The 110926-nt window shown below is 24.1% G+C and overlaps 10 protein-coding genes and 1 long non-coding RNA gene across 22 annotated transcripts; 4 read left to right on the top strand and 7 right to left on the bottom strand.

Moving 5' to 3' along the window:
* Nucleotides 1–4721: 4721 nt before the first annotated feature.
* Nucleotides 4722–6773, bottom strand: LOC127282629 (probable 28S ribosomal protein S26, mitochondrial). The gene is made up of 3 exons (XM_051306997.1): nucleotides 6524–6773; nucleotides 5377–5609; nucleotides 4722–5275 (listed from the first exon to the last, which is right to left on the bottom strand). The coding sequence occupies exons 2-3, from the start codon at nucleotides 5565–5567 to the stop codon at nucleotides 4819–4821; spliced, it is 648 nt and encodes a 215-aa protein (XP_051162954.1). The 5' UTR covers nucleotides 5568–5609; nucleotides 6524–6773; the 3' UTR covers nucleotides 4722–4818.
* On the bottom strand, nucleotides 6524–11952 carry LOC127282627 (mitochondrial import inner membrane translocase subunit TIM50-C-like). Its single transcript, XM_051306992.1, has 10 exons — nucleotides 11803–11952; nucleotides 11024–11186; nucleotides 10591–10922; nucleotides 8299–8418; nucleotides 8112–8219; nucleotides 7755–7886; nucleotides 7413–7536; nucleotides 7223–7326; nucleotides 6945–7082; nucleotides 6524–6836 (listed from the first exon to the last, which is right to left on the bottom strand). The coding sequence occupies exons 2-9, from the start codon at nucleotides 11169–11171 to the stop codon at nucleotides 6990–6992; spliced, it is 1161 nt and encodes a 386-aa protein (XP_051162949.1). The 5' UTR covers nucleotides 11172–11186; nucleotides 11803–11952; the 3' UTR covers nucleotides 6524–6836; nucleotides 6945–6989.
* On the top strand, nucleotides 11673–55851 carry LOC127282628 (Kv channel-interacting protein 2-like). 4 transcript variants are annotated; one of them, XM_051306995.1, is made up of 7 exons: nucleotides 23524–23650; nucleotides 25197–25642; nucleotides 26103–26120; nucleotides 39565–39789; nucleotides 42572–42642; nucleotides 52850–53068; nucleotides 53582–55851. In XM_051306995.1, exons 2-7 carry the CDS (start codon nucleotides 25615–25617, stop codon nucleotides 53690–53692), a joined length of 672 nt encoding a protein of 223 aa, XP_051162952.1. In that variant the 5' UTR covers nucleotides 23524–23650; nucleotides 25197–25614; the 3' UTR covers nucleotides 53693–55851. The 4 variants fall into 4 exon arrangements, with proteins under 4 accessions (XP_051162950.1, XP_051162951.1, XP_051162952.1 ...); XM_051306993.1 differs by lacking the exons at nucleotides 23524–23650; nucleotides 25197–25642; nucleotides 26103–26120 and adding exons at nucleotides 11673–11836; nucleotides 12183–12325; XM_051306996.1 differs by lacking the exon at nucleotides 26103–26120.
* LOC127282626 (putative uncharacterized protein DDB_G0271606) lies at nucleotides 14013–23253 on the bottom strand. 2 transcript variants are annotated; one of them, XM_051306991.1, is made up of 5 exons: nucleotides 23094–23253; nucleotides 22693–22920; nucleotides 17462–18599; nucleotides 14641–14907; nucleotides 14013–14568 (listed from the first exon to the last, which is right to left on the bottom strand). In XM_051306991.1, the coding sequence occupies exons 1-5, from the start codon at nucleotides 23172–23174 to the stop codon at nucleotides 14441–14443; spliced, it is 1842 nt and encodes a 613-aa protein (XP_051162948.1). In that variant the 5' UTR covers nucleotides 23175–23253; the 3' UTR covers nucleotides 14013–14440. The 2 variants fall into 2 exon arrangements, with proteins under 2 accessions (XP_051162948.1, XP_051162947.1); XM_051306990.1 differs by having other exon boundaries at nucleotides 14013–14907.
* On the bottom strand, nucleotides 43379–52804 carry LOC127282630 (uncharacterized). 5 transcript variants are annotated; one of them, XR_007843221.1, is made up of 17 exons: nucleotides 52195–52804; nucleotides 51798–51890; nucleotides 51434–51493; nucleotides 50977–51281; nucleotides 50582–50824; nucleotides 49915–49974; nucleotides 49661–49762; nucleotides 49367–49508; nucleotides 48910–49062; nucleotides 48605–48757; nucleotides 47634–47693; nucleotides 47380–47481; nucleotides 47085–47227; nucleotides 45653–45712; nucleotides 45398–45500; nucleotides 44493–44635; nucleotides 43379–43882 (listed from the first exon to the last, which is right to left on the bottom strand). It is a non-coding gene; the product is annotated as an uncharacterized LOC127282630 (long non-coding RNA). The 5 variants fall into 5 exon arrangements; XR_007843223.1 differs by lacking the exon at nucleotides 51434–51493 and having other exon boundaries at nucleotides 50582–50673; nucleotides 51130–51331; nucleotides 51788–51890; nucleotides 52195–52803; XR_007843220.1 differs by lacking the exon at nucleotides 51434–51493 and having other exon boundaries at nucleotides 51130–51331; nucleotides 51788–51890; nucleotides 52195–52801.
* A 630-nt stretch (nucleotides 55852–56481) lies between the features above and the next one.
* On the top strand, nucleotides 56482–60156 carry LOC127282512 (palmitoyltransferase ZDHHC16). Its single transcript, XM_051306785.1, has 6 exons — nucleotides 56482–56909; nucleotides 57133–57280; nucleotides 58089–58398; nucleotides 59083–59270; nucleotides 59391–59701; nucleotides 59951–60156. Exons 1-6 carry the CDS (start codon nucleotides 56818–56820, stop codon nucleotides 60039–60041), a joined length of 1140 nt encoding a protein of 379 aa, XP_051162742.1. The 5' UTR covers nucleotides 56482–56817; the 3' UTR covers nucleotides 60042–60156.
* On the bottom strand, nucleotides 60143–63111 carry LOC127282515 (ATP synthase subunit C lysine N-methyltransferase). The gene is made up of 2 exons (XM_051306787.1): nucleotides 62901–63111; nucleotides 60143–60903 (listed from the first exon to the last, which is right to left on the bottom strand). The coding sequence occupies exon 2, from the start codon at nucleotides 60878–60880 to the stop codon at nucleotides 60293–60295; it is 588 nt and encodes a 195-aa protein (XP_051162744.1). The 5' UTR covers nucleotides 60881–60903; nucleotides 62901–63111; the 3' UTR covers nucleotides 60143–60292.
* An 83-nt stretch (nucleotides 63112–63194) lies between these two features.
* Nucleotides 63195–69264, top strand: LOC127282513 (tumor protein p73). The gene is made up of 3 exons (XM_051306786.1): nucleotides 63195–63611; nucleotides 63894–64119; nucleotides 67946–69264. The coding sequence occupies exons 1-3, from the start codon at nucleotides 63511–63513 to the stop codon at nucleotides 68693–68695; spliced, it is 1077 nt and encodes a 358-aa protein (XP_051162743.1). The 5' UTR covers nucleotides 63195–63510; the 3' UTR covers nucleotides 68696–69264.
* A 725-nt stretch (nucleotides 69265–69989) lies between these two features.
* Nucleotides 69990–73990, bottom strand: LOC127282511 (uncharacterized). 4 transcript variants are annotated; one of them, XM_051306781.1, is made up of 5 exons: nucleotides 73894–73990; nucleotides 73363–73542; nucleotides 72677–72956; nucleotides 71537–72436; nucleotides 69990–70434 (listed from the first exon to the last, which is right to left on the bottom strand). In XM_051306781.1, exons 2-5 carry the CDS (start codon nucleotides 73536–73538, stop codon nucleotides 70192–70194), a joined length of 1599 nt encoding a protein of 532 aa, XP_051162738.1. In that variant the 5' UTR covers nucleotides 73539–73542; nucleotides 73894–73990; the 3' UTR covers nucleotides 69990–70191. The 4 variants fall into 4 exon arrangements, with proteins under 4 accessions (XP_051162738.1, XP_051162739.1, XP_051162740.1 ...); XM_051306782.1 differs by having other exon boundaries at nucleotides 73827–73900; XM_051306783.1 differs by lacking the exon at nucleotides 73894–73990 and having other exon boundaries at nucleotides 72677–72951; nucleotides 73363–73509.
* Nucleotides 73991–74498: 508 nt separating this feature from the next.
* LOC127282510 (oxysterol-binding protein-related protein 11) lies at nucleotides 74499–79529 on the bottom strand. Its single transcript, XM_051306780.1, has 2 exons — nucleotides 78671–79529; nucleotides 74499–76108 (listed from the first exon to the last, which is right to left on the bottom strand). The coding sequence occupies exons 1-2, from the start codon at nucleotides 78903–78905 to the stop codon at nucleotides 75756–75758; spliced, it is 588 nt and encodes a 195-aa protein (XP_051162737.1). The 5' UTR covers nucleotides 78906–79529; the 3' UTR covers nucleotides 74499–75755.
* A 2608-nt stretch (nucleotides 79530–82137) lies between these two features.
* On the top strand, nucleotides 82138–101122 carry LOC127282533 (uncharacterized). Its single transcript, XM_051306829.1, has 15 exons — nucleotides 82138–82303; nucleotides 83438–83601; nucleotides 83851–84033; nucleotides 84786–84999; nucleotides 85761–85984; nucleotides 86674–86859; nucleotides 87145–87295; nucleotides 87916–88104; nucleotides 92863–92924; nucleotides 93858–94040; nucleotides 95023–95248; nucleotides 98674–98888; nucleotides 99384–99575; nucleotides 100236–100374; nucleotides 100781–101122. Exons 1-15 carry the CDS (start codon nucleotides 82282–82284, stop codon nucleotides 100921–100923), a joined length of 2493 nt encoding a protein of 830 aa, XP_051162786.1. The 5' UTR covers nucleotides 82138–82281; the 3' UTR covers nucleotides 100924–101122.
* The last annotated feature ends 9804 nt before the right edge of the window (nucleotides 101123–110926 follow it).

Below are 110926 nucleotides of genomic sequence, written 5' to 3'. Positions count from 1 at the left end.
GTTTATATTCAATATATTATTATAATTATTATAATTACTATTATTAATATTATTACTAAAAATGAGATAATTTTTCTAAACATGTTCATTGTTATTTTTAATAATTTTTATTGCGTCAATTTATGAAAAAAAATTACGATTTTAAAATTTACTCGAGAATTTAAAAAAGGAATTTCTTTAAATTTCGTATTATATTTTGGAATTTTTATCTAAAGTTAAAATATTTTAATTACTATTTTTAAACGATTAATGTTTTCTATTGTATATATATATATATATAATATAGATATTTTTTAGTTAAGTAATTAGTTATTTCGTATTTTATTAAATGAATATATAAAAATTACAAATATGTAAACATTGAAATAATTTTCTAATGTGATTAATTAAATTAAAAATTTGTTTTCTAATGCAATTATTTTCTTCTGCAAAACGTTGAGGAAGGATTAAATTTAAAAACAATATAAAAATATTAAAATTATAGAATTTTGACATTTTTTTTTTTAATTTTTTTTAAAATATTTGAAACGAAGCGTACAATCCTAATTTCTATATGTTAATTATAACGTCATTGACGTTGAAGGTCTATCTCGTTGCGAATTTTCGGCAAAAAAAAAAGTTTAATTCTCAATTCGATAATATGCAAGCCTTAACGTTTCTATAGAAATTATCGAAAAAAAGTGGAATTAAATTTTTTTTTCTGTAATTTTCACGAGTTTTAAAAAGCAAATAGTAGCGTCTTACAATATATTTTGTAAGCGTTTACAAAAAAAAAAATTGAATTCTACTAAAGGGTTCATTAATCATTGAATTCATTTCATTTAATATCGAAGAATTTCACATTAAATTTTTATTTTCTTACAAATAAATTTTTATATATTATATTTGTATCATAAAAATGATTTTAGTTTTGGAAAACAAAATAATTTTTTTTTTTTTCAATACAAATTTTATCACTTGACAAAGTCAATTTGAAATTTAAAAATGAATTGAATTAAATGATTAAAATCTTATTACATAAATGTATATATATATAACTTTTCATTTTTTACATAAATCGTATACATGCGTGACCCTATTGTGTCTAGAAATAATAATAATTATAACATTAATATAATATAAATAATAATGTTTAAGTAACGACGAAATCAGTACAACACTTAAGCATCTGTTAGTCGATAAAAAAAAAAATCACCTAATGTACCTTCACAAACTACATTTATTCCGTTGATCATTGTTTTTCCTAGATATTTTTTCATTTGTTTTTACATTAACAATAAAGTGCAATAGAATCTAAACCTCAAAAAAAAAAACCGGTATAATACATTTAATAGCTAGCACCATAAGGTACATTAAGTAAATAAATTATGTTAACGATGTTTAAGAAAATGATTTGCTATGTCATAAAAACGTGAAGAAAAAAATTACAATCTATAATATTGTACCTTCTCCAGCGATTATTTTAATATGTCGCTCACTTTTTAACACAATAGAATTCGTAAAATTTAATTTTTTAATTTCTGCCTTATTATAAACATTCGATAGATTTGAAAAATTACTTTTATCGTGCCAATTGTGTTTAAAAAAAGAAACAAAACAAAAATTAACATACGAAAATGCGTATTTTTACCACAGATGGAAAGCGTAGAATTTCGAAGATATTTAAAACAGAAATTAACTTTGTAAACTTTTTTTTTTCATTATTTAAAGCCAAAAGGTTTTGATTATATATATAAAAAAAAACAATGTTGATTTCTTGGTCGATTAAAAAAAATACATTTAATGAAGAAAAAAAATGTTTGGCTGAATAAAAGAAATGTTCAATTTCGAAAAAAAAGGCAGCCTCTGTGATAAAGCAGCGATAGTTTTTAGAAGTTTTCGAATTCACCGACTGTTGGAACGATGTTCTTTATATATGTATGATTATCTGTTTTTTTTTAATATTCAATTATATGGAACACCGTTAGGTTCCCTTTTCATTGATTAATAATTATATATATATTTAAATGTCACGTGACACTACACGATACTCTGAAAAAAAAATAATTGAATAATTTTTTGTTTCTGTAGAAAAAAAAAAAAAAAAAAAAAAAGAAGAAGAAGAAGAAAGTTTTATCTTTTCGCGTAATCTCATTTAAATATATAAATCCACGAGACTGACGTCAATATTGAATATTATATTTTATTTAAGTGTATAAAATTTTAAGTTTGAAAAACAATTTGTTTACAACTTTTCTTTATTTGTATTACTTTTTTTTTTTTTTTGCTATTTGCAATTTATAGTAATTTTCTTAGACAAAAAATTTTTTCCACTTCTCTCTATAGGAGAAATAATTTTTTCTCAAAAATTCGTAAGAGTTTAAAAAAAAAACTTTTATCCCCAAAAAATGTAGAATTTTATTTTTATATTTGTATTTATAAATATTTCTGAATATAAATACAAATAATGCAAATAAATAAAAAAATAAAATTTATTAATATCAAAACGTTTTACGTCCTTCCCAATAATTGTTTAAATTTTATAATGACCAAATTTCCGGAGTCCAATTTGGTCATTATAAAATTTAAAAATTTATAAAGGAATAATTGGACAAACAATCGGAGTAAAAGTTTGTTTGAAATAAATAAAAGAAAAATAATAATTTATGCTTCAAAAACATTGCAGTTCAAATATAAAACAATTTAATTTTATTAAAAATGTTAAACAATTAAAAGTTGCCTATTACAACTTTCTGAGAATTGGAAATTTTTGTTTTTAAACAACCTAAAATTATTATTATTATTATTAAAATTATTATTTATTTTTTAATTATTCAAAATATTAAAAATAAAATTTTTCACACTTTTACTGAAATTTAAATGAAATATTCAGGCTTCGAAGCGTAGTAAGAGACTAAGAAAAGTATAAAAAAAATATCCCCAAAATTGAAAAAAAGTATGAAAAAAGTGGCATCTTTAAAATGAAGTAAAATTAGTTTTCTAAGGTGGACGTTAGAGTGTAAATATTTTCTTGTCTTAAAAAAATTGGAAAAAAAATTCTCAGGAATAAAATTAACATCATTTTTCTCCTGATGATTTAAAAAAAAAAGTTTCTATTCTTAAATTTCGATTAACTTTTTGTTTTTAGCACAACGATAGGGAGCGTATGATTATTCTATAAAAATTATTTTTCACATAAATTTTTATTTTACAAAATAGCATTTAACATAGAATTTTTTTTAAACAAATTTTTACTCTACGGAATTTTTATTTAACAGAATTTTTATTTTACAAAAATTTCTCTTTACTCAACTGTTTCTTGAAAAGAATTCTAATTTAACCTATTTTTAATTTATTAGAATTCTTATTTAGTAGAATTTTAATTAATTCGAATTTTTTAATCCTAGAACTTTGAATCGGAAATTTATATAAAATATTCAGTATTTTAAAACAACAATTTTAATTAAAAATGTCCAAAAATTCAATTATTTTTAAAAATTTTAACTCGAACTCTTCCAAAATTCAATTATTTCTAAAATTTGTATATAAAATTCTTTGCTGAATTAATAATTTCAATAAATTTTATCCAAATTATTCAAAAATTCAATTAAAAAAAAAAAACCATTTTTTAATTCAAAATTCTCTAAAATTCAATTACTGTTTGAAACTTTGTTAATAATTTTCAACAATTCTAATTTATTAAAATTTTAATTTAAAATCTCCTAAAAAATAATTATATAAAGCAGTAGTTCACGCGGCCAAGAATAAATTATCAACTTGGCTTTTAGGAAAGAAAAATTCGCTAAAATTTAAAATTATTGAATTCTGTCATTTTTAAAATTATTTTTTGAAAAAAGTAACATTTAGTAGCTTTTGGTCATAATTAGTAGTAAAAAAGTCTGTCACTTCGAAGCCTGTTATACGAATAAGAATTATTATTCTTTATCTTTTAATTATTCAAAATATTAAAAAAAAAAAAAAAATTGTTCCCACTTTTACTGAAATTTAAATTAAACATTGAAAAAAAGACGAAAATTGGAATTTGAATTAACTTTTGTTTTTGACTGTTCGTCTCTGAATTTTTTTTTTAAGGGCAGGAAATGTTATGTAAATATTAAAGAAAGTAACAACTTCAAGAAATTGACAAAATAAATTGTAAAAAAAAAGTTAATTAATATCTCCATTAAAAAATTGTTTTAGAGATTTAAAAAATATTTATTTTCAATTGACGTCATTCTAAATTCTCTCTTCCCTTTTTTCAGTTTATCCACTGTAATAAGTAAATTAAAAATTGTCACATATATTAAAAAGAATGGAAATATTTTAGAAACGTGACTTTTTAACTATTGTAATAAGCAAAATAAATCGACAGGATCTCTTGAATTGAGTTACAGCGTTAATATTCTTGAAAAAAAAAAAAAATTGAAAATTTAACGATTTTTATAATGGAAAATTATTTGTTTAAATCTGCTGCCAATTAATGACAGGTTAGATTTTCTTTTTTATATATATTGAAAATGTGTTTTTTGTTTTCTTGTAAATCCAGGGTTTTTTTTTTACCGAATAAAAATCGTGTGTGTCTAAGCCAAAGATGTTCGGATTATATATTTATATTGTTGCATTACGATTAACTGGAAAATGTATATTTACTCAAAAGCTGTATACAACTATTCTCAATAATAAATAGTGTCACAACCCAAAAAAAAAAAAAAAAAAAAAAAAAAAAATAATAAATTGTGGAATCTGATACTAAAGGTGTGTCGTTTATTAATCTTTTCTTGATTATAAAACATTTATTTTTTGTTTTTTTTTAATATATTTACAAACTCTTAAAATAATTTATCGTTGAACAAAATTAAATTGTTCCTTTGGATTTTTTTGTTCATTAAATTTTTGTTTTTGAATTGCATTTAATTCGCTGTCGTTATATTTTTTACCATCAATGTCTATTGCATAATTATAATTAACAGTGTCTTTTAAAAGTTTTTCAATTGCTTCATCAATATTATCATTGGTTATTAAAGTGGGAATTAATTCCTTTGCTTTTTTTATTTCTTCCTCGGCAATTTTTAAATTTAATGCTTTTCTCTGTTTATTTTTTTCAATTGCAGATAAAATTTTTTGTTTCTTTAATTCCATTTCATTATTTAAACGTTCATCTCTTTCAATTGATATTTTTTTATTCCATTCATCATTTATTTTCGAACATGCCAAAAAATCGTCTTCTTTTGCCTTTTCCATTAATGCTGAATTTAATTCAATTTTATTTTCATCAGAAATATTTATGAAATATTTCCTGTAATGTGAAAATTAATTAAATATAAAATTTGCTGAAAAATATATTTAAATTTATGTGAAAAAAAAAATTTTTCAAAATTTATTTTCTTTAAAATGTACCTTAATGAATTTACAGTTGTTCTATAATGATTGAACATTCGTTTTATTTCCTCGGATTCTTCTGGGGGAACAACTGGTCTTGGTGGTATTTTAAATAATTTACTTTTTGCCATAGGAAGCCATATTGGTTTTCGTTTCCATGTGCTGTTGACACTGAGTTTTACAAATTTTTTCGCCCATGGTTGCGCCATTATTAAAAATTGGAAAAAAATAGACTTCTAACAAATTTGTCTCTAAAATATAAATATTCAAGATTGATTTTCTTGTATTAGTACTGAAATTAACAATAATTAATATTTTAATTAAATTTTTTACGTTCCTCAATAGTGTAAATATTTAAAAACGAACAAAAAGAGCAAAAATAAAACTTATTATTAATTAATTTATTCAATTAAAAACAAAATATTGATTATTTTATTTTTTTAGTATAAATTGTAGTTAATCTAAAATTCAATTATTTTGAAAATTTAAACCAAAAAGTAATTGTGAAATTAATTATTTTCAACAATTTTAATGAAATTCTTTAAAAATTCAATTATTGAAAATAAATTTTTTAATTATTTAATTATTGTCTGTAATTTGTACAAAAAAAAAATCTTCGTCAATTAAATTATAAAAAAATTGTAATTTAAAATCTCTTGAAATTCAATTATTTCTAAAAATCTTAAAAAATCTTTTCTTCTCTTGAAAAACTCATTTTTTTTTTAAATAACCTAAAATTCTTCGACAAATTCATAATTTTCAATAATAATTATCTGTTCCAATTAAAATAATTTTTATCAATTATTTTTAAAATTCAATTATTTAAAATAGTTTTTGCTAAAAATTCTCCAATTTCACAAAAAATATTTTATTTTGTTGTTTCAATATTTTTTCTTCGTTTTTAAATATATAAAATAATTATAATTAATTTGTTTATTAATTAAACTGTAAATTACTTTATATTGTTTAATTAACAACGGTAAATATTACAATTTGAGTAATTTGTTAAATGTTCGCTAAAAATTGAAACTTAAAATTTTTACATAACCTATAATAATAAATAAATTAAATTTAACCTATAAAATAGAAGAATAATTATAGAATAGAATTATTAAAAGCAATTATTAACAAACAAAAAAATGTATAAACATATAATTAAACATACCTTTACTTATCGTCTATACAATTATATAGAAACCAAAGAAAAACAAACTATTTTTAGGTTAGGTAACTCCTTGTAAGCACAAATGACATACGAGAAATCATTGTTTCATTATAATTTAAAACTGATGGTATAAATGGTATAAAGTTGTTAAATTGTAATTTCCTTGAATATGTCGAATTATTTTTACAATAACAAATTAAAAACGTGAAAAAAATAGTTATTGTTCAAACTCAACAGAATGTTTCTTTAAATTTCTTATAAAAAATTTCCCTGCGTGAACAGTGAAAGTTTCCAATTTTCTTATATGAAACTTCTGGAAATTTATGAAAATTATAGGGTTCAAATAAATTTATAATAAAATAATACGAAATTAATTAAATTATACGTGTTTAAAAAAAAAAATAAGCTAATAAAAACATACCCAATATTTTTTAAAGATGATTTTTTTTTTTACTATGAATTCTATCTATCGATTTCTTAAAAACGATGGTTTCCACTTTGATGTAAGATCTTCGGATTCTTCTTTTTGAATTTTCATTTCCTCTTCTTCAATTTTTATCTAAAATCAGTATTATTATTTTATTTAATTTAAAATAATACACAAATTTAATTTTAAATACAGTGTTCATTTGCATATTGTAAAATTAATTTTTTTTTTTTTTAAATGAAAAATGTATCCATTTATATATAGAGATTTACCAAAAGTTTTCGTTGATTTTCCCTAAAGGCTTCTAATGGATTATTAAATTGTTTGTAATAATTTAAAGTGTCCCTAACGTCAATTACTTGCGAGACATGAAGAGCTATTTATCGAAAAATGTTATTTTTTTTATTAATTAATTAATTAATTAATTATTTAAGTGATTAAAATTTTTAAAAAACGACAAACTTTTGAGAAATATTGCTAAATCGTATAGATTTGTGTCATCGTCATTTCCAGACCATCGGGGAATTTTTAACATATTCTCTGGATGATATTTTACACTCTGTTCATTCCAATCAATAACAATTACCTGAGCGCAAATAAAAAAAAATGCAATAATTAATTATATAAAACAATTTAGTATATGATTATTTTTATATATTATAAATTAAATTTTTAAATGTACATTTTTTTTTATTTGCATAAAAATGATGTATTTTTAAATGATATTTTTTAATAATTTCCCCTAGAGATGCAATTTATTAAAAGTCGATTATTTTAATTAAAGAATAATTTTTTATTACACACTTTATTGAGATCTCTATTTAGTGAACTTAAATCCTTCACATGATGACCATTGATAAAACGAGTAGAATCTCTAATTAATCTATACATAATATATCCATGAGGATCTAAAGCATCTAAGATAGGGAACGCAGTCTGAAAATTTTACATAGTAATTTCAAAAAAAAAATTTTTAATTAAATTAATAAAATTGGAAAAAAAATTTTGAATGAAAATTTCCCTTGGTATGCCCGATATACTAATAGAAATTGAATAAAGTTATAATAAAATTTTTAAAAGCTTTGAATTAAAGTTTTAATTAAATTAAAAATAAAAAATTTACATTTAATTAACAGAAAAATATTAATAATATTCACTAACCGTTCCATTTACTGCAGTGAATACTACAACTTCAAATAGAGGTGAAGCAACAATTTCAAGGAATTTATCAACTCCTGGTCGTTTTTTGAATCTCCATCCCGTTTGGTACTGCGGGGGAAAAAAAAATAAATATAGATATGAAAAAAAGAATTTAAATAATTGAAAATTTATAAATTATTTCACTAACTGTCCAATCTGGATGGATCAATAAATCCATTAATTCTAGAACTAATGTATATTGTGGTTGAATATATGGATATGGCAGAGGATCTGGAAGTAATTTATCTCTACTTGGTTCCTGAGCAAGCTGTAATATATATTTCAAATCGCTCAGTCATTAACTAAAATTATTATTAAAGCAAATTTCAAACAGAATTTTTAATCTTAAATAGAATTTTTAATATATACGTACAAGATAAGAGTTTTTAATAATAACAACATTTTTAAAACAAATTCTTGTTTTATGATAAATTTATAATAATAAATATTTATGTTATAATGAAAAAAAAAATTATTTGATTCAAATAATTGGTTACTTGTCTATTATCAAATAAATATTTACTAGAAATAAATAATTTTTATTTAATTCATTTAAATTGTATTTGTTTCAAATACAGAAATTATTGGTTCAAATCAAGTTTAGTTAATTTAAAAAAAAAAAAATTATTTTGTCCAAGTAAATATTTATTTGATAATAGTAAAAAAAACCCTTAAGGGGACTTTCTGGTTTAGAATTTCAAAAAAATCGATTTTTTTTTTTTTGCTTAAAAATGTTCCATAGTATCATAGAATTACTGTCCCAAAACGTTTTTTAAAAAATATGTACAAAAACAAAAGTTATAACAATATTTATGACGGTATGTATTTCAACAACAATCTACAGTTATCTTATTTACATATTTGGTGTTCCTCTTTTATTGATATTAGCTTGAAACATGTTACTCGAGGGTTTTTGGGGTCGCTGATTACGAATTTGATGTCAGTTTTTGAAAATACAAAATGGCGGATCCAATATGGCGGACGAAAAAATAAAAATTCAACCGGATTTGCTTAAAACTTGTTACTCGGGGGTTTTTGGGGTCGCTGATTACGAATTTGATGTCAGTTTTTGAAAATACAAAATGGCGGATCTAATATGGCGGACAAAGATTAAGAAATTAATTAAATTTAGTTGAAAATGATTACTTGTGGCCTTTTGAGATTGCTAGTTATGAATATAGGCACAAAACATTAACGTTCTAGGAACGTTTTAATTAATTAAAAAAGTTAATTTTTTATTTTGTAGTCCGCCATATTGGATCCGCCATTTTGAATTTTCAAAAACGGACATCAAATTCGTAATCAGCGACCCCAAAAACCCCCGAGTAGCAAGTTTTAAGCAAATCCGGTTGAATTTTTATTTTTCGTCCGCCATATTGGATCCGCCATTTTGAATTTTCCAAAACGGACATCAAATTCGTAATCAGCGACCCTAAAAACAGCGGGATACGAAGTTCTGTTGTAATAAAAAGTTGTTTGATATTCATGACTCAATGAATTATGTTATGAAAACTTTGAACGCGTTTTTCTCGAAAACTCATTTTTCAAACTGGTACAGAGCTTTTCTCGAAATCTACCGAACCGATTTTGAAATCCCAAAAATTTTTCGATTCTTTATTTAAAAAACTGGGGCCTAAACCTCTAAAAACTCATATTTCTACCCCCTGTGTTTTTATATGGAGGTAAATTGACCCAAAAACACGGCGTTTTTGCGAGTTTTTGAGAAAAATGTACATAAAAAATAAAAAAACCTTTAAAAAAAATCGTTTTTGAGATTTAGGCCCCAGAATAAATCCTTATGAAGAGATTCCCGTTTGGAACTTGAATTTATGTATTACAGGTTGCCCGGAAACTAACGTACCAAAAAAAAGGTATCTTTTGGGAGACGTCACCTACAGCTATGAAATTGAACTAAATACACTCAAACATATTTTTTAAATTTTTTCTACGCAATGTGCTACAATGTCCAAAAATAGTTTTTACAATTTCTTTAATACTGTTCTTACAATAAAAGTTTTAAAACCTTCCTTTTTTGTCAATTCTAAACCAGAAAGTCCCCTTAAAAACATTGAATTCTCCTAAAATTTATTTTTTTACCTTGAAAATATTTTAATTACTTTGAATTTTAAAACAAAAACTTGAATTATTCAAATTTTATTCAATAATATTTATAGTTTACAATACTATAAAAATCTCAGTTTAAGATGAACGGTTCAAATTCAAAGAATTAAATGTGATTTAAACAAATTTTCCATTGACAAAATGGATTTCAAGTAAATTTAAATTGAAATTTTTTGAAAACTATTAAAATTATTAATTTGGCGAAAAATTTACTTAAAATTATGAAATAATTAATTTTTTTAATAATAATAATAATAATAATAATAATAATAATAATAATAATAATAATAATAATTGAAGAAATTCTAAAAGAAAATACCTCTTTGATGTAGTTGAATTTATTCAGTAATCTTTTAAACATTTGCTCCATAAATGGTAAATGTGTAAATTCATCTTTGATAATGTCTCCATTTTCACTGTATTGAGGTTTGACTATTTCATAAATCAAATAAAAGCCAGTAATCCCAAGGGAGAGAGTACAAAAACCAATATAGAATTTCATGAATGAAGAATTAGTTTTACGTTCTTTTTTATTTTCACTTTTATTATTTTTTTCTTTTATTTTATTTTCTTCAATTTTATCAACATCTGACGATGATGACGATGTAGATTGTATATTCATTAAATTCTCCGTTATTTTTTTCTCTATTGCTGTGAAAAACATATATATACAAATAAAATAAATAATAGAAAATAATTTAAAATTTTTTGAAAGATTAAACAAACAAAAAAAAAATAAAAAAAATACAAACCTTTTGTACAAAAAGTGGTATTTTGATTTTTATTTATAAAGGTTAATATTTTTATTGAATTCTCCATGTTCCAGTGTATTTCAATAATTCTTCTTCTACGATGAATTGCACACAAAACTCTTAAATTCCTTGATAAAAATGATAACATTTTTCTTGCAAAAATCTGCAAAAATAAAATAAAATAATAGACCTAAAAATTAATTATTAACGTTAATATTTTCAATTTAAAGAAAATAATAATTTCGCATGTCATTTATTTATTTTTCTAAAAATTATGGAATTTTTTGTCAATTTTCATTTATTTTTTGTTTTCAATAAAATAAAGTTCTTATCAATAAATAAATTTTTCGAAAATTATTTTTTTTTCTATATTTTTGAAACATTCTAAAATTTCAATTTATTCTATAACTACATTACAATTATAAAAAAATTGTTATTTTTCTCTCTGATAAAGAATATGACAATTTAAAAAAACAAAGTTCATCATATGAAAAAATGTTAATATAAATATATAAAGAAAAAAAGCAATATATAAAATGTTATTGCAAATAAAAAACATTTCTGACCTTTATATTAGAAATTTTTGTTTCTTTTTTTTAAATGATTGCACATGTATTTATAGTATATATAATTAGTCCCACTGCTGGAGGATCTCATTAAAAATATGGCACGAGTACTTGCTGGTCTTTTCTATTGTGTCGCTCAGGTTGGAGCCCTTATTCGTGCGTCAGTTTTCGTGAGGGAAGTTGCTCCACTTATGTACTATAAAAGTTCATCACCGTTTCTCTTATTTATTTCTTTCTTCATTTCCCGGTTATAATTTATAATTTTGCAAATTTTATTTACAATCAAAAATTAAAATGATTAAATAACATAATGATTCAAATTTACATCTAAATCATATAAACATAATTATTATTATTGTAAACAATGATTACAATAATTGATATAAATATACTTTTTATAAAACAATAATTATAATTAATAATTATTAATTAATTTCTTTAATATTTGAATAAATAATTGTTTTTAAATATAAAGGAGACATAAATAATTATGATTATATAATTTACAAATGTAAATTTAAAAAAAAAATTAACGGTAAATGAACAATAAAGAATATTTTATCGAAAATTAAACTAAAAACAATAATGTATAGTGTTCATGTAACGGAAACAAGTGGACCAGGATCATCAAGAGGTTCCACTACTGAAATTGTTTATAAAACCAGGCGAAGAGAATCAATGGCAGTAAAAGTTTTCAATTACATACGTTCACAATTTCAAAGTGACGAAATTCCTGGTAAGTATTTTTTTTGATTTTCGCATTCATATTTATTTTTTTTTTTTTTTAGCGAATATTACTTTTCACTGTAGTTATATAGCCAATAAAAAAGCATGAATAAAATTTTCCTCAAAAATATAATACTTTTTTTTTTTTATTACTAAAAAGAAAAACACTTTTTTAAAATGAAAAAAATTTGCATGAAATAAAAATAAATTTTAGCAAAAGAAAGAAAATAAAAAATAATAATTTATTATGTCGATAAATTTAGTAAATTTCAAAAATTTGTATTTTGAAAGTAAAATTGAAAAGTGTTTTATATTTTGAGAATATTATTTATATTATGAAATTGACAAGAATATAAAAACAAAAATGATAAGGAAAATTTCACATCTAATTGAATACAATGTAGTAATATTTATTAATAGTGTTGATACAAAATAGAAAGAATTTATATTAAAACTAAATAAGAAATTCCCGTCAAAAACTTCATTTCTTACCAAAGTTCTCTAATATTTCTGTTAAATTTGTTTTTGTATTCATTCTTTTTTCTACATATATATTTATCTATGTGAATATAAATAATATTTTAAAGGCGAAATAATAATTATTCTTCAACGTCATTTTTTCACTAAATTAATAAATTTAATAATTATCAAGAAAAAATATTTAAAAAAAAATTATTTCAAAAATATATTTATCAATTTTTCTTAATAATTATTAAAAAATTGTTTTTTTTTTTTTTTAATTTAGAAATTCATTCGCTGAATATAAACACATTTTTTTTACTACTTTTTGAATGTTTCACAATAATTTTTTTTTTTTATTTTTTTTTTTTTTTTATAAATAAAGTTCTGTCAAAAATGCTTGTCTTAAGTTAGCGATTTTTGTACAAAAATCTGCTTTGTAAATAATTAAATATCAGACATGACAACAAAACTTTTGAAAGTATAGAATCATAATTAATTTAATTTACAAAAAATACATATTAATATAAATATTTGCAATAATGTGTAATCATAAAACAAGCATTTTCTTTTGCAATAAACTTATTTTAAGTTCTTTTTTTTAAACTATAAGATATAAATTTTTTCATTTAAAATTCCAGTGAAAATAAAATATTTTCAATAATTTGCGGAAGAAAACAAAAAAAAAAAAACTTTCTTGCAAATAAAAGTAATTTTAGATTGATTATGATTCTAAACATAACATATTGTAATAGCCCATTTTTATTTAATGATAATGTTTCTTTAAATATAGTAATTTCTAAAATTTCAGTGGTAATTTTGAATTTCTAAAATATGTAAATAAATAATAAATTCTAAATGTAGACCACGAAATAATAATACTTTTAAAGAACACAAAAACTATTTAAGAATAGGCAAAAATGATAAAAAAAAAATGTTTTTACTTTTAAAAAAATTTGAAAATTCATTTTCAAAATTATGAAATTTTTATAACTTAAACTTTTGAAATTTCATTTTTTTTTTCGTTTTAATTAAATTTAATTAAATTAATTCTAAGCGATTAGTGTCTAAATTATTCTAAATTTTTAAAGCAATGATTTGGATCAAAATCTCTTTTTTAATTTGACTTTTAAATCAATATTGAAACAGAGATACCAAATATTTTTGATTTTCAATGGTAACTTTGTTTTTCTATGAAACTATTATCTACTACTTACAATTAGTTAATTTTTATTTAAAAAAAAAAAAGAATGATATTCTTTAGATAGAAATTGCATAGAAAATGCGCGCAATCGAGTGACTTTTTTTTCTCTTTTTTTGAAATCTCAATGTGAAAAAATATTTCTTTTCTATTTGTCACATTTTGGCATTTCAAATGCTTTACTTTAATTTCACACTGTTTTTATCATTTTACGATCTTTTTGAAACAGCAAAATGAAATTAGGAAATTTTTTTTACATTTTTTTTTAGGTAATAATTCTACAAATTGTGTTAGCGTTAATATTACCTTTCATAATTTAAAAAAATTATGAAATCAAATTTTTAAATAGATATTAATGCCAAAGAAAAAAAATGAAGTCATTGTTTTTTTTTCCTAAGAGAAATTTTCTGCTTTTTAAAAGCTAGAATATTATATATATATATATTTATTTAATAATTGAACGCATTATTCGGGAATCGTTTCACAAGATGTTGAGAGATAATCGTTAGATTCATTGCCATCTTGATTATTGAAATCAGTGATCCAAACCTCCTGAATTGGTTCAGGTTGAAAACTGTCGTCTGATCTGTAATCTATTGTAATACTTGATTCGTCACTTTCTGTTTCCTTGCCATTATTAACAGGTAAGTTTGCCATTCTCATACCTGTTGTTGAATCGCTGTAGACCAAACTGTTTGAAATGAATGTATGACATCGACCCGCTGTCACGAATTCAGCACGCTCAACATTCTCTGAACTTGATGAACCTGACAATGGACAGGACAATGGTGGTGCAAAACAATAGACACTTGAAGTTTGATTTAATTTTGTGTAATCAGTTGATCCTCCCGTACTGAGATTTAATATATTTTCCAAACGTAAATCACTTGCATTATTATCCGACCATTTTGGCCAATACATATCTATTGGATCTAAAAAAAAAAATAAAAGAAAAAGAAAAAGAAAAGATTTTTTAAACACATCAATTGAAACAAAATTTTCATTATAATTATCCCTGACATTTCTCTTATTTTTAGAAAATATTTTGTATTTTTCACTGACATTTTCGAAATTTGTTATTTTTTTTTTTTTTTTTTTTTATCAAATGTGAATTCTATTTTCGAAAAATGGCGATAAATTAAAATTCGATCAAATGAAAATTATGTTACACAAACATTGTATAAAGAGCAATTCAAATTCTTAAAAACATATTAAAAACATAACATAAAATTACATATTTTCAAAAGTTTTAATGAAATTTTTTTTAAAAATTTAATTATATTCCAAGGTTATTAAATCAAATTTTACGAAATTTCAATTACTTACAATTCTTTTAATTTAATATATAATTATTTTTAAAAGTAAAATTTAAATTGAAAATTATGAATTGAAATTATTTTTGAAATTTTCAATTAAAAATCTTTTGAAAATAAGAAAAAGTCAAAACTTTTAATTGCAACTCTTTCAATATTGATTTATTTCTATTAAATCTGTATAATTTTGTTATTTACAAAAAAATCAACTGAAAATCTGCAAAATTTATCATTTTCAAAAAATTCAATAAACTTCTTCAAGATAATTTAATTATTTAAGCAATTACCAAATTAAAAATATTGATTTTAATTTCCACAAAATTTATTTATTTGTAAAACAGTTATATTTACCGAAAATTTCATTTTATTATTAAAAACTTTGATTTTAGTTTTTTGAGATATCAATTATTTCTAAATATCGAAATTAAATTTTTACAAAAAAAATTGTACCTTTAAAGTTTTTTTTATTACTTTTAAATAGTTTTCAAATTTTCAATTGAAAATCTTTTAAAATTTAATCATTAACAAAAAAATTTAACTGATAAACTTCGAAAATTTAATTAATTAAAAAATTTTTTACAAAAGTTCTACAAAATTTCATTGAAAGAAGAAAAATTAAAAATTCTCTAAAACTCAATTATTATATTAAATATTTAAAAAAAAATCTTGAGCAATTTAAATTTACAAAAATTCCAATTTCAAATCTTTCGAAATTCAATTAATTAGAAAAATCTTAATAGGAACTATTTGAAAATTTAAGCACTTGAGGGCTCAGATCGAATTGAAGGTTAAAAAAAAGTCGTTTTAGTCAATTTTTTTAAAATTTAATTAGTTAACTAATTAAATAGGACAAATTACTTTAAAAAAAAATTATTAAAGTTCCATTTTAAAAATTTTTTGAAGTTGATTTTAAAATTTTGACGTACTTTTTAGTTTTAACGGTTCAACAAAATTTTGGACAATAATTAAGTTTTACAGATTATGAAATTATTTTTAAAAAATACTTGAATTGTAAAAGATTTTAAATTTGAAATAAATTTTCTATTAATTTTAACTGCTGTAGTCTTTTATAAAATTTCTGACAACAATTCAATTTTAGAATTTTTATTTGAAAATTTTTTTTAATTAATTGTATTTTTAAATAAATATTAAAATTATTAAAAATAATTGAACTTGAGAAGAGTTATAGTTAAAATTTTTAGAAATAATTGAATTTCAAAAGATTTTGTTAAATTTAAGACAATAATTAATTTTTACAGAATTGAAAATAATTTATCAAATTATTTTAGATAACATTTTTTAAAAATAATTGAATTTTCGATGATTCATAATTTCAAATGATTTTTAATTGAAATTTTTGGTGATTTTTATTGATGAACAATTTATTAGAAATTATAAACAAAAATTGAATTTCAAAAATTTTCAATTGATAAATGTTTTGAAGAATTGAATTTTTGAAGAATATTATAAAAAAATTTTTTAAAATAATTGAATTCGATCTTATGATCGATGAAATATTTTATTTTTGTTTATATAAAGATCTTAAATATTATACAACTATTTTTTGTTATCTTAATTTTATTCGAATTGTATTTGAACTTTAATGGTCTTTCGATTGTCGGCTCAATATCTTGTTTGATAATTTTATTTGTTGATTTTTTTTTTATTTTAAACAATTATTGAATTTCATAAAAAAAAAGAAGTGTTTCGTTAAAAAATTTTGTAAAAATTGAAAAAGGTCGAAAAAGTCGTAGATCACTAAAAGTGTTATTGAAAACATTTTTTTGCTTGTCTAGTATTATGCAATAAAATTTTTAATTTGTAAACCATCACTTTTATTTTAAAAAAATCATTCTAAAATTTCCTTTAATAATTATTTTTGAAAATTTGATTTTTTCAAGAGACTTGGAACTTCAAAGTAAATCAAAAATTTAGTTATATAATTTATTTTATATTTTTTTAATATATAAAAATCAATTGAAATATTATTATTGAAAAATTGAAGATTTAAGAAAAAATTCAAGTTGAATTCATCTTTTTCTAGAATTAAATTTTAAAAAATTCAAATTCAATTTATCTTTCTCTTGAATTAATAGCAGTTTATCAAAATATTATTTTTGCTAGAAATTGATTACGTATGAAAAAAAAGAAAATTTTCTTTTCAAAAACTTACTATTTCTGTCCTTTTGAGCCGCTTGATTTTGATAGTGAAAATTTTCCCCACCTGAATATGTGGCGGAAGTTGTAACAGCATCCTGTGAATAAATTCCAAAAGAATCTTGTGTATGTACCGGATTATATGAATTTGATACATTTACATTAAATGAACTGTTATTACAAATAACCGACGAATGATTTTGTTCATAACATTCTGGTCGAAATTGTTGAATTTGTTGCTGCTGTTGTTGTTGTTGTTGCTGTTGTAAAGGATAATAATGCATATTTTGAATTTGCATACTATTATTTTCCACAATTGAATTGACATTCTGTCCGAAATTAGTGATATTCATATCATTTTGAAATTGATAATTATTCACTTGTTCATCAACTGAATAAGATGGATAAATTCTTGATGTATCGGCCGTTTCCGTATAATCAATTGGACCTCTATAATCTAATGAATTATCAATCCAAGATTGACAATTTTCTTGAATAAAATTCCCCGTACTATTTATTTGATATCCATTTTGTGAATTATTTTGTAAATAATTCATCATCATTTGATCGAGATTAATTTGTGGAATTTGATTTTGTTCATTGAACATTGTTTGTGATCGTCTATTATTGTCAAATATATTATAACATTCTCGTTCATTCCACTCTTCATCACAACTTTCTGAATCGGCAGTAATTGTGTCAGAATTATTATCATCAATGTCGCGTAACGAACGATAATGTTCAATTGGCCACATTCGATTTGCCTCAAGACGTGCCATTGCACCTAAATTTGTTCCAAGTGGCGCTTGTAACATTTTTTGTAGTATCATTGGTTTATAACTATTATTATTATTATTATTATTATTATTCGTATTATTCTCATTGATATTTCTTAACGAATGAGATTCTTGTGTTTCAAAAATTGGCGAGGGCAAAAATGATTTTGCCTCCGTTGGATTTGTAAAAACATTTGACTGATGAGTGGAAAATTCCATTGGACCGGCTTTTAAATTTAATGCCGCCGTATCCAATTCTCCGTCATTATTATTTGTATCGAAATTTTGATAATTTTTCTGAATTCTCTGAATTAAATATTGACGAAACATTTCGTAATTAGGATCTTCTCTTTTTATCATTTCCTCCTCTGGTACCGTCTACAATTTACGTTATAAAATTATATTAATTTAAATTTTTTTTAAAAAAGTACAAAACAATAGTACAATAAATATTGAAATAAAATAAAATCTTTGTCAATCTTATTAAAAAAAAAATTATATTGTTGCTGACTAATTTTTGAAAAATATAATACTTTGAAGAAATGATTTTGAAATTATTAAAATCAATCAAAATAATTTTATTAAAAATTTAATTATTTATTGTAAAAAATGAATTTAAAGTATATTTGAGCCACTTTCTTCATTTTATTAAGTCCTTAATAAGAATAATTCAATACGAATATTATCAAGAAAATTTATTTCGAATATTTCCGAATCGAAGATGTATATTTTTAAAATTTTAATTAAGGTAAACGTACACAATTACGGCCTAGTACGTTATTACGTGCTATTTCTTTATACTAATTGAAATAAGAAATTGATAAAATGTTTCAACAAGTGAAAAATTGCAACACAAACTTTGCTATTTATTAGATCAATATTCTGTGTTTTAATTGCATCTATTTTGTTTATGTATTGAAAATAAAAGTTTTTGTCAGTCAGTCGACGACTGAGCTTTGTGCAATACAATATACTTTAAGTGACAGCTAGGACTGAAGGTGATCTTCGTAAGGATATTAAAAGTGAAGTGTGTTTATTTTTTAATTTATTTTTTAATTTGTTGATTAATTATGATCTATTTAAATTATATTTTCTATTGCTGAATTATTTTTAAAAGTTTTCTTTATATAAAAATACTTTTTTAAATAGACGGAATTATGTTCGCTCTTCTCACACGAAGTACATTATTCCGTTTGAAACACGTAAATAGGGAATTACATTGTTTTATATTATACTTATTTTAATGAATCTAATAAGAATATTAAATGTGTTTACATTTTTTAACAAAAAATGAAATTATAAATAAACAAATGAGGTAATTGCGTACTAGTATTTTATTAACCATATTTGAAATATTTTATTAGAAATTATACGAACGGAATTAGGTTCAAAACATTTTATACATACATTCATTATTCCGTGCTATACGCCGTATTTAAGTTTAAGTAAAATGGAAAAAGAGTTTGTTCACAATTCTTTAATTTTAAACTTATTAATTATCATTTCAAGAGGCAAATTTTTAAAAGTATCGTTTTTTATAAGAATTATTAGGTATTGTCACGAAAATAATTCAAGCAAAATGTGAAAAAATATCAATTAAAAATTAATCAAATGAGTGGGACAAACTGGCGCTGGCTTGATAGAGACGATATCCTCATCTACGATGCTCAAGATGTTTTAAAAAAACTGAATCCTCTAGTATTATTTGATGACCGTAAAGTATATATGTTTAATGATTTATAATATTATTTCAAAACAAGTTAATGACCAAAGCGAGTAACCAAAGAAGAAAAATAATGACTGAATATTACAAAAGTTATCATTTGAATAAACATTATTTTATTTGACATCTGTGTAAAAAATTCCCTTTTAAACACAATCTTAAACTAATTTTAAGATTATGTTATTAATATTCTTATAAGAATAATTATTATCAAACAAATTGATATTTTATATATAAGTATGTGTGAAAACCTGGAATATGCCGCAATTATGGACAAGTTGGAACGGAATTAGTTACATGACAATATTTTTAAAACGGAATTACATACAATTGAAAGGATTTAAAATATATTAAAAAATAATATAAATTTAATTTTTGAACAGATATATAAAATGAAAAATTGAAAATGATTGATTAATTTTTACAATACAATTGTTTTCTTAAATTTTAAGTTACTTGATAAAATAAGAAAAATAAAATTCTCAGGAAGGGCCTTAACATGCCGTAATTGTTTACATTTACCTTAAGTAGGACAAATTTATAAAAAAAAAAAAAAAAAAAAAAAAATTCTGACAACAATTTTATTTTAGAGTTTTTATTTGAAACTTTTTTAAATAATTGAATTTTTAATGAAATATTAAAATTATTAAAAATAGTAATTAAACTTTGAAAGAGTTATATAGTTGAAATTTTTAGAAATAATTCAATTTTAGAAGGTTTTAAATTAAAATTTTTGAAAATAATTGAATTCAAGTGTTTTTGAATTGAAATTTTTTGGTGATTTTTGTTGCTGAAGAATTTAATTAAAAATTTAAAAAAGAAATTCTATTTTAAATTTAATTTAAAAATTCTTTCAGATAATTTAATTTTCGAAGAATATTAATAAAAATGGGTATAAATAAATATTATTTAAAATATATTTTAGATAAAAATTTAATTACAATAAATTTATATTAATAAAATAGTAATAAAATAGTTAAAATATTTTTAAATAAATTTACAGTTTATTTCTTAACCTCTATATGTGAAATTATTAAATTTCAAAAAGTTGTAGATGGAAAATTTTAAAAGATTTAAAAATTGAAATTTTTGGCTATTTTATTTTTGCTTCCTCGTGGAGGAAGCTTTGTAGTCATTTCGTTTGTAAAAATTTTCAAAGTGTCGGAAACAAATTTTTCTCTATATAGAAACATGTTATATGAGATCCTGATCAACTGTCCGGATGTATGTGTGCGTGTGTGTGTGTGTGGATCCCTTTTTTGTTTAGAAGATAACTTTAACAGGTTTTAATTTAGATAAAATTTGGTAGGCTCATTTATCATATTAATATCTCAAATCTGACCACAGGATTTTAAAAAATACCTCAAAAAAAAATTTTTATCGTCTTTTTTCCAAAATTTTTTTTAATCAAAAAAATTTTTAAATAGAAAAATTTAAGGTTATATATAATAAAATCGTATTCCTTACGTCAAGACAATTCGATCAGTATATATAAAGTATAGTTTCAATTTAAATTTAAAGAATTAATGAAAGTTAAAAAATCAAAAATTCACATTTTTAATATAAAATTTTGTGATTTTTTAAATTGAAGTTTATATATGAAATCATTGTATCCCTTGCATGAAAACGAATCGATTGGTATATATAAAGTATACATTTGAGGTAAATTTAATAAATTAATGAAAGTTAAAAAAAAAATTCCCATTTTAGCTGAAAAATTTTGTATTTATTTAAATTCAAGTTTAAATATAAAATAATTATGTTCCTTGCATTGAAACAAACCGATATAATTGTAAATAATTATAAATTATATATTATTTTTCATTAGATTTTAGAAATTTCAGCTAAAATGTGAATTTTTAATTTTTTAACTTCCATTAATTCTTTAAATTTTTCTCAAATCTATAGGTACTCAAATGTTTATATTATTATTATTATTATTATTATATTATTTTTGTATGTTTATTTCAAAGTTAATGCTTTCTCCACGAGGAAGCAAATATTTTTTTGCTGATCGTAAAGAGGAAGCAAAGTGTTCATGTAATGAACAAAATTTTTAATTGAAAAATAATTTAAGATAATTGAATTTGTGAAGAATTTCATTAAAATTATTAAAAATAATTAATTTAAAGAAAAATTTTAGTTAAATTTTTTTTTTGAATAATTGAATTAAAGAAGATCTACATAGTATAATAAAAAAGACGTAATTTTTTTTTTTTTTTGTTTTAAATATAAAAAAAAAGTCGAAACAAGTCGTATTTTCGAATAAAAGTCAGAAAAAGTCGAAAATATCGTATAATCCCAGTTTTTAACACCTCATATATGTATTTTAAATTCATATTTTACAATTAATAATTAAATTTTTAATAAAATTCTTTTCATTTCGTGATTTTGATAATTTCAAAATCATTCCTGTAAAGTATTATAATTTTTCAAAAATTAATCAGCAACGACTTTCGTCGAAATATAATGAATTGACACAATAGAAATTATTATTATTATTATTATTTTTTTTTTTTTGAGAAGCCAATTTTTAAATAAATTATCAAAAAGACTAAAATTTTGAATTTGACATCTCTAAAAATGAGAATGTCAAAAATTATCTGAAAAATCAAAATGGAGGTGAAAATGAACTATACCTATATTGAAAAAAAAGACTTTCATTTTAGGGGGAAAAATTGTGAAAAAAATTATTTTTCTCAAATCGAAAATTTTTGTGATGAAAGAAAAAAAAATTGATTCTCTTACCCAGCGATACGGTGAAAGATGCTGTGGCGAGTAGAAACGATCATCAATCGAAGAATAATTTGGACTGTGCATTGGCGTTGAGGTTACGGCAGTCATTTTTTCAAGCCTTTCCAATTTACGTTTTCTTACTTTACGCTTGCGATTTTCCCTTAATTCGTCCAACATTCGATTCACTTGAACTTCGTTGCCACTCTTTAAGGCTTCCAAAAAATCAACTAATAATTCTTTCTATTTTAAAATCATAGAAAAAAAAAATGAATCAATTTACCGACAATACCTCCCTACACACGAGTATATAGATAGATATATAATATTCTCATAATCTGAACTCGATTTACACGCGCGAGCGCCAATCCTCAAAAATTATAAGAAAACAAATGCTTTTAGTAAATAATTATTACCTTGATATTTCCAGGAATTTTATTTTTCGCAGCAAGAGCTTGTAGTTCCTTATATGACAATTTTGAAAAATCTTCGTTCATATTTCAACAATGCTTCTTATCAATACACTTTTCAAGAACTACCTTTTGTCTAAACCTGCGTGATGTCCAATTAAATTTGGCTATTACTTTATTAGTGTGTGAATGGCATATATTGATATAAATCATTGTATGTGTGAGTAAAAGAATTTCTCGCGCAAAAATTGTCGTCTGCTCTAATAAAAAATTTCGTATAATATTGTGGATTTGGAATATAAAATTTCTTTGAACTCGATCTTTTTTTAATATTTTGTAATAATTTTCATTTGATCTGCTATGATTTGATTAACATGACGAATTTTACTTTCTTTGTTTATTTAATTTATTAAAAAGCCTTTTGGAGATTTTTGAGGAACTACGCACAGTTTGAAGTTTCACAGTCGCAATATAAAATTTAATTATACGAATATGTAATATAAAAAAAAAATTATCTGATTTATTGAAGAACAGATGATTCATCATAAATATATACGTGACAGGTATGAGTTGAAATTAAAATCAAATATTTTTATGGAAAATTTAGGGTTTTTCAAATTTTAAATATCTTTGTCTTACATTTTTATATTTATTACATTAATATATTTATAGTAATAATATAGTTAATATAGTATTTTTAATATAGTTTTATTATAAACATGTATATTTAAACAATTTGTTAGAGTATTTAATCATAATTATTTTCTTTGAGATTTAATTTTTTTTTTAAATTATAGTAGTAAATAATTTTTTCTTACCTTTATTGTTATTAATAACTTAATAATAAATTTAAAAACTTGAAATAAATTTTACTGGATTTTTAGTTCACTTTGAAGTATTTTTTTTTATTAACAAAAATGAATTCTTAAATATTGAAAATATCGTATACTGTAAGCACAAAAATATTTCCAATAACGCATTTTTTTTTCGAATATCAATATTTTTCAAAATAATATAGATAATTTTTTATTATAAATTAAATTTTTAACCTTAAACAATTTTCTATTTAAAATTTATGTCCTTGAAGAGTTCAAAATTATAATTAAATTCATAAAAAATGTTATTAAAAATAAAAATTATTTTTCGTGACAAAAATAGGTAATAAAATTTTTTGCTTTGAAATTTTTTTTTTTTTTAAATATATTGATTGAGAGAAAAGGTGGAAAAAAATTTTCAAACAATAAATACATCGATGAAGTTTACAACGTTTATGATAATTACCAAACGATTAAATATAAAAAATATTTTTCTCGATGAAAATATGTAGAATACAATTTTTTTTTTTCATTTATTGATCGAGAAACGTTGCAAAAATTTTTTCACAAAAAAAAAAAATATAGAAAAAATTATAATTATTTACATGGAAAAATATATATTTTATTCTTAATCGTTAATAAAACGTTGTGAATTTCATTGACGTTAAAATTCTAAAAAAAGAAAAAATTGTACCTGAATAATTTTACTAAATAATATTTTTTCTAAATTTTTTACGTTTTTTTTGATGATGAAAAAAAATAATGAAAATAAAATAGTTTTTTTAGCGCTTAAATAAAAAAAATTTTGTGTAGTAAAATTTTTGTAGCAAATTTTGATTTTTTTAATACAATTTTTTAATTAAATTTAATTTTAATTGTAATTCAATTGAATTTACTTTTTTTCGTGGGTAGTAAAATAAATTTAGAGAACCTTGAGAAATTTTTTTTTAAAACCGTATAAGAAACCTTGAATTTGATTCTCAAATTTTAATGATCACCCCGATTAAGTATATATAAATATCTTTATAATATTTATTTAAAATTTTTTTATTGTTTCTCTAAAAAAGTTATTTTAAAAATTAGAAAGAAATGAAAACTGAAAATTTCGATTTCTTGAATATTAATTTTACTTCAGTTTTTTTCTCTCTCTCTCTCTCTCTCTCTAAAAGTAATTACATTGATTATTATTTAACTGCTAATTAAATTTCTCGTTCTTGCGATTTAATAATATAACATTTTTTTTTTGTATTAAAATTCTGTATTTTATTTTTATATATTTCTCTTTTTTTTGTAGATATATTTATTAATGAATTTGAAAATCGTTGGCCTCTATAAAAATGTTATTTATCATCAATTAAATGGATTTGAAATGATGCGATTGACGTTAATAAAGGGGTTACAGTTTGGAAAAGTAAAACCATATATGACGTGAGTTTGCGCGCAAGCACAGAATCCTGTGCTTTTGTATAACATTCAGTGGAACATCGTGAGAGCCAAGTGTCGGACGTTATCATCCCTCTTCAAATCTTTAAGTGTTGACGGCAAATTATTATCTCAAAGAGACAAGGATCTTGAGCTGATTTTTTTTTAATTTCCCTTTCATTTTTTTTTTTTGGAAAGGTAAATTTTCAAAAGGCATTAAAGTAAAGAGCCTTTAGGCTCTTTGCATTTATTTATTCAAGATTGCACTACCATCAGATTCACCTCGAAAAATGAAGGCACGGAAAAGCCGTGAGAAAAGTAAGTCTAATCCCATACATGCTGCTCTGCTTACACACACATATACACACACATAAATAAGCTTTAAGTCCAAAAATACAATGTCGATAAAATAAAAGTCAATCGATTTAAAAAAAATATATATTATTAATATTATAAAAACTATATTTTATATAATATACAAAATTAAAATATAGAAAAGATTTTTTTTTTTTTGAAAAATTAGAAATAGTAGAATAAAAATTGCTTTTAATATATAAAATCAGAAGTAGGTGAAAAAAAATATATAAATTAAAATAGCTCACAAATAACTGATAAAGTAATTTTATGATTAATTAATTTTCTTTAGATAGAAATTTTTATCTCGTTATTAAAATTCTTTTAGAGGGAAAAATTAATTATATCCAATTACAGTTAATTTAATCACATGAAACAAAATGAAAAAAATATTTATTTAGGTCTTTTGTTTGTCATGTTACAGTTGAGATGGAGAATAAAGGTTATTTAAATATTTATAAAAATATCTATGAGAATTAGTAATAATAGAGGAAGCATGTCATTGAAAATTGAAATTTTATTTTTTGAAGTAATATTCATTTTATCATAAAAAAAACTTTTCAAACTCTGTGTTTAGTTTCGAATCCTTTTTTTTTTTACTGTAAATTCAATTTCTTTTTTTTTAAACTTCGAAGTAATTTTGATCATAAACCCAAAAAATTTTGTGTTTTCAAGTATTTATCATTTTTTTTTTATTTTACAAAAGAAATTTAAATATACTTTTAATTTCAAAGTTAAATTAAAAAATTTGAATTTTTTTTTTACTTAGAAAACTTTTGAATATAGAAATTGATTCAATTACCACGCAATTTTAATTCTCGAATTTTAAACTTGAAAATTGAAAAGAATTTAGAGAATAAAATTGATTTATTTTTATTTTTTTTTTATATTTATCAAATTTTTTTGTAATGGTCAAAGGGAATTTTTCATAATTTTAAAAACTATTAATAATATTTAATCAATTTCAGGCCTCGGATTATATGACTTTTTCCGACTTTTTTTGGTTTATTTTAATAAAATGCGACTTTTTCGACATTTTTTTTACATTTTTTTTACAAAATCTTTCAACAAAATACGTTTTTTTTAGTATACAATGCAGATCTTGTTTAGATCTTCTTTATTTCAATTATTATTTAACAAATTTTTAAATAAAAATCTTCACTAAATTAATTATTTTTAATAATTTTTATGAAATTCTTTTTTTAAATTCAATTATCGTAAACTATTTCTCAATTAAAATTTTTATGAAATTTAATAATTATTTATAATTTTTTAAAAATTAGCAAATAAAATTACCAAAAATTTTTAATTTAAAATCACTTGAAATTTAATTATTTGCAAAAATTTCAATTATTTTTAATGACTTTTATAATATTCTTCGAAAATTCAATTATTTGAAAACATTTTTCAATTTAAAATTTTTTCAAGTTCAATTTTTATCTTTAATTTTGACTAAATTCTTCATCAACAGAAATCACGAAAAATTTCTCTTATTATAATTATTGTCTGAAATTTAACACAATCTTTTGAAATTCAATTATTTTCGAAAATTTCAATTTAAAAGCTTCTAAAATTTATTTATTTCTAAAATTTTTTGAAATTTAATAATTTCAATTAGGGTAAATGCAATAATTGCGTCGCGATTCAAGTCAAAACACCTTTGAAATAGAAAATTCGACATTTTTCTATTTTATAAACTCAATTTAAGACTTATTAAACAAAAAGTTTATGTTATTAATTTTTTATAAGTAATTGTATCAAAAAATGATTGAAATAATTTTTTTTAATTATTTGGCAACAGTTATATTAAATATTCTTAGAATGATAAGAGGGTATTCGAATAAAGTAAAACGTGATTCATTAAACTTGATATATTTGGATTAGAACAAGAATTAAAATCGATAGATATTAACCGCATGGATGCGACCATCGAACTAACCTCACAGCAACTTATGCGTTAATGTATCATATGACATTTCTTAAGTTTCCTATTGGTTCAAAAGTAAAGTGATTTTGCGCATGACATTAATATTTGAAAGATTGATATAAAATCTTAATAGATCGATACTTGAACAATTTAGTTAAATATAAAAAAGATCAGAACTTGTAGTTCTTACACTTCCCCTCAAGTGAGAGTCTCTAATAAAAAAAAATCACTTAAGTTGTTGCAAGCCAGCTGATGTTGCACAGAATAACATTTTTGCTTTACAGAGTCCCTTGGTAAGAAAATCAGCTACTTGCTTCTCACTTGGGATATACTTTACTGAAAAAAGTTTCTTATTTATCACTTCACGAATGAAATGGTGGCGAATGTCTATGTGTTTGGTTCTCGCGTGAAATGTCGGGTTTTCCGCCAACGAGAGACAACTTCTGTTGTCACACCATACTGTCAAATCACCGAGATCAGCAAATCCTAGTTCCTGGACAAGTCGTTGAAGGTATATGGCTTCCTTCACGCATTCAGCCATCGCCATATACTCGGCTTCTGTCGTCGATAGAGCCACAGTTTTTTGTTTACGTGAGTCCCAAGAAATAGGTCCACCTCCCAGCATGAACACATATCCAGATTGAGACTTCCGGTCCTCAATGCAGCCACCCCAGTCTGCATCCACGAATCCTTCAATTGGTCCGGGTTGCTTCTTGAAACGGATTCCCACGTCAGCTGTTCCCTTAAGGTACCGAAGTACTCGCTTTGCGGCCTTCCAATGCTCAGTTCCGTAGCAATTGTTAAATTGACCAAGTTTACTGATCGTGTAGGAAATATCGGGACGGGTCGTCACAGACAGATATGTAAGAGCACCCACTAATTCTCGATAGGGGAGCTTTCGATCATCGTCATTTACGTTGTCATTTTTCTTTAGTTTAGTTCCGAGGTCCATTGGCGTACTGACCGGATTGCATTCGGTCATTTCGAATCGCTCGAGCAGTTCGTGAATGTATCCTTGTTGGCACATTGTCACCTCATTTTTCGTTTGAGTAAATTCCACGCCCAAGCAGTATTTTGCATCGCCTAGGTCCTTAGTTTCGAACTCAGAGGACAACATTCTTTTGAAATCATTAATTCGCTTTTCCTTTTTAGCGGCCACCAAAATGTCATCCACGTAGACAACAACCAGCAACAAGTCTTCACCTTTTCCCGATTGAAACAAACAAGGATCTCCTTTCGTCGGATTAGCGTTGAACTTCCTCAAAACTCCGTCTAATTTCTTGTACCAGGTCCTTCCAGCCTGTTTCAGGCCGTACAACGATTTCTTTAAAAGACACACTTTATCTCCAGAGTTGAAATCATTTAGCATTTTCTTTGCTGTCCTCCCTATTTCACTATCACCTTCGTTGTCGATCACGTATTGCAGATAGTCTTTGAAATGTTTTGGGGGTTCCATCATGATTTCTTCTTCCAATTTTCCGTTGAGGTACGCTGATTCAATGTCGAATTGCTTAATTTTCAAATCAAGCTTCGCAGCGAGAGATGCCATCAGTCGGATTGTGCTGAAACGAGCTACTGGAGCGAATGTCTCGTTGAAGTGTATTCCAGGTTGCTGGCTAAAGCCCTGGGCTATTAACCGTGCTTTTCTTCTTTCTATTGTGCCATCTGGATTTACCTTGTTTCGCAGAATCATTCGACTTCCTATGACCTTGGAGCCTTCCTTCGGACGTTCTGTTAGAATCCAAGTCTTCTTCTTAATGAGTGATTTCATTTCAGCAGCAATAGCAACGTGCCACTCGTCAGAATCTCTTCCCCTCAAAGCTTCATTTATTGATATTTCAGAAAGGAAGGTTTGATCTTCGACTTCCATCACACTATCTCCTTCGGCACTTGCGGGTTGATTTTTCTCCAAATGAGCACTACTTCTCAATCCGCTTCTCGTTCCGGTTCTCGGCTTGTCATTTGGAGGTCTGACGTTGGATTTGCTTCCTTTTGGTCGTCCTGGCTTCTTTTTGTCTTCCCCTGGTGTTGATTTTCTCATCTCGTCTTCGGTTTCGATGTTAACGTCTCTTTCGGGTTGCTGTTCTTCTTGTATCACAGGATCGGTTACAGTGTTATCATTGAATCCACGAAAGTCTTCTTCGATAGAGTGCCAATCGTCTTCATTTTCGTAGTCACTTGTTTCGATGTTATCATTCGGTGTTGTTTCGTGTTCCAATGTTGTAAAACGACGTTCGGTTTCATCTTTGTTGCCTTTTGATGAGATATTTGTTTTATCCTCGTCCGCAGACTCGTGTTGAATTTTTGTGTCCTCAAGAAACTTCACATCCCGGCTCACAATTACTTTTCGTTTTTCAGTTGACCAGACTCGGAACGCCTTTGATTCTTCCGAGTATCCTAGGAACACTCCTTCGTGGCCTCGCTGGTCAAGTTTGCTTCTTCCGGGATCTCGATCCAAATAATAAACTTTAGTTCCGAAGATTCTCAAATTTGACACATCCGGCACAGTCCCCGTCCACGCCTCGTATGGGGTTTTACCGTTCAGACTTTTTGCAGGTAGTCGATTTCTCACATAATTGGCAGTGTTTACCGCTTCCGCCCAAAAATGATTTGGTAACTTTGCATCCATCAACATGCATCTTGCTGTGTCCAAGAGTGTCCTATTTTTTCGTTCAGCAGTCCCGTTCTGCTCTGGGTTGTGTGGTACCGTTAGCCTTCTCGAGATTCCTTTTTGTTTCAGATAATTGTCAAATTTCGTGTTGACGTACTCACGCCCATTGTCCGATTGAATGGTTTTGACACTTTTGCCTTTCTGTCTTTCTACCAAGGCCACATATTCTTTAGTCGTTTCGAACACTTCCGCTTTTGACTTCAGGAATCTTATTTCACAGTACTTGGAGTAATCGTCGATAAATTCGATGTAATACTTCGCTCCACCGAGTGAGGTTGATTTGATCGGGCCCCACACGTCCGTGTGAATTATTTGTAGAATATCAGATTCGCGGTTAGACTCCTTAGGGAATGGGGTTCTTGTCATTTTTCCTTTAAGGCAAATTTCACAGTCGAAGACAGTTTCAGTTTTTTCGAGTTCCACACCTGTCACTGCACCTTTTCTAACAGCTTCACGAATGTCTTTTAAATTCGCGTGTCCGAATCGTCTGTGTAAAATCTCGATCGTAGTTTTACACACTTTTGAATTTGAAACCGCACAAACACTTTCCCGAGCTTCCTTTACGTAATACAAATTGCCTATTCTGTTCGCACAAAGTTTAATGTCACCTTCTGTATCGAGAATTTTTGCGCATTTATTGTTGAACACAACACTGAATCCTTGATCCGTGATTTTAGACACTGACAATAAATTAGTTCTTAAATCGGGAGCGTGTGACGTATTCGCGAGCGAAATACACTTTAAATCACCATTCACATTGGCCGTAAACTTCACAATTCCTTTTCCGAGAGTTTCCGATGTAGAGTTGTTTGCCAAATTTAACACTCCGCGATTAGAGTCCGTAATTTCTTGAAAAATACTTTTCTCGTTACAAAAATGACTAGACGCTCCGCTGTCCAAACACCAATTCCTACACTGTTCGGGATCTGAAACACTTGTCACATTTAAACAAAGATCTTCCGCGGTTTTAGCTGATTGACTACTATTATTTCGGTTGAATCGACATTCTGACTTCTTGTGTCCAAAGTTCTTGCATATGTGACACTGAAATTTAAATCGAGGTTTTTGTTCACTTTTATTATTGTTGTTCACTTTCGTATTCACTTGATCGCGTTTATGTCCAGTGTATTTGTTTACCACCATGGCGTCTGAATTTTCGGCTTGTCGACTGCTTTTTCGTGCATCAGTTTCTTCTATTATCTTCGTTCGCATGATTTCGGGAGTCGGTAAATTATCCCTCGACTCAATGGCGCACCTGAAATTCTCGTAGCTTCCCGGGAGACTATATAGCAACATTACCGTCAGTAGATCTGGATTGATTTCAATCTCCATATCCGCTAATTTATCGACCGTGTCGAAAAATTGATTCAAATGATCTCTGACGTCACTTCCCTCCGCCATCTTTTGTACTGTGAGCCTTTTTAGCAGCGTAGCCTTCCTCGCCGGACCTTTAGATTGGTAGATTTCCTCCAATCTAAGCCACATTTCTCTAGATGTCGAGCAGTTTTTTATTTGTTTCAGCTCACTCGAAGAGATCGAGAGAATGATATCCGACTTCGCCTTTTGGTCGCCCTTGATCCATGCTTGTTCAGCCGCTCTGGTTGCTTCGTCCTCACCTCTTTCAGGTTTCACTGAGGTTCCACTCGCGTAATCCCAAAGATCGGCTTTTATTAAAATCGCCTGCATTTGAAGTTTCCATGTGTCAAAATTATGTTTGCTGAGGAGTTCAATCCTCGAAAAATTTCCACCGTTCATTTTGACCACACGCGGTTTTCACTTTACACTTAAAGAAACGAAAGTTCTTTTCCCTCACACACGTATGTGTCTGGGCCCATAACCTCTTAGAATGATAAGAGGGTATTCGAATAAAGTAAAACGTGATTCATTAAACTTGATATATTTGGATTAGAACAAGAATTAAAATCGATAGATATTAACCGCATGGATGCGACCATCGAACTAACCTCACAGCAACTTATGCGTTAATGTATCATATGACATTTCTTAAGTTTCCTATTGGTTCAAAAGTAAAGTGATTTTGCGCATGACATTAATATTTGAAAGATTGATATAAAATCTTAATAGATCGATACTTGAACAATTTAGTTAAATATAAAAAAGATCAGAACTTGTAGTTCTTACAAATATAATAGTAATAATAGTTATTTTTTATGAACGCGCCATAATTGGTGCACTCGCCGTAACTCTTATGAAATCCAATTTTTTTCTTAATGAATTTTATAATATTCTTCGAAAATTCAATTATCTGAAACCATTTTTCACTTAAAAAGTTTTCAAAATTATTGTATTTTTGTCTGCAATTTCTAATACATTTTTTTAGTAACAGAAATCATCAAAAATTTTAAATTAAAAATCACTTGAATTTCAATTAATTTCAAAAATCTAAATTGTAAATCTTTGAAAATTCCATTAACTTTTCAAAAATATTATCTAAAAAAATTTAATAAATTATTTTTAGTTCTATAAAATTTTTAATTATTGTTTGAAAATTAACAAAATCTTTTGAAATTTAATAATGTCTAAAAATTTCAACTTTAACTCCTTTCAATATTATTACTATTTTTAAAAAAAATTTGTATTTAAAAATCTGTAAAACTTGATTAAGTATTGACTGAAATTTTTTTACTATAAAAACTAAAAATTATTGAAAAAATTTTAAATCCGAATAAATTGCTTAAATCAGCGTTAAAAAAAAATTATAAAAATGGAACTTTAAGAATTTTTTTTTTTTTTTTTAGAAATTTGTCCTATTTAAATAAAATTTTGAAAATTTGTCTTACAATTAGTTCGATTTTGAAATATTCGAAATAAATTTTCTTGATAATATTTTATTATAGAATTATTCTCATTACGGAATTAATAAAATGAATTTAATATCTTATAAAATTAGTTATTTAAAGTAAAATATTTATTAAAGAATTAAATTTTGTTAAAATAAAATAAATCGACTTTTTTCGGAATATTATTAATCCACTAAAACTATTTTCTTTTGTGCTTTAAAGTCGATCCGAGGCCTGAATTTTGGAAAAATAAAATTACAAAAAATTGAACGAATTTTTTTCTTTAAAATCTTTACAATTTCTGCTTCGAGCATTGATCTATTGCAAATGAAAAAATCTTAAAGAAATCATTTCCAATTGAAGAAAATTAAAATCACTGAAATAGAATTTTTTTTTTAAATATTATATTATTAAGTTTCTGTTAATGTTTTTCTAATTGAAAATATTTTTTGTTTTGTTTAATATTTTAGTGTAAGTATTTATAATGAAACATTAATAATTGGAAAAGTTTTCAGTATATTAATTCTATATATACATGGTGCACAAAAAATTGCTTATAACAATTACACACGCATGCTTCCGACTGTAATGCCGCTCGAGTTTCCTCTTTTGACAGCTATTATATAATAAATACCAGTCTATAAATTATTATCTACATATAAAAGAAAAAGACATTAATAAATCAGTTTCAAACTTCATTGTAATTCGTTATATATAGGAAAGAAAATTGATGTTAAAAGAGATTAAGTGTTGTCTATTTTTCGTTTACTTTATTTTATTTTCTTTGAAAAATAAGTGTGGACATTTTTTTCCTTTTTTTTTTTTATTATCAACTCTAAATTATATTTATAGAAGGAAATGAAGGAGAATTCTTTTTTTGATTAATGATGTGGTATTTGAAAATGTCTTCCATATAAAGAAAGAAAATAAAGTATTCAGAACGGTTATTTAAGGTCGGTTTATTTATTGAAGCTTTAGGATTGTAAATTTATGAGCAAGTTTCATTTTTTCGCTTTAAAAGAAAAAATAAAAACTCTTCTGGAGTTAAAATAGGTTTCTTTTTTTCTTGAGTGATATTTTTAGTATGATATTAATTTTTCTTATTTTCACTTTATTGATCACAAAAATTATTTTGATGTTTTTGTTGTAAATTCAATAATTTGGCAAAAAAAAAAAAAAAATCTCTATTGTGAAAGAGATTTTTAAATTTTCATCTTTCTATACATTTTCTAGTAAGTTTTTTTTTTCTTTTTGTTTTAGATTTTTTTTTTTTTTTGCCTCGAGCAATTTAAACGTATTTTAATAATTCAGTTGTCAGGGTTGAAAGAAATCTTTTATGAAATTTCCAAACAAAAAGAACTCTCGTGCCTCAGGATATGTACATGCATTTAACTTTTGTATTTTGAATATTTTAAAAATGTGAAATATTTTCGCTTATTGTTATAATTGCCATAAATAACGAAATAAGAGAAATATATATTTAAATGAAAAATAAAATTATATTAAAATAAAAAAATAAAATTAATTTAATTTTGAAATATTTCTGCAAAATTATGAAAACTACAAAAATAATGGAGAAATAACAACAGTAATAAATAAAATAGTAACAAAATGTAAATAAAAAAAAAAAAAAAATTCAGAAAAGAATGAAAGTAAAATTTAAAAAAAAATAATACAAGTAAAAAATATAAAACTGGAAAAGTGTTGAAAAAATCAATTTTTTATTTCAAATAAAAATGTTTATTTTTCTTTTCTATTGCGCTTTGTAATAGGAATTCAGAACATAAAATCAATATTTTTCATTTACAAAAGATCTTTTTTTAATTTGTTTTTGTGGAAAATATTTGTTTTATGAAAGAATGAAGTTTAAGTACAACAAGGACGAATCATATATAATACTATTATTCTTAGCTGCTGTGGATTCTAATCAATATTATACGTTTCTATTTTTTACATTGAATTTCTTATTTTGAAATTATTGGAAAATGAATTAAAGGAATTATTAAATGTTTCTTTTAATATTTAATGCATTATTTCTTTCCTAAATATTCTTATAAAAAAGTTTAAAAGAGTTTATAAATTATTCTCATTAAAAGTTAATAAGAGAATTAAAAAGATAATAGTAAATTTTGTGTTTGATGTTTAAAAATACTTTTCTTTTTTTAAATTATTTATTAAACTACTTTATTTATTAAATTTATAAATTAAATTAAATTAATTTAAATAAATTCTTTTTTTCTATTTCTAACATTTTTTTGTTTTTTTTTTTTTAATTTATTTTTTTTGTGAATTATTTCAATATTTATTTCAATGTTTTTGTATAATATTGACTAATTTATGAAAATGTATTTAATAGAGCGGACATATGTAGGTCGATTATCACTTAAATTGATGTAACGAAAAATTTTAATGGCACTTAAGAATTCCATTGAATAATAAAATAAATGATTAGATCTTTTAAAAATTTTACTTTCATTCTCAAAAGAATACTTTAGAGCGAAAATATCAGCAAATACAAATTTTATGATAAAGATTTCAATTAATAATATTTTATTTGAAATATTAAAAAAAAGGAATCTTAAATTTGAAAAAAATATCTTTTTTTAATTATTAAAACTATTTTTGATTTATTTATGAAAATCTTTTTTATATCAAAAAATTTTTTTTTTGCAAAAAATATTTAATACTTAATTACTATTTAAAATAGTACTATTTAAAATAAGCAAAAATTTAAAAATTGTTTAATTTTTACCAAATATCCATGTAATTAATTAGTTGCTATTAATTTAATTTTCGAAGAAAACGGATTTTTTAAAAAAAAAGTAAAATGTAATAATTTTTTTATATTTAAGAATTTTTAATTTTTTTTAAGTTTTCTAATAGAAATGTAAAATTATTTACACTCGTGGACAGATATGCCTACACTTTTTTGTCCTTTTCTAATATACGTGTTGCCATGACAACACGTGCGTAAGTGCATTAGAAGAGGACAAAAAAGTATGTAAATTTCCCCTATAATCGGATAGATATCAGTCAAAACAAAAGTTAGTTTAACTTCACATTTTCGTATATTTGATAAAAAAAAAAAGAATTGTAATTAAAAATTTTTGCAGTAATAATAATATGAAAAATTTTATTTTTAACATTTTGAAATAATAAAAGTTGTGTTTGGAACGAAGATTATAAAAATTTCTCAAGTAACGATTCTCAAATTTTAGGTTATGTTATACCTAAATCATTTTTACTGTCAGAAAATTGTATTTTTTTTTGAATCTATATTTTAATTATTCAAAACAAAAATTAAATTATTTATACATTTAAAGTTTAAACTGTATTTTTAGTCAAAGATTCAAAAATATTATAGGATAATTTTTAATTTTTCAATTTCAATTTACGCAAAAACTATAAAAAATTTTGAAAAACTGTATAGAGGACTTTTCGTCTTACTTTTTTTTCTGTACAATATGTACCTTTAATATGTACACCCATGACTGGAACACTCTGTATAACTTTTTTTTTACTATACAAAAAAAAAAAAAATACAGTTATAAAATTTGTCATTTAAAATAAAAATAAAAATATTTAAGAAAATTTAATTATTCAAATAAATGTTTTCTTCTTGACTATAAACATATATTTGCTGAGACACGAGAGGATCATACGCTTCATGTATTTGATCACCCAAGTGAAACGTTTGATAAACGCTCGCAAATGGAATTCTCTCTCTTTCTCTCGTTGAGTATAATAATTTACACATTGAACAAATTAACGAGAGTCTTTGGGGTAGGTTTTAGGTATGTCGTTAGATTGCATAAAATTTGTGTGTGTGTGAGTTGATATATGTACAACTGGAAACGAGGTTAGGTTGCTATGGTGACCCCGGATGCCCGGGATTGTGCGGAGCTGTTGCAGAGGTTCAGTGGATGCCTATATATTCTTTCTTTTTCTTTCTCGCACACGCGTACAATTTCTCGCACCACGTGTGGTGTTCCGTTTCTTTTCTTCTCATATTCTCGCATTGATCGAAAAAAAAAAATCAAAAACTCAATAAATAGACGAAATTTTTCAAATCACCTATTTGCGATAAACTGATTCGATTATTTGATTCCCTTTTTCTCTTTGTTTAATCATTTTTAACATAAGAGAGCCTGCGCCTATATAACTGACCTTCTGATATATAGTTCATCTGCTTCAGACTCTAATGGATCGGTCCATTAATTTCCCTTGACTTATGGCGATCATTTATTCTTCACCAGGGACAATACATCGTTTTGGAATTTGTTCAAATTTTATGTTTACAAGAATTTTTTTTTGTCTAGGAATGTTTTTATTATATACGTTGAAATTTTTTTTTCAATGTTGATATGATAAAAGAGAATTTATTTGAATAATGTATTAATTTGGGAAAATTTTTTTTTAGAGGAAATTTATTTTAACTGAAAATTAAAATTTATAGTTAACGGAAAAATAAATTTGCGATTATAATTTTATTAGGAATTAATTTTTTTAATTTATTTTGAGGAAAAAAAAATTGAAAGAAATTCTCTTGTATATTTAATTTAAGTCACTGTCTGACAATACTTTGAGTATTTCTACTGACAAGTTGTATAACGGAGGATTTCTCTTTTGTATTGTACGTCCGTGACTTATAATTTTCTATATCAAAAAGAAAAATTGCTAGTGTTTTTATTTAAAAAAAATTTTTTCCATTCAATAAGAAAAAAATATTAGTTTATAACAAAATTTAGTTATTTTAATTTTCAAAATTTAATATCAATTTTAATTAAAAAATTTATTTGTTGTTATAAAACTTTTTAGTTTGAATTTCTTTCTAAAAAAATATATTACTCTTTCAATATGAAAAATAAAATATACAATTTTTTTTGTATACCAAATAAATTAAAAATCTGGTTTTTATTTTTTTTTTTGCGTTTATCTCTATCTCTATCGCTATATCTATTCCACAATTTTTTAGAACTTGAGAATGTGTATCTCTATTCCCTTTGGCACTGAAAAAAATAATTAGCGCACGATTTCTAAAAATAGACCTGTAATGTATTTTTTTTTTTTTTTTTTTTTCTTAAAACCTGCTACACTTCCACTTTCCGTAGCTGATTTTATTCATAATTTCCCATCTATAGATATATATATATGCATTATTAATATGAGAATGACATTATATAATTGATTAAATACTCTACTTATACTTTCTGTCGAAAGTTATCCATTAATTCTCCTTTTAATGACTTCTCTTGAGCATTAGAGTTATTTCGTAGCTTTTCACTATTTTTCAGCATACCAGAAAATCAATATTTGATGACTATCGCATATTTGATAAACTGCGCCATATATATATATACGCGTATATATATATACATCCGATACTTGATAAAAGCATCAAATCAATCTCTCGAGGGATTTTTTACGTTGTTTTTAAATTGATACTGTCAATTATTTTCGAGAACTGTAATAAATATACTTATATAATTATAATCATTTTTTATTTCAAATTATTTTTATTATTGTCATAAATTGATTTTGTTTATTGTCCCTTAAATAATAAAAAAAACATACATTATTCTTATTATTTATAATAGTATAATAATTACAATAATAATAATAATAATAATAATAATAATAAATTAATTAATTTATAAAATACAAACAAAAATATAGATGACTTTTTTTAATCCAAACTGTAGCTCTTCTAAAATTCAATTATTTTGAAAATTGAAACCAAATAGTATTTGTGAAATTAATTATTTTCAATAATTTTAATAAAATTCTTCAAAAATTCAATTATTTCAAATAATTTTCAATTAAAAATTTTCTAGAATTCATTTATTCTCTAAAATTGATTTAAAAAAGTCTTTAGCATTTTAAATTGAGGAAATTTTCAAATTAAAATCTCCTGTTTGAATAATAAAAATAATGACAGTATCTCTTTTGAAATTCATAAAACTTTATTTTTAATTATTTAATTAAAATTTTATTAATATTCAATTATTGACTGTAATTGGTAAACAAAAATTTCAGCAAATCAATTTTACAAAAATTTCAATTTAAATTCCCTTGAAATTCAATTTTTTGTAAGAATTTTAAATATGTTTAAAATAAAAAATAGTAAATAAATAAAACTCAATTATTTTTAAAATTATCATTAATAATAAATAATTAATTAACAATATTAATTATTAATAAGCAGAAAAATTTAAAAATAACGTACATAGAAAATACCTCGTTTCTGAAAAGCTTTAACACTTCCTATACATTGTCTCTGCCCTTCATGGAGTCTGTTAACATTCTTATCAGTTTATTTGAAAATTAATTTTTCCTGTTTTTTTTTTCTTGTTGGACGATTGAAAAAAAGAATATTTTAGTAAAAATTCTGGCATCCATGTGCACGTTTAGACTGGTTACCTGAGAAAAAGAGCATCTCGAACGAGTAATACAGTGTCGTAGGAGATAAGGCCATTGAATCTTGCAGAGGCTGAACTTGAAGATCTCGGGGGCGTTTTAGGGGGTTCTGGGGGGGCCTTAAGTCTTGGGGGTCGTCACAGACCAGAGGAATTGGCCACCCTTGCTGCCACCACAAGGTTCACACGAAAGGAAATTCAACTTATTTATCGTGGATTCAAGCAGGAATGCCCCACTGGACTTGTCGATGAGGAAGCCTTCAAAAAAATATTCTCACAATTTTTTCCCCAAGGAGGTGAGTTTTTTTTTATTAACTTTCTTCTTTTTTTTATTCTACTATATATATATGGGCGAATCTACAGAATCGATTGATTTCATGTTAATCTCAAATTTTTCCTATTTTATAAGTATATCCTAATAATTATTTTTATATTTATATCATTTTATATATATCTAAATCTCGAAAAGTGTGAATGTTTGCATTTCATTGGTCCAACAACACTGAAAATTCACGTGATTTCGGAACACCTTCAAGATTGCCTTCGTTTTCTTCATGGTGACGGGTTTGGGATTTGTCAGAACAAGCAGGTGAATCCATACATCATGAATTTTTAATGAATTTGAATAAATATAAAGTAAATGCGAAAAATCACCCGTCCCAGATAGCACGTAAGTTTGCAGCAACCGCGCAAGGTTGGCAATATTGCGCGGCAAGCTTGCCGCAAGCTTCAAATGTCCCACCTAACCTAAGCTTGCATGGTAAGCTTGCCGAAATATTGCAGTGTAAGGTTACTGCAAGATTGCACAGTAAGATTATCGCAAGATTGATCCATAAGCTTGCACAGTAAGATTATCGCAAGATTTCTCCGTAAGCTTGCACGATAAGCTTTTCGGAAGGTTGGTGCAAAGTTGCCAAATAACCTTGCCAATCAGCACAGAAGGTTGCAGCAAACTTGCAAACTTCTCTGCTGATTGGTCAAGGTTATTTGGCAACCTTGCACCAACCTTGCGACAAGCTTACCGTGCAAGCTCACTGAGCAGTCTTGCAACAACCTTACACTGCAATCTTTCGGTAAGCTTACCATGCATTCTTGCGATAATCTTACTGTGCAATCTTGCAGTAACCTTACACTGCAATTTTTCGGCAAGCTTACCATGCAAGCTTGTATTAGGTGGGACATTTGAAGCTTGCTGCAAGCTTACGTGCTATCTGGGGTCGTATGCACTTAAATTGAAGAAATCTGTAGTTTCATTCTCATCATTACATTTATAAAACTATTGTCTTTATTTAAATGCAAAATAATTATTTATAAATATTTCTCTTATTGTTACTTCAGTAAATTTCTAGAAAATTGTTCAATATTTTTCATGAATAGACCATTCAATAAATTGAATGATATATCATACATTTAAAAATTCAAGTACCTAAATCAAAATCAACCGGTTCTGTGGATTTGCCCATATAGAAAATAATTCCGCAATAAAAGGTACTTAAGCTCCTAAAAAATTTAGGTTATGTTTAGTGACAGTTTTGTCTTCAATAAAAAATTCTTTTTTAATTAGACAAAATTAAAAATAGATTTTATTGAATTTTTTTTATGTTATAGAAAAACATTAATGATTTGAATAAAGAGTAATTATTGTGTATTTTCAGCCCAAAAAGCAAAAATAACCTAAAGTTTTTTGGACCTCAGGTATACCTTTTGTCGCGAAGCGTTAAATATATTTCAATAATTTGAGACAATTAAAAATTAATACTTTCTTTCGCAGATATAGCTTCTTCACATGTATATAACTTTGTAAAAAAAGAAAATTATTATTTTCTTTGTTAAAAATATAATTGAAACATGTCATTTGAGGTGTGTTGTCATCAATAGATTACGGTTGGTTGGTGATTGGCTTGATGAAAGAGATTTGGCTAAATTAGAGCTTGGAAAATATAAACTGCATTTAACTTATATAATTAAAAAAAGAACAATTTTTTTTAAAGGGGCTTTGAAATGCTATTTTAATAGTCAAAGATTAATATAATATAAATTATTAAAAAACATTTAAAGAATTATAAATAAAATAAAATATTAATTAAAAGTAAAATTTTATTAAGAATTTAGTTTTGGCTTATTGTAAGTAAAATATTACTTCAAATATGTATTATAGTAAGAAAAAAAAGTGCTATGAAACATAATAGAAAAATAATAGAAGGAGAAAGAAGATATATAATTCAAATAAGAGAATTGAAAATTAAATTTAAACTATTCTTCTAATATAATAAAAAATAGATAAAAATTATTAACAGATAAATAAAATATAATTATACATTTTATAAAAGTAAAAATTATTTTAAAAATTATGGTAAAATCAAAATTATTATAAAATTATTATATTTTGAAATATTATAAAGATTTTGAGAAATTAAAATTCAGTTAAAGGAAAATGATTGACAGTTATAGACAATGGCATTGTTCTTGACAAGTGTTAAAAACTAAGTAAAAATAGTTTAAATGTAATTGGCTATCAAAATTACACGCCTCGAAAAGTTCAGACAGAAGGAGAAATTGGCGGTAAGAAATTAACAGAGGATAGAATATTTTGCCAAAACAGAATATTTAACAATTATATTTTTTTTTGAGAATTTTTGATTCTTATAATATATTTTTTTTCTATTAAATCGTATCTTTTGCTTTTAATTATTATAATTTTAATTAATAATTTTTTCCGCTATTTTCTTCAATTTTTTTTAAATTTTTTGGATATTTTTCTTCTTTTCTTAATTTTTTAAAATTATTTTACCACTTTTTAAAAAAAATTTTCCATTTCTGTCTGTAACTATTATTTCGGGTTTTTTTTTCAATTTTTTTCCATTTAGATTTTTTCAACCTAAATAAATATAAATGTATTTTTTTAAATTTGAAAAAATTAAATTTTTTGTTTCTATTGAAAGTCTATTTTTAATTTTGTGCATTGATTTATGTCATCGTGATTAATGTGAATGACCAATGCTTATTGACAGAAATAATAGTAATTTAATTTCTTTGAATTTAGAGAAAAGCAATTAAACTTTTATCTCTTTGCTCCAGATGCGAGTCAATACGCTCATTATGTCTTCAACACTATGAAGAGGAAACAATCTGGCAAAATTAGTTTTGAAGTAAGTACTTTTCTAATTGTTTATAGAAAATGAAGAAATAACTTTATCTTTAGAACTTAATTATCTTCTAACTCCATAAACTGTCAAATTTAATTTAATAATAACCAATTTAATAATTTTCTTTTTAAAACTTTTAAAAAAATACAAATATAATATTATTTTAATTAAACCGTTCAAAAATTAATTTGTATTAAAATATACAAAAAAATTTATTACACTTTTCATTTATGTTTTTTGCTTTGTTTTAGGTAATAAAAATATTAGATAAACGTAATTTCCAAGGAAATTGTTGTTAATAATTCATTTTAAAATAGTCGTTTCGATTGTAAAAAAAAATAAATAATCTTTTCTGTTCTAAAAGAAAAAAAAATTATGAATGACTTTTAATTAATTTTAGTATCAATATAAAATAATTTCCTGCAGAAAAAGAAAAAATTTCGCGTTAGCTTTCTGGATATTTTTTTAAAAACTAAACGTAGGTATTCATTTCTTTTTTTATTCAATATTAACAATTTTGTTTTAAAATCATAATTCCAGATTCAAATTAAAAAAGAAAAAAAATTTTTTATATTTAGTAATATTATTACTAGCAAAACACGCGCGCGCAAATACGCGCTACCAACATCCCATTGGTCAACTTTCTTATAAGAAAATTTTAAAATCATTATAATAATGTAATTTTATTATTCAAAATAATGATAAAATTACCAAAAAAATTTCTTGCACGAAATACACCCAAAAGTGTATTAAAAAATTGACTCCCCGATAGAAGTAAAGACAGACCCCTACTACCCGTAAAAACACCTAAATTCCATAAAAAATTTAATTTTTCTTAGACAGACGATTTCACAGCAAATTCTTGCACAAAATACTCCGAAAAGTGTAGAAAAAAATTGACAGCCAAATACAAGTAGAAGAAGACACCTATTACCACCCAAAATTCTAACATAACCTTAAAAAATATCCCCAAAAAATTCAATTTTTCTTAGGCAGACTTTTTATTGCAATTTCTTGCACAAAATACACCTAAAAGTGTAGAAAAAATTTGACAGCCCGATCCGAGTAGAGGAAGACCCCTATTTTGACCTTTTAAGCGTTTTTCGAAAAGAGAAAAATTTTCAACAAAATTCAATTTTTCTTAGGCAGACTATTTTATTGCAATTTCTTGCACAAAATACACGTAAAAGTGTAGAAAAAATTTGACAGCCCGATCCGAGTAGAGGAAGACACATATTTTGACCTTTAAATCGTATTTCGAAAAAAAAAATTTTCAAAAAAATTCAATTTTTCTTAGGCAGACTATTTTATTGCAATTTCTTGCACAAAATACACCTGAAAGTGTAGAAAAAATTTGACAGCCCCATCCGAGTAGAGGAAGACACATATTTTGACCTTTTAAGCGTTTTTCGAAAAAAAAAAATTTTCAAAAAAATTCAATTTTTCTTAGGCAGAATATTTTATTTCAATTTCTTGCACAAAATACACCTGAAAGTGTAGAAAAAATTTGACAGCCCGATCCGAGTAGGGGAAGACACATATTTTGACCTTTAAATCGTTTTTCGAAAAAAAAAATTTTCAAAAAAATTCAATTTTTCTTAGGCAGACTATTTTATTGCAATTTCTTGCACAAAATACACATAAAAGTGTAAAAAAAATTTGACAGCCCAATCAGAGTAGAGGAAGACACATATTTTGACCTTTTAAGCGTTTTTCGAAAAAAAAAAATTTTCAAAAAAATTCAATTTTTCTTAGGCAGAATATTTTATTTCAATTTCTTGCACAAAATACACCTGAAAGTGTAGAAAAAATTTGACAGCCCGATCCGAGTAGGGGAAGACACATATTTTGACCTTTAAATCGTTTTTCGAAAAAAAAAAATTTTCAAAAAAATTCAATTTTTCTTAGGCAGACTATTTTATTGCAATTTCTTGCACAAAATACACCTAAAAGTGTAGAAAAAATTTGACAGCCCGATCCGAGTAGAGGAAGACCCCTATTATGACCTTTTAAGAGATTTTCGAAAAAACAAAATTTTCAAAAATTTCAATTTTTCTTAGGCAGACTATTTTATTGCAATTTCTTGCACAAAATACACCTGAAAGTGTAGAAAAAATTTGACAGCCCGATCCGAGTAGGGGAAGACACATATTTTGACCTTTAAATCGTTTTTCGAAAAAAAAAATTTTCAAAAAAATTCAATTTTTCTTAGGCAGACTATTTTATTGCAATTTCTTGCACAAAATACACCTAAAAGTGTAGAAAAAATTTAACAGCCAGATCCGAGTAGAGGAAGACACAGATTTTGACCTTTAAATCGTTTTTCAAAAAAAAAAATTTTTCAAAAATTTCAATTTTTCTTAGGCAGACTATTTTATTGCAATTTCTTGCACAAAATACACCTAAAAGTGTAGAAAAAATTTGACAGCCCGATCCGAGTAGGGGAAGACACATATTTTGACCTTTAAATCGTTTTTCGAAAAAAAAAAATTTTCAAAAAAATTCAATTTTTCTTAGGCAGACTATTTTATTGCAATTTCTTGCACAAAATACACCTAAAAGTGTAGAAAAAATTTGACAGCCCGATCCGAGTAGGGGAAGACACATATTTTGACCTTTAAATCGTTTTTCGAAAAAAAAAAATTTTCAAAAAAATTCAATTTTTCTTAGGCAGAATATTTTATTTCAATTTCTTGCACAAAATACACCTGAAAGTGTAGAAAAAATTTGACAGCCCGATCCGAGTAGGGGAAGACACATATTTTGACCTTTAAATCGTTTTTCGAAAAAAAAAAATTTTCAAAAAAATTCAATTTTTCTTAGGCAGACTATTTTATTGCAATTTCTTGCACAAAATACACCTAAAAGTGTAGAAAAAATTTGACAGCCCGATCCGAGTAGAGGAAGACCCCTATTATGACCTTTTAAGAGATTTTCGAAAAAACAAAATTTTCAAAAATTTCAATTTTTCTTAGGCAGACTATTTTATTGCAATTTCTTGCACAAAATACACCTGAAAGTGTAGAAAAAATTTGACAGCCCGATCCGAGTAGAGGAAGACACATATTTTGACCTTTAAATCGTATTTCGAAAAAAAAAATTTTTTAAAAAATTCAATTTTTCTTAGGCAGACTATTTTATTGCAATTTCTTGCACAAAATACACCTGAAAGTGTAGAAAAAATTTGACAGCCCCATCCGAGTAGAGGAAGACACATATTTTGAGCTTTAAATCGTATTTCGAAAAAAAAAATTTTCAAAAAAATTCAATTTTTCTTAGGCAGACTATTTTATTGCAATTTCTTGCACAAAATACACATAAAAGTGTAAAAAAAATTTGACAGCCCAATCAGAGTAGAGGAAGACACATATTTTGACCTTTTAAGCGTTTTTCGAAAAAAAAAAATTTTCAAAAAAATTCAATTTTTCTTAGGCAGAATATTTTATTTCAATTTCTTGCACAAAATACACCTGAAAGTGTAGAAAAAATTTGACAGCCCGATCCGAGTAGGGGAAGACACATATTTTGACCTTTAAATCGTTTTTCGAAAAAAAAAATTTTCAAAAAAATTCAATTTTTCTTAGGCAGACTATTTTATTGCAATTTCTTGCACAAAATACACATAAAAGTGTAAAAAAAATTTGACAGCCCAATCAGAGTAGAGGAAGACACATATTTTGACCTTTTAAGCGTTTTTCGAAAAAAAAAAATTTTCAAAAAAATTCAATTTTTCTTAGGCAGAATATTTTATTTCAATTTCTTGCACAAAATACACCTGAAAGTGTAGAAAAAATTTGACAGCCCCATCCGAGTAGAGGAAGACACATATTTTGAGCTTTAAATCGTATTTCGAAAAAAAAAATTTTCAAAAAAATTCAATTTTTCTTAGGCAGACTATTTTATTGCAATTTCTTGCACAAAATACACATAAAAGTGTAAAAAAAATTTGACAGCCCAATCAGAGTAGAGGAAGACACATATTTTGACCTTTTAAGCGTTTTTCGAAAAAAAAAAATTTTCAAAAAAATTCAATTTTTCTTAGGCAGAATATTTTATTTCAATTTCTTGCACAAAATACACCTGAAAGTGTAGAAAAAATTTGACAGCCCGATCCGAGTAGGGGAAGACACATATTTTGACCTTTAAATCGTTTTTCGAAAAAAAAAATTTTCAAAAAAATTCAATTTTTCTTAGGCAGACTATTTTATTGCAATTTCTTGCACAAAATACACATAAAAGTGTAAAAAAAATTTGACAGCCCAATCAGAGTAGAGGAAGACACATATTTTGACCTTTTAAGCGTTTTTCGAAAAAAAAAAATTTTCAAAAAAATTCAATTTTTCTTAGGCAGAATATTTTATTTCAATTTCTTGCACAAAATACACCTGAAAGTGTAGAAAAAATTTGACAGCCCGATCCGAGTAGGGGAAGACACATATTTTGACCTTTAAATCGTTTTTCGAAAAAAAAAAATTTTCAAAAAAATTCAATTTTTCTTAGGCAGACTATTTTATTGCAATTTCTTGCACAAAATACACCTAAAAGTGTAGAAAAAATTTGACAGCCCGATCCGAGTAGAGGAAGACCCCTATTATGACCTTTTAAGAGATTTTCGAAAAAACAAAATTTTCAAAAATTTCAATTTTTCTTAGGCAGACTATTTTATTGCAATTTCTTGCACAAAATACACCTGAAAGTGTAGAAAAAATTTGACAGCCCGATCCGAGTAGGGGAAGACACATATTTTGACCTTTAAATCGTTTTTCGAAAAAAAAAATTTTCAAAAAAATTCAATTTTTCTTAGGCAGACTATTTTATTGCAATTTCTTGCACAAAATACACCTGAAAGTGTAGAAAAAATTTGACAGCCCGATCCGAGTAGGGGAAGACACATATTATGACCTTTTAAGAGATTTTCGAAAAAACAAAATTTTCAAAAATTTCAATTTTTCTTAGGCAGACTATTTTATTGCAATTTCTTGCACAAAATACACCTGAAAGTGTAGAAAAAATTTGACAGCCCGATCCGAGTAGAGGAAGACACATATTTTGACCTTTAAATCGTATTTCAAAAAAAAAAATTTTTCAAAAATTTCAATTTTTCTTAGGCAGACTATTTTATTGCAATTTCTTGCACAAAATACACCTAAAAGTGTAGAAAAAATTTAACAGCCAGATCCGAGTAGAGGAAGACACAGATTTTGACCTTTAAATCGTTTTTCAAAAAAAAAAATTTTTCAAAAATTTCAATTTTTCTTAGGCAGACTATTTTATTGCAATTTCTTGCACAAAATACACCTAAAAGTGTAGAAAAAATTTGACAGCCCGATCCGAGTAGGGGAAGACACATATTTTGACCTTTAAATCGTTTTTCGAAAAAAAAATTTTCAAAAAAATTCAATTTTTCTTAGGCAGACTATTTTATTTCAATTTCTTGCACAAAATACACCTAAAAGTGTAGAAAAAATTTGACAGCCCGATCCGAGTAGAGGAAGACCCCTATTATGACCTTTTAAGAGATTTTCGAAAAAACAAAATTTTCAAAAATTTCAATTTTTCTTAGGCAGACTATTTTATTGCAATTTCTTGCACAAAATACACCTGAAAGTGTAGAAAAAATTTGACAGCCCGATCCGAGTAGGGGAAGACACATATTTTGACCTTTAAATCGTTTTTCGAAAAAAAAAATTTTCAAAAAAATTCAATTTTTCTTAGGCAGACTATTTTATTGCAATTTCTTGCACAAAATACACCTAAAAGTGTAGAAAAAATTTAACAGCCAGATCCGAGTAGAGGAAGACACAGATTTTGACCTTTAAATCGTTTTTCAAAAAAAAAAATTTTTCAAAAATTTCAATTTTTCTTAGGCAGACTATTTTATTGCAATTTCTTGCACAAAATACACCTAAAAGTGTAGAAAAAATTTGACAGCCCGATCCGAGTAGGGGAAGACACATATTTTGACCTTTAAATCGTTTTTCGAAAAAAAAAAATTTTCAAAAAAATTCAATTTTTCTTAGGCAGACTATTTTATTGCAATTTCTTGCACAAAATACACCTGAAAGTGTAGAAAAAATTTGACAGCCCGATCCGAGTAGAGGAAGACACATATTTTGACCTTTAAATCGTATTTCGAAAAAAAAAATTTTTTAAAAAATTCAATTTTTCTTAGGCAGACTATTTTATTGCAATTTCTTGCACAAAATACACCTGAAAGTGTAGAAAAAATTTGACAGCCCGATCCGAGTAGGGGAAGACACATATTTTGACCTTTAAATCGTTTTTCGAAAAAAAAAAATTTTCAAAAAAATTCAATTTTTCTTAGGCAGACTATTTTATTGCAATTTCTTGCACAAAATACACCTGAAAGTGTAGAAAAAATTTGACAGCCCGATCCGAGTAGAGGAAGACACATATTTTGACCTTTAAATCGTATTTCGAAAAAAAAAATTTTTTAAAAAATTCAATTTTTCTTAGGCAGACTATTTTATTGCAATTTCTTGCACAAAATACACCTGAAAGTGTAGAAAAAATTTGACAGCCCCATCCGAGTAGAGGAAGACACATATTTTGAGCTTTAAATCGTATTTCGAAAAAAAAAATTTTCAAAAAAATTCAATTTTTCTTAGGCAGACTATTTTATTTCAATTTCTTGCACAAAATACACCTGAAAGTGTAGAAAAAATTTGACAGCCCGATCCGAGTAGGGGAAGACACATATTTTGACCTTTAAATCGTTTTTCGAAAAAAAAAATTTTCAAAAAAATTCAATTTTTCTTAGGCAGACTATTTTATTGCAATTTCTTGCACAAAATACACCTAAAAGTGTAGAAAAAATTTGACAGCCCGATCCGAGTAGAGGAAGACCCCTATTATGACCTTTTAAGAGATTTTCGAAAAAACAAAATTTTCAAAAATTTCAATTTTTCTTAGGCAGACTATTTTATTGCAATTTCTTGCACAAAATACACCTGAAAGTGTAGAAAAAATTTGACAGCCCGATCCGAGTAGGGGAAGACACATATTTTGACCTTTAAATCGTTTTTCGAAAAAAAAAATTTTCAAAAAAATTCAATTTTTCTTAGGCAGACTATTTTATTGCAATTTCTTGCACAAAATACACCTGAAAGTGTAGAAAAAATTTGACAGCCCGATCCGAGTAGGGGAAGACACATATTATGACCTTTTAAGAGATTTTCGAAAAAACAAAATTTTCAAAAATTTCAATTTTTCTTAGGCAGACTATTTTATTGCAATTTCTTGCACAAAATACACCTGAAAGTGTAGAAAAAATTTGACAGCCCGATCCGAGTAGAGGAAGACACATATTTTGACCTTTAAATCGTATTTCAAAAAAAAAAATTTTTCAAAAATTTCAATTTTTCTTAGGCAGACTATTTTATTGCAATTTCTTGCACAAAATACACCTAAAAATGTAGAAAAAATTTAACAGCCAGATCCGAGTAGAGGAAGACACAGATTTTGACCTTTAAATCGTTTTTCAAAAAAAAAAATTTTTCAAAAATTTCAATTTTTCTTAGGCAGACTATTTTATTGCAATTTCTTGCACAAAATACACCTAAAAGTGTAGAAAAAATTTGACAGCCCGATCCGAGTAGGGGAAGACACATATTTTGACCTTTAAATCGTTTTTCGAAAAAAAAATTTTCAAAAAAATTCAATTTTTCTTAGGCAGACTATTTTATTTCAATTTCTTGCACAAAATACACCTAAAAGTGTAGAAAAAATTTGACAGCCCGATCCGAGTAGAGGAAGACCCCTATTATGACCTTTTAAGAGATTTTCGAAAAAACAAAATTTTCAAAAATTTCAATTTTTCTTAGGCAGACTATTTTATTGCAATTTCTTGCACAAAATACACCTGAAAGTGTAGAAAAAATTTGACAGCCCGATCCGAGTAGGGGAAGACACATATTTTGACCTTTAAATCGTTTTTCGAAAAAAAAAATTTTCAAAAAAATTCAATTTTTCTTAGGCAGACTATTTTATTGCAATTTCTTGCACAAAATACACCTAAAAGTGTAGAAAAAATTTGACAGCCCGATCCGAGTAGGGGAAGACACATATTTTGACCTTTAAATCGTTTTTCGAAAAAAAAATTTTCAAAAAAATTCAATTTTTCTTAGGCAGACTATTTTATTGCAATTTCTTGCACAAAATACACCTAAAAGTGTAGAAAAAATTTAACAGCCAGATCCGAGTAGAGGAAGACACAGATTTTGACCTTTAAATCGTTTTTCAAAAAAAAAAATTTTTCAAAAATTTCAATTTTTCTTAGGCAGACTATTTTATTGCAATTTCTTGCACAAAATACACCTAAAAGTGTAGAAAAAATTTGACAGCCCGATCCGAGTAGGGGAAGACACATATTTTGACCTTTAAATCGTTTTTCGAAAAAAAAAAATTTTCAAAAAAATTCAATTTTTCTTAGGCAGACTATTTTATTGCAATTTCTTGCACAAAATACACCTGAAAGTGTAGAAAAAATTTGACAGCCCGATCCGAGTAGAGGAAGACACATATTTTGACCTTTAAATCGTATTTCGAAAAAAAAAATTTTTTAAAAAATTCAATTTTTCTTAGGCAGACTATTTTATTGCAATTTCTTGCACAAAATACACCTAAAAGTGTAGAAAAAATTTGACAGCCCGATCCGAGTAGAGGAAGACCCCTATTATGACCTTTTAAGAGATTTTCGAAAAAACAAAATTTTCAAAAATTTCAATTTTTCTTAGGCAGACTATTTTATTGCAATTTCTTGCACAAAATACACCTGAAAGTGTAGAAAAAATTTGACAGCCCGATCCGAGTAGAGGAAGACACATATTTTGACCTTTAAATCGTATTTCAAAAAAAAAAATTTTTCAAAAATTTCAATTTTTCTTAGGCAGACTATTTTATTGCAATTTCTTGCACAAAATACACCTAAAAGTGTAGAAAAAATTTAACAGCCAGATCCGAGTAGAGGAAGACACAGATTTTGACCTTTAAATCGTTTTTCAAAAAAAAAAATTTTTCAAAAATTTCAATTTTTCTTAGGCAGACTATTTTATTGCAATTTCTTGCACAAAATACACCTAAAAGTGTAGAAAAAATTTGACAGCCCGATCCGAGTAGGGGAAGACACATATTTTGACCTTTAAATCGTTTTTCGAAAAAAAAAAATTTTCAAAAAAATTCAATTTTTCTTAGGCAGACTATTTTATTGCAATTTCTTGCACAAAATACACCTAAAAGTGTAGAAAAAATTTAACAGCCAGATCCGAGTAGAGGAAGACACAGATTTTGACCTTTAAATCGTTTTTCAAAAAAAAAAATTTTTCAAAAATTTCAATTTTTCTTAGGCAGACTATTTTATTTCAAATTCTTGCACAAAATACACCTAAAAGTGTAGAAAAAATTTGACAGCCCGATCCGAGTAGAGGAAGACCCCTATTATGACCTTTTAAGAGATTTTCGAAAAAACAAAATTTTCAAAAATTTCAATTTTTCTTAGGCAGACTATTTTATTGCAATTTCTTGCACAAAATACACCTGAAAGTGTAGAAAAAATTTGACAGCCCGATCCGAGTAGAGGAAGACACATATTTTGACCTTTAAATCGTATTTCAAAAAAAAAAATTTTTCAAAAATTTCAATTTTTCTTAGGCAGACTATTTTATTGCAATTTCTTGCACAAAATACACCTAAAAGTGTAGAAAAAATTTAACAGCCAGATCCGAGTAGAGGAAGACACAGATTTTGACCTTTAAATCGTTTTTCAAAAAAAAAAATTTTTCAAAAATTTCAATTTTTCTTAGGCAGACTATTTTATTGCAATTTCTTGCACAAAATACACCTAAAAGTGTAGAAAAAATTTGACAGCCCGATCCGAGTAGAGGAAGACACCTGTTACCACGCTTAAGGCAACCGTCTTAAAAAAACTTCAATTTTTCTTAGACAAATAATTTTTACATTTTTTAACTGCTAAATTGTCAATTTTCCCCTAAATCCTTCATCAGCGACTGAAAATACATCTAGAATGCTTATGGAGAAAGTTTTAAAGCCCTTAATGTTTGTACAGGAGCTTGAATAAACAATAAAATGCCTTGTATTTTATTATTATATTTTTATTATATTTTTTTTGATAAATAGCAGAAAATAATTTTTTTTATTGATATTTAATAAAATTAATTTTCTGTCCTTGCAGGAATTTTTAGCTATTCTTTCTAAAGTATCTCGGGGTTCAGTGGAAGAAAAACTTCAATGGGTATTTGGACTTTATGATTTAGATGGCGATGGACTAATCAGTAAAGAAGAGATGCTAGACGTTGTGGAATCAATTTATGAGATGCTAGGTCGTTACACGCAACCCCAAATTGCTGAACCACAAGTAGCAGCACGTGAACATGTCGATCGAATATTTCACGTAAGAAAGATTTAATCCTTCTTGAAAATTATACATAACAAATCAAATTTTTCTTTCCACCGTATAAGTAAGAATTAAAAAAAGAAATTCATTTTTATGAAATAAAATTTAGGGTCAATTTGAAATTCGAATAATTTAAAACTGAAATATTATAAACTAAAATTACAACTGAAGTTAATTAAAATTTTATCAATTTTCGATCGATTGAATTTGTATTTGATTAAAATTTAAATTTTAATAATTTTGTTTTAACCAATAAAAATTAGAATTGTTTTAACGTTGGAGCAATTGAAATGTATAAATTAAAATTTAGATTGAAATGAAATTTGGATGAATTAAAATTTGAATCTATTTTTATACTCTATAATAGATTATTTTCCCTTAAATTTACTTGATTCGTTGACAGAAAAATTTTCCCTAATTTCTAGCTACTTTGAGTTATTTTATTTTCAATTTTTATTGCAATTGAAAAGTGTTTTTTTAACAATCTTTTTTTGTGATCGATTGTTTCAGCAAATGGATGCAAATAAAGATGGAGTTGTGACAATCGAGGAATTGGTCCAATGGTGCTCTAAAGATGAGCATCTTCTACAAAGCTTGAACACTCTCGATACAGTCTTATGAGATCTTTATTCAATTTCGTGAATTATAATCACATTCTAATTCCCATTTTCCTTGAGTAAAATATAATTAAGGCGTTAAAAGATTATTTACGAATACTATCTATAAAAAAAAGAAGTTAATTTCAATTTTCCGAAAGTTAACATCAAAAGTTACTCGCAATTTTACAAAAAAAAGAAAAATATTTCAAATACAATTCCATTATCTTCTCTTTGAAAATGTTGATTAATTGAAAAATTAAATATAAATACAACTATATCTAAGGAATTAATAAATTAATTATATAAGATTAATAAAATAATTTTTAAAAATTTCCAACTAAAATTGAAATCGTTGAATATAATGAAAACGAATGTTCAAAATTTTAAATACTTCTATAAATGTATTAAAATGAAAATTAAGAAGATTTGAAAATAAAAATGAATACATTTTTTTCTAATATTCGATGTAAACAATATATTAAAAAGTTAACTGTGTATTTCTCATTGAAAAATCTTTTTGAGGAATTAAGCATTGTTTAATATGATAAGCAAAAAAAAAACTTGTTGATAAAAAACCAATAAGAAAAGAATTTTACAAACATCATGAAGCAAGACAAATAAATTGCAAAGACAGAACATTTTAAATATTGCATTATTTACAAAAAAAATATATATATATATTAGTAGTAAGACATAAATATTGTTAAGAGAAAAATTAAATATTTTATTTCGCACGAATTATAGTTTTATTAAATATTAAAGAAATTTTCAAAATTTTTGCTTTTTTGAATATTAAAAGTTGATAAAAAAATTATTATTTTTTCAAAAGAAAATTGTAATATTCAGCAAAACTATCGGCTAAATTTTTAAGGAAATATAATTTATTTCTGTTAAAAAAAATATTATTGAATTCATAACAAATGTAAATGAATTCGTAAAATATTTTTTTACGCCTTTTTGTAAATATGTACGTACCTTTTACTCACCCATGTCTTTCAAAATGCTTTTCGCTTAATGCGATAAAATCTATTTGCTGATAGAAGAAATATTTAACGAGATTCTTGTCTCTAAAAAAAATAATATATATTACAAAAGATATAAAATATACAATATATACAAAAATATTTTCCTGAGATATTAAAAAACAAAAAAAAACAAAAACAAAAAACAAAGAGAACAAAAAGAAACAAATATCGTCAGTGATGTAGTTGGAACATAAACAGGGTAATCTTAAGAAAAAACCTCAGTATGTATACTAAAAATTTTTTTTTTTCTATTTATTTCAAATTTGAAAAAATTAAAAATTTTAATAATATATACAATAGAGAGAAAGATATATATATAGAGAGAGAATAAAAATTATTTTAAATAAATTGTTGAAGACAAATTAAATTGTTGAATAAATTTTTTTTAAACTTCTATCACTACATCACTGGCTTGAATGCCATTAAAATGTCTTTCAAATTTTTGACAAATTTTCCATAAATTAAAAAAGTCATTGTCATAGTTTTATAATTATTATTTTTTTTTTTTTATTTACAAACTTTGTACCTATATTTATTGTATGTATTTTAAAAACAAAATTAATGTTGAAATGTGAGAATTAATAAAATTTAAACGAAAAAAAGTGTAGAAATAAAAAAAATGAAAATTAAATTTTTCTTGGCAATGACACTATTATAATAATAAATTATTATTATTATTATTATTAAATTCTGAAAAATATATAACTTATTTTATTTTAAAACTATATTTAAAAAGAAAGTTGATCTATAGTTAATTAACAAAAGTTGATTGTATCTAAAGAATTTAGAAAAATGTTAAAAAATTCCGGATGTTTTGAAGAAACTTTAAAAAGAAGATTGAGAATGTTTAAAAAAAATGAAGAGAGAAAAATGTTTTATATATTTTCAATGTTTAAATTATAAATATTAAAATGTTCAGTATTTATTCTCTTAATAAAATAAAATATTGCAAAATAATGAAATAATAAATTCATAATTTTTATTTACATTTTATTGATACTTACATTATAAATAATAAATTAATAGTTAAGAAGTTCATTCGAATTATTAATGTATTTTAAGGAAAAGTGTGACTTTCAATTTTTATAAAATAGAAAATAATTTATTTTGCTAAATTTATTAGAATTTATATTTATTTATAATTTTTTTTTTTTTTTTTTTTTTAATAATTATAAACTCTTCATTTTTTTTTTGTTAAACAAACACAAATTTAGTAGAGTTCCTGTAAATTCAAGAACAATAAAAATTAAACAGCTAAAATAAAAAAAAAAACTTACTGAACGAAATAAAACGCTGAAACCTTGTGTGATTTTCCTGTACCTCGAGTATTATATAAACTATATTATATATATTGTAATTAAATATTACATGATAGATTGATTAAATTATATTATTACACATAAATTATTGTTTTTATTCATAAAAACCTCTACTTCCGAAACCTAATTATAATTTTATATAATATTACTATTTAATTGTCGTTCATTTATTATTAAATTATTTATTTGATACAATGTAAATAGGCATACAAAAATTTTAATTAAATTTATAATTTTGAAATTTCGCGCGTTTAATCAATACAACATTTCAGGTAAAAATGAAAATGAAAGAATTTAATAAAAATACATTTTACAGAATAAATTCAAGTATAATTTTATATTTACATTTAAAATGTATAGAACTATGTATTTTTTTTTTATTTAAAAATATTTTATTTGAAATTATTTTCAAAATAGGTACATGCGTATAAAAGGTAAGAAATTTGATATGCGTAGTATATGCACTTCCGTGTCGTCTGCTACTGGTCGGATAGCTATCAAAAAATTTTTTTTATCTCCATTTGTTTTTGTGTCAAATCCTCTTTACAATTTACAAAATAACTTTATACTTGAATGAAATGTAGTTTTTTTAATACTCTAAACAAATTATTATTACTTTAAGACTGTAATAAAAGATTTAATTTGTATTTCTAAGTTAGAATAAAACAAACATAATGCTTTTTGAGGTTAACTTCTATTTATCTTATTTTTCGAATAGATCAAATATAATGATAAATGACATAATTAAATACTTCCAAATAATTCTTCTTGATGAACATCGCACAATTTAATTTTCGGAAATAATGACAAATTACATAAATAAGTGTTTTCGATTATTTCATTTAAAAATGTCAAGAATAAAATGGTTTTTAAAACGAGCCTCTTGCTACAAGTGGTAATTATTTACATTATAAATTCATATAGATATTTAATTATAAATTCATTTTGGTGCACTTTAACAAAACCTGATAAATCCATTTTTGAAAATAATTTTCCAATTATAATTTTATAAAAAATTGTATTAAAAACAATTTCAAAGATGTATTTAAAAGGTTACGTTAATTTCATCCTCAATTAGTAATTTGAATTTATTCTTTTTCTTTTTTTTTATCATTTAGGTTTAATATCAAAGAAAAATATAGACGTCTTCTTATTATTGTCAAGTCTCTTTTTTATAATGACTTTTTAAGCTGGAGTTATGTTTGTGATATTTTATTGGAGCCAATTTTTTGGTTTGTAGAAAATTTTACATCTTCTCTTGGTCCAGTAAGTAGAAATAAATATTTTTATTTAAAAAAATATTCTCATTTAATTATTTAGCAATGCGAGAACAAAATTTCTATATTTATAAACAAATTTAATTATATATTTGTGAAGTTAAAAGGGAATTTTCTGGAATTTTTTATGAATAAATTAAAGTAACTATTAGTTGCAAAAATTTTTTTTTACTTTTTTCCCAAAGCAAATGCAAATTAAAAATTTTGCCTTAACATATGATATATCTTATATTCATTAAGTAAATAATTATATTTACTACTATTTATTAAATCTAATAAATGATTTTTGAAATTTGGATAACAATTAATTAATTTTTTTCAGTGAAATATTTGGTTTTTTAATATAAATAAAAATTATTTGATTCAATTTTATTTTATCAATTCAACTTCAAATAACGTAAATTATTCATTAATATGAATAATTTATTATTTAATACTAATACCAACATTTAACTTCAAAAAATTTTTACGGCGTCGAATATTAAATTATCGATTTTCTATTTAGAAAAATTGTATAAAGTGGAATTTAATATTATGCAAAATTTTTCAATTTACATTTAACTATTTTAAAAATTTTTAAATTAATATAATTTCAATTTAACAAAATTTTGTGTCTACAAAAATAGACAAAAAAACGAACTAAGTAGAATTTTTCTTAAATGAGAATTCTGTTAAATAAAAATTAGTTGGAATTAAAATTTTCTTTAATAAAAACTTTGTTAATTAAAAATTTTTTTAAATAGAAATTCTTTTAATTTTTCTGTTATCACGATTGGATGATAAATTTATTTTTCCAGGTATTTGTGACAATAGTGAGTCTTTTAAAAGTGTTCATAGTATTTATTGCTTATTGGATTGGTTTACCATATTGGTGGGAAAAAAGTCCAACGTCAACAATTTTTCTTCTTATCTTTGGAAATTGGTTATTAATAAATGTCACATTTCATTATTATATGGGAGTAAAAGTGACTGCAGGCTATCCACCTCAGGGTGGTTTAATTCCAGAGGCTGTTAGTATTTGTAAAAAATGCATTAAACCAAAACCACCAAGAACTCATCATTGTTCTGTTTGCAATAAATGTGTTCTCAAAATGGATCATCACTGTCGTATCCTTATTAAATTATTGTTATTAATTGAAAAATTTTACTAAAACTATTTTGTTTATCAGAATTGTCACAAGTTAGGAAAATCAGGAAAATTTTTATTGAAATTTTTAATAGATAAATAATTCCAATATTAAAAAAAGTTTCAATTAAAAGTTTTGATTTTTTCTATTTTTAAAACATTTTAAACTTAAAAATTTTGAAAAATAATTCAATTATCAAAGAATTTAATCCAAAATTATGAAATAATTAAATTTTTTAAATTAATAATAATTTAAATTTGATTTTTTGAAAACAAATGAATTTTTGAATTAAAAGAATTGTAAAAAAAATTGAAATTTCGTAAAATTTTATTGAAAGCATTGAAAATAATTGAATTTAAAAAAAAAATCCAGTTAAACTTTTGAAAAAATGTAATTAAATTTTTTTTTTTTTAAGAATTTAAATTGTTCTTTATACAATGTTTAACATAATTTTTATTTAATCGAATTATCATTTATCGCAATTTTTTTAAAAATAAAATTCTTATTTGTTATAAAAGAACAAAATTAGCAAGTGTCAGGGAAAAACACAAAATATTGTCTGTAAGTCATGGAAAATTATAATGATAATTTTGTGGCAAACCTGTTTATCTTCATGAATGTTTATATTTTTTTAAATTTATTTTCTTAACGAAAAAAATTTTAGCTTGGTTAAATAATTGCGTGGGACATTATAATCATCGACATTTTTTCCAATACATGGCATTTACTGTGATTGGTGTACTATTTATAATGATATTTGGATTAGAAATAGCGTACGAAGAATTTTTTCCAGATGATCCAGAATTAGATGGACATCCAGTTCGAATTAATAATTCAGTTATAATACCTGTGGTAAAATATTATTTGTATTATACTCTCAAAAATTGTATATAATAATAAATATTAATAATTTATTATTCATAATTAAATAAATTATTATTATTAATTTATAATAATTATATTTTTGATTAGATGGAATCTATGGATCATTTAACAAAAGAGGAACGAGATAAAATAGTTCAACATGCAGTGGATAGAGCTTTTGGTGAATTTCGACGAAAATTAATTATTTTTGCTGCATTAATTTGTGTCGCGACACTTGCTGCGCTTGGAGCTTTAACTTGGTGGCATGCGGGTCTTATTTCACAAGGTGAAACCAGTATTGAAGCTCATATTAATCGTTCCGAGCAAGAAAAAAATAAATCCCTTGGACGAAAATATCGAAATCCTTATGATCTTGGATCAAGAGAAAATTGGAGGCAATTTTTAGGATTAAATGGCAGGTACGTTTCAATTTTATTATTAGATTGATCATATGAAAAATTTAAAAATAATTTTTTTTTCTTTTCCAAATGTTTATAAAAAAAAACCAAAATTTGCTCCAAAATATTTCAAAAAAAAAAAAAAAAAAAGAAACATTTTATTTAAATAAAATTAAATTTATTTAAATTTTAAAACAAATTTGAAGAATTTTAAATTAAACATAATAAAAAAAAAAAAAAAAAACAGTAAATTATAAAATTATTTCCCAGAACATGGTGGTACATTCTTTTACCATCAACTCACGGTCCCTATGGAAATGGACTCACATGGAAGACTGCTCACAATATAAAAATATCCTAAATCGGATAATTATTATTTATTCTAAAAAAAAATTGTAAATATTTATATAATGTATAAAATCTTTTAAACACACTTGGCCTTTTAAATATAAAAACAAAAGAAATTTTTCTATTAATTTTATTTCGTTTCATTAAATCATCTATCTTAAAATAAATTCAGAATTTATGTATATGTACAATTATTATTAGTATTATTATTATTATTATAAAGAGAAATTATTCGACTTTCATTGTGATTATTTATTTGACGATTCAATGCTTTTTTAGAGGCATTTTATAAACCCAAACAGTGTCAATTCCATGACCAATTGTCATCACTGGCATTGAATTTGGCAATGGAAAACGACAAGCAACCACAATGGTATTTTTATTTAATTCATTATTGAATTTTTTTTCAATGTCGGCCATCATTTGTGAGACGCCGAATATTACAATATTATTATAATTTGATAAATTACATTTCCATAAATCGCCTCTAAAGAATGATGCATTTGACGATAGACCCTTTGTGAGGGCTAAAACTTTTGAATAAGCAATTAAACATGGATTTAATTCAATACCATATGCTTTGAAACCAGATTTAGCTGCTGCAACAACTATACGACCATCACCACTGCCAAGATCAATGAGTGTTCCATTGCGTCCTGATAAGGCTTTTAAAATATTGTCAACTTGCTTTGTTGTCGCTGGCACATAAGGTAGACATACTTTTCTCAATGCTGGACTAACAAAAGGAATGCAAATTACACTTAAAATTGTTGCCAAACCTCCTGTCAATGATACGAGAATTAATCCCCATTTTGATGATGAATTTGTATCTTTCGATACTTCAAGAGACATTATTTTTTCACGAAATTCCTCATCTATAAAAAAAATTGTTTTATATTAGATAAATAGTTATATTTCTATTAAATAATTATTTTTATTAATAATTATTGTTCAAAATAGTCTAATTTATTTATATTAATTCATTAGTGTATAGATTTATTTATTTATTCAATATATCAAAATATTAGGTGAAAATTAATTTTTTTACCAGTGAAATGTCCAAATTTCAACACATTTTTAAATTAAATTGTTCTGGAAAATTTATAAATAAAATTTTTATTAAATAGTCAATTTACAATCCCAAAAAAATTTGAAAAGGACGATTTTTTTTTTATTATTACTAAATTTAATTAGTTAATAAGTTAATTTTATTGAATTCTTTAATAAGAATAATTCTGTAAGAATATTTATCAAGAAAATTTATTTCAAATATTTCAGAATCCAACTAAAAGAAATTTTCAAAATTTTTATTAAATAGGACAAATTTAAAAAAAAATTCTTAAAATTCGATTTTTAAAATTTTCTGAATTTGAATTCAAGCAATTTATTCAAATATAAAAATTTTACGTAGTTTTTTTAGTTTTAATAGTCAAAAAAAATTTCGAAAAATAATTATAAGTTTCAAATTTTTAAATAATTGATTGGCAGAAGATTTGAATTGAAATTTTTCTGCAAATTTAAATTGCTGTAGTTTTTTTTTTAAATTTCTATCAACAATTATTCCATTTTAGTGTTTTGATTTGAAACTTTTTTTAAACAATTTAATTATTAAAGAAATATTAAAATTATTTTTAAAAAATTGAATTTTGGAAGTGTTACAGTTAAAAATTTATTGAATTTCAAAAGATTTCGTTAAATTTCAGATATTAATTAAATTTTACAGAATTAAAAATAATTTATTAAATAATTTTAGATAAAATTTTGATAAGTAATTGAATATTCAAAGATTAATAATTCACATTTTTTTTTGAAAATAATTAAAACTTCGAGTGATTTTTAATTAAAATTTTTGTTGACTTCTGTTGATGGAGAATTTATTAGAAATTACAGGCAAAAATTGAATTTCAAATATTTTTAATCGAAAAATGCTTTCAGATAATCGAATTTTCGAAGAATATTATAAAAATCAGTAAAAATAATAATTAAATTTCGGAAGAGTTATAATTGAAATTATTAAATTTCAAAAAGTTTTAGATGAAAAATTTTGAAAATAATTCAATTTTAGAAATTTTTAAAGTAAATTTTTTTTAAATAATTGAATTTGTGAAGAATTTCATTAAAATTATTGAAAATAATTAATTTAGAGAAGAATTTTAGTTAAAAATTTGATAAATAAAAAATAAAATGTTTAAAATCCTATTGAGTTTAATTCGTATAAAATCTTAAATTTTGACATTTTACAGATAAATAATTTAAAAATTAATAAATACAATAATCAATTAATATTTATGTAAATTATACTATTTTGAACAATCAATGAAGAAATTGACATTACCTATATTATTTTCATACTTTTTTAAATTAAATTTTTACAGCTGTCAAATTAAACTTTATTCTGTGCAAATTCATCTTTAAAATTCAAATTCCAAGGTAAATATATAAAATTTTTATTAAATAATTGTCAAAAATGAATTGCATAAACATCAATAAAAATTATTGCGTATTATAAAATTTTTCTAAAACTGCCACAACGAATTTACGTTTAAATATATTTAAATTTCGCGCCTAAATATTTTATTTTATAACCTAAAAAAAGTCACGTGTAATTTGACATTTTAAGTATTATTATCACTAAACTTTCTGTAATGTATACGAAAATTTTATACATCAATAAATAATTATATTTGAAAATATTAAAAAATAAAATATGTATATTGAAATAATGTATTCAATTTTATTTCGGAAAGATTTGAAAATTAAAATGAAATAGGTACTACAGACAGTATATAAAATTTGCAGTAGTTTTCTTTAGCATTACAATGTAAAAAACTTATTGTAAATAGAAACTAGGACACTTTAAAATTAAATCTACCTGATTTTGAAAGTCGATCCCATTCAGTATTCAAAAAAACATTTGGTACATTGTATATACATATATACAATGTATTTTGTACCTGCTGCAAGCACAATGTTTCTCAAGGTCACAATACTCGCAATATCCCCACCCTCATTCCTATTTTCTTGTTATTCAGACTTTTTTTTTTGTCTTTTTATTTTTTTAAGTTCTTTGTTCCCTGTCGAAAGCAAGGTTGATAATAAAATGTAAAGTTCGTTCACATTTCACTGGCGCATCTAACATAACCTAGAATATTTTTTCATTTGTTTAATTTTTGTCAATTTATACTAGTTGTAGAAGAAAATAAATAATGATATATTGTAAATTTTTATTATCTACCAGCCGGGAATATAAATATAGTGTAAGAATTTAGAAATAAAAGTATTATTTATCGATTTTTCAAAAAGAGCGGTTATTTCAGTAAATGCACTGATGATTTTTTATTAGACGCACCTAATGTTATATCTGTCTCTGGTCTTGCAGCATCATTTATTTCGTTTACAAATGGTTTCTGGTGTGCATGGTGTTCACAAGTGTTTGTTGTGCCGGTTTAATTTTTATTATTAAAAAATATTCTTAATTCACAATGCACCCGGGAGGGAATATTTTATCAGATTCACAAGAATCAGCTCTTTTTGACAATGCAATTATGGATCACATCAAAAATGATTTTGGACCCGATGGAATGTAAGTTTTTTTCTCTCTTCACTATCCACCGCATAGAAACTGATTCTAAATTGATTGCATCATAAGATATTTTACAAAAATTGTAAAATATCCATAAAATTTCAGAAATAGAAATAATATTTTATTTATGTTTTCTTTTAAATGTTAAACAAAATACTTCAAAAGATGGTTATATATGAATTTTATAAATGCTTGTACATTTCATGGTTATGTACTTCGCGTTTTGAGTATGTAAATATTTTTTAGGCATAAATAATTATAAATTTATAATAAAAATTTCAGAGAGGTGGATCAATTTACAAGTGAAATTTTTGATGATAATGTTTATCCTGATAGTGATAAAAAATATTTGAGTTTATATTCAAGTCAATCTGTTCATCATCAACAACAACAGCAGGCATACAATAGTATGTATGTACAGACAATGGTTGCTCCTCGTGATGAATTCCCTGGAAGATTAGATTTCCAATTGATGTTAAATCAGCAAGCTTCGACAAAACATTGGATTGTAAGTATAAAAAATTTTAAAAGTTGAAAATTAATTTTTTTATTATACATTTATTATAATTTTTTTAGGCTTCGAAATGACACACTTTTTTACTTTTTTAATATACTTTTTTTTCCAAAAGGCTACTTTTTTTACTACTAATTTTCGCCAAAAGCCACTAAATACTAATTTTTTCAAAAAATCATTTTAAAAATGACAGAATTCAAGAATTTTAAATTTTAGCGAATTTTTTGTTTCCTAAAAACTCGCCAAGTTAATGATTTATTATTGACCGCGTCAACTACTGCTTTATATAATTATTTTTTTACACGAATTTTTATTTTTCAAAATAGCATTTAACATAATTTCTTTTTAAACGACCTTTTACTCAATAGAATTTTTAATTTGGCAAATTTTTTTTTGACAAAATTTCTCTTTACCCAACTGGTTTTTTAAAAATAATTCTAATTTAACCGAAATTTAGACAATAATTGAATTTTAGAGTATTTTGAATTGAAAAATGTTTTAAATAATTTAAATTACCATGATTATGATTAAAGTTATTAGAAATAATTATTTCAACAAAAAATTTGAATCAAAATTTTTAATAATAATTGAATTTCAGGAGATTTTGAATTAAAATTACAGTAAATTAGAATTGCTGAAAATTATTAGAAAAGTTTCAAACAGTAGGGGTAAACGATACAGTGATTGCCAGTATAAGCAAAAAAGGGATATATTTATACAAATTACAAATGTTTAATTATCGAAATGAGAAATGAAACCATTTGTAAAGGAATTAAAATATTCCATTAATCTGAAAATAATAATGAATTGTTTATTTAATATTAGTATAAATTTAAAAAAAAATAAAAAAATCTTCACATGACAGAAAAAATAGTGATTGTCATTATTTTTACAGTGATTGACCATCAATTTTACAATGATTGCCCACTAGACATAAAATAGTAATGTAAATTATAAATTTTGCATAATTTATTAAAGAATGAATATAATTTGAAATTAATAAAGTAGTAGTAATTTTTAAAATAATTTTCTTTTATTAACAATAATAAGATTCATTAAATATGACTTTTAAGTGTAAATAATACTATTAACCTAAAAAATTGGGAAAATTGTCGAATCTGACTCAATTGTAAAAATAAAAATTATTTTTGGCTATTTTGATTTGATATAATGATTACATGATTTTGAAGCTTTTCATTACTTAAAGAAGCATATACGAAACACCTTTTTTTACCTTCGGCATTTTTTCGATAGCCTAAAATCATACTTCATATTAAAAAATTGTTAATAAAATATTACAAATCATTCTAATACATGCTGCGGCTCTAATTACATCTTTATTTTAAAAAATTAATTCACCAAATATGAAAAAACGTCGAAAAATTAAAAATACTTATCTCAAAAAAGTCTTGAAAATAAACGGTTAATCACTGAAAAATGACATAATAACCAAAAGGGCAATGACTGTTATTTGTTATTAATTGCAAGATAGTAGTTGTTCTCTATAATTTTCGGTAAATCGAGTCAAATTACGTTAAAACAAATTTTTTTACTTATTATTAAACTTATTTTCATGCATATAATTAAAAAATAATAATGATATGTATAATTTTTTCGTTAAAAAGTCAAAGAAAGTATCACCACTAACCTTGCAAATTTACAACTAAATTGACAAAATTTCAAAGAGCTAAGGACACTGTTCTCGAAAAGCGCTATTATTTTCATAATAGTGAGTCGAAGAATAAAAATCTTTTTACACTATTAGCAGAATATTCTGTAGAATTTATATAAATAAATAAAACAAAATATTATATGTAAATTTCGTTATTATTTCTGTTTGTAATGTAATGGTGGCAATCACTGTGAGGGGGGCAACAACTGTACCGCTTACCCCTAGTTGAATTTTAGAGAATTTTGAATTAAAAAATGTTTTATTTAATTGAATTTTTGAATAATTGGATTGAAATTATTAATTTAGCAAAGAATTTTAGATACAAATTTTAAAAATAATTGAATTTTTGGAAGAGTTCGAGTTAAAATTTTTAGAAATAATTAAATTTTTTGAGATTTTTAATTCAAATTGTTGTCTTAAAATACTAAATATTTTATATAAGTTTCCGATTCAAAGTTCTAGGATTTAAAAATTCGAATTACTTAAAATTCTACTAAATGAGAATTCTAATAAATTAAAAATAGATTAAATTAGAATTCTTTTCAAGAAACAGTTGAGTAAAGAGAAATTTTTGTAAAATAAAAATTCTGTCAAATAAAAATTTGGTACTTTGAAAATTCCGTAAACATTTGTTTTAAAAAAATTGTATGTTAAATGCTATTTTATAAAATAAAAATTTATGGTGAAAAATCATTTTTATGGAATAATCATAAGCTCCTAAACGTTGTGCCAAAAACAAAAATTTAATCTAAATTTAACAATAGATATAGTTTTTTTTTTTAAATAATCAGGAGAAAAATGATGTTAATTTTATTCCTCAGAATTTTTCTTTCAATTTTTTTAGACAAGAAAATATTTACACTTTTAACGTCAATCTTAGAAAACTAATTTTACTTCATTTTAAAGATGCTACTTTTTTTCAATTTTGAGAATACTTTTAAAAAAAAAAAAAAATGATACTTTTTCATACTTTTCTTAGTCACTTATTACGCTTTGAAGCCTGTATTTTTTGTGGTAAAAAATTAATATTTTTAAAAATTTTTAATTAAAACGTAGAAATTTAAATTTTTTTTAAAAATTGTTTTAAACATTTTATTATTTGTACTTTTATATATATTTACTAAACAAAATTTCTTGTATACATAAAAAGTTTCAACAATTTTTTGTCTCTAGAATGGATTATAGATTTTCACTTATTAACTATTTTTTTTACCTATATATATGTATGTAAGATTTTGTCACCTATTTTGATAACTTGTTACCTTTTTTCCCTTTTCTCATGATTCGATTAATTTAAGTATGTAATTTTACTTCAAAAACAATTATATTTACAATGTAAAAATTTTGATTATCCAAATTTTAACTTGTCCAAATTTTAATTGATTTAAGTTTCAATTTATTCAAAATTAAATTTACCTAAATTTTAAAATTATTGATACTTCATTCTTTGGATGAAAAATTTCAGTTCATTAAAATTTGAATAGATACAAATTAGTTACTTTTTTATATTAATTAGTTTTAGTTTTTTTTAATTACTTTTTTGTTACTTATTTTTTGGTAAATAATGCAGATCTTCTTTATTTCAATTATTTAATAAATTTTTAACCAAAATTCTTCTCTGAATTAATTATTATCAATAATTTTAATGAAATTCTTGATTTTAAAAAAAGTCAAAAAAGTCGTGCAATCCGAGGCTTGTAATTTTTTTTGGTTCAAATTTGGATTTTTATGAAATATCCCATTATTCGAGTTTCAACATTAAAATAGGCGAAATGAGTGAAAGAAAAAGGAGGGAAAATGAGGAAATATTCATAAAAAAGGGGAAAAAAGGCGAATTTTTTTAAAATAGAGGAAAAAAAAGGGGAATAGGGAAAGTCTGTGACTGAAAATTAGAGAAAAAGAAAATAAATTTTTTTGTGGTAACCCTGTTCAGGTACATCGTTTTTGTAACTTCAAATTATAAGATTTCTATTAAAATTCATTAAATTTAATATCAAAGAAATGTCAGGAAAATTAAAAAATTTATTCCCATCGCATCCTTATTTTTTTTATTAAGAGTTTTTTTTTTTTTTTTTTTTTTTTTTTTTTTTTTTTTTTTAATTTTCGATTAAATGATGAAAAAAATGCAAAATATTTTCTTTTCTTCAGTATTCACAATCCCTGGCGAAGGTTTTCATAAATATGGATGAAGTTTTACCATTGCGTTTTAAATGGGAACCAGCAATTAATGGACTATTTCTACGAACACAAATGGTGTATGTATTGGAACAATATAGATCGGAGCCAGTTTTACGTTGTCATAATCACATGGCAATGACTCGAAAAGATCATTTTGAAGTTGATAATTTGACAAATAGACACGTAGTGAGATGTGTCGATAGAAATAGTACATACGAGGAAACACAATCAGGACATTTGTCAATTCGCACACCACTTGGAACACCGGAAGTAGGCACTGCTTATGTACCAGTGCATTTTAAATTTTTATGTAAAAACAGTTGCACATCAGGTATGAATCGACGAGCAACAGAAATGATTTTCACCTTGGAGGATGAACATCAAAATGTTTTGGGTCGTCGTCGATTGCAAGTGAGAATTTGCAGTTGTCCCAAGAGAGATAAAGAAAAAGAGGAAGACGAATCGAATGGTGTTACTGTGCAAAAAGTAAAAAAAAGAAAAATGTCAAAACTCGATCCAACTCAAACGAATGGACTTAAGAAACATTCATCATTTAGCGACGATACGTCTGTTTGTCGTTTAAATTTAGAAATTCTTGGCAAAGAAGAAGCGATGGCAGTGAAAAAATATGCTTATGATGTTATGGCGGGAAAAGCATTACGTACGGGAAAATTAGATCTATTTTCACCGTATTTGAATAAACTTCAGAAGCCACTTTAAAAATTTTTCAATTTTTTGGTTTGTTCTTCATGCACTTTTATACAATCTTATTATTTTTTTTTCTAGAAATATTTGTAAATTGTAGAATTTAATTTTTTTTAAATTAGAAACTTTTCAGATCTTTATTTAGAATTTCTAAATTTCAAATGACAGAAATATTGTGCCTTAAAATGGGACCATTTAGCGACAGTTAGCGATAATAATAAAATGCTGCCAAGTAATTATTACATTACTGTGAATAATTTAATAAGTAATTATTTACAATTTATAAAGAAGTGCATTTTTTCATTACTAATTTTTTATATTATTACGTAATTTTTTTTTTATACCTTTGGAAAGAAAATTAATTTTCTTTTTTGAAAAAAAAAAATTTTTTTTTTTTTTGTAAGAAAAATTTTCTCTTAAGTAGAAGCTAAGTAACTTTACGTTAATAATAATAAGTCTAATTATTTCTTAATTTACTTAATTACTGAATTAAGATTCGTTTACACTATACGTTATTGTCAAATATTTTTTTCTTTACAAAAAAATTTTCTAATTTCGATTTGTATTTTGTAAGAAAAGAAAAATTTTTGATAAAAAATTACTTCCGATTGTCTCGTTAAACTTTCTTTTTTGATAAAGAAAAAATTTGTTTTTTAAAAAAAAATTGTCCGTTTTTTGTCTTGTTATGGAATGTTATTTATGGATAAAGAAAATTGTGTTATTGCAAAAAAATTAATCATAATTGCCGTTTTTGATAAAAGAAGAAATTGTATTACTTAATAAAAAAAAAAAAACATCGAACTTTCTTTATATGTTCTATTTTTTTTTGACAAAAGGAAATTGCATTAAAAAAGATTTGTCTCGTTACGTATATACAATATTTTTTTCTTGTAAGGAAACAAATCGTGATATTACTCAATAAACTCTATAACTTTAATATACTTATATATTAAGAATTAAAATATTTTAAAATGCATTTTTTTCATATGATCTCGATTGATTATATATACTTATAGAAAATAAAAAAAAACAACCAGTGCCAATGACAGGTTTGAGAATTCTGTATATTTAATAATACAGATTTAAGACGATGTCAATAATATTATTAATATCTGTAAGATTTATTAATTTTAATTATCAATAAACTGTTATTCATCTTTTTTAATAAAAAAACTTTTTATATTACAATTTTCATCGTATTACATTTCTTTAATTTAAATATTATAAACTTATATTTTTATTTTATATATTTTAAATCTTTAAAATAATATATTTTATGAAAAATTTTATTTGTCTTATTTTTTTATTTTCTTATTTTGTTTATCATTTGTGACCTAGACAATTAAAAGGACAATTAAAATTAATTTTTTATTCATCGATGACTTTGATAGAAAAAACCTTTTTTTTTATTAGAATCATCAATCAATAAAAAATCAATTATTTCGGACGTAAGGTACCTTTTAAATGTTCAGGTCACATTTATTTTTTTTTAATTTCATTTTGTATTTTTATTAAACTTCAATATCTTCGTTGTTTTCACTTTCTAGAATATGAATTTCCACTGATTTAAAGGTACAATTTTCAGGAAGAATCACAACATTTGTGGAAGAGGAAGTGTTGTTGAACGTTTCTTGTAAACTTATTACATCTCTTCGAAATTTCACATCCTCTTGATCATCCAAAATGTTTAGAGTCCAATGCCATTTGTTGTCATTGGTATTTGAGCCAAGGATCCAAATTGATTCGTTTTCAGACTGATGAAAATTGTATGTTATAAAATAAACAATTTAATTGCATTTTTTAAAGAATAAGAATTTTTAACAACAATGAGAATAATTTTATAAAAATATTATCAACAAAATTTATTTCGAATATTTCAAAATCGAACTAATATTGTAAGATAAATTTTCAAATTTTATTTAAATAGGGCAAATCTCTAAAAAAAAATTCATAAAGTTCCATTTTTATAATCTTTTAAAGTCTAATTTAAGCAATTTATTAAATTTCAAAAAATTTTAGAAATAATTAAATTGTAGAAGCTTTTTAAATTGAAATTTTTGAAAATAATTGAATTTCAATTGATATTGAATTGCAATATTCAAAAATAATAGAATTGAATTATTTTGGAAAAATTTTTGAAAGCAATTGATTTAAAATTGAACATTTTGAAAATAATTGAATTTTAGTTGATTTTGAATTGAAATTTTTGAAAATAATTAAATTTCAATCGATTTTGAATTCAAATTTTTGAAAATAATTGAATTTTAATTGATTTTGAACTAAAAATGTAGAAAATAATTGAATTTCTATTGAATTTTTTGAAAATAATTGATGAATTTATTAGAAATTACAGACAAAAATTGAGTTTGCGAAGAATATTATAAAAATCATTTAAAATTAATTAAAATTTTTGCAAATAATTAAATTTCAAGTGATTTTGAATAAATATATATTATAATTTTGTGAAAAAATGTAAAAAAAAAAAGTTAAAAAAATTGGATTTTATTAAAATAAGTCTAAAAAAAGTCGTATTTTCGGAAAAAAAGTAAGAAAAAGTCGTATAATTCGAAGCCTGTTATTTCAATAAAATTGAATTTAATAGAATTTTCATTTGATAAAATTTTTATTTACCCGTATTGATATCATTTTATTGATTTTTTTTTTATATTTTGTGTTTGGAAATTGGAAATTGTGTTACTAATTATTGAAAATAATAAATCATAAAATTTATATAGAAACCCTGAATTTATAAGAAGAAAATAGAAAAAAGAAGACTAAGAAGTAGAAAAAAAAGGAGAAAAAAAGTTACAGAAAATGAATACAATGAGAATAAAAAAAAAAATGACAATTTACAACCTGAAGGAAAAAAACATCCTCGTCTCGATGCAAAATATAAATCCCCTGCGAATGAAAAGGCCAAGGTATCGGTAAATTCGCTTTTCCATTATGAAAATGAATCATTGGTCCACGATGAGATGCAGCTAAATGCTCCAAAATTGTATCACGTGTCAATAATTCACGACATTCCTCACTCTTAAATAATGGACAATTAATTCTAAAATTTGCCACCGATTCTGTCGATCCACCCCAAATTGGTGTCGGTGGTACACTCAATAGACCATTATCACAATTTCGTGTCTCATCATCATCATCATCATCATCATCATCACGATCATTATTAGTTAAACGATTCAATGAACCACTATTGGTTCGATTATTTTCCCTCGATAATTCACCAGTACTTGCCGATTTTGTTCGATCATTCAAATAATTATTAAAATTTCTCGGCAAAAGCCATTGTCGTCCAATGTAACGTGTTGATCTACCATTTTCATTGTCGTCACAACATTGAGTTGTTGCCGGTAAACTTTCCGTTGATATTGCCTTATTATTCTCATCATCTAAACTAATAGAGGGAAATATTCGTGAAATAAGATTTTTTGCCCTATGCGGCGAACGATGTTTATTGAAATTAATTTTTTCTTTCTGATGATGAATTGGTTTTCTAGTCGATCCAAAAAGACGTTTTGAAAGTGATAATGATTCGGATTTATTTATTAAGGAATTTTTTTTATTATTATCAATTCCAAACGATTCGACGAGTACTTTATGACATTTGTCGGCCAAGAGACATCTTCCTTGACCCAAACTCACTCGACAAACTGGACATCTTGTACTTTTTGCACGACAGCCAACGCAAAGAATGTGACCATTGACACATTGCGATACTGGCGTTTGAGCACTTTCGAGACAAATCTGAAAATTTGAAAAAGAAATTTTTTTTTTTATTTTCAAATTCATTTTCTTGGGAATTTTTAAAAAAAATTTTCTCCATTTTTTTATTATTTGTCAATAGTAAAAAAAAAGAGATTTAAGTAAAAAAAAAATTTAATCAATGTAAAAATAAATCTAGAAAAAAAAGAGAAAAAGAAGTTTCATGATAATTCAAATAAAATGAAAATTAAAAAAAAAAGAAAGTAAAATGCAAAAACTCACTGGACATTCAAGGGCACGAACAACTCCGGATACTGCACTTGACAATTTAATTGCCACTTCGGGAAGAGGACCTTCCAATGCTAAAATTCCCACGTGTCTTCTTTCTTTCTCGTCACTATTTATTTCTTCTTTATCAACTTCGGGCTTTTTTTCCAAATTGTTCCTCTGTCGCCAAACATGAATTTTCACCTGATCATTTCTTCCTATTAAAAATGCAATATCCGACATTTTCAGTCCCAACAAATCTTCACCATCAATTTGTAGTAGACAATCTCCTGCTCTAAAAATAAACTCTTGACAAAATTCAAATCCAAAATTATTGGAATTTTCTTTATTTTTTTTATTTTCAATTATTTAATTTAAATTTATTTACATAATAAACGGGCAACGAAAAAAAAACCCTTTTGCTGAAAAGGTACTAAAAAATAATATAATTTTGTCATATAAGAAAAAATTTGCTTCTTTGCTTTATTATTTCGTAATCAAAATTGATTTATTTATTTATTTCAAGTATTTTTATTCTTTTAAAATTATATTTCATATTTGAAAACGAAAAAAATGAAAGGAAATAAATAAATATTTTAAAAAATGTTATATACGGAAAAATAGAAATGAAAATAAAATAGAAAAATAAGAAAACAAAAAAACAAGAAATAAACTTTATATTTGTAAAATAATAATATTACCTTAATCCTGAAATTTGAGCATCACTTTCGATTTCAACTGAACCAACCCATGGATATGGATCCCATTTTGATCTCGTGAGATGAAATCCACGAAATTTTTTTTCATTTGACTGTGAATTGTCAGCTTCACCATTATTCCAATTTAATCCAAGTATTATTTCTTCTCTTCCACTCATATTTCTTCCATGAATATCCATTCATTAAAAATAAAAATTTCACATTAATTAACATACAAAAAAGAAAATTTCAATAATATAAAAACATTGTTTCTTTTAATATTAAAAATAATATACAAAACAAAATTAATTTATTGAAAATTTTCATTTAGAAAATATTTGAAATAAAATTCAACTAAATTATTCAAAAATATTAATAGAAATTATTAGATTTGATTTATTTTAATCGATTTAAAATTAGAATTTCTAAATATTAAAATAATAGAGCTTTATGTAAATTTTTTTTACATATGTTTAGAAAATTTGTAGTAAACGGAATAAATACGTGGTCGGAATATGATGAATTTAAGCTTACTAGTGGAAAAATCTCTCGTTTACAGCATCCTCGAATCATCGATCAGTAAAAGTTGTTTACTGGTTTACCTTCACCCAAATTCTTGACCTTGTCACTGAATCTTCAAGATTGTTTCCGTCAAACATTAAACTAACATTCTAATATCAAAGTTTTCAAATAACTTTCAATTCTTTCCTTTTTCGTATCTTTCCAATCAGTTTCATAATAATTATTATTCTATCTTTACATTATAATGATAATGATTTTAAATATACTGCTTTCCAACATAATCATGAAAAATATCAGAAAATATTTTTAAAAATGTAAATTCATTTTTTTTATATTTTCCTACAAATTATGAAAATATGAGAAAATATTAAAAAATGAAATTTAGTTTTTTAATTTAATTATAATTTGAAAAGGCAAAAAAAAAAAAAATAATAAGAAAAATTATTAATTAATGAAAAAGTAAAATTTTTAATATATAATAAAAAAGTAAATAAAACAAAACGAGAAGAAATGTAATAAAATATAAGAGAAAATTTTTTAAAAAAAGGGGAATAGAATTTTTTTCTAATATAAAAATTATTATAGTGGATTCTAAAATAATGGAATAAATCAACGGATTATATTTCCCTTTTGTTTTATTCAATTGCAAAAATGCAGAAACAATGAAAGTCGTATAAAATATAAACACTATACAATAATTATTGAAAGACGGATCAACCGACTTTATCAGTTTTGTAAATGCAAAGCTTCGTTTATAATTAATTATTTAACATTCGAGCTGCATCATTTTCGTACTCAATCATTTATTACTAACTAGATAATAATAATAAAAAAAAATATATATTATGACCATTGGAGAACACAAGAGACGAAACCGTTTAAAAATTACATTTTTATATTACACGTTAATAAGTTTTCGAAAAATGGTTATTTCTTTTTTTAATTGAAAATTTGTTTCCCAAATTTTTTTTCAATCTTTCGACATTTTTAATTGAAAAAAAAAAAAATATAAAAAATATATGACATTTCAAAATGGAAGTAGATTTATAATAAAATTCATTCGTAAAAAGATTTTACTATTAATTTGTAATTATATTTATCCTTTTACTTATCAAGTAAAAGAATTGAAAAATTTTGAAAAATTGGAAAAAATTTTAAAAATAAGTATATAGATTTAAAATGAGAATAAAAAATTTATAAATCAATGAAATCAGACGTAGAAAAAGTATCGACACTAGTTTTTTTTTTTTTTCGTTTTTTAAATATACTCCTGACAATTTCGTTCGTGTATAATTATCGACTGCTACAATAATGATATGTTTATTTTCTTCTATTTATAACGATTTTGATAAAAGAAAACAAATTAGAGAGATACTTAAAACAGCATCTCTGGATAAGAGAAATTTCCCAATTTTTAACAAATAAAAACACACATTTGATAATTTTTGACACGCATGTCAAATTGTCAAAATTACGCGAAAAAAATAACCAAACAAAAACTGAATCTATTTTTAACAATATTAATAAAAAAAAAAACTGTTTTCAATTTTCTACATTTCTTAAAAATTCCTTTTTACATGATTTTCGAATAATTTAATTTTTTTTCTATACCCAACTTTTATAATTTGTTCAATAGAAAAAAAAAACAATAAAAAATAATTTAACATTTAACAATTATATAAAGAACAATAAAATCTTTTTTTCTTTGAAACAAAATTTGAAAAATCACTGTAAAAATTATTGGAAAAATAAATTCCAGACGTAAAATTTCAAATTTCTGAATATTAAAAGAATGTAGAAATGTAGAATTTTGAGTAAAATCTCAAATTTTGACGTTTCGATAATTTTTTTCTTTCGTTTTGAAAAAAAAAAAACTATTGATATAAAATATTTAAACATTGATTTAATGTATGAAACGTTGCGTGGGCAGTAGCTTTTAAGACTAGTAAATCTGGTTCTAAATTAAAGCTACAATTTTCAATAGTTTGCGATAAAGCAACAGTGTGTTTTTCCACTTTGATCAATTGCTCACGACAATTAGCGAATGCATCTAAAACTTCAATTTTTGAAACTGGATTTCTTATCGTAGGATTATTGTGCTCCCTCGGAGGAAGTGGTGGATGACTACTAGCAATTGCTCTAGTATACATTTCTGTGACTGCGCGAAGTTTATCCACCCATTCTTGTCTTGCTCGAGCATCAGCTGCTCTCAATTTAATCATATCACCTAAAAAGTAAATTTTTAATTTAAATAAACAAGATTTTATACAAAAAAAAAAGGGTCCACGCCATTTCAACATATCGTTAACTTGGACTACTTTTTTTTTCTTTCTATTCTACGAAAAAAAGTTCCATGATTTAAAAAAAAAATGTTTTCAACAAATCATTTACAAATATCAATTTCAGACCTCGAATCCACTTTAAGGCACAAAAAAAGTCGTTTTAGTCGATTTATATTAAAAAAAAAAGTCGATTTTTTTTTATTTTAACAAAATAATAAATATTTTACTTTAAATAACTAATGTTATTAGGTATTAAATTCATTTTATTAATTCTGTAATAAGAATAATTCTATAAATATATTATCAAGAAAATTTATTTCCAATATTTTAGAATCGAACTACCTTGTAAGACAAAATTTTATATAAGTAGGACAAATTTCTGAAAAAAATTCTTAAAGTTCCATTTTTATAATTTTTTCATGTCTGATTTAAGCAATTTATTCGAATTTAAAATTTTGTCATAGTTTTTAGTTTTGAAGGTCAAAAAAATTTCAGGCAAAAACTTAAGCAAGTTTTACAGATGTTTAAAAAAAAATTTTTTTTAATAAATAATAATTTTGGAAGAGTTAAAGTTGAAATTTTTAGAAATAATTGAATTTCAAAAGATTTTACGTCGGTGAAGTTTACAACGTTTATGATTAACGATTCAAAAAAAAATATATTTTCCACTCAAAAAATAATAACTAATTTTTTGCCTACAAATTTTTTTTTCAAATAATTGTTGAACAAGAAACGTTGCAAAAAATTTTGTAGATCAACAATAATAATAATTTGCATAGGAAAATATTTTTTCTTCTCAATCGTTGATAATAAAAGTTGTGAACTTCACCGACGTAAGATTTTGTTTTTTTTTCTGACAGTAATTCAATTTTATAGAACTGAAAATAATTTATCAAATAATTTTAGATAACATATTTTCAAAGTAATTGAATTTTCAAAGATTTACAGTTTAGATTTTTGAATTTCATTGAATTTTAATTAAAAATTTAAAAAATTATGGATTTTTAGTTGATTTTAAAATGAAAATTATGAAAATAATTGAATTTTAATTGAAATTTTAAAAAATAATGGAATTTTAGTTGATTTTAAAATGAAAATTTTGAAAATAATTGAATTTTAATTGAAATTTAAAAAAAATAATAGAATTTTAGTTGATTTTGAATTAAAATTTATAAAAATAATTGAATTTCAATTGATTTTGAATTGAAATTTTGGAAAATAATTGAATTTCAGTTGATTTTAAATTGAAAATGTAGAAAATAATTGAATTTGAACTGAAATTTTGGAAAATAATTGAACTTTAGTTAATTTTGAATTGAAATTTTTTTAAATATTTTAATTTAAATTGATTTTGAATTGAAATTTTGGAAAATAATTGAATTTTAGTTGAATTTGAATTGAAATTTTTGAAAATATTTTAATTTAAATTGATTTTGAATTGAAATTTTGGAAAATAATTGAGTTTTAGTTGATTTTAAAAATTAAAAACTTTGAAAATAATTGATTTTGAATTGAAATTTTGGAAAATAATTGAATTTTAGTTGATTTTAAATTGAAAATTTTAAAAATAATTGAATTTGAACTGAAATTTTGGAAAATAATTGAACTTTAGTTAATTTTGAATTGAAATTTTTTTAAATATTTTAATTTAAATTGATTTTGAATTGAAATTTTGGAAAATAATTGAATTTTAGTTGAATTTGAATTGAAATTTTTGAAAATATTTTAATTTAAATTGATTTTGAATTGAAATTTTGGAAAATAATTGAATTTTAGTTGAATTTGAATGGAAATTTTTGAAAATAATTGAATTTCATTTGATTTTTAATAGAAATTTTGGAAAATAATTTATTATTAGTTGATTTTAAATTGAAATTTTTGAAAATAATTATATTTCAATTGTTTTGAATTGAAATTTTTGCAAATAATTAAATTTCAAGTTATTTTGAATTAAAAATTTTTGGTAATTTTATTTTTTTTTAAATTATAAATAATTATTAAATTTCATAAAAATTTTAATTGAAAAATAGTTTAAGTTAATTGAATTTGTAAATAATTTCATTAAAATTATTAAAAATTATTAATTTATTGAAGAATTTTAGTTAAAAAAATTTGTTAAATATTTGAAATAAAGAAGATCAGAAGAAGATCTGCATTGTATCCTAAAAAAACGTACCTATTTTATTTAAAAATTTTGTAAAAAAAAATTTTTTTTTAAAGTCGAAAAAGTCACATTGTATTAAAATAAGTATTTATTTCCCTACAACGACGGGACTAAGATTAAAATTTTTGAAAAAAAGTAGTTTTACTGAAAATTTGAAAAAAAATCGAAGGATGCGATACAAATGAATTTTTTAAGAATGTCACACGAGTAAATAAAAATCTGAAATTTTTTCAAAAATTCATATCTTGTAAACGGCCTAATGAAAAAAATCGAAAAAAAAATCATGAAACCCTTTTTTCGTAGAGTACAAATAGATAAAAAAAAGAAATAAAAATCTAATTACCTGTTGCCGAATTAACAGTAAATGTCGTGGAATCCTCATCACTAGGAGCTATCACAGCACCAGCTAAATAAATAGAACATCTTGGTTTTTGACTTTTTTCCATTTCCGTGAGAAAATAATGCAATTCTCCAGTTTCTGGACTTAATATAAACCAACGATATTGCCATCCTTTCATTGCATTTGTATATTTATGAAGTAAACCCTCATAAGGATATCGCGTTTGTACACTCATCATTTATGTATACGTATGTAAAGAAGTGCACTTTTTTTTTTTTTAAACTGAATTTTTTCTCCTGACTCCTAAGAATTATTTTGTTTTTTTAATTAACTTGCCTTTAATTATAACTGGGCGTGGTATGTAATTGTTGTCAAATCACAGATGTAATCAATTGTTTTTTCATACAGGTCAAATTTCATTTATGTATGTGTGTAATATATATATAAATAATTTACACATAAAAATAATACAATTATAAATGTAGAATATAATATGTATATATATATATACAAAATTATTTACAAAGCATAATTTTTGTTTCAATTGTTTTAATTATAATATATAAACATTTAAATGAATGTTTTCACTATTATGACATTTATTTTGTAGACATTTTCACGTTATACTGTACTGTACAAAAACATTTACTTTTTGTGGGTTCAACAAACCCACGTGTATGTAGAGTTGTCAAATTCATGATTTTTTTTTTATATTTCACTTTAACAGTTACTTATATTTTGAATAAGAACTATTTTTTCCTTTTTATCAATTAGATATGACGATGTTGAGCAGTACTGTAGATTAATTTAATAGGTGAAACATTTTAATTTTACAAAAAAGAAATACTTTGTTTTTTTAGTTTCAAGTAGTCAATGTTTTTACACAGTGTAGTATCGAGTAAAAATATCTAAAGGCGTAATCACACTTCGTTTGGTTGCACAATTGGAAATTTAAAAAAGAGATAAAATAATTTTATTTCTTTTATCAAAATGTCAAAATTTTGAAAATTTTTGGCATAATATAGGAGATTTTGCCAACGGCAAGAGAGAAAAATTGCGCGATGTAATTGCAAAATATTTCACATTTTTGGAACATGGCAACCCAACGATGACTGCTAGCAAAATTGTGACCGAACCCTTAGTTCAAAAATCAGAGCGCGCGGAATTCAAAACTATCTGATTTATGAAACTATGTATAGATTTTTAAATATTAATAAATTGAAAAAGTCAATTATTCAAAATCGTTATAAAATATATAATATACTAAAATTAAAATGAAATCAGAAAAATGGGTGTAATAAAATGAATTAAATTGATATGAAATAAAATCTAAATTAAAATGAAATTAAATAAAATTAAATAAAAAAAAATATTAAAAATAAAATATTTAAACTATTACCGATTATTGTATAGTTTTACATTTTTACCTTGATTTAAAAAAATATCCTCCTTCCTAAATATGAAATTAAATCAAAATAATAATTATAATACTATAAAAAAATTATAAAATAATGTTTTTATAAAAATATTACAGCAAAACATGAAATAATAAATTGCTTAGATATATACATAATGTATAATAATAACAATAATAATAATAATGAATAGTCAACTTATTTTGAAATATCACAGAAACTACAACAATAAGCCTCAGTTACGGTTACGACTTTTTTAATTTAGGTTCTGATTCACTCATTTTACACTAAGTTATTTTTTTAAAATAAAAAATTCCAAGTATTGTTACTTGCAATACAGTACAAATTCTAAATGTTTTACGATCTCGCGATAATCATTTATTAAAAATGTGGAAATTCCATTAAAAAAAATTTTATATTCATTTTTAAGAAGATAAAAAAAATCATTTGTTTTTGCTAATTTCCTGATGTATAAAGTGATTTATTATTATTATTATTATTATTATTTATTAATTAATTTTAAATTTAAAAAAATTATATTTTTCTAACCTAAAAATTGTTTTGTATTCATTTATATTTTGTCAGTATTTTAATAATACACCCAGAGAAAAGATTTTTTTTAATTAAAGAAACCAATTTCTTTGACTTGTTTTCTTTCATTCAAAATAAAATTTTCTTTGAAACAAAAAAAGCTTCTTAGATTCAAAGAAAAATTTCTTTGAATGAAAAAGATTAGTGCATTAAATCAAAGAAATTCTAACATTGATGTAGGGTCAAAGAATTATTTATCTGAATTAAAGAAAAAATTTCTTTAAAACGAAAATAATTTTTTTTTGAATCAAAGATAATTTGTTTGAAACAAATAAATTTTCTTTTTGAGTCAGAGAAAAATTTGTCAAGATAATTAATTTCTTTGAAATAAAGAAATCTTTTTTCTGGGTGTAAAATTGAAATAAATGGAAAAGTTTTTCCCACATCTCTCTCTCTTTGGATTTCCCGCCAAAAATGACCTAAATTTTGAGGTTATGTTCGTTTCAAGACTCTGAATATTGTCGCAAGTCTTCCCCCCCTCTCTCTCACTTTGGAATTCGCGCCAAAAATAACCTAAATTTTGAGGTTATATTCGTTTCAAGACTCTGAATATTGTCGCAAGTCTTCCCCCTCCCTTACGTTGAGGGGGAGGTGGATTTTCCGCCAATAATTACCTAAATTGTGAAAGTTATGTTATTTTGGCGGGAAACGACCAATAAACAAACATAATCAAAAAAATTTTGGCCAAAATTTGCGGAAAACGACCAAGAAACAAACATAACCTCAAAATTAGATAAATTTTGTTTAAAAAATTAAAAATAATAAAAATTATTATTAATAAAAATCATAAATAACATTTTAAAAAATAAATAATAAAATATTAATAATAGTTTTAAATTCCACAATTATATGTATTAATAAATTTAATTTTAATTAATATAATAAATTTAAGTATTATTAATAAATCATTTGTTAATCATAATTAAATTTTGTTGTTAACAAAAAAAAATGATATTTTTTAATTATTATAAAATACAGGGGCGTAGGAACAGATTTTCTCGTGGGTGGACCATATAAATAAATATACAATTTTTGCATATATTTTCTTTAAAAAGGGGGCAACTGCCCCTTTGCCCCACCGATTTCTATTCTTTGATATAATATATTAACATAACCTAGAGTACAATTTTTTTGTTTAAAACAAAAAATTAAAAAAAAAATTAATTACAAAATAATAAAAAATAACTGTTTCATTAATTACAAAATAATAAATAATGTCAGTTTCATTAATTACAAAATAATAAATAATATTTGTTTCATTAATTACAAAATATTTGCATGTATTCAATAAATTAAAAAAAAAAAAAAATTTACAAAAATTTCATTTTGGAAATTCTCAATGATTCACTCAATTCCAGAATATTATTTGACGAACTTTTTTTTTCAAAATATGCAAAATATAAGGATATATCCCCTCCTTCTTTTGTTCCAAGTATTTTCCTGTATGTATATTCTATCACTCTTGGTACCAGAAGAAGTGGCCAGTTGAGCCGGTTTGTTTCACCGTTGAACACGTCCATGAACTCTTCTCTCATAAGTGCAAAGTATTCTTTTTAATTTTTTTTTTTTTTATTTTGTTGTTTAAGAGAAATTTTCCTTTTCAACGCCATGTACAATAAAAATAGTTTTGGTAAGAAATTTTTTATTATATTTATAATATTTTATTATTGATCTCATTTTTTTTAGTATTAGAAAAAAAAATCTTTTAATAATTTTTCAAGTGCGATATTTTCACTCGAGAGGAGAGAGAAATAATATTCTTTGTGAAGAATTTTCAATGCGTCTGATGTAAAAAAAAAAAAAAAATTCTCTATACATTGTATAAATTTTAAAACGTGTTTACTTTCTGAAGTTTCATCCTTTATATAGTTATTTATTTCGTAAATTATTTAAAAATTTTTTTATTTCATCATTAGTTTCGTTCTATTAGAATTTTTTTTATTTTTTTTTTACTTTAATTCTATGTTTTTAACATTTTTTTTTTTTTTTAATATTTGTCTATTTGGAAATAAATTGAGAAATTTATTATTAATTTCTTTTTACAAAATTTATTGCATTTTTTTTAGTTTTATATTAAAAAAGAAAATTAAAAAAATAAAACAAACAAAAAAATTTGTCAATTTAAAAATAAATTGATAACAAATCAATAATTATAAAATTTTTGTTTGAAAAAACTGTAAAAGTGCAATTTTGTTTTCGTAATTAAAAAAATGTTTCATAAATCGTATATAAAAATATTGAAAAGTAAATTTATTATCTTTAAAGAATAAGTGTGATTGTAATAACTTTTTATTCTCTTAGTCATATACAATTATTAAGTTGTTTTAACGAGTACGTAAATTTTTCTTTCTTAATAAATGTTTTCATAAATCATTGTTAGATTTACAGTAATTATAAAAAGCAATTTTTTTTTCTTTTTATGAAACTTTAATTCCAGTGAATAATACACAAGTTTCGTGTAAAAAAAAAACAATATTTGAGTGCGAATTTAAAAAAATTAATTAATTAACAATTAATAAATTAAATATTAATTAAGAAATTAATAATTGCATTGTATGACAAACTAATTTATTCCTATAAAGAATTAATAAATAAATTTACTCAATTAATATATTTTTGAAATTTATTATAATTTTTTTTTATTTATTTATTTTATTTTTTTATGTATTTTTTTTTTTTCATTAGTACTAATTAAATTTTTTGAGTTTACAATTTTCATTATATTGTTGTAATTTTAAATAATGTAAAATTTTTTATAATTTAGGTTGGCTGACTTTGGCTTTCATTATAATTTGTTTTATGAAAAATATAAATGTCAATGGTGCTCAAAAATTTACCAGAAATGTTTCGTCGACAAATGATGAAATTGATGATTTTATCCCGTATCAAGGGGAAAGATTCAATGTTTTTGACTGGCATCTCTTTAAAGTAAATTAAATTCTTATTTTAATATTTTTTTTTTTAAATTCATATTATTTTTAAGTGTTTATTTATAATTAATAATTTATAATTAATTAAATATTTTAATTATCTATATTTTATTAATTATACAATTATAAAATTACAAATTAAATTAATTATTAACAATTTTTTTATTTTTCAATAACTTTATCATTTTTCAATTTATTACTTTTTAATAAAAATAAATAAAATGTTAATTTATGGGAAATTTATTAGATAATATCAAAGAAAACTCCTGGAAATATGTTGATTTCTCCGATATCAACAAAATTGGCACTGATTTATTTATACGAGGGTGCTCAAGGTAAAACTGCACAAGAATTGGCTACTGGTTTGCATTTACCTATAAACCGAGCTGTCACGAGAGATAAATTCACATCAATTTTACAATCACTTCAGGTAATTATTATTATTTTTTTGTTTCTATATTTATTATTTATTTTATAAGGGAAAAAGTTGCAAAAAATTTTTCTTTAAAACAAATTCCTTTAAAAAAAAAAAAAAAAATACTAATTTTTTTTTTCATCTGTATTGTAAAAATATATTTCTTTAACTTCTTTGGGATAAAAAAACTAAAGATTAATTTTTCTCATAAAAATATCTACATATAGTTTTTTACTAAAAAAATTTGTTTTTTCATTTAAAAATATATTTTTTTGATAATTAAAATTATATTTTTATTAAAATATTTTTTTACAATGAATAAATTACTTTTTCTATGAATATTTCTTTTTCTAAAATATACTTTTTTCCTTTTATTAAAAATTACCTACTAATTATTAAAATTATTATATTTTTTTATTTAAAATAATTTTTCTTACTGCGTAAATAGATAAATAAAAATATTTTCTTACTATATTAAAATTATTTTTTTAATTATTTTTTTTTATTTATTTTTATTAAAAATATATTTTTTTCTAAAAAACATTTCTTTATTATAAAAATATATATTTTCTTGATAATAAAATTATATATTTGAATATTAAAATTTTATTTTAATAAAACCTTTTTTTTGACACAATAATTTTTTTTTCTACAAATATTTCTTTTACGAAAAAATATTTTTTTCTCAAATAGGATAATAATTTTTTTTTTTTTTTGTTTTGTTTATATTCTCGTATAGTAAATGATTTCTCTTTATATTTTTTCAGACCAAGAATCCTGATTATACACTGAATGTTGGAACCCGCATTTACATTGATTCCGCAGTACAACTTCGACAGAGATACGCGGCAATCGTAAAAATGTTTTATGCTACAGATGTTTTAAGTGCCAATTTATCCAACACACATGCCGTTGCTGATAGTATAAACAATTGGGTGAACAATGTCACTGAAAATAATATCCAAAAAATTATTGAAGACGGTGAGATAATCTTAAATTTATTTTTCAACTCTCATATAGATGAAAAAAAAACAAAATATTTTTCTCATAACTATTTAATTGTTTCCAAATAAATTTTTATTTGATTAAAAAAAAAAAATTATTATTTACTTCAAATACATTTTTATTTGAACCATATTATTTTTTTGTCAAATTTTTATTTGGTCTAAATAAATTTTTATTTGATTCAACATTTTTATTTGGTTCAAATATATTTTTATTTAAACCAAATTATTTGTGTCAAATTTTTATTTGTTTCAAAAAAAATTTTTATTCGAACCAAAATTATTAGTGTCAAAGAAAATTTTTATTTAAAACAAATCAATAAATTATTTATTTAATCAGAAAAAAAAAATTTCTGGATGTATAATTTTATTGAATTTACATAAATTTACAAAAAAAATAGATTTAAAATTTATAATTTTTATATATTTAGTATGATTAATTTAATTTACAAATTCAATAAATTAATTACTTTTATTAATTGTATAGAAAAATTGCTTCGATTAAACAGTTAATAATTAAATTAATTTTTAATTAAAGAAAAAGTAGAAATATATAAATAAAATTTCAATAAAAGAAAATTGAAAAGGCCAAATGTGTAAAAGAGGAAAAATTAAAAATATTAATATTAGAAAATTGGTAATATTTTTGGATATTGAATGCGTTACTGAAGAATTGTAAAATAATTTTCTTTTTAAATGTAAAAAAAACAATATTAACATTTTTTTTCGTTATTTTAGAAAACAGTTTGAGAGGATCAGTTATGGTTGTTGTGAATGCATTATTTTTCAAAGGAACATGGGATCGACATCCATTTTCGCCAAAAGCAACAAGAATGGGAAAATTCTTTCCAACTGAAACATATTCCGTTGATGTACCAATGATGCATTCATATGCTCGATTTTATTACTCTTCATCATCAGAATCAGAATTAGATGCTAAAATACTTCGTATTCCTTATTCAGTGAGTTATTTTTCTACTTCCGTTGATTCTTTTTTTCTTTTATTCTTTCTTTATGTAAATATTGAATACAAATTTTCTTTTAATTTCGTTTTTTTTCATATTTATTATTTATTTATTTATTTTCTATATCCATTTTCATATTCATAATTGTTTACTTGTCCATTATTTTTTACAATTACCACTATTATTTTCAAAATATTAATGAATTTATTAATTATGTATTATTTTTCATTTATTAATTAAAAATTGATTTTTTTTATCATTTTATTTAAGTTAACGAATTTACAATAATAAAAATATTTTCTTGCTATTAAAATTACTTTTTTACCAAAACATTTTTTTTTTTACAAATATTTTGTTTTCTAAAAAATAATTTTTATCTCAAAAATAAAAATGTCCTTTCATACTAAGAGTACTAAATTATGAGATTTATTAATTATTTTCAATTATTAATAATAATTTTCAATTATTGCAATAATTAATTGATTAAATATTATTGAAAATTATTAATAAATTCACTAATAATTATTAATTATATTATCCATGAAGTTTCTTCAGTGAAAATGAGAATTTTTTTTTTTTTTTGAAATATACTTTTTTATGTTTTTATGAAGATGGAAAATTTAATTTTTAATATTTCATAATTTTATATTATTTGATTAAAAGTGTGAGTAAATTTTTTTTTGCAGGGTCAAAAATATGCCATGTATTTTATTCTACCTCGAAAAACAAATTCATTGGATACATTGGTTGAAAAATTGAATTCTCAGGCTTTTAGCAAACAAACTTGGTTAATGCAGGATATGTCAATGGCAGTGGTCATTCCAAAGTTTAAATTTGATTTTACAAGTCATTTAGAATCAACTCTTAAAGAGGTAGATTTTTATTTAAATTTTCAAAATAATTTTATTTATTTATTTTCAAAACAAATAATTATAAAATTAATTTAAATTACTTTTTAGAAAAAATTATTCCGAAAAAAATTGAAAATTTTTAATTATAATAAGAATAATTATTATTTTTATTATTAATTATTATTATTGTTATTATTTTTGTTTACATATTTAGTTGATTATTATTATTGTCATAATTTACAATTTAAACTTATTTTGCTATTTCGGTAAATTTTTAACTAAAATAAATTGTAAATTATTAAACAGATGGGTATTCAAGATATTTTTGAAGATTCAGCAACTTTGACTGGAATACTTCGTACAAGTTCCGCTTCCCCTCAACTTTCTGTTTCCGAAATTGTTCAAAAATCTGGAATCGAAGTGAATGAGAAAGGAACTGCAGCTTATGTTGCTACAGGTAATAAAAATTAAAAAAATATTTTTAACTTTAAACTCATTTGCTTTTTAATAAAAAATTAAATTTTCTAAAATCATTTTTCAATATTATTTAATGATAATAAAAAATTGAATTAAAAATTTATATTTTTTTAAAATTCTATTAATTACATAATAAAATTTTTGTATTATTATTATATAAAACAATGTTTTTATTTATAATTTTTCTTCTTCAATTTTGTATCAAAAAAAAAATAAATAAAATAATCTTTCTTAATTAATAGGTAAATAATACAATTTGTTAATTAAGATAATTAAAGAAAATAATTTCTTAACTGATTAAATTTCAATTTTTTTCAAGGATTTGAATTTTTGTCAAAAAAAAAAAAAAACTCGTGATTTGTGGGCTTCAGTTCAAAAATAACATAAAAGTTTGATCCAAAAAAAAAGAGATTATAAAAACAGAAAAAATAATAATATAAGAATTTTTGTATATAATATAAACAAATTTTTTAGTAATGTTCCTTTTTTATTATTTTAACTCGTTGCATTTTTCAATGAGGCGAAAATTTGTTTAGAAAAATATGTTCTTTTTTTCTTTTTTTTTTTGTACTTATTATTAAAAATATAATTTTATTGCAGAAATTCAAATTTCCAATAAAATCGGCGAAGAAACATTCATTGCAAATCGGCCATTCGTTTTTTATATTGAAGACGAAACATCCGGTACAATTTTATACATGGGAAAGGTGGTGAATCCTCTGGAGGAAATTGGCAATTTAAATACAAACTTCCCGTCAAAGGTTAATGAAGAAACAAAGCAACCAACTGGTAAACAATTCTAAACTAATCCCTAAAATTTTTTCCAAATTTTGGGAAACAAGTATTATTTACATATATTACAAAATTCAGTACAAAAAGAAAAAAGCGTTAACATTATTAAATATACAACATTGTTATAAAAAATAGGAGACTATATATTAATTATTATGATATAAAATTCAACAAAAACATTTAGTTACGATAAAAAAATATATATTTATATTTTTCAATAATATGAAAAAAAAGAAAAGAAAAAATATTGCCTATAGAAATAGTGATAAACAGACAGTTACCAAACAGACCAAAAAATATTCACAAAATTTATATATAATAAAAGATAATAAATAAAAAAATAAAATATAACTGATAATGACATTTTATATAAACAAATATTATTCCTTCCAATTTTTTTTTTTTTTATCATTTTTCTTCATTTATTCACTTTTTTTCATTAGACGAACATTTTAATTACACTAGAACGTCAATCGAGAACACGTCAGTCGAGAACAGAGCAAGGGAACACTTGAAGGGAAGTGGGGAAGCGGGTAGAATTTAGGTTATGACTGACGCCAAAGTCGTACTTGTGATTTTTAAATTTAAGGTGGATTCAGTGCCCCACTAGTGAAAATCCCCTAGATAGAATTCACATTGTTGCGTAAGGCCCTTCATACGGCCCTGAGTGTTTTTATTTTCGAGCGATAAAAATCGCGTCAATCGAGAACAGCACTGCACATTCGTCTGTTCTCGATTGACGTTTTAGTGTAATTAATATTAATATATTTCACTAAAATTAATAAATAAATAAATAATAAAATAAAAATTGTTAATTTATAATCAAATATTAATTTTAATTTAATTACAATTAAACAATAATCAAATAAAAATAGTGATTGAAATTTTTTTTATTTTTGAATAAATTCAAATTTCCCTCATTATGTATAATTTACACTAATTTGTAATTTTCTTTTAATAAAAATAATTATTAATATTAATTTTTAAACTAAATATTAACAATAATAATGTAATAAAAAAAAAAATTCTAAATTAAATTAATTATTTAATTATAAATGAATTTAAAATTTTAATTCTATATTTAAAAACGAAAATAAAAACACAATTACAAAAGAATTTCAATTGCATAAAAAAAAAATTTCTAAATATATACATATATAGGTATTATATATAAAAAAAATTCTATCAGATAAAAATGAAACACGATGACATAAAATAGAATGGACGTTTTCGCAATAGAATAATTTTTTGGGACTTTCCATAATGTCCTTCTGATTATGATCTCTGACACAACCAGTTATTCAAAAATAATCAAGCATCCGCAAAAAGTTCACTGAACGTCTGAATCACATTAAAATATTCAGATTAGACGTTTTCTAATTAAATTAAATGATATGGAAAAAAAAGAGAAAGAGAGAAACAAAAATACAGTTTCCATATATGTTTCCTTTTTTTTATTCCCTTTCTCTCTCTATATATATATGGTTGATTTTAAAAATGTTTCATCTTCTCTATGTATATCTTTATATAATTGTGAATAGACAAAGAATTTACACTTTTTATAAATATACAAAGGAAACCTTGAAATTAACTCTTTTATTTGTCTCTTCACACAGACATAAATACATATTTACAGAAACAGGAACACATGTTATAAAGATTTCATATCAATAAATTATTTTAGTGCGCTTTAAAAAATCAAAATTGAAGTTATGAAAAAATATTTAGATCAATTTCATTTTTTTATCATCTGGCGAAATTTATTATTATCATAATATTTATCTAATTTGTATAATGCGATATTTTTCATAAATATAATTATAATTAAATTAATTATTAATTAATTAGTTAATTAATCCTGGAAGTTACTAATTAATAAAATTACATTTTTGAGCAATAATAATTAATTAAAAATAATATATAGTATAACAATAATAATAATATTAATAATACACTGAAAAAAGGGTTTGTTATTGACAACCAAACGTTTGGTTGGTATTTAAGGAACCAAAATTTTTTTGATGAATCAACAAAATTTTAATTGTCTCAATCAAAATTGGTTTCACACAACCAAAATTAGAAAAAAAAAAATGATTTTTGTTATCCTAACTAAAGTTTGATTGGGAAAACCAAAATTTTGTTGATTCAACAAAAAAATTTTGGTTTCTTAAATACCAATCAAATGTTTGGTTGTTAATACCAAACCTTTTTTTCAGTGTAATAATAATACATATTAACATTACTTATTGATTATTGATTATTATTATTGAGTGTTTAACTAATTATCCAATAAATATATTTATTTGCTAAACTGATTATTTGAATCAAATAAATTTTTTTATATTGACATTTATTTACCAAATTTTGTTTAAACATTTTAACATTATATTTATAAATAAATATATATATACAGGGTGTCCCATTTTAATCTATCAGGCCAAATAACTTTTAATCAGTTGATTTTACAAAAAAATGTTTTAGACAAAAGTTATTGTGCTCACAGGGGGACATCCAGTGGTAAACTTGAATTTGACCTAAATGACCTAATTTAGGTCATTTCAAGGTCAACTCATTTTTTTTAAATGGAACCACCTACTTTTTATGCCGGAAATCGATAAAGCAGGAAATTCCACGTCGAAATCGTTGATGCACTTTTTTTCGATAGATCGACCTATTTAGGACAAATAGGTCATTTAATTATTATTGTATTTGGGGAAATAACTTTAAACTAATTAATTTTACAAAAACATGTTTCAGTCAAAAGTTGTTGTGCTTAAAGGGGAATTTTTAGTGATGACCCTAAATTTGTCCTAAATGACCTTAATTAGGTCATTTCAATTTCAACTCATTTTTTTAAAAACAATCTACTTTTAATGTTACAAATCGGAAGAGCAGGAAATTCAACGTTGAAATCGTCCAAGTACTTTTTTCGACGGGTCGACCTATCCAGGTCAAATAGGTCATAATCAATTTCACCTACAAGGCCTCAGTTGGGTCTAGTGTTTTTTACATAAAAATTCTTGCCCTGACGATTCCTTGTATAAAAACTTGATCTTTCTTCGTGAAAAATTATTTGACATAGATTAGATCTAACCAAGGCCTTGTAGGTGAAATTAATTATGACCTATTTGACCTGAATAGGTCGACCTGTCGAAAAAAGTACTTGAACGATTTCAACGTGGAATTTCCTGCTCTTCCGCTTTGTAACATGAAAAGTAGATGGTTTAAAAAAAATGAGTTGAAATTGAAATGACCTAATTAAGGTCATTTAGGACAAATTTAGGGTCATCACTGAATATTCTCCTTTAAGCACAACAACTTTTGACTGAACCATGTTTTTGTAAAATTAATTAGTTTAAAGTTATTTCCCCAAATACAATAATAATTAAATGACCTATTTGTCCTAAATAGGTTGATCTATCGAAAAAAAGTGCATCAACGATTTCGACGTGGAATTTCCTGCTTTATCGATTTCCGGCATAAAAAGTAGGTGGTTCCATTTAAAAAAAATGAGTTGACCTTGAAATGACCTAAATTAGGTCATTTAGGTCAAATTCAAGTTTACCACTGGATGTCCCCCTGTGAGCACAATAACTTTTGTCTAAAACATTTTTTTGTAAAATCAACTGATTAAAAGTTATTTCGCCTGATAGATTAAAATGGGACACCCTGCATATATATATATATACTAGAGGGGTTAGGCCCCCCTGCGCGCTACGCGCGCCAACCCCCCTGTTTTAATCATTTTTTTTTAATTTTCCATTGACCTTATTTTTCCAAATGAAACACCTATTTCAATGAATTATTATTACAAATTCATTGAAATCTGAATAAATATTATTAAAATTAAAATTATTAAATTTTAATTATAAATTAATTAAATTAATAATAAATAAATAATTAAATAAATTAAAATCGACATTAAGAAATTATTTTTAAAAATAATTTCAATGAAATTGACTAAAAACCAATAAATTATTAAAAAGTCTTGAAACGAACATAACCTTTAAATTAAAATTATTAAATTTTAATTAATAAATTTATTAAATTAATAATAAATAAATAATTAAATAAATTAAAATCGACATTAAGAAATTATTTTTAAAAATAATTTCAATGAAATTGCCTAAAAACCAATTTTTATTTGACATAATTCACAGGTTTATATTGATTAATATTATATATAGGATCAGTTGGGGTAAATGGGGACAAAATCGCTATTTTTCACAAATTGCGTAAGTTTCTTCCTTTAAAAGGTAATATTTGCGGGTTTATTTTTTTAAATGCTCGATAAAATACTGAAACTGTTTGACTTTGATTTTCAAGTTTTTAAGCTTTGAGCGATAACTTTTTTTTTATCTTGCTGCCAATTGTCAAGATAAAAGCTTGAAAATACTCAAAATCTCTTGCAGGTGATCTAAAGTTAAAATATTGACGTTGAACTTAATTTTAAAACTGTAAATTAAGCTCCAAAACCTCTTGTCTCCATTTACCCCAACTGACCCTATGACATTTTATTTAATGAAAAAAAAAACAGAAAATTTTTTTCAAAAAGATGTTGAAGATATCAGTCATTGAGTTATACTTCTTTTTTGTGTATAAAAATGGATTTACAGGTTTGTTACACTTTTTCGATTTGATGAATTAAATTCTTATATACAAAAATTATCATTCTCAAAAGTAGAAAAAACATATAATTGTTAACAATTAGCTAATATATATTATAGTAATTACACTAATTAATTATTATTTCAGTATCAACGCAACCTCCAGGAGTTGAAGAACGGCACAATATTTTCAACATAGAATTGCTTCAGGTAAATTTCTTTTTTTATTTATTTAATCATTTTTTTTTTTTAAATAAATACCCACCTACTTTATTTAATTATATAAACTTAACTTTTTTTTTAATTCTTTTGATTTATTAACTTTTTTATTTTTAAATAAAATAAGTACCCATATACTTTATTTATAGATAAAATTAACTTTCCTTTTTTTATTTTAATTTATTAACTTTTTTTTAGTTATAAATAAATATAAGTACCCACACCTAATAAAAAAATTTGCTAACTTCACAATTAGAAAAATTTTGTCGCGTCCCCAAAGTATGAAACAAAAACTGAAATAATTTTTTTTTTTTTTTTAAATAAAAAATAAAACTAAACTAAAATGTTTAAGGCCATGTGAGACAAAGACACTTTTTGGTAGTTCCAAGTATTCTCGAAAGTGAGAAGAAATTTCGGGTTGAAATTTTGAGGAATGATAAAAAAGGGTTGAAGGAATTGGGCCGTTCTACTTATTTACTGTAATTTAATGCGAAATAATTTAAAAAAGTAATTAATAGTGGAATTAATAGGTTTTTGTTATTTCTTTGAGCGGCCACAAACTCGAATTGGCGCTAGTTCCTGGACCACTGATACATTCACGCAACGTCTGTGTGTACCCCCGCCATGTTGACTTCAACTTTCGTTCAAAAATGGGAATTTTCAAACTTTTATTTTTAATACTTAAACGCAAAATATTGCTTCAAATCGAGAACAGCGCCATTCTGAATGCTATTCTCTATCATATTTTACAAATTTCAACCAAAAATTCTTTACCATTTTAGAGAAAACTTGGTAATACGATACCATGTTTTTTGCATGGGGTTAACGTGGGTATTTCTCACATGGCCTTAATTAAAATATATTTGAAAATATTTTACATCAATTTTTATAATGTAAAAAGAAATCATTTTCTTTTAAATATAGGAATTATGTGATCATTCTGAGGGAAATTTGGTATTGGCACCGGCAGGTGTAAAGGCAGCACTTATGACAATTGCAGAAGGAAGTGGAGGGCTAACTCGTCAACAACTTTTGTCTACTTTACGATTACCAGTTGATGATTATGGTATCAAAGAAGCTGTGAAACGTACACTCAGTCCTTTTACAGTAAGAAAAAAAAAATTTTCAATTCTCGAATTTTTAATCAATAAAATTTTATCACCACTCTAGCGGGGCTATTATGACGAAGCTAAAGTTCGCAACATTTATGATAAACGATTTTTAAAGAAATAATTTTTAAAAATGAAAAATTCTATAATTTTTTGCCTAAAAAATATTTCTTGTAGTTTTCATTAATTTTTTTTCTTGTTCAATATGCTTAACTAAAATTTTAATCTTTATAGAAAAATATTTTAAACTATATTTATAGTCGTGTTGTGGACATCCTTCTGAAAATTTCCTCCAAGTTTTAATAGAAAAAAATTTTTATCTGATTTTATGTAATAGATTTAAAGTTTGTACCATAATAGCCCTGTGGTTGGGGCTATTGTGGTACAAACTTTGTTTTTTGTTCATAAAATAAAATAAAAATTTTTGTCCTCCTAATCAAACTGTATGGAAATATTTTTAACTACATTTAAATACTTTTCCTAACTAAGTTAGGAATTATTGTTTTCTAAAACTTCCAAATTGACACATTTTAAGCTAATTATAAATAACTTAATAAGGTCTACAATTATTTTTTTGAGATATTTTAAAACAAACAGTTTTTAAATTAACTTGAAAACCATGCAAAATTAATAATGTTACTTTTTGAGGTTATGTTGTACCCTTTGTAAAATTATAAACTATTATCAATTTTCTGACACAAAAATAAGTAATTTATGTATAAAATTAAAGAACAGGAGTTTTTTTTTACTTATTAGGAAATAAATTTTCGTATAATAATTATTTTTAATGTTGTATGGTACCAGAATAGAGCCTCAATTGACGATAATATAATTCCAGGGTAGCCACAAGTTAAAGAAAAAATTTTTTTTTGTCAAGGAAGTTATAGGGAAATTGAAGAAATTTATTATTTTTCATGTCAAACTTGTAATTTGAAATTAATATATAAAATTTTAAATTTAATTATTTACAACAATTATAGACAATGCAAAAAAGTGGAATAAATAATACTGAAATAACAATGGCCACGGCAATTTGGACGGCAAATGATGTCATTATGTCTGATGAATATAAGGAAAATTTAGTGAAAAATTATAACAGTCAAGTGTTTTCTCTCGATTTTAAGGATACTGTGAATTCAGCTCAAAATATTAATAATTGGGTCAAATTGTCAACGAAAAATCAAATAACATCAATAGTTGAATCAGGTAATTTGAAATTAATTTATTATATAAATTTCTGTTTCGCGCGTGTTCTAGAAATTTTTTTAATAATTTTTTTAACCCTCGGAGCACACACCTCTTTTTTCGAACAAGTAGCACAGTCTGGGTCGCTGTGACCCTGTTTACTTTACAAAACTCCCTCATTTTTGAACTATTGGACTGATCAACACAAAAAAAATATTTTTTTATTCATTGAACCTTGTAAAATAAGAATATGCAGTTTAGAAATATTATTAAATTATTTGCATATTGAAAAAAAATTCGTGAAGTTAACTAATTAAAAAGAAAAAATTGAATTTAAAAAAAAAATGTAACTTTTGTAATTTTTAATATTTTAAGTTAAAAATTGGGATTTATATTCTCGAAGTGTGTTAGAATAAGGGAAAAAATACCACCTTATTTTATTTTTTAAAAAAGGTATTTATTTTGTGGTTTAACGAAGGTAACTTTTAAGACGATAAAAATGTGATTTTCGACACAACTTTTTAAAACTATACTTTTTTAATAACATATTTACCAGTATTTTATTATTTTCTTTGGATTATCATGCATTAAAAAATTTATGAACAGTAACATAACAAAAGTACAATATTTATAGAATAAGGAAATCTATTTAATAGATTAATTGAGTAGCTGCCTGCAATAACTCGCCGAGCGCTTGGCCGATCGCTCTAACGCCAGTCAAACGTTCAAAAACGTGAAAAAAATGAAAAATCAAAATTTTGATTTTTGAAAAGTGCAATCTTGTAGGACATAAGATGGCGCATCTTTTTTTCATTTGAGTTTTTTTTGTAGATCAAAAAATAGAGTTAATATATGCAAAACACTTAAAAATTTTATTTCACAAATTTCATTCAATTTTTAAACATAAATCATAGTATCTTTGACAAATTTCAATGAATCTTATTGAAAATTAATATACATACGTATTTAGGTCCATAGAAAACGACAACATAATCAAAAATATTAAAATCATCAATTGTTTATTTATAATTAATTTTAAATGAAGACTTGTCAATAATAATGTTTACTTATCTTTGTCGACATAAAGTGTGTGGGGAACTTCAGAGTTGAAGAAACTTCCAGTGAGACATTTGTTTATCATAATGTAAGGAAGTTTTTTGTAAAATTGAAAAACAATTTATCAACAACTTTAGAAAATATAGAACGTTTAAGAAAACATGCGCGACGCGCTAGCGAGTCTCCGCGCGGAGAATTGCACACAAGAGTTAAGAAGGACGTTATGTTATGTTCTGATATATTATGTTTTGAAAATGGAGCCAACATACTATCACTGTTGATATGTAACAATACACTAATTTCTTAAAAAAATGAAGAAACAGAAAATAAAGATATACCTTAATATTAATTAATAAAAAACTTATTTGCAAATTGCACAAACAGTACATACAAGCACCAAAATATTTTAAAACTATTGATTATTTAGTAAATATTAAAAAAACAGTTGTTCAAATTTAATTTGCATTTTCATAAAATTAACACATATTTTATTTGAAAAACATTTCTAAGAATGTAGTGACAATATTTGTTTCTGTATTTTTGGTCCTCTACAACTCTTGTTTGCAATTCTCCGCGCGGAGACTCGCTAGCGCGTCGCGCATGTTTTCTTAAACGTTTTATATTTTCTAAAGTTGTTGATAAATTGTTTTTCAATTTTACAAAAAACTTCCTTACATTATGATAAACAAATATCTCACTGGAAGTTTCTTCAACTCTGAAGTTCCCCACACACTTTATGTCGACAAAGATAAGTAAACATTATTATTGACAAGTCTTCATTTAAAATTAATTATAAATAAACAATTGATGATTTTAATATTTTTGATTATGTTGTCGTCTTCTATGGACCTAAATACGTATGTATATTAATTTTCAATAAGATTCATTGAAATTTGTCAAAGATACTATGATTTATGTTTAAAAATTGAATGAAATTTGTGAAATAAAATTTGTAAGTGTTTTGCATATATTAACTCTATTTTTTGATCTACAAAAGAAACTCAAAGGAAAAAAAGATGCGCCATCTTATGTCCTACAAGATTGCACTTTTCAAAAATCAAAATTTTGATTTTTCATTTTTTTCACGTTTTTGAACGTTTGACTGGCGTTAGAGCGATCGGCCAAGCGCTCGGCGAGTTATTGCAGGCAGCTACTCAATTATAACGTTTAACAATATCTAAAATATTCACTATTTTCATTTTCTTAAGGAAATTGAATATCTCCATGATAGTTAAAATAAATACTTTTTCAGAGATACTGTATTTATATTCTATTTATAATATATATTTAGTATAGTTAAATCTCATAGAAAATTTTATTTTCTCTATTCTAGTGAAAATGGATTATCGCTAAGGCGATATTAACTATACTTATAACTATTCCAGAGATTATTTTCGCTAGTTTATACAAAGTTTTTTTTAGCGTGTGTTACTTATTATTCCTTATTAGTTAGTTACCACTATATGGCCTTAGGTTCGTGTTGTATTGCGGACTTTTCAAATTACACTTCATTGAAATTAATGACAGGGTCTGTGTGACCCAGTATGTGCTCCGAGGGTTAAATATAAAAATTATTAACTAGGTTAAAATTTTCCATCCAACTAGCACGTAATATTACTGTAATATTACAGTAACATTATTGGATAATATTACTGAAATATTACAGTGATATTAAAATGTTCGCCTGATGGTGATATTACCGCCGAGTAATATTACTGTAATGTTACCGTAATATTAAAGATTGATTTGAGTTACTCATAAAGCATCAGAATGATAAATATATTGTAATTCAGTGTGGCTTGTTGGTAAAACTCTGGACTTGTGTGCCTTGAGTTTGGGGTTCGATTCCCCGGTTGGTTACATTTTTTTCGTGAAATAATATTCTTCTAATATTACTGCAATATTCTCGTGTATTATTACTTTATTATTACGGTATAATATTACTGTAATGTTACTGTAATATTACAGTGATAATGGCTTAATATTACCGTGTAATATTACAGTAACATTATCCAGTAATATTACCATGAGGCGGACATTTTAATATCACTGTAATATTACTGTAATATTACGTGCTACTTGGTCAATTATTAATTATACGGAAAAAAAATCTTCACCTGAAATAACAGCGATATGTTTCACTAAAACAACGAAAGTTTTCGCTATTCTAGAGAAATATATCGCTGTTTCAGAGAAAATTTATTTTTTTTTTGTAATAAATCGTTCTGAAAAAAGGGGCAAAAAAAATTTTAGGTTATGTTTATGATAGTTGTTAATTTAAAATAATAAAAATAAAAAAAAATAATAAAAATGAAAGAAATAATAATAATAAATTTAATAAATGAATAGGGAAATAATAGAGAATTTAAAGTTTTTCAAATATTTTTCAGGCAATTTAAATTCCGCGAGTCAATTATTAATAACGAATGCAATTTACTTCAAAGGAGCATGGCTTCATGCATTCGATAAAAAACAAACACGACCGCGATGTTTTCAAACATTCAAAAATGGTTGTCAAGAAGTTCACATGATGGAGAGTATTGGAAAATATCGTTACGGTTTTCTTCCATCATTAGACGCAGAAGTCATTGAAGTTCCTTACACGGTATATAAAAAAAAGAAATATATTTATACCTCCACAGCACCGAAAACTTTCCTAAAGATTTCCTAAAGATTTATTTGAAATTTTTGGAATATTTAATTGCAAAGTTTAGTGAAAATTGTGTAAATATTTAAATGTCCCGATTAAATAAATGTTTAGTGTAAAACTTTCCTGAACATTTTAATCAAGTGGGACATTTAAATCTTTACACGCAATTTTCACTAAACATTGCAATTAAATATTCCGAATATTTCAAACAAATCTTTAAGAAATCTTTAGGAAAGTTTCGGTGCTGGTGGGCGTATATATAATTAAATCACGGACTAGCGTCGTTTTTTTTTTTTTTTTTTTTTTTGAAACTTTAACATTACGAAAAAAATAACGCTAAAGCGATATAATTGGGTAAAAAATAAATGGTCTTTTTATATATTTATATATTTTTGTTTGCAAACTTTTGCAGTAATTATAATAATAGAATGAAATTTTTCTTTAATATAGGGTGGAAAGATTTCAATGCTTCTTTTGCTACCCGCTAGACAAGGAGAACATGCTCTACAAATTCTTTCGAAAGATCTCTCTTATATTTCAATTACAACTTTATTCAAAAATTTACTCGATACTGAAATTTTACTTCAACTTCCAAGATTTAGCATTGAGAATAAATTAGATTTACGTTCAGCTCTTGAACATGTAAGTAATTGCGTTTTTTTTTTTTTAATTTTATTTTTTGTGAAAGAAAAAATGAAAAAGAACAAAAAATATTTTTAAAAAATTGAAATGAAATTGTTTCTTTTCTTTTTTAACCCTTTGAAGCATATATTTTTCATTAACAGGAATTCATCGCTGATTACGAATCTGAAGTCAGATTTTTCAAATTTTCAAAATTCAATATGGCTGATCCAATATGGCGGACAATTTTTTTTTAAATTTATTAAATCCGCACTAAACTGGTTACTCGGAGGTTTTCAGTGTCGCTGGATGAAAAAATCAAAAAAATTGATCGGATTTGCCTTAAACTTGTTACTCAGGGGTTTTTGGGGTCACTGATAACGAATATGATATTGGATTTTTGAAATTTAAAAGATTTTTTTTTCATTTTGTCAACCGCCATATTAGATTTGCCATTTGGAATTTTCAAAAACCGGTGCCAGATTCGTAATCAGTGACCCAGAAAATTCCCAAGTAACAAGTTTCAGGCAAATCCGATAAAATTTTCATTTATCATCCGCCATATTGGATCCGCCATTTTGAAATTTGAAAAACTGACATCGGATGTCACTATGCCTCAAAGGGTTAAAATAGTTTTTTTTAAAAGTTATCATGGTTTTATGTAAATTTTCTGTTTTTTAGCTCGGTATCAAAGATTTATTTGATACCAAAGCGAATTTATCTAGAATAATTACGAAAAAAGCAACTCAAGTTAATAGTGTACTTCACAATGCAAAAATTGAAGTAAATGAAAGTGGAACCATTGCTGCTGCAGCGACAGGTATTATTTAATTATTAAAATTAATATTCATTTGCGATTCAAATTAATTTAATTGAAAATATAAATTTTAAAATATGAGTAGAAAAGCAGGCGCATGGTTGCCTCCATCGCAGGGTTTCGTGGCCGATATTATAATATTACTTAATTATTAATAAAATTCTTAGCAACCGTTGCTAAGGAAAAAAATCCTTACAATTAATAACGGTTGCTAGACAAAAAAAGTTCGAAATAGACAAAATTTACCCTAAATGGGGAGGATGGGCTGTACGACGGACGGACGGACGGACGCCATAGCGAAATTATAAGGCTTTTAAGGCCTGGGCCACGAAACTCTAAAAATATGATTTATTTTTTGATAAAAAATTTTGAGGGAATAAAAATTTAGAGAAAATTTTTCTATTTTCAGCAATTTCAGTTGTGCCATTGATGACTCCCTCATTGCAAGCATTTAGAGCAAATCGTCCATTTTTATTTAGCTTAGTGGACATTGAATCAAATAATATACTTTTTGCAGGACGAGTTGTTTTACCTGCACCTGCAGCAGGTTGAAATTTTTTTCTTTTTTATTTAAAATATATAGATATACGTATATTATAAAATATTTTTTTCTCATTTTTTTTATGACATATATAAATGTACAGTAAATGTTTCTATATCATTCAAAAGTGATTCAAGAAAATAAAACAAAAAATAAATTTTTTTTTTCTACTTTTAAAACAATAAACACAATAAATTTATCAACTATAAACATTTTATAATTTGAGTTATAGTCTGTAAATTAATCCCTATTATGAAAAATAAACCGAATTTTTATTTTACAGTCATTTTCTTTTTGAATTTTTAAATGTATTTAAAAATTCGAAAATAAAAGAAAATAATATAGAAATTCCAATTCACTGAATTTTAATTTTTACGAATTTTTAAGACGCCGAATTTTCATTTGTTCAAAATTTTTTCGAAACCAATCACGATTTTATTGATAATTTCCAATTGATCAATTTTAAAAATTGCGACGCAATCATTTTGTCGATTATTTGTTTGGTCATTTGTAATTTCGGAGAAATAAAAAATTCGGCGTCTTAAAAATTTGTACAAATAAAAATTCGGTGAATTGTAATTTCTGTCATTTAAAAATTTGAATCACATATTTGATTGAATGCGAGAATTCTGCGCTAAATTAAAAAATTCCTTTTAAATAAAAAGTCATGTAAATTAAATGACTATAAAATAAAAATTCTACCAAAACAAAAATTTGGTAGCTAAATATTATTAATAATTATTTCATTATAAAAATAAGAAAATAAATCTCAATTTTTTATGGCAGCAATAAATTTAAATCAGTGAAAAAATATTGTACTCTTAATTATTATTAAAAATAAATTAAATAAAGGGACAAAAAATAAATTTACCAAAAAAAATACATAGTAGAAGCTTCATTCAATTGAAAATAATAATTTCAAATAATTTGTATAACATCGGTTGATAACTGTTTTCTAAAAAAGATAACTTTCTTTTTTATCGTCGGTTCTTTTTTTTTTTATCGAGTGCGTGTTATTTTATCTTAAGTTGATTCTAAAGTGAATCAGCATCGTTTAAAATTTCTTCTTTACCGACAACGGAATAAGAAGAATTTTCTTACATAAAAGTTTTTGAAATGAAAAAAAATCTTTCAAATAGACACGCAAGACTTGTTTTAATGCACGTGTTAATACTGTGTGTATATTATTTCCTTAAAATGTCTTCAAAAGAGGAAGTCGGAAGGAGAAATACGTTCCGCCGAGGAAAAATATTAGGGCAATCAGTCTATGGAACGTTGACTGCTTTTATAATAATCTTAAAGAGAAACGTTCGTGATTCAAGAACATGTGCACTTGTTTTCTTTCAATTCATTCTGATTTGTTTCATTCATTCATATATAATATAATATATTTTATTTTACATCATAATAAATTGATAAATAAGAAGTAGAATAAGAAATTTGAATTTTTGTTTATTCAATTTTTTTTATTTATTTTTTATAGTGAAATATTTTATTTATGGTGGAAGAATTTAAAAAAAATAACAGTCAACTACTTCTATTATTTACTTTTATTATTACATTTTTCTCTTTTAATTGTTGGTTTACCAATTATTACCATTGTTTAATTTTCTTCCTGAGCATCATTATTATTTCTTTTTCGCCGTTACGGTTTTTCATCTATAATAATTATGTCATTTTTTTTTTCATTTACTGATATTTGTTATTATTTTTTTCTACTTCTTATTTTTTTTTCTTTTCTTCTTCTTCTGCTAATTACTATATTTCTGGCACTTGTTGGTTTAATATAACTTTTTTCTTATTATAAATTATATTATATTAATATTCAACAACTTTAAATTTGGGATGGTTTTTTCTCAGCGAATGCCTCATATATATGTATAGATGGCAATGCACTTTTAGATAAAAGGATATAGACTTGCGGCTATATTCACGACCTTTAATTTTGACGTTATGTTCATTTTAACCTATGTTTTTGACATCTAACATTGAACTTTTAGGTTATGTTCGTCTTTAATCTACACACAAAAGAAATCCAGTGTACATACTGCGCAAGCACTTGCTGCAAGCTTGTATAATAATAAAAAAAAATTTTTCGAAACAATTTGTTACTAAATAAACATAAAGGGCACCCTGCTTTGAAGGTTAAAAAATTTATTGCGCAGCCGTATAAGGAGCATTCGTTTACAACTGCGCATCGTATTAAGTTTTGCAAACTTGCAGCAAGCTTGCGCCAACGTTGTTCTGCAAGCTTGCCACAAGAGGACATTTTGTTGCTTGCACCAAACTTGCTACTTATATGTTTGCATTGTAATCTTGCACATCTTGCACGGCAAGCTTCTTGCATAAGTTTTCGTGCTGATTGGGTTACAACGTGGGAGAACGATGGAAAAAATGACCACGCGTCCCACGCAGTAAAAAAAATTATCTTCACGCTGTAAATTTATAAGCCGGAAAATTAAAAGGCTATACATATAACCTATAAAAGTTGATTTTTACTTATTCTGTCTCTTTCAGTTATAAATACTTTTATTATGTAACATATACAATTTAGGGGTCATTCAAGTATTATTTAAGCATATTTTCAAGGATTTTGGATCTCCCTCCCCAAATCAGCATTTTGTAATTTTGAAAAATGAAAACGTACTCATAATTGCTAATAGTTAAGTGATATGTAACAAAATTATAAGTTAACTTAATTTATATAAAATAAAAACAAACTTTAAGGTTATGTAGCCTTCTATAATTTGTTTGTTTGTTTTAACCTATAAGTTCTTGATCTTTAGGGAGAAAATAATAACAAATCTGATAACATAACCTAAAAATCAGGAAAAGAAGCAGGCGCAAAGTGCCTACATCTAGGGTTTCGTGGCTTTTTATATTCAGATCAAAAGTTATTTGTATATAATAAATAATTTATAATTACATTATTTGTGAATTGCTATGGTTCACGCAGAAAATTAAAAGGCATTAAAATAAACTGCAACGCTTATTATTTTAATACAATGTTGCTTATTTTAATCCATTTTGATATTAAAATAAGCAAAATTGGATTAAAATAGTAAGTATTAAGGAGGTTCATCCCTTCAAGCGGTACTCATTCTATTAGGGGTTTTCCGTAAGTTTAAAACCGACAGCTATAGTCCATAAAAGTTGAGCTCCACTGGCCAATTTAGAGGTTATGTTGCCGTTTCTCCTCTTCTTTCTTTTATTTACATGGGATAAGTTCAAAAGTTGCTAATTTTGATTAACATTTACTTCACAACCAAACGGTAAAAAAATTTCACATTTTTGTAAAAACTGTTAAAACTCATAATTTAAAACATATTAGTTTTTTAAAAAAATCTGTAGAACCGTTTTTTTTTTAATTAATGAAAACATGGTCATTTTTCATGTTTTTTCACTGTTCCCATGTAAAACTTCAAACTTTATCAATTTTTATCTTGAAAATGATACGGTAAAATTCAATAAAATTTGAAAAACACATGTAAAGTGATGTCAATAATACATCTTAAAAATTTTTAAAAAATCTATAGAAAATCGATTTTGGGATGAACCTCCTTAATACCTTATAATTTTCTGTGTTGCTATGGTAATGGTTGCTATGGAAACGGTTTTCATGGTAATGGTTGCTAAGTAAACGATTGCTAAGTAAACGGTTGCCATGGTAATGGTTGTTATGTACACGGTTGCTATGGTAATGGTTGCTATGGAAACGGTTGCCATGGTAATGGTTGTTATGTAAACGGTTGCTATGGTAATGGTTGCTATGGAATAACGGTTGCTATGGTAATGGTTTCTATGGAAATGATTGCTATGGTTTATACTATAGTAATGACGACCTAAGTGACAATGTGATTTGCGATCTATTTTTAATCTGTAAGGCAGTGCGGTGACGGCGAGATCTTTTTGTCCCCCACAGCACCGAAACTTTTCTAAAGATTTCCTAAAGATTTATTTGAAATGTTCGGACTATTTAATTGCAAAGTTTAGTGAAAATTGTGTAAAGATTTAAATGTCCCGATTAAATAAATGTTTAGTGTGAAACTTTTTTAAACATTTATTCAAGTGAGACATTTAAATCTTTACACAATTTTCATTAAACATTGCAATTAAATATTCCAAACATTTCATATAAATCTTTAGGAAATCTATAGAAAAGTTTCGGTGCTGTAGGGGGGTAATATAGATAGATTATTTTTTATCCAATCAAAAACTACGTATTTTCATATTTTTCATAAAAATTTCGGAAAAAAATGCTCAAGTCAAAAAGTAATTTTTGAATGAAAATCTCACGTGGAATGCCCCATATATAGTATATAGTGTATAGAAAAATGATTCCTTCTTCTCTGAGCTAATCTCGTCTAATGAAATCAAGAAACTGATTCAATGTATATATATATATATATATATGTATATGTGAATGGCTACTGAAAGTGGAGGTTTGCAATGATACATAAATGTTTCATTGTAAATCACATAAAATGAAATTGAAGTGGCTGAAAATCAGGTGCACGCTGTTACTTTCATGCATGCGTAGGTAAGGTAGCTTTATATATATTATATTATGCGCGAGAATATAACCAATGCTCAAAGGATTTGTATGGGAATTGCATTCAAGATATATCTTGAAGGTTGGACATATACTAACATCAAATGTCTATTATAGTATTTACTATTACTATTTTCAAGACTGACAGATACAAATATGCAATAAATGTCAAAGCTTTATATGCAAAAAAAAACCACAACCATGAGGAAGCTTTTGTGCGGTCATAGACAAGAGAATAAAAAGAATATTATTCACATTCTTTTTATTACCACGTCGCATTTTGACACACAATGTTCACTCGTCAAAAATATATGTATAATCATTATTATATTTCGCTAAACATAGAATTACGTTTTACTAATAAGTTCCATAATGAATATTCCATCGTAAAGTATATTATTTATTGTTTTAGTGTTTATCTTCATTTTCTTGTCATTTCAATGATGAAATACGTTGATTAAATTTATATATATATATTAATATTTCATTTTTTTATGTATTTATTATAACTATTTCTTTATTTTTTTACTACGCAACTAATTGATAGATTTTATATTGAATGACCCATGTAAAATTTCACTAGAACGTCCGAAATATGACATATCAAATATTTTTGACACCTGCATCACCCTGTTTTTTTTTTTTTTATTTTAGTGCCCCACTACCCACACAGCACATAAAATTTCCTGAATTTGTCCTGAATATTTCATTAAAAGACTCGAAATATTTCAATGAAAGGTCCATGAAATTTTGATGCAAGCAATGAAATGTCTGCCTATAAGAAATTGTACTAAAAATTTCAGCGAAATGTTCAGGAAATGTGAGGATGAAAAATTACTGACATATTATTTTTTAATATTTGCAAAATAAAAAATGAAATATGTTACAAATTTTTAAGTGAAATATTTTAAAAAGATTATTCATTAAAATTCTAGAAATATCGAATGGAAATATTTCTAAATTGTTAAAAATATACATATTTAGGCAATATCATCCGGATATATTTGTGAAAAATAAAAAAAATGAATTACAGAAATAAATTGCGGTAGTGATTGTGAAAATATGTGAAAAAATTTGTGTATTTAGTTAAATAGTGACAATTTATTTATTATAAAGAAATTATTACACGTAAGATGCAACAAGCGAAACATGATTAATATACAATATGAACAGTAAGTATAAAAATAGAATACTTAAAATAAATAAGATCAGCTCAGATACGCAAGAATATACTATAAAAGTCAATTTGTTACAAATTTTACTTGACTGGACTTTCAATATTCGTAACTTTTTAATTAAATTCTTAATTTACTGCATAATTATTATTGAACAAAAAATTTGTTTCGCAGAATTGTCATTTGATAAAATTTCTATTTTTCAGAGTATTCAAATGTTTAAAATTTAATTTGTCTATAATTGCAAATGACCGATCGCCGAAAAGACATACGTCGATTTAAGACATTTTGAGATATGTTAAATTTAAGATTCATTTGTAAGTTATAATTTAAGGCATTATTATCGAAAATTTTGTTCTTTTACAAAGGTTTACTATCGGTTAACGAATTTTGTCACATATTTTCACAATCACTACCGCAATTTATTTCTGTAATTCATTTTTTTTATTTTTCACAAATATATCCGGATGATATTGCCTAAATATATGTATTTTTGACATATTAGAAATATTTTCTTTCGATATTTCTAGAATTTTAATGAATAATCTTTTCAAAATATTTCACTTAAAAATTTGTAACATATTTCATTTTTTTATTTTGCAAATATTAAAAAATAATATGTCAGTAATTTTTCATCCTCACATTTCCTCAACATTTCGCTGAAATTTTTCGTACAATCGGAAATGCAATATTTCTTATAGGCGAACATTTCATTGCTTACATCAAAATTTCATGGACCTTTCATTGGAATATTTCGAGTCTTTTAATGAAATATTCAAGATAAATTCAGGAAATTTTATGTGCTGTGTGGGTATATGTATGGAAAGAAATCTACCATACCCTGCAAACTGTCATAATTCAGATGTTCTACTGATTATTTTATATTATCATTGTCAATAAGATTTTTACTTGTTTCTTAACCTATATAAGTATTGGTTAAATTACATTAACAGGTTGTCTAACAAGGATTGACAAAAAAATTCCCTAACATTTTTTGATTTTTCCCTAACTTTTTAAAAACCTTATTTCTGCTTTCATTGCCACGGTACCCTGGAACCAATCTCAACCCTCAACATTCTCCCTTTCAAAAATTCCTGTTGCAACTTATTCGGGGTACCTCACTGAATATTTTCCAACAAGAAAAATCAAAATCCGTCGGGCGCTTTTTTTTTTTAATTTCAATTTTTGTGATTTTAGCGCCAAATTAAAAAAAAATGGTTTTTATAATTATTTACAGTAAAATTCAACTTCACATGGTCAAATTTTGTTCAAGAAATTATACAAAATCATAATTACGGTAAAAAATTTTCTGTAGAATCGAAATCTGGCATTGGCTTTCGAATTTAAAGCAGAGGAATCCCAGAAAATCCGGAAAACTGTAAATATTCTAAAAACAATCTCATCGTAGCGTCGTTTTTTCCAAATTGTCTGTCAAATTTTATAAAAATAAGAGCAATTTCAAAATTTATCGAATTTTCCCAATAAGTAACAGTTACTTTTTCAAATTTACAAAACAAAATATTATAGAATGAACATTTTTTGTCAGTGATTAAAATTTTGAATTTAAATTTAACAAAATCTATGGTATGTGTTTAATACAGAAAAAAAATTTAGACACAGAAAACTTGAAAAAAACGACAGTGAAATTGCGTTTAGAATATTTACAGTTTTCCGGATTTTTTGGGATTCCTCTGCTTTAAATTCGAAAGCCAATGTCAGATTTCGATTCTACAGAAAAATTTCTACCGGAATTATGATTTTGTATAATTTCTTGAACAAAATTTGGCCATGTGAAGTTGAATTTTACTTTAAATAATTATAAAAACCAGTTTTTTTTTTAATTTGGCGCTAAAATCACAAAAATTGAAATTAAAAAAAAAGCGCCCGGATTTTTCTTGTTGGAAAACATTCAGTGAGGTACCCCGAACAAGTTGCAACAGGAATTTTTGAAAGGGAGAATGTTGAGGGTTGAGATTGGTTCCAGGGTACCGTGATTGGACAAAAATATGGTTACTGGCATATTTAACAATAAATTAATTTCTAATAGTAGTAATAAATGGTAATAAAAACCATTCAAGTTTTTTTAGATTAAAAAATTTTTAAATTCACAAAAAATTTTAATTTTTGTAGAAATTTACAGAAATTTCTCTGATTTTGAATGAAATTTTCTGAAATTTCCTGACTTTTCCCTGACATTTCCCTGACCAACAAAATTCCCTGACGTTTCCCTGACTTTTCCTGACCATTAGACACCCTGATTAAGATTGTTAAAAACTTACGTAAGAAGGGGGAGGGGGAGTTTAAAAATTCTTATTTGTCTTTACCTGGGGGTTGTGGATCAAAATTAATGAAGATTTTGATCTAGATCAAAATAAATTTAGAATTTTTGGAAAAATTTTCGATTTGTAAAATTTTCGAGATAATCGATAGGGAATACTCCCAAAGTCAATTAACCCAGAAGTCGTGAAAAAAAAATGTATGGCGCACTTTTTGACTGAACCAACGAATTTTGAGATAGCCTCAAATAAATTTTGGATTTTTCAACGAAAAACTCAGAAATTTTTTGATAATAATAATAATAATAATAATAATAATAATAAAAATAACTTTATACTTAATATTAGTGAAGTTAACTGAATATAGAAATTTTTCGATTGGAACAGCTGTACTGCACCTGCACCAAAATTTTTTCAGTTCTCATATATATAATAGAAATTCAAATATTTTCCTCTTATTTGATGAAACTCCTTAATTTTCGAAATCACATTTTTGAATTAAATAAAAATAAAAAAGAGAAAAAGAAAAGTTCAATATAAATAATAATTTACTTTTCTGAGATATAATTTTACATTGAAATAATTTAGAAATTTTAATCACATTTTTGTATAATTGGGAAATTAATCCTTGTACAATGTATAATAATTTCCAATTAATTGTATTAGATATAAGATTATAATATGAAGACTATTCAAGTTAAAAATGTTAAGCATATACATGTATATTGTATATATATGATGGATTTGCTGTTGAAAAACTGATGACATGAATAATTTTTTTTTTTTTTTAGGGGAAAGGTGGGCTTCCTGTAACTTTTATCTCAATTAAGGAAGACCCTTGTATATATATACATATATAGCTGTAAACACTGAATATATATACATATGTTTCTATTTTTAGAAGATATCAAAGTGAAGATTAAAGATTACCGTAATATATGCTTTCATTAGTGAAAAACACATAGGATCCTTCCACAAGGCAGAGTATATAGGATTAGGGGGGACGGAACTTTAAAGTCCGTCACGCACAACAATGATGACGATAAAGTCGCAGCCGTTCTAGTTATTTTACCTAGAAATATGAGGAAAGAAAAAAATGAAACTTTATAAATTCATTACGATAAAAACAAAGAGATTAATTGCCTCTAAACACGTTTAAATTTTTTTTTGCAAAAAATGATTTTTTTTTTACTAATAGGAATTAATAAAGAAAATAATTTATCATGTAATAGTAATTTATTACTTTATTATAAATTAATTTTAATAAAAAAAATTACTAAATCAAATAGTAATATTTTACTAAAAATTAGTGAAAATTTCTATACTAATTTTAAGATATTTTTCACTAAAACTTAAAAAAATATTACTAAATCAAAAAATACAGTAATATATTTTATTAAAAAATAGAGAAAAATTTCTACTAATTTGAAATGTTCAACGAATTTTCACTAAATCAAATTTAGAACTTATATAGTATGACGGATAATATTAAGGAAATACAAAATTTGTTTAGGTACTTGAAAAAAAAATTTTCCCCTCTTTAGTTAAAATAAGTTTGACATTTCCTTTTCCAAATTAGTATAAAAAGCAAAAATAATAATTCAACCGAAATCTGAAATTGACCCCCACCCCCCCCCCCTCAGAAAAAAATGATGACTGGATATTTTTTTCCCCACCAAATTATTTTTAATGAAAGCTTTATTATATTTTAATGATGTAAATTGTTGAACAAAGTCATAATAATCTTGATGGTCATTTGTGATTTCGTTCCAAACTGTGAATTTCCAGACAAGGCGAATATATATATATATATAAATGAAGATGACACTAAAATACTAAAAGATACATCGTGTGTTCTCTTATTATTCCTAGATGCATCGGTCGCACGAGGGGCAGGTGAAACATTTTTTTTTTTTTTGTTCCGAATTATACTGCAATCTTATCTTTAGTTCTCTATCGTTGCCCAAAACTTGGAAACCGCGCCTCTTCTATATCGATAGCATCGCATATA

The sequence above is a fragment of the Leptopilina boulardi genome, unplaced genomic scaffold, assembly GCF_019393585.1.
Source record: "Leptopilina boulardi isolate dan_hultmark-lab unplaced genomic scaffold, ZJU_Lbou_2.1 LbouV2_300, whole genome shotgun sequence".
In the NCBI taxonomy this organism is placed as follows: Eukaryota; Metazoa; Arthropoda; class Insecta; order Hymenoptera; family Figitidae; genus Leptopilina; species Leptopilina boulardi.
Note: the sequence above shows the minus strand (reverse complement) of the source record. Positions and strands in the feature narration are given on the sequence as shown.

Excerpts from the sequence above, each read along its gene's own strand:
- LOC127282629 (XM_051306997.1), bottom strand. The coding sequence starts at position 5,567 with ATGGCGCAACCATGGGCGAAAAAATTTGTAAAACTCAGTGTCAACAGC. Across the intron at positions 5,276-5,376 it reads ACAACTGTAAATTCATTAAG|GAAATATTTCATAAATATTT; the intron begins GTACATTTTAAA and ends TTCACATTACAG.
- LOC127282627 (XM_051306992.1), bottom strand. The coding sequence starts at position 11,171 with ATGTTATCATTTTTATCAAGGAATTTAAGAGTTTTGTGTGCAATTCAT. Across the intron at positions 7,887-8,111 it reads TCACTGCAGTAAATGGAACG|ACTGCGTTCCCTATCTTAGA; the intron begins GTTAGTGAATAT and ends TAAAATTTTCAG. Across the intron at positions 7,327-7,412 it reads TTTAGCAATATTTCTCAAAA|CTCTTCATGTCTCGCAAGTA; the intron begins GTTTGTCGTTTT and ends TTCGATAAATAG.
- LOC127282628 (XM_051306993.1), top strand. The coding sequence starts at position 11,688 with ATGGCACGAGTACTTGCTGGTCTTTTCTATTGTGTCGCTCAGGTTGGA. Across the intron at positions 39,790-42,571 it reads ACAATTTTTTCCCCAAGGAG|ATGCGAGTCAATACGCTCAT; the intron begins GTGAGTTTTTTT and ends TCTTTGCTCCAG. Across the intron at positions 42,643-52,849 it reads CTGGCAAAATTAGTTTTGAA|GAATTTTTAGCTATTCTTTC; the intron begins GTAAGTACTTTT and ends CTGTCCTTGCAG.
- LOC127282626 (XM_051306990.1), bottom strand. The coding sequence starts at position 23,174 with ATGAACGAAGATTTTTCAAAATTGTCATATAAGGAACTACAAGCTCTT. Across the intron at positions 22,921-23,093 it reads AAATTCCTGGAAATATCAAG|AAAGAATTATTAGTTGATTT; the intron begins GTAATAATTATT and ends ATTTTAAAATAG. Across the intron at positions 14,908-17,461 it reads GGCTCAAAAGGACAGAAATA|ATCCAATAGATATGTATTGG; the intron begins GTAAGTTTTTGA and ends TTTTTTTTTTAG.
- LOC127282512 (XM_051306785.1), top strand. The coding sequence starts at position 56,818 with ATGACAAATTACATAAATAAGTGTTTTCGATTATTTCATTTAAAAATG. Across the intron at positions 58,399-59,082 it reads CAAAATGGATCATCACTGTC|CTTGGTTAAATAATTGCGTG; the intron begins GTATCCTTATTA and ends AAAAAATTTTAG. Across the intron at positions 59,271-59,390 it reads ATTCAGTTATAATACCTGTG|ATGGAATCTATGGATCATTT; the intron begins GTAAAATATTAT and ends ATTTTTGATTAG.
- LOC127282515 (XM_051306787.1), bottom strand. The coding sequence starts at position 60,880 with ATGTCTCTTGAAGTATCGAAAGATACAAATTCATCATCAAAATGGGGA.
- LOC127282513 (XM_051306786.1), top strand. The coding sequence starts at position 63,511 with ATGCACCCGGGAGGGAATATTTTATCAGATTCACAAGAATCAGCTCTT. Across the intron at positions 63,612-63,893 it reads GATTTTGGACCCGATGGAAT|AGAGGTGGATCAATTTACAA; the intron begins GTAAGTTTTTTT and ends TAAAAATTTCAG. Across the intron at positions 64,120-67,945 it reads CTTCGACAAAACATTGGATT|TATTCACAATCCCTGGCGAA; the intron begins GTAAGTATAAAA and ends TCTTTTCTTCAG.
- LOC127282511 (XM_051306781.1), bottom strand. The coding sequence starts at position 73,538 with ATGAGTGGAAGAGAAGAAATAATACTTGGATTAAATTGGAATAATGGT. Across the intron at positions 72,957-73,362 it reads GCTCAAATTTCAGGATTAAG|AGCAGGAGATTGTCTACTAC; the intron begins GTAATATTATTA and ends GTTTATTTTTAG. Across the intron at positions 72,437-72,676 it reads TTCGTGCCCTTGAATGTCCA|ATTTGTCTCGAAAGTGCTCA; the intron begins GTGAGTTTTTGC and ends TCAAATTTTCAG.
- LOC127282510 (XM_051306780.1), bottom strand. The coding sequence starts at position 78,905 with ATGATGAGTGTACAAACGCGATATCCTTATGAGGGTTTACTTCATAAA. Across the intron at positions 76,109-78,670 it reads TACTGTTAATTCGGCAACAG|GTGATATGATTAAATTGAGA; the intron begins GTAATTAGATTT and ends TTTACTTTTTAG.
- LOC127282533 (XM_051306829.1), top strand. The coding sequence starts at position 82,282 with ATGTACAATAAAAATAGTTTTG. Across the intron at positions 86,860-87,144 it reads TAGAATCAACTCTTAAAGAG|ATGGGTATTCAAGATATTTT; the intron begins GTAGATTTTTAT and ends ATTATTAAACAG. Across the intron at positions 87,296-87,915 it reads TGCAGCTTATGTTGCTACAG|AAATTCAAATTTCCAATAAA; the intron begins GTAATAAAAATT and ends ATTTTATTGCAG.